The 114,053-nt window shown below is 43.3% G+C and overlaps 3 protein-coding genes across 3 annotated transcripts; 1 reads left to right on the forward strand and 2 right to left on the reverse strand.

Annotated features, from left to right (window-relative positions):
* The first annotated feature begins 5,903 nt into the window (after window positions 1-5,903).
* LOC135511563 (fibulin-7-like) lies at window positions 5,904-39,718 on the forward strand. Its single transcript, XM_064933049.1, is given in 9 exon segments — window positions 5,904-6,357; window positions 12,360-12,522; window positions 18,075-18,251; window positions 26,910-27,035; window positions 33,551-33,688; window positions 35,607-35,629; window positions 35,632-35,743; window positions 37,565-37,703; window positions 38,996-39,718. Coding segments are annotated over 9 exon segments (1,329 nt in total). The 5' UTR covers window positions 5,904-6,279; the 3' UTR covers window positions 39,369-39,718.
* An 11,696-nt stretch (window positions 39,719-51,414) lies between these two features.
* On the reverse strand, window positions 51,415-73,657 carry LOC135511875 (transmembrane protein 87A-like). Its single transcript, XM_064933378.1, has 19 exons — window positions 73,499-73,657; window positions 72,340-72,400; window positions 72,096-72,187; window positions 71,591-71,725; window positions 71,295-71,348; window positions 70,863-71,040; window positions 68,260-68,321; window positions 67,534-67,717; window positions 67,095-67,194; window positions 66,876-66,969; window positions 66,038-66,109; window positions 65,347-65,455; window positions 65,086-65,144; window positions 62,921-63,024; window positions 61,955-62,028; window positions 61,780-61,856; window positions 60,631-60,683; window positions 60,279-60,309; window positions 51,415-59,361 (listed from the first exon to the last, which is right to left on the reverse strand). The coding sequence occupies exons 1-19, from the start codon at window positions 73,652-73,654 to the stop codon at window positions 59,320-59,322; spliced, it is 1,737 nt and encodes a 578-aa protein (XP_064789450.1). The 5' UTR covers window positions 73,655-73,657; the 3' UTR covers window positions 51,415-59,319.
* Window positions 73,658-73,952: 295 nt separating this feature from the next.
* Window positions 73,953-93,974, reverse strand: LOC135511346 (tyrosine-protein kinase Mer-like). Its single transcript, XM_064932890.1, has 9 exons — window positions 93,757-93,974; window positions 93,417-93,620; window positions 93,006-93,106; window positions 92,591-92,761; window positions 91,567-91,741; window positions 82,667-82,826; window positions 80,373-80,509; window positions 76,675-76,735; window positions 73,953-75,831 (listed from the first exon to the last, which is right to left on the reverse strand). The coding sequence occupies exons 1-9, from the start codon at window positions 93,972-93,974 to the stop codon at window positions 75,313-75,315; spliced, it is 1,746 nt and encodes a 581-aa protein (XP_064788962.1). The 3' UTR covers window positions 73,953-75,312.
* Window positions 93,975-114,053: the final 20,079 nt, after the last annotated feature.

Consider the following 114,053-nt stretch of genomic DNA (forward strand, 5'->3'; position numbering starts at 1 on the left):
GGTCCTTTCCCGTCAAGGATCTCCTCCCAAGTCCATTCCTCCAAATAGTGCAGCCTCTCCCACTGCTGCTGTTGCTCCTGCTGCTGCTTCTCCTGCTGCTGCTTCTGCTGCTGCCTTTGTTGCTTCTCCTGCTGCTGCTTCTGCTGCTGCTGCTGTTGCTCCTGCTGCACCTGTCGCTTCTCCTGCTGCCTCTGTTTACCACGCCGCTTGGTCCTTGGTTGGTGGGTGATTCTGTAATGGTTTTCTTGTGGGGAAAGAGAGGCGGACCAAAATGTAGCATGGTTAGTTTTGTGCATCTTTAATAAAGATGAAAGTATGACAATCTACAAAACAAGGAACATGCAACAACCAAAACAGTCCTATCTGATGCCACAAACACAAAGACAGGAACAATCACCCACAAAACCCAACACAAAACAGGCTACCTAAATATGGTTCCCAATCAGAGACAATGACTAACACCTGCCTCTGATTGAGAACCATATCAGGCCTAACATAGAAACGGACAAACCAGACACACAACATAGAATGCCCACCCAGCTCACGTCCTGACCAACACTAAAACAAGGAAAACACACGAACGATGGTCAGAACGTGACAGAGGGATGGGGCAAAAGGTAGGCAATTAAGTCCAACTGATTGGCAAACGTACTGCAAATTAAGAAATCATGTGAATAAACTTAATAAAAATAAACTACACTATGAAACAAAGTTAAATGACATAAAGAATGATAGTAAAAAGCTTTGGGGCACCTTAAATTAAATTTTTGGGAAAAAAGCCAACTCGGCTTCATTCATTGAATCAGATGGCCCATTCATCACAAAGCCCACTCATATTGCAAACTACTTTAATGACTTTTCATTGGTAAGATAAGCAAACTTAGGGATGACATGCCAGCAACAAACGCTGACACTACACATCCAAGTTTATCGGACCAAATTATGAAAGACATTTAGTGTACTTTTGAATTCTGTAAAGTCAGTGTGGAAAAGGTAAAAAAATTATTGTTGTCTATCAGCAATGACAAGCCACCAGGGTCTGACAATCTAGATGGAAAATTACTGAGGATAATAGCAGACAATACTACCACTCCTATTTGCCACATATTCAATTTAAGCCTACTAGAGAGTGTGTGCCCTCAGGCCTGGAGGGAAGCTGGTCATTCCGCTACCGAAGAATAGTAAAGCCCCCTTTACTGGTGTAACAGTTTAGCTTCTGTCCCTCTCCTCGCCCCTACTTGGGCTTGAATCAAGGACTCTCTGCACACATTGACATCAAGCACGATCGAAGCATTGTTACCCCTTGCTCCACAAAAGCCCTTGCAGAGCAAGGGGAACAACTACTTCAAGTTCTCAGAGTGAGTGAAGTCACCGATTGAAACGCTATTAGCGCGCACCACCGCTAACTAGCTAGCCATTTCACTTCGGTTACACTGGCTCAAATAGCCGACCAATCAGCCTGTTACCAACCTATAGTAAACTTCTGGAAAAAATTGTATTTGACCAGATGCTATTTCACAGTAACCAAATTGACAACATAATTTCAGCATGCTTATAGGGAAGGACACCCAACAAGCACAGCACTTACACAAATAACTGATGATTGGCTGAGAGAAATTTATGATAAAATGATTGTGGGGGCTATCTTGTTAGACTTCAGTGCAGCTTTAACATTATCAATCAAAGTCTGCTGCTGGAAAAACTTGTGTTATGGCTTTACACCCCTTGCTATAATGTGGATAAAGAGTTACTTGTCTAACAGAACACATAGGGTGTTCTTTAATGGAAGCCTCTCAAACATAATCCAGTTAGAATCATGAATTCCCCAGGGTAGCTGTTTAGGCCCTGTAACGGCTCTCGTCAAAAAGAGTGGACCAAAGCACAGCGTGGAAAGTGTTCATGATTTTATTTAATTTTTTAACTCTCAAGCAAAATAACAAAAGTGAAAACAAAAGCGCACAGTTCTGTCAGATACAGACACTAAACAGAAAACAAGATCCCACAAAACCCAAAAGGAAAAGGACAACTTATATGTGATCCCCAATCAGAGACAACGATAGACAGCTGCCTCTGATTGGGAACCACGCACACGGCCAAAAACAAAGAAATAGAAAACAGACTTTCCCACCCGAGTCACACCCTGACCTAACCAACAAAAAGAAGGATCTCTAAGGTCAGGGAGTGACAGGCCCCTTGCTTTTGAACATTTTGAGTAAAGCCAGAGTTTCTATGTATGTGGACGACTCAACACTAAACATGTCAGGTACTATAGCAACTGAAATGACTGCAACACTCAACAAAGAGCGGCAAAAATCAACACTCAACAAAGAGCGGCAAAAATCAACACTCAACAAAGAGCGGCACAATCAACACTCAACAAAGAGCGGCAAAATCAACACTCAAAAAAGAGCGGCAAAATCAACACTCAACAAAGAGTGGCAAAATCAACACTCAACAAAGAGCGGCAAAAATCAACACTCAACAAAGAGCGGCAAAAATCAACACTCAACAAAGAGCGAAAAAAATCAACACTCAACAAAGAGCGGCAAAATCAACACTCAACAAAGAGCGGCAAAATCAACACTCAACAAAGAGCGGCAAAAATCTTGTAATAAATCATGTGGAAATTGAGAACATTGAGATGACTAAACTGCTTGGAGTAACACTAGATTGTAAACTGTCATGGTCAAAACATATTGATGCAGGAGTAACTAAGATTGGGAGTCTGTCTATAATAAAGCGATGTTTTGCCTTTTTAACAACACTATCAACAAGGCAGGTCCTACAGGACCTAGTCTTGTCGCACCTTGACTACTTTTCTGTCTTGTGGTTAGGTGTAAGAAAAAGGAAAATTGCAATTGGCTCAGAACAGGGCAGCATGGCTGTCCCTTGGATATACACAGAGAGCTAATATTAATTTTAGCATGTCAATCTCTCTTGGCTGAACGTGGAGGAGGGATTGACTTCATCACTAATTTTATTTACGAGAGGTACATGTTGAGGGACTGTGAAGAGACCTCTTTGTGGCATGTCTTGTGGGGTATGCATGGGTGTCCGGGCTGTGTGACAGTAGTTTAAAAACACAGCTCGGACACCCATGCATACCCCACAAGACATGACACAAAGAGGTCTCTTCACAGTCCCCAAGTCCAGAACAGACTATGGGAGCCACAGAGTACTACATAGAGCCATGACTACATGGAACTCTATTCCACATCAAGTAACACATGCAAGCAGTAAAATTAGATAAAAAAAAAAAAAACACCTTATGGAACAGCGGGGACTGTGAAGCAGCACAAACATTGGCACAGACACACACACACACACACACACATAACATACGCACTCTACATACACATAGATTTAGTACTGTAGATATGTGGTAGTGGTGGAGTAGGGGCCTGAGGGCACACAGCGTGTTGTGAAATCTGTCAATGTATTGTTATGTTTTAAAAATTGTATAAACTGCATTCATTTTGATGGACCCCAGGAAGAGTAACTGCTGCTTTTGAATTTATGTTCAATTAAGTCTGTAACACCAAAAAATGTGGAATACGTCAAGGGGTATGAATACTTTCTGAAGGTACTGCACATGCCTATAAATACTTGTAATATAATAGAGGTAAATGATTTTGAACTTTTAGTCTCTGCCTGGCCGGTCTCTGCCTGGCCAGTTCCCCTCTCTCCACTGGGATTCTCTGCTTCTAACCCTATTACAGGGTCTGAGTCACTGGCTTACTGGTGCTCTTTCATGCCGTCCCTAGGAGGGGTGCGTCACTTGAGTGGGTTGAGTCACTGATGTGATCTTCCTGTCTGGGTTGGCGCCCCCGCATGGGGTTGTGCCGTGGCGGAGATCTTTGTGGGCTGTACTCGGCCTTCTCTCAGGATGGTAAGTTGGTGGTTGAAGATATCCCTCTAGTGGTGTGGGGGCTGTGCTTTGGCAAAGTGGATGGGGTTATATCCTTCCTGTTTGGCCCTGTCCGGGGGTATCATCGGATGGGGCCACAGTGTTCCCTAACCCCTCCTGTCTCAGCCTCCAGTATTTATGCTGCAGTAGTTTATGTGTCGGGGTTAGTTTGTTATATCTGGAGTACTTCTCCTGTCTTATCTGGTGTCCTGTGTGAATTTAAGTATACTCTCTCTAATTCTCTCTTTCTCTCTTTCTTTCTCTCTCTCGGAGGACCTGAGCCCAAGGACCATGCCTCAGGACTACCTGGCATGATGACCCCTTGCTGTCCCCAGTCCACCTGGCCGTGCTGCTGCACCAGTTTCAACTGTTCTGCCTGCGGCTGTGGAACCCTGACATGTTCACCGGACATGCTACCTGTCCCAGACCTGCTGTTTTCAACTCTCTAGAGACAGCAGAAGTGGTAGAGATACTCTTAATGATCGGCTATGAAAAGCCAACTGACATTTACTCCTGAGGTGCTGACTTGCTGCACCCTCGACAACTACTGTGATTATTATTATTTGACCATGCTGGACATTTATGAACATTTGAACATCTTGGCCATGTCCTGTTATAATCTCCACCCGGCACAGCCAGAAGAGGACTGGCCACCCCACATAGCCTGGTTCCTCTCTAGGCTTCTTCCTAGGTTTTGGCCTTTCTAGGGAGTTTTTCCTAGCCACAGTGCTTCTACACCTGCATTGCTTGCTGTTTGGGGTTTTAGGCTGGGTTTCTGTACAGCACTTTGAGATATCAGCTGATGTATGAAGGGCTATATAAATACATTTGATTTGATTTTGATTTGATTTGAATGCTCATACATTTTTTTTGTATTATAAATGTTCTAAATGCTTATGAATTGTAATGTGTATAAATGTTAGAAAATAATATTTACCTGAGAAATATTTACCTGAGCTGACTGGCCATTGTAGTCACCACGGTCTGGCCTATTTTGGTTCTTCTTGTTCTTGGGCCTGTCTCTCTCTGGTCTCTTCGGTCTCTCCAGGGAGAAGTCATAGCTGTCAGAACTGGAGCTACTGGAAGGGGAGTGGTGCTGGGAAAGAGAGAGGATATTTAATATGGTATTCTGCCTTGGGACTGCACGATTCACGCACATTTTGAGTCCCCCATTAGTAAACAACAATTGGAATTGTAAATGCATAATCTCAACTGAAACAGGTGCATATCTCAACTGAAACAGGTGCATATCTCAACTGAAACAGGTCTGTAGAGAATAACCAAGGAAGAAGAAATTATAACGTCTAAGATAAATCGATATGTAGACTTAAAGGTCAATGACGTCAAATTGAATTGAATTGAGAGGTGAGAGGGGCTGGTGGGAGAAGGCGTTGCGTCAATGTAGGTATATTCGCGCACTAGAATGGTTGTTCTAGGTACCACCAGCGGGTGTCGCTTCAACCAAACTCAAAAGTGAACAAGACCATAAACAGATTCGAGCAGTTTCATGCTGCTTCTAGACTAAATATTATGCTGTTCAACCAAACCAGTATGCTAGGTTTCTGGGGTATAACAAAACAATAATTTAGCTGAATGCATTATTAGGCTATGAATGCGTTATTGCGCAGTAACATGTTTGTTTGGCGTATACCTGCTCCACTCCCTTGATGTTTTCCTATTAATTAATGTAACGGGACAAAGGCATTACAGCATATATTAATAATGGGGAGTTGATTTGGCCTAATGAAAATAATTCCATCCTAAGGCTAAATGGCAAAGCACCCCCTTTACCCGCAAATAAAGTTTACAAACTCACTAATCAACTTCTGCAATGACTTGCTGTAAATTGATCGCTGTCACTGTATAATAATAGCTCCCCCGACATAAGAACTCCCATAGCAATAGTTTTGTTCCACCCCATGAACTCAAAGATAGTTGCCTGCTCTATTCTGCCGTCTGAGTCTGGGGATCGCGTCACAGCCTATGAGAAGGACAGAACATTGGAGAGAGTGACGCAAATGTGTTGTCGAGCGGTGGGAGGGATTATTCTCACATGATCCATTTAATCGCTTTTCAAAGTCTAGGAGTCGTCAATTAGGGTTAGGTAGTAGATTTAGGTTCACTATCATCATAGCCCATCTAAAAGCGCACGGCACCGCATCCCAACGGTCGCTCTGCACCACAACGCGCTTCTGACGAGCAGGGTCTTCCATCCCATCCTGAGTCCACCAACTGCCAGTTCAGTTGAGCAAACTGCAGAGGAGCGTCGGAAATCGGAGTGGATTTCGTTGGTTTTCTATTATTTAAACACCTGACTAAATTCCACTAAAACTCGGACATCATCCAACATCAATTCAGTTGGATTTAAAGTTATGGCACTATCAGTGCTGCGCAGCAGTTTGCTTTTGCTATGCGTGACAGCTATCCATACTTGCCATGGTGGCGGACAGGTTAGTAGCCTACACATTACCATATGTGGACAAGTGCATGGTAACATTAGGCTACATGCTTACAACATGTTTAGAGATTAATGATGTTGAAGAATATGTCGGTGGAAAAGTGTTGCACAAATTATACTGAACAAAATGAAAACGCAAAATGCAACAAGTTCAAAGAGTTTACTGAGTTACAGTTCATAGAAGGAAATCAGTCAATTAAAATAAATACATTAAACCCTAATCTATGAATTTCAAATGACTGGGGAGGGGTGCAGCCATGGGTGTGCTTGGGGGGGGGGGGGGGGGGGGCACAGGCCCACCCCTTGGGAGCCAGGTTCAGACAATCAGAATACATTTTTCCCCACAAAAAAACCCACATTTTATTTGTCACATGCTCCGAATACAACAAGTGTAGACCTTACATTGAAATGCTTACGTACAAGCCCTTAACCAACGATGCAGTTCAATAAATAGAGTTGAGGAACTATTTACTTAATAAACTAAAGTAAAACAAATCTAATACAAAGTAACATAATACAATAACAATAACGAGGCTATATACAAGGGGTACTGGTGCCGAGTCAATGTGCGGGGGTACAGTGACCATGCATAGATAAAAAAGGCTTTATTACCGACAAATACTGCTCAGCACTGAACGATGCCTGACAGGCAGTCCCGTCTCCCAGGCGGTGCAACTCCCAAGACCACAGCCAATCACATGCAAGCCACAACGCAGCTTGGTTAGTCTTGTGAGCGAACTAGCTAGCTAGTGAATTAGGCTCCCTGCAATAAGCCTTACCTATGAAACAGCCTACAAGGCAGCATCCTGACATTATCTCGAAAACACAACTTTTGATTATGTCGTGATCAAGAGAGAAAAATAATTTGTGGTTCTTAACACAAGGGTCTTTTTTATTTGTATTCATATGCGCTCTCTGGACTTCCATACTCATCACAACTCTTTATGTTAGGGTCAGAAAAGTAGGCTACATTAACATACCTAGACCTGTATAAATATGTGTTGCAAGTGTTTTGTTAACTGTAAACTTAGTTCTTCATGTTCTGCCTCAGACAAAACAACCCATAACTTGGGATTGCTATCCATGTGTAACCGATGTGAAATGGCTAGCTAGTTAGCGGTGGTGCGCACTTACAGTGTTTCAATCGGTGACTTCACTCACTCTGAGACCTTGAAGAAGTTGTTCCCCTTGCTCTGCGGCTTTTGTGACGTGATGGGTAACGATGCTTCGAGGGTGACTGTTGTCGATGGTTTGAGCCAAGGTAGGGGCGAGGAGAGGGACGGAAGCTAAACTGTTACACATGTTCTGTTTCCAGGTTCAGCCATGATTTGAGCTTGTCGCCTACTATTATTATCAATGTCCTCATCAGAAATGAGGAAGGACTGTGCTTACAGGATGACACAAATGTCCCATTGAGTGTGGTAAATTACCCATTGAAAGTTTATAAGAGGGAAGCCATGATCACTGACTCTTGGATTCATTTTGGCGTCTTTGGCCAGGAGTCTAAAACAATCCATTTGGATATGAGTCTACTGTTCATATTGTTGTGTGTGTGTGTGTTGTGTATGTGTGTTGTGTGGGGATGTGTGATGTGTGGGTATGTGTGTGTTGTATGGTTATGTGTGTGTACGTGTGTGTGTGTGTGTCTGTGTGGGGGTTGTGTGTGTGTGTGTGTGTTGCTAGGATGAATATGAGTCCACTACTGTGTCAGCTGTTGGCATTCCCCTTTAGCCAATGGGGGAAGAGATGTCAAAGAAAATAGGAGGGGATTGAAGTATAGGACTCTTGGGCAGTCCACCTCTGAGAACCCTTAGAAATTGGATGCAGATTGGAGTTTTCTTTATTCCATCTTGTTCTAAGGGCAGCTCTGCCTCAAGGGCAGAAACACATGTGACCAGTTAAGGTTAGGTAAGTGTCATTTCAAGTATGTAAGGTATGGCTTCACCTGACATTATGCTTTTCTACAGACTTGTTATTATTATTGAAAAGGATTAGCAAACTGCCATTTCACTGTTCTCTGAGCCTTTGGAATGGGCTTATCTGTCAGTAAGTAGCCTGCTCTCAAATAGCTCACTGTTCATAGGCTCATTGCATCCAGGCTATGTGCTGAAACGGAATACAAAGCTGGTCCATTCAGTCATTGTTATCCAAGGAGTCTGTGGTTGTGTCCCAAATGGCACCCAATTACCTATATAGTGCATAACTTTGTATGGATTCTGATCAAAAGTAACTCACTATATAGGGAATAGGGTGTAATTTGGGAAGCAACCTGTGTCTCTCTTGCCATACAAAATATACAGAGGGCCAAGGTTCTGGACAGATGTCTGACTGATAGACATCTGCCAAACAGCTTTGGTCCAGCTGCTGTATGGTCTGCCACTGGAGAAGAAGAAAAAAGTGGAGAAGTGAGAAGGGATGAGAGAGGAGAGAGAGAGAGGCATGGCATCTTCTAACATGTTCCTTCAGGTGAGTACCAAGGCTGGAGGGCTAGCGGAGACAGCAGAGGCCAGAAGGGTTAACATGGGTTACTGACTGTATGGGATGAATCCAGGGTGTGACTTCTGAATCTTAATAAAACATATGACTTCTGAATCTTAATAAACAATATCATGACTTCTGAATCTTAATAAACAATATCATGACTTCTGAATCTTAATAAACAATATCATGACTTCTCTTAATAAACAATCATGACTTAATAAACAATATCATGACTTCTGAATCTTAATAAAAATATCATGACTTCTGAATCTTAATAAACAATATCATGACTTCTGAATCTTAATAAACAATATCATGACTTCTGAATCGTAATAAACAATATCATGACTTCTGAATCTTAATAAACAATATCATGACTTCTGAATCTTAATAAACAATATCATGACTTCTGAATCTTAATAAACAATACCATGACTTCTGAATTGTAATAAACAATATCATGACTTCTGAATCTTAATAAAACATATGACTTCTGAATCTTAATAAACAATATCATGACTTCTGAATCTTAATAAACAATATCATGACTTCTGAATCTTAATAAACAATATCATGACTTCTGAATCTTAATAAACAATATCATGACTTCTGAATCTTAATAAACAATATCATGACTTCTGAATCTTAATAAACAATATCATGACTTCTGAATCGTAATAAACAATATCATGACTTCTGAATCGTAATAAACAATATCATGACTTCTGAATCTTAATAAACAATATCATGACTTCTGAATCGTACTAAACAATATCATGACTCTTCTTAATAAACAATATCATGACTTCTGAATCTTAATAAACAATATCATGACTTCTGAATCGTAATAAACAATATCATGACTTCTGAATCTTAATAAACAATATCATGACTTCTGAATCTTAATAAACAATATCATGACTTCTGAATCTTAATAAACAATATCATGACTTCTGAATCTTAATAAACAATATCATGACTTCTGAATCTTAATAAACAATATCATGACTTCTGAATCTTAATAAACAATATCACTGACTTCTGACTTCTGAATCGTAATAAACAATATCATGACTTCTGAATCTTAATAAACGACATTCTGAATCTTAATAAACAATATCATGACTTCTGAATCGTAATAAACAATATCATGACTTCTATCATGATCTTAATCGTAAAAACAATATCATGACTTCTGAATCTTAATAAACAATATCATGACTTCTGAATCTTAATAAACAATATCATGACTTCTGAATCTTAATAAACAATATCATGACTTCTGAATCTTAATAAACAATATCATGACTTCTGCATCTTCCATAACCTGATGGCATGCCACAGTATAACAATAAAACAGTAATTATTACATTCCTGATTTTACATTGGTCTTGTTGGGAGTTAAGAACCTTGCAGCTGTGGATTTGTTTTTAAGTCTGAATTCATAACCACGTGGCCACATTATATAATAATAACAATACAAAGATATTCAGAACATGTTACTGGTCTTGTTGGAAACCCAGATACCTGTGCAGCTGTGGAATTGGATTGTGATTTGTTTTGGTAACGGTTGATGAAAATGCTAGGGAACACTGGCGGAATGTCAGCTTTTGTAACTACAGCCACCACAGAACCCACCCACCACCAGACATTCTAAAGTTCAATTTGGTTTGTGTCCCAAATGGCAACCTATTCCCTATATAGTGCACTACTTTAGACCAAGACCCATAGTGCTCTGGTCAAAATCCATTACATAGGGAATAGGGTGCCACTTGGGATGGAGACTTGGCGTTGATCGGGTGATGTCATTAAGTACCACAGCTGTCCTTTGCTTGTTAAATCATACCTGCCTCTACTCACATTTTATGATGATTACATGTACTGTGGATTTTATTGGAAGTTGTTATTTATTGTCGTTTTCTCTTTTTAATTATGTAGTAATACTGTCATATTGCAAATCATGGTTTATTTATATGCTTCCCATTAAATGGATATTAAACATGGCTGACTGTTATTTGACCAGTTATGTGTGACTTAGAAATAAGTTGTGGCTTGGTAAACTGAAAGCCAACATTCCAGAGTTTCTCATTTCCTGGTTACCGGTATGTACTACTGGTAAGTGCTTCTTGATTTACATATACACTTGAAGTCGGAAGTTTACATACACTTAGGTTGGAGTCATTGAAACTCATTTTTCAACCACTCCACAAATTTCTTGTTAACAAACTATAGTTTTTGCATGTCGTTTAGGACATCTACTTTGTATATGACACAAGTCATTTTTCCAACAATTGTTTACAGACAGATTATTTCAGTTATAATTCACTGTATCACAATTCCAGTGGGTCAGACATTTACATACACTAAGATGACTGTGCCTTTAAACAGCTTGGAAAGTTCCAGAAAATGACATGGCTTTAGAAGCTTCTGATTGGCTAATTTACATAATTTGAGTCAATTGGAGGTTTACCTGTGGATGTATTTCAAGGCCTACCTTCAAACTCAGAGACTCTTTGCTTGACATCATGGGAAAATCAAAAGAAATCAGCCAAGACCAAAAAAATTGTACTTTTTGGAGAAATGTCCTCTGGCCTGATGAAACAAAAATATAACTGTTTTGCCATAATGACCATCGTTATGCTTGGAGGAAAAGGGGGAGGCTTGCAAGCCGAAGAACACCATCCCAACCTTGAAGCACGGGGGTGGCAGCATCATGTTGCGGGGGTGCTTTGCTGCAGGAGGGACTGGTGCACTTCACAAAATAGATTGCATCATGAGGAGGAAAATTATGTGGATATATTGAAGCAACATCTCAAGACATCAGTCAGGAAGTTAAAGCTTTGTGACAAATGTGTCTTCCAAATGGACAATGACCCCAAGCATACTTCCAAAGTTGTGGCAAAACAGCTTAAGGACAACAAAGTCAAGGTATTGAAGTGGCCATCACAAAGCCCTGACCTGAAATCTTATGTAAAAAATTGTGGGCAGAACTGAAAGGTGTGTGCGGGCAAGGAGGCCTACAAACCTGACTCAGTTACACCAGCTCTGTCAGGAGGAATGGGCCAAAATTCACCCAACTTATTGTGGGAAGCTTGTGGAAGGCTACCCGAAACGTTTGACCCAAGTAAAACCATTTAAAGGCAATGCTACCAAATACTAATTAAGTGTATGTAAACTGCTGACCCACTGGGAATGTGATGAAAGAAATAAAAGCTGAAATAAATCATTCTCTCTACCATTATTCTGACATTTCACATTCTTTAAATAAAGTGGTGATCCTAACTGACTTAAGACACAGAATTTTTACTAGGATTAAATTTCAGGAATTGTGAAAAACTGAGGTTAAATGTATTTGGCTAAGGTGTATGGAAACTTCTGACTTCAACTGTAATTGGTATGTTGTTTTCATGTTTGACCAGTAATATATTTCTTTATTTTACAGAACTGCATGGACAGTTGTAAACTTTTCTGTTCTGCTATATTAACATATGTACTGTATGTCTCTGTCTCCAGAACTGCATGGACAAACACCAGTTGGTTGGTGTTCTCCGTCAGATGGAGAAGTTTCTGAAGGGACAGGAGATGAGATTCACAGAGGGACTACGCATCATGAAGTCCAAACTGGCAACCCTACAGAACTCTGTGTCCAAGCTACCGCAGGCCGATCAGTCGGCTGGTGAGTAGACAGAGAGAATGACCATTCTCCACCACTCTGCCGCACCTGACATGAAGGTCTTCTATAGCTATGTAGAGATCTGGGACCAGTCTAGGTGTTCTTGTCGCTGTCTTGCTCTCTCTAAACAAGATTAATCAATAGAGGAGAAAACTGGAGCTAATTGAAGGAGATTTTGGAAATGCTTCTTTAATATTGAAAACAGAAATCTACTTCGATTGACCTTCAATTTTCTTCACTTTTCGTCTCTTTTGAAGCACCTTGGTTAGAGAGAAAGGCCACCTAGTCTGCTCCTGGCCTGTTCCACTTCCATTGTCTTCAAGAGTGTCTGAATGTTCTCCTCTCTACTGTGGAGACATAACATTCTAACCAGAGGGGAAGGGGAGGAGTGTTAGAGAAAGACAGTAGTGTATGGTCTACCATCATTGGGTTTTGGGGAAATTATGGTATTGTTTACTACATGGTAATGTGCCTTTATACAATCCAAATCTCCCCCTTCCTGGTGTTGTGATAAATACATCAACAAGACTCTTTTCTCTGTATATATCAATGATGTTGCTCTTGCTGCGGGCAATTCCCTGATCCACCTCTACGCAGACGACACCATTCTGTATACTTCCGGCCCGTCCTTGGACACTGTGCTATCTAACCTCCAAACGAGCTTCAATGCCATACAACACTCCTTCCGTGGCCTCCAACTGCTCTTAAACGCTAGTAAAACCAAATGCATGCTTTTCAACCGTTCGCTGCCTGCACCCGCACGCCCGACTAGCATCACCACCCTGGATGGTTCCGACCTAGAATATGTGGACATCTATAAGTACCTAGGTGTCTGGCTAGACTGTAAACTCTCCTTCCAGACTCATATCAAACATCTCCAATCTAAAATCAAATCTAGAGTAGGCTTTCTATTCCGCAACAAAGCCTCCTTCACTCACATGGCCAAACTCTTACCCTAGTTAAACTGACTATCCTACCGATCCTCGACTTCGGCGATGTCATCTACAAAATAGCTTCCAATACTCTACTCAGCAAACTGGATGCAGTTTATCACAGTGCCATCCGTTTTGTTACTAAAGCACCTTATACCACCCACCACTGAGACCTGTATGCTCTAGTCGGCTGGCCCTCGCTACATATTTGTCGCCAGACCCACTGGCTCCAGTTCATCCAGGTCAATCTAGGTAAAGCTCCGCCTTATCTCAGTTCACTGGTCACGATGGCAACACCCACCCGTAGCACGCGCTCCAGCAGGTGTATCTCACTGATCATCCCTCAAGCCAACACCACATTTGGCTGCCTTTCGTTCCAGTTCTCTGCTGCCTGTGACTGGAACGAATTGCAAAAATCGCTGAAGTTGGAGACTTTTATCTCCCTCACCAATTTCAAACATCTGCTATCTGAGCAGCTCACCGATCGCTGCAGCTGGTCATAGTCTATCGGTAAATAGCCCAACCAATTTTACCTACCTCATCCCCATACTGTTTCTATTTATTTACTTTTCTGCTTTTTTGCACACCAATATCTCTACCTGTACATGACCATTTTATCATTTATCACTCCAGTGTTAATCTGCAAAATTGTAATTAATCGCCTACCTCCTCATGCCTTTTGCACACAATGTATATAGACTCTCTTTTTTTCTACTGTGTTATTGACTTGTTAATTGTTTACTCCATGTGGAACTCTGTGTTGTCTGTTCACACTGCTATGCTTTATCTTGGCCAGGTCGCAGTTGCAAATGAGAACTTGTTCTCAACTCGCCTACCTGGTTAAATAAATGTGAAATAAAATAAAATAAATAAAAAAGGAGACACATTTTAAAGTTCAAGTTTACCACTGAAACCCAAGCTTCTACATACCACTCAAGGGCATCCGAACTCTCTTTGACCTGCTTTTGGCCCTTTAGCACATACACCTCAGGAAGTGCATTGGGTCAATGTGAGATGCGTTGATCTTATGGTGGTTGTGTGTTTGTCCAGTTTACCACCCCGTCCCTTTGGTTCAACTTTTTCTTCTCCAGACAACTAGTTAGGCTATCATCAGGTGCTTCTTTCAGAGCCAGTTCTATTCTGTTTCATTTAAGTATATACTATCCTGTTCTATTTAAGTATATACTATCTTGTTCTATTTAAGTATATACTATGGTATTCTATTTAAGTATATACTATGCTGTTCTATTTAAGTATATACTATGCTGTTCTATCCTGTTCTATTTTAGTATATACTATGCTGTTCTGTTCTGTTTTTTTTTAAAGTATATATATCCTGCTCTATTTAAGGGGCGGCAGGGTAGCCTAGTGGTTAGAGTGGTGGACTAGTAACCGGAAGGTTGCAAGCTCAAACCCCCGAGCTAACAAGGTACAAATCTGTCGTTCTGCCCCTGAACAGGCAGTTAACCCACTGTCATTGAAAATAAGAATTTGTACTTAACTGACTTGCCTGGTTAAATAAAGGTAAAATAAAAAAGTATATACTATGCTGTTCTATTCTGTTTTATTTAAGTATATACTATCCTGTTCTATTTAAGTATATACTATCCTGTTCTATTCTGTTATATTTATGTATATACTATGCTGTACTATTCTGTTCTATTGTGAAAACTGGTGAAATTAGTTATTCATCAGCGCTAGACTGAGGAGACTGTCTGTCTGTATGTTTCTCTCGCTCAATAAAATTTCTATTTTTATTGGCATGGGAACATATGTTTACATTGTCAAAGCAAGTGAAATAGATAATAAACAAAAGTGAAAAACTATTATCTTAACGTTTACTGTTAATTTTCTTTATTGTTTATTTCACTTTCTCTCACTCGTCCTCTCTTGAAATTACTTTACTTTAAGCTCATAGGCTGTACTGTACTAGTCAAACATCTTTATTTTAATAACTTATCAAATTGTATTTGTCACATGTGCCGATAACAACAGGTTTAGACCTTACAGTGAAATGCTTACTTACAAGCCCTTAACCAACAATGCTTTAAGAAGTTAAGAAAAACAAATAAAAATAACTATTTGGTAAAAAAATAAAAATGAAAATAATTAAACAGCAGCAGTAAAATAACAAGCGAGGCTGTATACAGGGGGTACCGGTACAGAGTCAGTGTGTGGGGGCACTGGTTAGTTGAGGTAATTGAGGTAATATGTACATGTACAGTGGCTTGCGAAAGTTTTCACCCCCTTTGGCATTTTTCCAATTTCATTGCCTTACAACCTGGAATTAAAATTGATTTTTGGGGCGAATGTATCATTTGATTTACACAACATGCCTACCACTTTGAAGATGCAAAATAGTTTTTCTTGTGAAACAAAACAAGGAACTACACAAAAAAACTGAAAACTATTCACCTCCCCAAAGTCAATACTTTGTAGAGACACATTTTGCAGCAAATACAGCTGCAAGTCTCTTGGGGAATGTCTCTATAAGCTTGGCACATCTAGCCACTGGGATTTTTTTCCCAATCTTCAAGGCAAAACTGCTCCAGCTCCTTCAAGTTGGATGGGTAACGCTGGTGTACAGCAATCTTTAAGTCATACCACAGATTCTCAATTGGATTGAGGTCTGGGATTTGACTAAGCCGTTCCAAGATGTTTAAATGTTTCCCCTTAAACCACTCCAGTGTTGCTTTAGCAGTATAATTAGGGTCATTGTCCTACTGGAAGGTGAATCTCCGTCCCCATCTCAAATCTCTGGAAGACTGAAACAGGTTTCCTTCGAGAATTTCTGTGTATTTAGCACCATTCATCATTCCTTGGATTCTGACCAGTTTCCCCAGTCCCTGCCGATGAAACACATCCCTACAGCATGATGCTGCCACCACCATGCTTCCCTGTAGGGATGTTGTTCTCGGGGTGATGAGAGGTGTTGTGTTTGCTCCAGACATAGTGTTTTCTTTGATGGCCAAAAAGCTCAATTTTAGTCTCATCTAGCCAGAGTACCTTCTTCCATATGTTTGGGGAGTCTCTCATATGCCTTTTGGCGAACACCAAACGTGTTTGCTTATTTTTTCCTTTAAGCAATGGCTTTTGTCTGGCCACTCTTCCGTAAAGCCCAGCTCTGCAGAGTATACGGTTTAAAGTGGTCCTATGAACAGATACTCCAATCTCCACTGTGGAGCTTTGCAGCTCCTTCAGGGTTATCTTTGGTCTCTTTGTTGCCTCTGATTAATGCCCTCCTTGCCTGGTCTGTGAGTTTTGGTGGGCGGCCCTCTCTTAGCAGGTTTGTTGTGGTGCCATATTCTTTCCATTTTTTAATAATGGATTTAATGGTACTCTGTGGGATGTTCAAAGTTTCAGTATCTTTTTATAACCCAACCCTTATATGTACTTCTCCACAACTTTGTCCCTGACCTGTTTGGAGAGCTCCTTGGTCTTCACGGTACCACTTGCTTGGTGGTGCCCCTTGCTTAGTGGTGTTGCAGACTCTGGGGCCTTTCAGAACAGGTGTATATATACTGAGATCATGTGACACTTAGATTGCACAAAGGTGGACTTTATTGAACTAATTATGTGACTCCTGAAGGTAATTGGTTGCACCAGATCTTAGCAGAGGGTGTGAATACATACTGTATGCACGCACCACTTTTCTGTTTTTATTTTTTACAATTTCTTGAAACAAGTTATTTTTTTTAATTTCACTTCACCAATTTGGACTATTTTGTGTATGTCCAATACAGGAAATCCAAATAAAAATGTATTTCAATTACAGGTGATAATGCAATGAAATGGCAGAAACGCCAAGGGGGATGAATACTGTTGCAAGGCACTGTAAGCAGAGTTAAAGTGACTATGCATACATTATAAACAGAGAGTAGCAGCAGCGTAAAAGAGGGATCTGGGTAGCCGGTTGATTAGCGGTTCAGGAGTCTTATGGCTTGGGGGTAGAATCTGTTAAGAAGCCTTTTGGACCTAGACTTGGCACTCCGGTACTGCTTGCCGTGCGGTAGCAGAGAAAACAGTCTATGACTAGGGTGGCTGGAGTCTTGGACCATTTTTAGGGCCTTGCTCTGACACCGCCTGATATAGAGGTCCTGGATGGCAGGAAGCTTAGCTGTACGCACTACCCTCTGTAGTGCCTTGAGGTTGGTGGCCGATTAGTTGCCATACCAGTGATGGCTGTACTGTACTAGAAGGCAAAGCTCTTTATTTTAATAACTCGTAAGCTATACTGTACTAGAAGTCAGACATCTTTATTTGAATAGATTTAGAAAAGCAGCACATACTGATGTAATTACATGAACACCTTGGCTGTTAATTCTGGACAATTGTGTGCTGCCTTTGTATTATTGATGCCATTATTTGTAGTAGCTTGTCTCAATAAAATTCTTTTTTTTTCATAACTATTTGAAGTTTTATTTGTTATAGAGCTGGTATTGTTGGATGAAACGAGGCATTTAGTGTCTGCGTATGTCCACAGACACTAAATACCACAGTATGCTGGGTGCACGACTCCGTATGCATACATGTGACAATCCTCTCTCTCCTTCTCTCTCTCTCCCTGCCCCTCCCTTCCTCTTCTTTCTTTCCCTCCCTCCGTCCCTCCCCTCTCTCTCTCAGCTCCGTCCGTTTGCCCCTCCCTGGAAGCCCCTGTCCACGGGAGGAAGTTTGGCTCCAAGTATTTCATCGGTCATGAGGTCCATTTTACCTGTGCCCATGGTTACCACCTGGTGGGCCCCGAGACACGTGTGTGTCAGGAGAACGGGAGTTGGAGCGGTGTCAACACCATCTGTAAAGGTAAAGGTACAGTACTGTTGGTCTGTTTGTCCAAACAGATAATATAGACAAACACACATCACTTTAGGTAATGCTGGGCTGAGGAAATCATGAAGAGATGGACTGGCACACACTGCTCCACCATACCTCTATTTGGCCAGTAACTTAATAAATGTTTCAATGTGTCTGTCCACCTGATACCAGAGCCCATCTCACTCTTTAGATTGCAGTTTCCACCAACACAACCTTTTGTCAGTGTGTTGTTTTGCTGTCTCCTACACACACGTTCCTCTTTAAAAGGACTTTAGTTTTACAGCAGCCAGTCACTGTAAAGGTCTCACACGGTTGTTATTTCAATACTGCTGCTGCCATGGCCTCTGTCCTCACAATGCACAGGAATTTACTGGTATTACAGGGAGACAGAGAGCAGAGAGGGGGACAGAGTGGGAGAGAGGGAGCTGGGGAGAGAGAGATGGTGAGGGAGAGATGGAGAAAGGGTGTTCGTAAAGTGTAAGGAGGGAAGGTAACAGGGAAAAATGTTAACTACATGCTGACGTTATATCAGAGTGCTTTTATGTATTGGGGCTGTGTTTTCACAGTATGTGTTTGCACAGTAGAGATCCATCCATTCACCTGTAAATTCTTAGCTTTTACTACAGACATCACTATGACTGTAAACACCCATCCTGTTCTTCACAATTTGGCCTGTGAAGATGTTAAAACTGTGGTCAGAGCGGCTGCAGCGGCTACACAAACACTCACTGTTGGGTAAATGCAATGTGACTATGCACACTTAACCTGGGTCGTGTTCATTTGGGCATGTTTAGTTTGTTACTCTGTAGAAAGAACTCTACTGGACAGAAAGCTGCCATCTGCAACACCAACCCATTGTTATTCTAGAATCTACAGTAGTCTCTTCAGATGGAGGGTCCTGTAGACATGTAAAGATCGATGACGCCGGAAGAGAGAGGGAAGGAGAGGAAGAATGAAGAAGAGGAGAGAGCGGGTGAGAGAAAGAGGGAGAGGCAGAGGGAGACAGAGGTTGAGAGAGAGGTCGAGGCAGAGGGGTAGAGAGAGAGGGGTAGCGAGTGGGTGAGAGAAAGAGAGAAAGGAAGGAGAGAGAGAGGAGGAGTGAAAGAGAGGGTGAGGGAGAGAGAAAGAAAGAGAGGGTGAGAGAGAAGTATAGGAGGGCAGAGTATCTGGGTCTTTAGCTCTGTGGACTAACTGTATTTTGGCCTAGAGGGAGAGAGGGAGGTCTTTAGCTCTGTGGACTAACTGTATTTTGGACTAGAGGGAGAAAGGGAGGTCTTTAGCTCTGTGGATTAACTGTATTTTGGACTAGGGAGGGAGAGTGGGAGGTCTTTCGCTCTGTGGACTAACTGTATTTTGGCCTAGAGGGAGAGAGGGAGGTCTTTAGCTCTGTGGACTAACTGTATTTTGGACTAGGGAGGGAGAGAGGGAGGTCTTTAGCTCTGTGGACTAACTGTATTTTGGACTAGGGAGGGAGAGTGGGAGGTCTTTCGCTCTGTGGACTAACTGTATTTTGGCCTAGAGGGAGAGAGGGAGGTCTTTAGCTCTGTGGACTAACTGTATTTTGGACTAGAGGGAGAGAGGGAGGTCTTTAGCTCTGTGGACTAACTGTATTTTGGACTAGGGAGGGAGAGTGGGAGGTCTTTCGCTCTGTGGACTAACTGTATTTTGGCCTAGAGGGAGAGAGGGAGGTCTTTAGCTCTGTGGACTAACTGTATTTTGGACTAGGGAGGGAGAGAGGGAGGTCTTTAGCTCTGTGGACTAACTGTATTTTGGACTAGGGAGGGAGAGTGGGAGGTCTTTCGGGAGGGAGGGAGGTCGCTCTGTGGACTAACTGTATTTTGGCCTAGAGGGAGAGAGGGAGGTCTTTAGCTCTGTGGTCTAACTGTATTTTGGACTCGGGAGGGAGGGAGGGAGGTCTTTAGCTCTGTGGACTAACTGTATTTTGGACTAGGGAGTGAGAGAGGGAGGTCTTTAGCTCTGTGGACTAACTGTGTTTTGGACTAGGGAGGGAGAGTGGGAGGTCTTTAGCTCTGTGGACTAACTGTATTTTGGACTAGGGAGTGAGAGAGGGAGGTCTTTAGCTCTGTGGTCTAACTGTATTTTGGACTAGGGAGGGAGAGAGGGAGGTCTTTAGCTTTGTGGACTAACTGTATTTTGGACTAGTGAGGGAGAGAGGGAGGTCTTTAGCTCTGTGGACTAACTGTATTTTGGACTAGGGAGGGAGGGAGGGAGGTATTTAGCTCTGTGGTCTAACTGTATTTTGGACTAGTGAGGGAGAGAGGGAGGTCTTTAGCTCTGTGGACTAACTGTATTGTGGACTAGGGAGGGAGAGTAGGGAGGTCTTTAGCTCTGTGGTCTAACTGTATTTTGGACTACGGAGGGAGAGAGGGAGGTCTTTAGCTCTGTGGATTAACTGTATTGTGGACTAGGGAGGGAGAGTGGGAGGTCTTTGCTTCTGAGAGCTTACTGTATTTTGGGCTCCTCCATGGTGCTAATTTGCCTTCCCCAGGGGCCACCAGACCACAGGACAGGTAGCGATGTATAGACCAACTACATAGAGACCTGAGAACACTCTGACTGAACCCCTTTACATAGAGACCTGAGAACGCTCTGACTGAACTGACTGAACCCCTTTACATAGAGACCTGAGAACGCTCTGACTGAACTGACTGAACCCCTTTACATAGAGACCTGAGAACACTCTGACTGAACTGACTGAACCACTTTACATAGAGACCTGAGAACACTCTGACTGAACTGACTGAACCCCTTTACATAGAGACCTGAGAACACTCTGACTGAACTGACTGAACCCCTTTACATAGAGACCTGAGAACACTAGAGACCTGAGAACACTCTGACTGAACTGACTGAACCCCTTTACATAGAGACCTGAGAACACTCTGACTGAACTGACTGAACCACTTTACATAGAGACCTGAGAACACTCTGACTGAACCCCTTTACATAGAGACCTGAGAACGCTCTGACTGAACTGACTGAACCCCTTTACATAGAGACCTGAGAACGCTCTGACTGAACTGACTGAACCCCTTTACATAGAGACCTGAGAACACTCTGACTGAACTGACTGAACCCCTTTACATAGAGACCTGAGAACACTCTGACTGAACTGACTGAACCACTTTACATAGAGACCTGAGAACACTCTGACTGAACTGACTGAACCCCTTTACATAGAGACCTGAGAACACTCTGACTGAACTGACTGAACCCCTTTACATAGAGACCTGAGAACACTCTGACTGAACCCCTTTACATAGAGACCTGAGAACACTCTGACTGAACTGACTGAACCCCTTTACATAGAGACCTGAGAACACTCTGACTGAACTGACTGAACCACTTTACATAGAGACCTGAGAACACTCTGACTGAACTGACTGAACCACTTTACATAGAGACCTGAGAACACTCTGACTGAACTGACTGAACCACTTTACATAGAGACCTGAGAACACTCTGACTGAACTGACTGAACCCCTTTACATAGAGACCTGAGAACACTCTGACTGAACTGACTGAACCCCTTTACATAGAGACCTGAGAACACTCTGACTGAACCCCTTTACATAGAGACCTGAGAACACTCTGACTGAACTGACTGAACCCCTTTACATAGAGACCTGAGAACACTCTGACTGAACTGACTGAACCCCTTTACATAGAGACCTGAGAACACTCTGACTGAACTGACTGAACCCCTTTACATAGAGACCTGAGAACACTCTGACTGAACTGACTGAATCACTTGGGATATGTTTCAAATGACACCCTATTTAGTGCACTACTTTTGACCAGAGTCCTATACCCTGGTCAAAAGCAGTGCACAGTGAAAAGGATGCCATTTGTTACACAGCCTTGGAATGTCTGGGCTTCTGCCTGTAGCGATGTCCGGACAGAGATGTGAGCCATCAATAGCATGCTTAACATAGCTGCATGCTATCAGACCATGGGCCGTGGTGCTGTAATGACGGCATGCATGGCCTGAGCCTCTGCTTCCTGGAACCCCAAAACAAAGAGACTGTAGGAAGAAACAGAAACACAAGAAGGTTTTTTTTTACAGTAGCCCTGCTGCCAGTCCTGGAGTGTGTCCCAAATTACATCATAGTCCCTATGTAGTGCACAAATTATGGGCCCAAGTCTAAAGTATTGCACAAGGGAAAATTGTTCTATTTAGGATGTAGTGGTTATTATGGTGGAATAGCAGCAGCATGTAGAGGGGAAGGAGAATGTGCCCTGTTCTGGAATGTGGTCTAGTACTGTACAGGTGTTTTCTGAGTCCACTGAGACATTTAATGGTTTCATTCAGGGAGGGATCTGAGCTCCAGACTGAATAATGGAACTTTTCTTCTGCTCCACTTGTCTGTTTGTGTGAGGACTAGGAACCCCTCTTAGCTGGCCAGCCGGCCGCCTTCTCCCTCTTAGCTGGCCAGCTGGCCACCTTCTCCCTCTTAGCTGGCCAGCCGGCCGCCTGCTCCCTCTTAACTGTCCGGCCGGCCGCCTTCTCCCTCTTAGCTGGCCAGTCGACCGCCTTCTCCCTCTTAGCTCGCCTGTCGGCCGCCTTCTCCCTTTTAGATGTCCGGTCGGCCGCCTTCTCCCTTTTAGATGTCCGGTCTGCTGCCTTCTCCCTTTTAGATGTCCGGTCGGCTGCCTTCTCCCTTTTAGATGTCCGGTCTGCTGCCTTCTCCCTTTTAGATGTCCGGTCGGCTGCCTTCTCCCTTTTAGATGTCCGGTCTGCTGCCTTCTCCCTTTTAGATGTCCGGTCGGCTGCCTTCTCCCTTTTAGATGTCCGGTCTGCTGCCTTCTCCCTTTTAGATGTCCGGTCGGCTGCCTTCTCACTTTTTGCTGTCCAGGTCGGCTGCCTTCTCCCTTTTAGCTGTCCGGTCGGCTGCCTTCTCCCTTTTAGATGTCCGGTCGGCTGCCTTCTCCCTTTTAGATGTCCGGTCGGCTGCCTTCTCGCTTTTAATGGTCCGGTCGGCTGCCTTCTCCCTTTTAATGGTCCGGTCGGCTGCCTTCTCCCTTTTAGCTGTCCGGTCGGCCGCCTTCTCCCTTTTAGCTGGCCGGTCGGCTGCCTTCTCCCTTTTAGCTGGCCGGTCGGCTGCCTTCTCCCTTTTAGCTGGCCGCTCCAGGTCAGAAAAGGTCACCCTCTGTGTTTGTGTTATTCTTCCTCCAGCAGTAGAATAATTTGGCAGACCTCAGTAGTCCTGCTCCAGGTATTCCACCAATCTAGAGAGAGGTGGCGCTGGATACAGGCTGGGGGGTAGAGTAGGGTGTGTGTGTGTTATTCTTAATCCCCTGATAGAGCCACTACTCTCAAGAGCAAGACAGCTTTCTTCTAACTTTGTCCACTTTGCACTTGAAGAGACATTCTTGTTGTAATGGATTACGTTTCCAAGCTAGAGGAGTAACCTTTTCTTCATGTTTATAAAACAGTACACATCTCTTCTAGATAGTTTTTCACTTGTTATAAGCAATGACATGAACCGAGTCAGTGGAAGGCACGTGTCTCTTAAAATGATAGAGTTAAAATCATTAAAACCATAATGCTAAAAAAGCCATTCCAACCGTCTCTGGGGAGCTTTATTCATCATGCTCACATAATCACCATCCATCCCTGCAAGTCCATTTTGCTCAAACTATACCACTTATTTATACAGTATGAATCAGGAGGGAAGCATTTCATCTCTTATTTAAAGCACTTTAAACCGAGACGCTGGAGACTTGAAGGGAAGTATTGACGGGGAAAGGAATGAATTGTCCTCCGTCCATAAATGATGGTGCCAGGTTAGTCTGGTCTGATTCTGCTGTATAACGTATCACCCCTCCCCTGGACAGAGAGCAGATATACCGTTGAAGTCGTACGTTTACATACACCTTAGCCAAATACATTTAAACTCAGTTTTTCACAATTCCTGAAATTTAGTCCTAGTCAAAATTCCCTGTTTCAGGTCAGTTAGGATCATTAAAGAATGTGAAATATCAGAATAATAGTAGAGAGAATGATTTATTTCAGCTTTTATTTCTTTCATCACATTCCCAGTGGGTCAGCAGTTTACATACACTCAATTAGTATTTGGTAGCATTGCCTTTAAATTGTTTAACTTGGGTCAAACATTTCAAGTAGCCTTCCACAAGCTTCCCACAATAAGTTGAGTGAATTTTGGCCCATTCCTCCTGATAGAGCTGGTGTAACTGAGTCAGGTTTGTAGGCCTCCTTGCTTGCAAGGTCAGGACTTTGTGATGGCCACTCCAATATCTTGACTTTGTTGTCCTTAAGCCATTTTGCCACAACTTTGGAAGTACGCTTGGGGTCATTGTCCATTTGGAAGACTTATTTGGGACCAAGCTTGAACTTCTTGAGTGAAGTCTTGAGATGTTCCTTCAATATATCCACATCATTTTTCTCCTCATCAAGCCATCTATTTTGTGAAGTGCACCAGTCCATCCAGCAGCAAAGCACCCCCACAACATGATGCTGCCACCCCCATGCTTAACGGTTGGGATGGTGTTCTTCGGCTTGCAAGCCTCCCCCTTTTTCCTCCAAACATAACTATGGTCATTATGGCCAAATAGCTCTATTTTTGTTTCATCAGACCAGAGGACATTTCTCCAAAAAGTATGATCTTTGTCCCCATGTGCAGTTGCAAACCGTAGTCTGTCTTTATTATCGCGGTTTTGGAGCAGTGGCTTCTTCCTTGCTGAGCGGCCTTTCAGGTTATGTTGATATAGAACTTGTTTTACTGTGGATATAGATACTTTTTTACCTGTTTTCTCCAGCATCTTCACAAGGTCCTCTGCTGTTGTTCTGGGATTGATTTGCACTTTTCCCACCAAAGTACGTTCATCTCTAGGAGACAGAATGCGTCTCCTTCCGGAGCTCTATGATAGCTGCGTGGTCCCATGGTGTTTATACTTGCGTACTATTGTTTCTACAGATGAATGTGGTACCTTCAGGCATTTGGAAATTGCTTCCGAGGATGAACCAGACTTGTGGATGTCTACAATTTTTCTTCTGATGTCTTGGCTGATTTCTTTTGATCTTTCCATGATTTCAAGCAAAGAGGCACTGAGTTTGAATGTAGGCCTTGAAGTACATCCACAGGTACAGCTCCAATTGATTCAAATGATGTCAATTAGCCTATAAGAAGCTTCTAAAGCCATGACATCATTTTATGGAATTTCCAAGCTGTTTAAAGGCACAGTCAAGTTAGTGTATGTAAACTTCTGACCCCCTGGAGTTATGATACAGTGAAATAATGTCTGTAAATAATAGTTGGAAAAATGACTTGTGTCATGCATAAAGTAGATGTCCTAACCGACTTGCCAAAACTATAGTTTGTTAAGTTACCCTCTTGAAACTCCCCATCCCGGATCCGGGATCGTGACTAAAGCCTCAGGCTCATTAGCATAACGCAACGTTAACGATTTCTGAAAATCGCAAATAAAATTAAAATAATGCGTTTGCTCTCAAGCTTAGCCTTTTCTTAACAACACTGTCATCTCAGATTTTCAAAATATGCTTTTGAACCATAGAAATGGACTAATTTGTGTAAGAGTATGCAAAGCTAGCATAGCATTTTGTGTAGCATGTAGCACGCAACATTTTCACAAAAGCCAGAAAACCAAATAAATAAAATCATTTACCTTTGAAGAGCTTCTGATGTTTTCAATGAGGAGGCTCTCAGTCACATACCAAATGCGCAGTGTTTCCTGAAAGCGTCTGTGTGTAGGAGAAATCGTTCCGTTTTCTACATTGCGCCTGGCTACTGAAACGAACCGAAAATGCAGTCACCTACAACGTAAAACTTTTTCCGGATTAACTACATAATATCGACCGAAACATGGCAAACGTTGTTTGTAATCAGTCCTCAAGGTGTTTTTTCACATATCTCTTCATTGACATGCAGTTCGTGGAAGCTTGCTTTCCTCTCTGTATTCCTTGGAAAAATACTGGCAGGTGACTTTTGCGCACCAATTTAGGACACCGGGCGGACACGTGGTAAATGTGGTCTCTTATGGTCAATCTTCCAATGATCTGCCTACAAATACGTCACAATGCTGCAGACACCTTGGGGAAACGACAGAGAGGGTTGATTCATTCCTCTTGCGTTCACAGCCATATAAGGAGATCATGACAAACAGAGCCTCAAAAATCCTTGTCATTTCCTGGATGCCATCTCATCTTGGTTTTGCCTGAAGCTCACGTTAAAGGGCACGCACAGAGAAGATATTTGTATTTCTGGACACGTCAGAGTGTTTTCTTTCGAACAGTAGCAATTATATGCATAGTCGAGCATCTTTTTGTGACAAAATATCTTGTTTAAAACGGGAACGTTTTTCATCCAAAAATGAAATTGCGCCCCTAGAGTTCCAAGAAGTTAACAAGAATTTTTAATGACTCCAACCTAAGTGTATGTACGCTTCCAACTTCAACTGTACAGCTCCTAGATGTGTCTAAGACAAGCAGAGAACTGACACTGGGACAAAGTATGTATTTTTCAACAGTTTCACAGAGTTAAATAGAACACTAGAATGGTTATTGGGATCCCACATGCCAGGAAATGCTACTGCATCTTGTTTAGGGACATCTTTCATTCTTTCAGCTCTCCCTTTTGTCCATAGATGTAAGTGAGTGCTCCAGTAACCCATGCCAGAACGGAGGGACCTGTGTAGAGGGAGTCAACCAGTACAGGTGCACCTGTTCACAGAGCTGGAATGGATCCAACTGTCAGCACCAGACACAGACGGGTCAGCAGTACCAGACATCATACACCTGATACCCTACCAGAACACATAGGAACTAGCGACAACTGCATGACATTTTTATTCGTTACTATCTCACTTATTATGTTTTGTATTAGTGGATATCTGTTGGTAGTCTGTGTTGTGTTGATAGTCTGTGTTGCGTCGATTGTCTGTGTTGCATTGTTAGTCTGTGTTGCGTTGTTAGTCTGTGTTGCGTTGTTAGTCTGTGTTGTGTTGGTAGTCTATGTTTACGCAAGATGGCACCAATAGACATGGCAGCTTCGCTTCTAGTCCTTAGAAAACTGCAGTATTTATTTTTTAATGTATTATTTCTTACATTGTTAGATCAGAAAACCTTAAGTGCTATTACATACCGCTGGGAAGAACTATTGGATATCAGAGAGATGTCAACTTACCAGCACAATGACCAGGAATACGACTTTCCCAAAGCAGATCCTTTGTCTGCACCTCCCAGGGCATTTTAATTGATTCCAGAGGCCAACCCAAAACAACGGAGTCGGAGGAGAGGTTGCCGGAACGGTCTTCTAGTGAGGCTTCGGATGCGCGCACACCACCTACCTCTTCCGAATATATTACTCGCTAATGTCCAGTCTCTAGTTAACAAAGTCGACAAAATCAGGGCTAGAGTTGCTTTCCAAAGAGGTATCCGGGATTGTAACATACTCTGTTTCACCGAGACATGGCTAGCTGGGGACATGCTGTCGGAGTCCGTACAGCCAACGGAATTTTCAGTGCATTGCGCCAACAGGAACAAACATCTCTCCAGTAAGAAAAGGGCAGGATTGTATGTTTCATGATTAACGACTCATGGTGTAATTGTAACAACATACAAGAACTCAAGTCCTTTTGTTCACCTTGACATAGAATTCCTCACAATCAAATGCCGACCGTATTATCTCCCAAGAGAACTCTCTGTTATCGTCACACCCGTGTATATCCCCCCCGCAAGCAGATACCTAGACGGCCATCAAGGAACTTCACTGGACTTTATCCAAACTGGAAACCATATATCCTGAGGCTGTATTTATTGTAGCTGGGGATTTTAACAATGCTAATTTGAGAATAAGGCTACCTAAATTCTGACAATTCTGTCAACATATCGGTTGCAGTACATGAGCGAGTAACACGCTCAACCATTGCTACTCTAACTTACGCGTTGCATACAATGCCCTCCCCCACCCTCCCTTTGGCAAATCTGACTATGACTCCATCTTGTGCAAAATTATTCAGCCCCTTTACTTTCAGTGCAGCAAACTCTCTCCAGAAGTTCAGTGAGGATCTCTGAATGATCCGATGTTGACCTAAATGACTAATGATGATAAATACAATCCACCTGTGTGTAATCAAGTCTCCGTATAAATGCACCTGCACTGTGATAGTCTCAGAGGTCCGTTAAAAGCGCAGAGAGCATCATGAAGAACAAGGAACACACCAGGCAGGTCCGAGATACTGTTGTGAAGAAGTTTAAAGCCGGATTTGGATACAAAAAATGATTTCCCAAGCTTTAAACATCCCAAGGAGCACTGTGCAAGCGATAATATTGAAATGGAAGGAGTATCAGACCACTGCAAATCTACCAAGACCTGGCCGTCCCTCTAAACTTTCAGCTCATACAAGGAGAAGACTGATCAGAGATGCAGCCAAGAGGCCCATGATCACTCTGGATGAATTGCAGAGATCTACAGCTGAGGTGGGAGACTCTGTCCATAGGACAACAATCAGTCATATATTGCACAAATCTGGCCTTTATGGAAGAGTGGCAAGAAGAAAGCCATTTCTTAAAGATATCCATAAAAAGTGTTGTTTAAAGTTTGCCACAAGCCACCTGGGGAGACACACCAAACATGTGGAAGAAGGTGCTCTGGTCAGATGAAACCAAAATTGAACTTTTTGGCAACAATGCAAAACGTTATGTTTGGCGTAAAAAGCAACACAGCTCATCACCCTGAACACACCATACCCACTGTCAAACATGGTGGAGGCAGCATCATGGTTTGGGCCTGCTTTTCTTCAGCAGGGACAGGGAAGATGGTTAAAATTGATGGGAAGATGGATGGAGCCAAATACAGGACCATTCTGGAAGAAAACCTGATGGAGTCTGCAAAAGACTTGAGACTGGGACGGAGATTTGTCTTCCAACAAGACAATGATCCAAAACATAAAGCGAAATCTACAATGGAATGGTTCAAAAATAAACATATCCAGGTGTTAGAATGGCCAAGTCAAAGTCCAGACCTAAATCCAATCGAGAATCTGTGGAAAGAACTGAAAACTGCTGTTCACAAATGCTCTCCATCCAACCTCACTGAGCTCGAGCTGTTTTGCAAGGAGGAATGGGAAAAAATTCAGTCTCTCAATGTGCAAAACTGATAGAGACATACCCCAAGCGACTTACAGCTGTAATCGCAGCAAAAGGTGGCGCTACAAAGTATTAACTTAAGGGGGCTGAATAATTTTGCACGCCCAATTTTTCAGTTTTTGATTTGTTAAAAAGTTTGAAATATCCAATAAATGTCGTTCCACTTCATGATCGTGTCCCACTTGTTGTTGATTCTTCACAAAAAACAGTTTTATATCTTTATGTTTGAAGCCTGAAATGTGGCAAAAGGTTGCAAAGTTCAAGGGGGCCGAATACTTTCGCAAGGCACTGTACGGCTGAATACAAAACAGTGTAGTTATTCCCTCCGTAAGCAATCAAACAAGCAAAGCGTCACTATAGAGACAAAGTGGAGTTGCAATGTAACAACTCAAACACAAGACGTCTGTGGCAGGGTCTACAGACTATCACGGATTACAAAAAGAAAACCAGCCTCGTCGCGGTCATCAACGTCTTGCTTCCAGACAAATTAAACAACTTCTTTGATGACAATACAGTGCCACCGATGTGGCCCGCTACCAAAGTCTGTGGGCTCGCCTTCTCCTTGGCCGACGTGAGTAAAGCATTTAAACGTGTTCACCCTCGTAAGGCTACCGGCCTCGACGGCATCCCTAGCTCCGTCCACAGAGCATATTCAATCAATTCCAATCCCAGTCTGCTCTCCCCACATGCTTCAAGATTGCCACCAGTGTTCCTGTTCCCAAGAAAGCTAAGGTCACTGAACTAAATGACTATCACCCTGAGCACTCACTTCTGTCATCATGAAGTGCTTTGAGAGACTAGTCAAGGAGCATATCACCTCCACCCTCGACCACTCCAATTTGCTTACCGCCCCAAAAGGTCCACAGACGATGCATCGCCATCACACTGCACACTGCCCTATCCCATCTGAACAAGAGGAATACCTATGTAAGAATGCTGTTCATTGACTAGAGCTCAGCATTCAACACCATAGTACCCTCCAAACTCATCATTAAGCTCGAGACCCTGGGTCTTGACCTCGCCCTGTGCAACTGGGTCCTGGACTTCCTGACGGGCCGCCCCCAGGGGTGAAGGTAGGAAACAACATCTCCATTCCGCTGACCCTCAACACTGGGGCCCCACAAGGGTGCGTTCTCAGCCCCCTCCTGTACTCCCAGTCTGGTTTAGCCACTTTAATAAATGGAACACTAGTCAATTTAATAACGTCACTTTAAGAATGTTTACATATCTCGCATTACTCATCTTATATGTATATAATGTATTCTGTATCCTTCACTATCTACTGCATCTTAGCCACTCTGCCACTGTCACTGTCATTTCCCTACACTCACAATAACATCTGCTAACCATGTGTATGTGACCAATATCATCTGCTAACCATGTGTATGTGCCAATAACATCTGCTAAACATGTGTATGTGACCAATAACATCTGCTAACCATGTGTATGTGACCAATAACATCTGCTAACCATGTGTATGGGACCAATATCATCTGCTAACCATGTGTATGTGCCAATAACATCTGCTAAACATGTGTATGTGACCAATAACATCTGCTAACCATGTGTATGTGACCAATAACATCTGCTAACCATGTGTATGGGACCAATATCATCTGCTAACCATGTGTATGTGCCAATAACATCTGCTAAACATGTGTATGTGACCAATAACATCTGCTAACCATGTGTATGTGACCAATAACATCTGCTAACCATGTGTATGTGACCAATAACATGTGCTAACCATGTGTATGTGACCAATAACATCTGCTAACCATGTGTATGTGACCAATAACATCTGCTAACCATGTGTATGTGACCAATAACATCTGCTAACCATGTGTATGTGACCAATAACATGTGCTAACCATGTGTATGTGACCAATAACATCTGCTAACCATGTGTAAGTGACCAATAACATGTGCTAACCATGTGTATGTGACCAATAACATCTGCTAACCATGTTTATGTGCCAATAACATCTGCTAACCATGTGTATGTGACCAATAACATCTGCTAACCATGTGTATGTGACCAATAACACCCGCTAACCAGGTGTATGTGACCAATAACACCCGCTAACCATGTGTATGTGATCAATAACATCTGCTAACCATGTGTATGTGCCAATAACATCTGCTAAGCATGTATATGTGACCAATAACATCTGCTAACCATGTGTATGTGACCAATAACATCTGCTAACCATGTGTATGTTACCAATAACATGTGCTAACCATGTGTATGTGACCAATAACATGTGCTAACCATGTGTATGTGACCAATAACATCTGCTAACCATGTGTATGTGACCAATAACATCTGCTAACCATGTGTATGTGCCAATAACATCTGCTAAACATGTGTATGTGACCAATAACATCTGCTAACCATGTGTATGTGATCAATAACATGTGCTAACCATGTGTATGTGACCAATAACATCTGCTAAGCATGTGTATGTGACCAATAACATCTGCTAACCATGTGTATGTGACCAATAACATCTGCTAACCATGTGTATGGGACCAATAACATCTGCTAACCATGTGTATGTGACCAATAACATCTGCTAAATATGTGTATGTGACCAATAACATCTGCTAACCATGTGTATGTGACCAATAACATCTGCTAACCATGTGTATGTGACCAATAACATCTGCTAACCATGTGTATGTGACCAATAACATCTGCTAACCATGTGTATGTGACCAATAACATTTGATGTTATGTTGATAGTCTGTTGATAGTCTGTGTTGTGTTGTTAGTCTGTGTTGTGTTAGTCTGTGTTGCGTTGTTAGTCTGTGTTACGTTGTATTGTCTGTGTTGTAAGTCTGTGGTGTGTTGTTAGTCTGTGTTGCGTTGTTGGTCTGTTTTGTTGTTGGTCTGTGTTGTGTTGTTGGTCTGTGTTGTGCTGTGCTGTTGGTCTGTGTTGTGCTGTTGGTCTGTGTTGTGCTGTTGGTCTGTGTTGTGCTGTTGGTCTGTGTTGTGCTGTTGGTCTGTGTTGTGCTGTTGGTCTGTGTTGTGCTGTTGGTCTGTGTTGTGTTGTTGGTCTGTGTTGTGTTGTTGGTCTGTGTTGTGCTGTTGGTCTGTGTTGTGCTGTTGGTCTGTGTTGTGCTGTTGGTCTGTGTTGTGCTGTTGGTCTGTGTTGTGTTGTTGGTCTGTGTTGTGCTGTTGGTCTGTGTTGTGCTGTTGGTCTGTGTTGTGCTGTTGGTCTGTGTTGTGTTGTTGGTCTGTATTGTCATTTTGGTCTGTGTTGTGTTGTTGGTCTGTGTTGTGTTGTTGGTCTGTGTTGTGCTGTTGGTCTGTGTTGTGTTGTTGGTCTGTGTTGTGCTGTTGGTCTGTGTTGTGTTGTTGGTCTGTGTTGTGCTGTTGGTCTGTGTTGTGTTGTTGGTCTGTGTTGTGCTGTTGGTCTGTGTTGTGTTGTTGGTCTGTGTTGTGCTGTTGGTCTGTGTTGTGTTGTTGGTCTGTGTTGTGCTGTTGGTCTGTGTTGTGCTGTTGGTCTGTGTTGGGTTGTTGGTCTGTGTTGTGCTGTTGGTCTGTGTTGTGTTGTTGGTCTGTGTTGTGTTGTTGGTCTGTGTTGTGCTGTTGGTCTGTGTTGTCATTTTGGTCTGTGTTGTGTTGTTGGTCTGTGTTGTGTTGTTGGTCTGTGTTGTGTTGTTGGTCTGTGTTGTGCTGTTGGTCTGTGTTGTGTTGTTGGTTTGTGTTGTGCTGTTGGTCTGTGTTGTGTTGGTGGTCTGTGTTGTGTTGTTGGTCTGTGTTGTGTTGTTGGTCTGTGTTGTCATTTTGGTCTGTGTTGTGTTGTTGGTCTGTGTTGTGTTGTTGGTCTGTGTTGTGCTGTTGGTCTGTGTTGTGTTGTTGGTCTGTGTTGTGTTGTTGGTCTGTGTTGTGTTGTTGGTCTGTGTTGTGTTGTTGGTCTGTGTTGTGTTGTTGGTCTGTGTTGTGTTTATATGTCTATGTCCTCGTCTGTGTTGTTTGTCCATGTATTGTCATGTACAGTACGTCTGCATGGTGGTGTTGTTTGTGCTTTATGTGCGTGTTTATGCTGTCCAGTGGTGCAAGGGCCCTCGAGGCCCTCTCCGGGCCACCGGGTGAGGTTTAAGCTCTTCCCTCTCCCTCTCTCGTGTTCAGCTCCGCCCGAGTGGAGCGTCATGAATGACCCGGCGTTCAGCAGACGTCCCCGCTGTGCCAAAGTGGACCGCGCCCAACACTGCAGCTGTGATGCTGGCTTTCACATGAGTGGGACATCTGACAACAGTATCTGCCAGGGTGAGATATGAGATGCTTTAGTGTTGGATGAAGTGAGTTCCCACCTTACCCAGGATACTTTGTGAGCCTGGTTGGTTATAGTGTGTGTAGCGTTCAGTCTGGTTTAGCCAAGCTAAGTGTTCAGTCTGGTTTAACTACGCTAAGCGTTCAATCTGGTTTAACCAAGCTAAGCGCTCAGTCTGGTTTAACTATGCTAAGCGTTCAGTCTGGTTTAGCCAAGCTAAGCGTTCAGTCTGGTTTAACCAAGCTAAGTGTTCAGTCTGGTTTAACCAAGCTAAGTGTTCAGTCTGGTTTAACCAAGCTAAGTGTTCAGTCTGGTTTAACCACGCTAAGCCAAGGTGGAAAGGGCCTGTGGTGCTCCGATAACAAAACTGACTGTATAAAATGGATAATTAAAATACTGATCTATATTGTATGCTCAAAAAAAATGGGAAATTATATTATTTTACACTTACACAATTGCTCAGAGAAATATATTTTATTTAACAAGTAATACTTTTTTCTCCTTAAAAAAGCAGGGGTCAAAATTATTTGACACCCCTCTTTTCAATACCTTTCAAAAAGCTGGAGATTTTTCAGCAAGACAATAACCCCAAGCACACATCAAAATCCACAAAGAAATTGTTAATTGGCCACGGAATCAACATTTTGCAGTGGCCATGTCAGTCTCCGGAATTGAGACCTATTGAAAACATGTGGTTTGAATTGAAGAGGGCAGTCCATAAACACAGGCAAAGGATATCAAGGATCTGGAAGGATTCTGTATGGAGGAATGGGCTCAGATCCCTCCCAATGTGTTCTCCAACTTACAAAATATAGTAGAAAAATGTCAGGTGTTTGAAAGGTAAAAAATAGATAAAAAGGGAAATAAATTGTCAGGATTTGGCCAGGGTTGTTCCGGGTTTTGGTCACTAGATGCCCCCATTGTGCTTTTTGACCTTATGTTTTTTCCCTTGTTCCCCATTATTATTTGCACCTGTGCCTCGTTTTCCCCTGATTGTATTTAAACCCTTAGTTTCCCTCAGTTCTGTGCTCTGTGTTTGTATGTTAGCACCCAGCCCTAGTGTTCTGTGTATTCTTGTCGATTCCGGTGGATGCTCTTGTGGAATTCTGTTTTTGTTTTCGAGTATCTCTTGAGGCTTTTTTGTGCTATTCCTACCACCTTTTGATTTTGCCATTTTTTGTATTGAAGGACTTCTCCTTTTTACTTTATTAAATACACCGTCTTAAGTACTGCTGTGTCTGCCTCATCTTCTGGGTTCTGCTGACTATTCGTGGCTCAGTTGGTTAAGTGACTGTTTCTCACTCCGGAGACCCAGGTTCGTAACCTGGTCCTGACATAAATGTGTACTTTTCTTCCCAGAACAATTGTATTAGTATAAAATAGAATTTTAAAAAATGATTTATTTTATAGTCATGTTTGCTCATCTTTATCAAAGGTGTCAATCATTTCGTGCTCCACTTTGGTGTCCACTTGCCAAAATGTGTCCATATCGATTAGCTGTGTATCTAGGGTCTTGGATAGAACTTGCCAAAATCTAACCGTCCTACATAATGATGCAAAGCGTCTGTTTCATATGAGTAGTACCTCAGAAAACTCTGCCAGGGTAAGACTGGCCTTATACAGAAACGACCCACTAAACACTAGTTGGGATTGGATAGATTAGATGACTCTCAATTAGGCATTCAACAACTCTTACCATCCCTCCTTACCCCCCTCCCGGACAGCCAGACAGAACAGATGCCCTTTACCCCAAATCCTTCTAGCTACTGTATCTCTCTATAGTGCTCTAACATTTTAATTATAAGACTCTCTTTTCTCTCTCTTTCTCCTCCTTTCCATCCTGTTGTTTGTACCCCCACATGTCTGATCATGTGACTGACGCACATGTCCCCCCCCCCCTCTCTCTCCTCCCAGATGTAAATGAGTGTGAGGTGTACCGGCTGGACCAGGGGGCAAGTTGTGTGTGTACGAGTGTGTCAACATACCAGGCTCCTACCACTGCTCCTGCCCCAGCCACTATAAGCTGCTGCCTGATGGTAGGAGCTGTGAGGGTGAGTGACAGGAGGGAAGGAAGAGATGGAGGGTAGGAGGGAGTGTAGGAGGAAGGGTAGGAGGGATTGGGGTAGGGTAGGAGGAAGGGTCGGAGGGATGGATGGAGGGTAGGTGAGAGGGAAGGAGGGTAGGAGAGATGGAGGATAAGAGTGATGTAGGGAGGGTAGGAGTGATGGAGGGAGGGCAGGAGGGATGGAGGGAGGGTAGGAGAGATGGAGGGGGGTAGGAGGGATGGAAGGAGGGATGGTAGGAGGGATGGAGGAAGGGAGAGATGGATGCTGGGAGGGTAGGAGAGATGGATGGAGGGTAGGAGGGATGAAGGGAGGGTAGGAGAGAGGGGTGGAGGGTTGATTGGAGAGATGGAGGGTAGAAGGGGATTGAGGGCGGTAGGGAGGGTAGGGGTGATGGAGGGTAGGAGGGATGAAGGGAGGGTAGGAAGGAGGGGTGGAGTGCGATTGGAGAGATGGAGGGTAGAAGGGGATAGAGGGCGGTAGGGAGGGTAGGGGTGATGGAGGGTAGGAGGGGATGGAGGGTAGAAGGGGATGGAGGGATAGAGGGCAATGGGGAGGGTAGGGGTGATGGAGGGTAGGAGGGCATGGAGGGGGGATGGAGGGATAGAGGGCAGTAGGGAGGGTAGGGGTGATGGAAGGAGGGTAGGAAGGGATAGAGGACAATGGCCCATTCATTTCCATGGTCTTGATCTTGGAGCTATGCAAGGGACTTTAGAGCTGGGCTTAGAACTACAACGCTACAGGCAGGGAGCGCCACACTGGGGTTGGCTGAAAACATTTCTCGCTGTCAAATCCGTGTGTCTGGAGGACGGAGGAAGCAAGGATTTGACAGCTAGTAATGCTTTCAGACACCGCCTGGGTCCTGGCTAAGGCTCTGTATAATGGGTCTGATAGGGTTGTGGGGCTTACCCTTCTGGAGCTACAGGGAAAGCAGTGATTTATGACTAAACCCATCAGAACACCAATGGAGCTTCCAGAACATAAATAAAGGTGTAATGAGAGAAGGGGGAATGGAGATGAGGGAATGGAGAATGGAGATGAGGGAATGGAGAATGGAGATGAGGGAATGGAGAATGGAGATGAGGGAATGGAGATGAGGGAATGGAGATGAGGGAATTGAGGGATGAAGGGATAAATAAACATCATGGTTGGTTTAGCTATGGAGTTCTTTGGAAAGGAAGGCCGATCATGGTAGAGGAAGATATTTCTGTAGAGGTGTCCGTCCTCCAGTCTCTGCCCTGACCGTAGTCCTCAATCCAGTTTCTTCTGCCTGCCCCCCCCCTCTGTCGTTTCTTACCCTGCTCTACTTCTGGCCAGTGGAACAAATTAGAGAAGGGTAGAGGAGGGAGGGAATGAAGGGTGGAGAGAATAGAGGGATAAACAAACATCATGGTTCAGCTTAGCTATGGGTGAAGGTGTTTGGAAAGAAGGGGAGAAAAAGATAGAGCAAGAGCGAAAGACGAGGCAGATGGCTGTATGTATTTATATGGAGGTGTCCCATGTCCCTCTCTCTGGCCTGGGCATAGGCTTTACTCCCCAGACCTGTTTCATCTGCCCTATAAGCTTAAGAAATGTTACTTTCTCTGCTGGCCAGTGGAACAGATGACCTCACCACTTCGCAGCAGAACAGAAGGAATGTCTTGGTCCAGGATGCGAGACAAGCCGTTTGAGAGACTAAACTGAACTACTAATGTTTCACTCTTTATTTTTCTGTTTCATTTATTCTCTCTCTCTCTCTCTTCTCTCCCCTACTTCCCATCCACCCTCTCTTTCCCTCTGTCTCTCCCTCCCCCTGATGTTGCCCTCCAGATGTGGATGAGTGTCTGACCCAGCAGCACAACTGCAGTAGAGGAACAACATGTATCAACACTGGAGGAGGGTTCCAGTGTGTGAGCCCGGAGTGTCCCAGGTCACAAGGCAACATCAGCTACGTTAAGACGTCTCCCTTGTAAGTAGTTCAGATAGACACCGCCTGGTGCGTGTGTGTGTGTGTGTGTGTGTGTGTGTGTGTGTGTATCTTCAGATATATAAAACGAAACAAGCCTCTCCTACAGAGTTATTGCTATACATCTTAGGAAAATTGACGGGCAAGTCCCTTAAAATGATACAAGAACTCATAGAAATACTCATAAAACCATACCAGCAGGACAAAGTATGCAAGTAAAAAACTCTCTCAAACAATATTGTTTCTTCATCAGGATGAATCATGACTGAAACATCTCATCTTTCATTTCAAACATTTTGACCAGGGACGCTGGAGACTTGACTCAGTACTAAGGGGGAAAGGAATGAATTGTCCTCTGTCTGGAAACGATGGTACCAGATTGTGTGTGTGTGTGTGTGTGTGTGTGTGTGTGTGTGTGTGTGTGTGTGTGTGTGTGTGTGTGTGTGTGTGTGTGTGTGTGATTGATCTGTCTGCTGTACGCATTTGTCTGTTCATGTCACTAGAGTCCAAAATAAGTGAAAATGACATCTTCATGTTTCCACCTTATTTGAAGCAGTCTCAAACTCTCCAGAATAAATGTAGAATCTCTAGCGTTGTCTTCTAGAATCCCACTAGCAGCTGTTCTAGTTCAGGGTTCTGTGTCCTGGCCTCCTAGCTATATGACCACAACCACCATCCTTTCCAAGATGCCTTGGCCTCAGTCTTAGATCGTGTTTGCCAACTCCTCACAAATTGCCTCATTTAAAGGCAATAAAGGTATGAAATGTAGCTCTGTCCACTCCTACTGAACCATCACTGTGCTGAAAGACTGCAGGACTGCCAGTAGAGGAGAGAGAAAGAGAGGGAGAGGCAGGGTGAATAAGTACACGGAGACAGAGAAATACTGTTGTGAGTGTTTCTCCATTTCACTCTAATTCACAAGCCTACAGTCTTCGAACAAAAGGTGCTATCTAGAACATAAAAGGGTTCTTTGGCTGTCCCCATATGATCATCCTTTGAAGAACACTTTTGGGTTCCATGTAGGGTTCTATATATATGGAACCCAAAAGTGTTCTACCTGGAACCAAAAGGGTTCTCCTATGGGGACAGCTGAAGAACCCTTTTGGAAGTCATTGATCGAAGAGTGTAGGGGGGGAGGGAAAGTTATGTACACTTTCCTCCTTGTTTATTTTCCCAAGAAGACTGACTTCTGTAACAATACTTTAATCACAATGTTATAATGTGTATGGATCTTTCCACAGTAAGAGTCAAGAGGTTAAACTTGGTCTCAACATCTCCTCTCTTCTCCCTCACAGTCAGTGTGAGAGGAACCCCTGCCCTATGGAGAGTCGTTCCTGTCACCTGGCTCCTAAGACGGTCTCCTTCCACTACCTCTCCCTCCCCTCCAACCTCCAGACCCCGGCAACCCTTTTCCGCATGGCAACCGCAGCCGCCCCCGGCCGCCCTGGCCCCGATAGCCTGAGATTCGGCATTGTCGGGGGCAACAGCCGTGGGATGTTCGTGATGCAAAGGTCGGACCGCCAGACGGGTGAATTGATCCTAGTTCAGAGGTTAAGAGGACCACAGGATATCAGTGTTGATGTGGACATGTCAGAGTATAGTGATCGCACCTTCCAGGCTAAGCATGTGGCGAAGGTGCATATTCTGGTATCAGCGTATAACTTCTGAGGAGGATGGACGGACAGAGGAACGAGTGAAAGGGACAGAGGGAGGAAGGGAGAAGAGGAACGAAGAAGGAGGAAAGAGGGAGAAGAATGGAGAAAAGGAGGAGGAGAGAGGGAGAAGGACGGAGAGAGGGAGGAGGGCAGAGAGGAAGGAGGGCGGAGAGAGAAGGAGAGAGGGAGAAGGACAGAGTGAAGGAGAGAGGGAGAAGGACAGAGAGAGGGAGGAGGACGGAGCGAGGGAGGAGGATGGAGAGAGAGAAGGGAGGAGAGAGGGAGGAGGACGGAGAGAGGAGAGAGGGATGAGGACAGAGAGATGGAGGAGGACGGAGCGAGGGAGGAGGGACGGAGAGAGGAGAGAGGGATGAGGACAGAGAGATGGAGGAGGGACGGAGCGAGGGAGGAGGGGACGGAGAGAGGGATGAGGACAGAGAGATGGAGGAGGACGGAGCGAGGGAGGAGGACGGAGAGAGGAGAGAGGGATGAGGACAGAGAGATGGAGGAGGACGGAGCGAGGGAGGAGGACGGAGAGAGGAGAGAGGGATGAGGACAGAGAGATGGAGGAGGACGGAGCGAGGAGAGAGGGATGAAGACAGAGAGATGGAGGAGGACGGAGCGAGGGAGGAGGATGGAGAGAGGAGAGAGGGATGAGGACAGAGAGATGGAGGAGGACGGAGAGAAAGAGGGAGAAGTTGGAAGGAAACGACAGAGTGGGAGGACAGAATGGTTTGGACTGACGTCGATTATGAAGTATATGAGTGAGGATGGAACTAAAATTAATGAATGGTGTATTGAGTGAGTTAATTACTGAATGAGTGAGTGGGTGAGTGAGTGAGTAAACATTTGTAAAGCAAACTAACAGAGTGGTAATGGAATGGTAATGAGGTCGCCATGGTGACCGAAGGCTTTGCTCGTATATATGCAATGACATTGTGTAGATCAGTTTAAAGGCCCACTCTGTTCCTTTAAAACTGTTTATCAAAACGGCTGAAAATATCACAGAATGGGCCTTTAAGAGTCATGAACCCCAGAATGCGTCCAAAGTGGCACCCTATTCACAATTAAATAAACTACTTTTTAGTGCACTATGTAGAGAATGGGGTGCCATTTGGGACATAGACCCTTTAAAACATGAAGCACTCACATGGCCCTGATTTATCAGAATATGTTGTTGTTGTTGTTTATTTTGACACAGTCAGTGATTCAATGCAGTGTGATGTTACCTTATATAAGTTACAGCTGTTTTTACTGGCTTGCTTTGTGATTATAGGACCAAAACTCTAAGAACAACTTAAGGCGGTTTGGATTTAGTTTTTAACAATAGCATTGTACTTGGACGTATTTCTAGTATCATATTGGGCTATTACAGGGTAACTACAGTGATTTGGCAGCCTTGCCAATGCAGTGTACAATATCATCTGATGTTTTAAGGAGTCTTTATTATCGCACATAACTATTTCTCCTGAAATAAAGACCGTCCTTCACTACTACTTTGACCGAATTTACATCCAACAAATCAGTTAGTTTGACCTGATTTACACCTTGTGTCCCTATCCAAAACACATCAGTTAGTTTGACCTGATTTACACCCTGTGTCCCTATCCAAAACACATCAGTTAGTTTGACCTGATTTACACCCATGTCCCTATCCAAAACACATCAGTTAGTTTGACCTGATTTACACCCTGTGTCCCTATCCAAAACACATCAGTTAGTTTGACCTGATTTACACCCATGTCCCTATCCAAAACACATCAGTTAGTTTGACCTGATTTACACCCATGACCCTATCCAAAACACATCAGTTAGTTTGACCTGATTTACACCCATGTCCCTATCCAAAACACATCAGTTAGTTTGACCTGATTTACACCCATGTCCCTATCCAAAACACATCAGTTAGTTTGACCTGATTTACACCCATGTCCCTATCCAAAACACATCAGTTAGTTTGACCTGATTTACATCCATGTCCCTATCCAAAACACATCAGTTAGTTTGACCTGATTTACATCCATGTCCCTATCCAAAACACATCAGTTAGTTTGACCTGATTTACACCCTGTGTCCCTATCCAAAACACATCAGTTAGTTTGACCTGATTTACACCCATGTCCCTATCCAAAACACATCAGTTAGTTTGACCTGATTTACACCCATGTCCCTATCCAAAACACATCAGTTAGTTTGACCTGATTTACACCTTGTGTCCCTATCCAAAACACATCAGTTAGTTTGACCTGATTTACACCCATGTCCCTATCCAAAACACATCAGTTAGTTTGACCTGATTTACACCTATGTCCCTATTCAAAACACATCAGTTAGTTTGACCTGATTCACACCCATGTCCCTATCCAAACACATCAGTTAGTTTGACCTGATTTACACCCATGTCCCTATCCAAAACACATCAGTTAGTTTGACCTGATTTACACCCATGTCCCTATCCAAAACACATCAGTTAGTTTGACCTGATTTACATCCATGTCCCTATCCAAAACACATCAGTTAGTTTGACCTGATTTACACCCATGTCCCTATCCAAAACACATCAGTTAGTTTGACCTGATTTACATCCATGTCCCTATCCAAAACACATCAGTTAGTTTGACCTGATTTACACCCATGTCCCTATCCAAAACACATTAGTTAGTTTGACCTGATTTACACCCATGTCCCAATCCAAAACACATTAGTTAGTTTGACCTGATTTACACCCATGTCCCTATCCAAAACACATCAGTTAGTTTGACCTGATTTACACCCATGTCCCTATCCCACAACAAATCAGTTCGGACGATCAAGTGATCAGCTATGTTCAGGTCTAAAGAAGAATTGATCAGAAAAAAAGCATGTTTCTCAGGAAAGTCCTTTGAAATCACAAACCAGAATGGAGGTCAAAGCCTGCACATACTGGACTGTTGGTCAATGTCAGAACCAAAAGAATGTCAGAGCGTTCACTTAGTTTTGACTGGAGTAATAGCCATATGGAAATTAAACATATACTTCAGTGTGTTTTTCAATGATTTATTTGTCCGAGAGAGACGAGAGAGAGAGAGAAAGGGCGTAATGTTCACCACATGTGCTTTCTCTCTTGTCTTCCTTACTCTCCGTCTGTCTCCGCTCCTCCACTCCTCCAGTGAAGGGGTGGAGGAGAGAGAGAGAGAAGAGAAAGACATGCCCCGATCGATCGTGTACTCACTACACCCCTGCCTCAAAATGACAATGCTCTTTAATGGCCGACTCAATACTTATCATTAGTAACATGCCTCCTGCACTCAGCTTACTGTCCTCGTTTGAAGCTGTATGCTTGGCCAATTTGATGATGCACACATGTTTTGTAGAAGTTCAGAGGAGGGTGATATTGCTGGAGACAGAGAGCAGAGTACTATCTAGTCTGGGTAACACCGAACTCCAATTCCTCCTGACTTCAGAGTCTGGAATTACTCTTTGATGTTGTCGGCACAATGCGTCAACAATGAAGGGGGCTTTGATTTTACTGGTTGGTTCTCCTCTGTGTCTTTCTCACTCAAATGCACAGCCACACACAGCCCCCAAGCGCCACCCCCTTCTATTACAACAGAAATGGGCAGTACTTTTACCTTGTTTAATACCATTTTCTCTCTACCACTAACTGCTAGTGGGAATTTGAATGCTACAGTTGAATTCAGAAGTTTACATACACCGTAGCCAAATACATTTAAATTCAGTTTTTCACAATTCCTGACATTTAATCCTAGTAAAAATTCCCTGTCTTAGGTCAGTTAGGATCACCACTTAAGATTGTGAAATGTCAGAATAATAGTAGAGAGAATGATTTATTTCAGCTTTTATTTCTTTCATCATATTCTCAGTGGGTCAGAAGTTTACATACACTAAATTAGTATTTGGTAGCATTGCCTTTAAATGGTTTAACTTGGGTGAAACGTTTTGGGTAGCCTTCCACAAGCTTCCCACAATAATTTGGGTTAATTTTGACCCATTCCTCCTGACAGAGCTGGTGTAACTGAGTCAGGTTTGTAGGCCTCCTTGCTCGCACACACCTTTTTTAATTCTGCCCACAATGGTATATAGGATTGAGGTCAGGGCTTTGTGATGGCCACTTCAATACCTTGACTTTGTTGTCCCTAAGCTGTTTTGCCACAACTTTGGAAGTATGCTTGGGGTCATTGTCCATTTGGAAGACACATTTGTCACAAAGCTTTAACTTCCTGACTGATGTCTTGAGATGTTGCTTCAATATATCCACATAATTGTCCACCCCATTATGCCATCTATTTTGTGAAGTGCACCAGTCCCTCCTGCAGCAAAGCACCCCCACAACATGATGCTGCCACCCTGTGCTTCACGGTTGGGATGGTGTTTTTCGGCTTGCAAGCCTCCCCCATTTCCTCCAAACGTAACAATGGTCATTATGGCCAAATAGTTCTATTTCATCAGACCAGGGGACATTTCTCCAAAAAGTACGATTTTTGTCCCCATGTGCAGTTGCAAACCGTAGTCTGTCTTTATTATGGTGGTTTTGGAGCAGTGGCTTCTTCCTTGCTGAGCGGCCTTTCAGGTTATGTCGATATAGGACTCGTTTTACTGTGGATAAAGATACTTTTATACCGGTTTCCTCTAACATCTTCACAAGGTCCTTTGCTGTTGTTCTGGGATTGATTCACACCAAAGTACGTTCCTCTCTAGAAGTATGGCGGCTGTGTGGTCCCATGGTGTTTATACTTGCATACTATTGTTTGTACAGATTAACGTGGTACCTTCAGGCTTTTGAAATTGCTCCCAAGGATGAACCAGACTTGTGGAGGTCTACAATTTTTTTCTGAGGTCTTGGCTGAATTCTTTTGATTTTCCCATGATGTCAAGCAAAGAGGCACTGAGTTTGAAGGTAGGCCTTGAAATACATCTACAGTTACACCTCCAATTGACTCAAATGATGTCAATTAGCCTAACAGAAGCTTCTAAAGCCATGACATTTTATGGAATTTTCCAAGCTGTTTAAAGGCACAGTCAAGTTAGTGTATGTAAACTTCTGACCCACTGGAATTGTGATACAGTGAATTATAAGTGAATTCATGTCTGTAAACAATTGTTGGAAAAATTACTTGTGTCATGCACAAAGTAGATGTCCTAACCGACTTGCCAAAACTATAGTTTGTTAACAAGAAATGTGTGGAGTGATTGAAAAACTAGTTTTAACGACTCCAACCTAAGTGTATTTAAACTTCTGTCTTCAACTGTATGTTTACATTTTGAAATGATGCCGCGCTCGTTTTGTTGGTTTGGAAAGTTTTGAAAGTGTCTGAAAAAATGTATTGGAGAAGTTTGGTTCGTATCTTTTGATATTGTATCCCACGTCCCAGTTAGCCCTTGTGGCTGGAACCGCGGATTGTCCCAGGCTTGTAGCTGTCTGGAATCCTACTGTTTGTTGCTGTTTCCATCTTCCCTGTGACCTGACCTGTCTGGAATTGTGGGGAGTAACAGCATAGCCTACATTGCCATGACAAAGACCAAAGCTGGTGGGAGTACTGTTTAGGACAGGGGTGTCTCTCTATCACAGGGAAGGTACTTTCAAATGAACAAAAAGAGTTATACAAGCAGTTGTTACAACATCAAGAAAATAGCGTCAAGTGTTTTGTCCAAATACTGGTGGATTCAACTAATAAAAGAATGGACCTGACCAGAGTGGTCCAGTACCTGAATAACAGTTTGATGTTCTCCCAGGATCAGCTCGATGAGTTTAAACAGGAAAACGGCAAGATACAACAATCTGGAAGTCACAGAGAGGACATTAGTTCTGTATGTGAATCCATGATAACAATTACAGAGAAATCAGATTGTCTCGAGGGACGATCAAGGCAAAAAACCTTATTGTAGACTGTATTGCAGAATCTCCACATGAGACCTGGACAGAGTCTGAGGAGAAAGTGAGGGAAATGATCTTGGAGAAACTGAAGATAGACCACAGGAAGATTGAGTTGGAGCGCGCCCACAGGACTTGAAAACCCACCACCGGCTCAGGTGACAGGCCCAGGACGATAGTCATCAAATTCCTGAGTTTCAAAGGACAAGGTAGTGGTTCTGGAAAGAGCCAAGAACTTGAGCGTACATCTTCCTCAACGAGGACTATCCTGAAGCTGTGCGTCAGAATAAAAATAACTTACCCCTGCTATGAAAACTGCAAGAGCATGTGGGGACATTGCTTACATCCGATAAGACAGGCTCATTGTCCAGCCTCCCTCCCAGAAGCCTGGAAGGGATGAGAGCCAAGCCTATGGGTTCGTAGCTTCAACCCCACAGCGGACTAACACACACCAACTGATTAATTGACATGCGAAATTGATGTTTTTTTTATCTTGCTTTGTTTGCTCTTTTCCATATTATATCTATCTCTGAGAATCTACCCAGGAAAGGGCTGAAAATAGCCCATATTAATATACACTAGATGACCAAAAGTATGTGGACACCTGCTCGTCGAACATCTCTTTCCAAAATCATGGGCATTAATATGGAGTTGGTCCCCCCTTTGCTGCTATATCAGCCTCCACTCTTCTGGGAAGGCTTTCCACTTGATGTTGGAACATTGCTGCAGGGACTTGCTTCCATTCAGCCACAAGAGCATTAGTGAGGTCGGACACTGATGTTGGGCGATTAGGCCTGGCTCGCTGTCAACGTTCCAATTCATCCCAAAGGTGTTGGATGGGTTTGAGGTCAGGGCTCTGTGCAGGCCAGTCAAATTCTTCCACACAAACCATTTCTGTATGGACCTCACTTTGTGCAGGGGGCATTGTCATACTGAAACAGGAATGGGCCATCCCCAAACTGTGGCCACAAAGTTGGAAGCACAGAATCATCTAAAGTTATTGTATGCTGTAGCGTTATGTTTCCCTTCACTGCAACTAAGTGGCCTAGCCCGAACCATGAAAAACAGCCCCAGACCATTATTCCTCCTCCGCCAAACCTTACAGTTAGCACTATGCATTGGGGCAGGTAGCGTTCTCCTGACTTCCTCCAAACCCAGATTCACAATAACAGGACTTACAGTTGACCAGGGCAGCTCTAGCAGGGCAGAAATTTGACGAAATGACTTGTTGGAAAGGTGGCATCCTATGACAGTGCCACTTTGAACTGAGCTCTTCAGTATGGCTATTCTACTGCCAGGTGATTCCTATGGAGATTGCATGGCTGCGTGCTCTATTTTACACAACTGTCAGCAACGGGTGTGGCTGAAATGACCAAATACTCTAATTCCAAGGGGTGTCCATATACTTTTGTATATATTGTGTATTTAGCCTTAGAAAGAAGGTTCATGAAATCAACAACTTGCTAACATCTGATGACATTCATACAGTACATTAGCCATTTCAGACACTCACTGAGATAATTAATTTGATACAGCAGTAGCAATGCAAGGATATAACATCTATAGAAGAGATGGAAATGCTTATGGGGGACGTGTTGCTACAGTGGGGCAAAAAAGTATTTAGTCAGCCACCAATTGTGCAAGTTCTCCCACTTAAAAAGATGAGAGAGGCCTGTAATTTTCATCATAGGTACACCTCAACTATGACAGACAAAATGAGAACAAAAAAATCCAGAAAATCACATTGTAGGATTTTTAATGAATGTATTATGGTTATGGTGGAAAATAAGTATTTGGTCAATAACAAAAGTTTATCTCAATACTTTGTTATATACCCTTTGTTGGCAATGACAGAGGTCAAACGTTTTCTGTAAGTCTTCACAAGGTTTTCACACACTGTTGCTGGTATTTTGGCCCATTCCTCCATGCAGATCTCCTCTAGAGCAGTGATGTTTTGGGGCTGTTGCTGGGCAACACGGTCTTTCAACTCCCTCCAAAGATTTTCTATGGGGTTGAGATCTGAAGACTGGCTAAGGCCACTCCAGGACCTTGAAATGCTTCTTACGAAGCCACTCCTTCGTTGCCCGGCCGGTGTGTTTGGGATCATTGTCATGCTGAAAGACCCAGCCACGTTTCATCTTCAATGCCCTTGCTGATGGAAGGAGGTTTTCACTCAAAATCTCACGATACATGGCCCCATTCATTCTTTCCTTTACACGGATCAGTCGTCCTGGTCCCTTTGGAGAAAAACAGCCCCAAAGCATGAAGTTTCCACCCCCATGCTTCACAGGAGGTATGGTGTTCTTTGGATGCAACAAGCATTCTTTGTCCTCCAAACACGACGAGTTGAGTTTTTACCAAAAAGTTCTATTTTGGTTTCATCTGACCATATGACATTCTCCCAATCTTCTTCTGGATCATCCAAATGCTCTCTAGCAAACTTCAGACGGGCCTGGACATGTACTGGCTTAAGCAGGGGGACACGTCTGGCACTGCAGGATTTGAGTCGCTGGCGGCGTAGTGTGTTACTGATGGTAGGCTTTGTTACTTTTGTCCCAGCTCTCTGCAGGTCATTCACTAGGTCCCCCGTGTGGTTCTGAGATTTTTGCTCACCGTTCTTGTGATCATTTTGAACCCACGGGGCGAGAACTTGCGTGGAGCCCCAGATCGAGGGAGATTATCAGTGGTCTTGTATGTCTTCCATTTCCTAATAATTGCTCCCATAGTTGATTTCTTCAAACAAAGCAACTTACCTATTGCAGATTCAGTCCTCCCAGCCTGGTGCAGGTCTACAATTTTGTTTCTGGTGTTCTTTGACAGCTCTTTGGTCTTGGCCATAGTGGAGTTTGGAGTGTGACTGTTTGAGGTTGTGGACAGGTGTCTTTTATACTGATAACAAGTTCAAACAGGTGCCATTAATACAGGTAACAAGTGGAGGACAGAGGAGCCTCTGAAAGAAGAAGTTACAGGTCTGTGAGAGCCAGAAATCTTGCTTGTTTGTGGGTGACCAAATACTTATTTTCCACCATAATTTGCATTAAAACTCCTACAATGTGATTTTCTGGATTTTTTCCCCTAATTTTGTCTGTCATAGTTGAAGTGTACCTATGATGAAAATTACAGGCCTCTCTCATCTTTTTAAGTGGGAGAACTTGGACAATTGGTGGCTGACTAAATACTTTTTTGCCCCACTGTATATACACTGCTCAAAAAAATAAAGGGAACACTTAAACAACACAATGTAACTCCAAGTCAATCACACTTCTGTGAAATCAAACTGTCCACTTAGGAAGCAACACTGATTGACAATAAATGTCACATGCTGTTGTGCCAATGGAACAGACAACAGGTGGAAATTATAGGCAATTAGCAAGACACCCCCAATAAAGGAGTGGTTCTGCAGGTGGTGACCACAGACCACTTCTCAGTTCCTATGCTTCCTGGCTGATGTTTTGGTCACTTTTGAATGCTGGCAGTGCTTTCACTCTAGTGGTAGCATGAGACGGAGTCTTCAACCCACACAAGTGGCTCAGGTAGTGCAGCTCAACCAGGATGGCACATCAATGCGAGCTGTGGCAAGAAGGTTTGCTGTGTCTGTCAGTGTAGTGTCCAGAGCATGGAGGCGCTACCAGGAGACAGGCTAGTACATCAGGAGATGTGGAGGAGGTCGTAGGAGGGCAACAACCCAGCAGCAGGACCGCTACCTCCGCCTTTGTGCAAGGAGGAGCAGGAGGAGCACTGCCAGAGCCCTGGAAAATGACCTCCTGCAGGCCACAAATGTGCATGTGTCTGATCAAACGGTCTGAAACAGACTCCATGAGGGTGGTATGAGGGCCCGACGTCCACAGGTGGGGGTTGTGCTTACAGCCCAACACAGTGCATGACGTTTGGCATTTGCCAGAGAACACCAAGATTGGCAAATTCGCCACTGGCGCCCTGTGCTCTTCACAGATGAAAGCAGGTTCACACTGAGCACATGACAGACATGACAGAGTCTGGAGACGCCATGGAGAACGTTCTGCTGCCCGCAACATCCTCCAGCATGACCGGTTTGGCGGTGGGTCAGTCATGGTGTGGGGTGGCATTTCTTTGGGGGGCCGCACAGCCCTCCATGTGTTCGCCAGAGGTAGTCTGACTGCCAGTAGGTACCGAGATGAGATCCTCAGACCCCTTGTGAGACCATATGCTGGTGTGGTTGGCCCTGGGTTCCTCCTAATGCAAGACACTGCTAGACCTCATGTGGCTGGAGTGTGTCAGCAGTTCCTGCAAGAGGAAGGCATTGATGCTATGGACTGGCCCGCCCATTCCCCAGACCTGAATCCAATTGAGCACATCTGGGACATCATGTCTTGCTCCATCCACCAACGCCACGTTGTACCACAGACTGTCCAGGAGTTGTAGGGAGGTCATACAGGTAGGTGGAGGCCACACACACTAATGACCCTCATTTTGACTTGTTTTAAGGACATTACATTCAAAGTTGGATCAGCCTGTAGTGTGGTTTTCCACTTTAATTTTGAGTGTGACTCCAAATCCAGACCTTGATAAATTTGATTTCCATTGATAATTTGTGTGATTTTGTTGTCAGCACATTCAACTATGTAAAGAAAAAAGTATTTCATACAGTGCCTTGCGAAAGTATTCGGCCCCCTTGAACTTTGCGACCTTTTGCCACATTTCAGGCTTCAAACATAAAGATATAAAACTGTATTTTTTTTGTGAAGAATCAACAACAAGTGGGACACAATCATGAAGTGGAACGACATTTATTGGATATTTCGAACTTTTTTAACAAATCAAAATCTGAAAAATTGGGCGTGCAAAATTATTCAGCCCCCTTAAGTTAATACTTTGTAGCGCCACCTTTTGCTGCGATTACAGCTGGAAGTCGCTTGGGGTATGTGTCTATCAGTTTTGCACATCGAGAGACTGAAATTTTTTCCCATTCCTCCTTGCAAAACAGCTCGAGCTCAGTGAGGTTGGATGGAGAGCATTTGTGAACAGCAGTTTTCAGTTCTTTCCACAGATTTCATAACCCTACATTCACCCTGGCCTGGAGCAGTCAGCTTTCTAACAAACGCTGTGTCATTTAACAAACGTTTCTTACTTGATCCTTTGAGGAAAGAAAGTTTTCTTGAAAAACATGTTAGTGAAAAACAAGCTTTCATTGTGACAGGACACACACTGCAGGTGCATGCGATTGTAGAGTTCACGAGGTGTTCCTACATAAGTGCCTTCACAACATTAACAGCCTATAGCCCTCGGTGGAGCGGATTGGGTTTATTCACACAAGTCAGGAACACGTTGATTCTGTATAGTCGTCCCTACACCCCATTACCTTACTGAACAGTCAAGAAAAAGACATATCACTTTTGAAAATATAAGATTCAAATACCATTAAAAAACGGCTTAGTCTGGTTATCAAAAGGATGTCCTAAAACCCCCTCATGGTAAATACAGTATATGTAAATGTCCTGAGCGGTTTCTCTGACTTCGGATGAAAAGGAGTTAGTCTTCGCTATCTGCGGCACACGAACAGCTGTGCAAATGGAACATCTCATTCCACTAGACTAAAACAGGGGTTCCCTTTCCAGCATTGGATAACATCCAGTGCCCCCCTGCGCGCACAAGCACTGTTCATGAAACAAATTGTTCACACCCCTCGTTGGTGAAGAGAATTTTGCAGGTTTAAAGCTAATTGTCTTGCAATTCTATACATTCTGCCGTGTATTCATGTGATATGTGACAAAAAAATTACAATATCAATGGGAAATGTTATTGTTTTACAGCTGACACGGGCTACTTGATCTGGACACTTCTGACAAGTTACAAATAGCTCTCTAAGGTATGCAATGACTGACATGACAAGAGGAACTGAATTCTACTATTACAACTTTCCAGAGTAAGTTTAAAGCTGGACTGAGTTCCTTTTATATAAAAAATAACAACTAGAGAACACCACCCAGTCAACACAGGAACACATTGGTTTGGTAAGAAATCTGACCGAGGGAACAGTCCTGCCAGATGGGACAGTATACCACCTCGTGAGAGCACCAATATGACGTCATATGATGATAGCACATCTGCCTGACAAGATCATGGCTGGGTTCAGGACGCTGAAATTACCAAGATCTTATAATGATCACTGGTTATAATATTTTCCTGTGACTGCAATAATACAAAAACATATTGGTCAAATAAACATGTTTTATTTACAATTAAATTAACCATTGTATTACAATAACAATCAGAAATACAGATTATCTTTCTCTCCAAGTCAACAGAAATAAATAGACATACAGGCAAATGAATATGTACTTCCCAAATGGCACCTATCTAGTGAGTTACTTTTGACCAGGGTGAATAGAACTCTGGCCAAAAGTAGTGCACTCTATAGGGAATAGGGCTCTGGTCAAAAGTAGTGCACTCTACAGGGAATAGGGTGCCATTTCAGAAGCAGCCCTGGAATTAAATGTTCAAGCATAGTTCTGAAGACAAACCTTCCAAAAATAGGTACAAGGCAATAAATATTCAGTCACCTGGTGACTTAGGAAACAACAGGACTAACAGTCAGCCAAAACCAGACTGTTCTGTGAAAATAACAGACAAGTGAATACAGTCGTAGGCTACATGACAAGGAAAGAATGAGCATGAAGGCAGCCAGGGTCTGAGTAAGAAGAAGCATCTAATTCTGATTTTCTACAAGTTAGGAAAAGCTCCAAATACACTAGGTCTGATTCCTAAACGCATACCTAGACCCTACTGCCTACACACGAGATCGGAGGGGAAAGATTGGAAAATCTAGGGGGTAGGGGTTGTTTCTGGACAGGTCCTAGGAAATAGTTGGAGTTGAGAATGAGTAAATGGACAACCCCCTATAACCTTGTGCCTAGGCTGCAGAGGACAACATTGACCAATCCAACATAAACCCCTAACCTTGTGCCTAGGCTGCAGAGGACAACATTGACCAATCCAACATAAACCCCCTAACCTTGTGCCTAGGCTGCAGAGGACAACATCATGATCCAATCCAACATAAACCCCCTAACCTTGTGCCTAGGCTGCAGAGGACAACATCATGAACCAATCCAACATAAACCCCCTAACCTTGTGCCTAGGCTGCAGAGGACAACATCATGAACCAATCCAACATAAACCCCCTAACCTTGTGCCTAGGCTGCAGAGGACAACATTGACCAATCCAACATAAACCCCCTAACCTTGTGCCTAGGCTGCAGAGGACAACATCATGAACCAATCCATCATAAACCCCCTAACCTTGTGCCTAGGCTGCAGAGTACAACATCATGATCCAATCCAACATAAACCCCTAACCTTGTGCCTAGGCTGCAGAGGACAACATCATGATCCAATCCAACATAAACCCCCTAACCTTGTGCCTAGGCTGCAGAGGACAACATTGACCAATCCAACATAAACCAGCTAACCTTGTGCCTAGGCTGCAGAGGACAACATCATGAACCAATCCAACATAAACCCCCTAACCTTGTGCCTAGGCTGCAGAGGACAACATCATGATCCAATCCAACATAAACCCCCTAACCTTGTGCCTAGGCTGCAGAGGACAACATCATGATCCAATCCAACATAAACCCCCTAACCTTGTGCCTAGGCTGCAGAGGACAACATTGACCAATCCAACATAAACCAGCTAACCTTGTGCCTAGGCTGCAGAGGACAACATTGACCAATCCAACATAAACCCCTTGTGCCTATCCAAGGTCCAAAACGATATAACCGCCATCGATAAAAGACAGCACTGTGCAGCCGTCTTCATCGACCCGGCCAAGGCTTTCGACTCTGTCAATCACCGCATTCTTATTGGCAGACTCAATAGCCTTGGTTTCTCAAATGACTGCCTCGCCTGGTTCACCAACTACTTTTCAGATAGAGTTCAGTGTGTCAAATCGGAGGGCCTGTTGTCCGGACCTCTGGCAGTCTCTATGGGGGTGCCCACAGGGTTCAATTCTTCTTTACCCCGGAGCGTGAGTCACTTCATGAAAACAGAAAAGCAGTGAGATTTTTGTCAGTGGGCTATTTCAGAAAACAGTTTGGAGGACGGTGAGGTCGGCTGTGGATCGATGTGGGATAAATGTCTGGAGGTAGTCCAACAGTAGAGAAGACAATGAGGATCTTTTTTTCAGGTAGAACTCTAGTCTCTTTCTCTATCACTCTCTCTACCTCAAAACCTCCAACATATCAGCAACAAAGCTAACACTCAACTCCAGCCAACATCAGAGAAACAACAACAAATGCCGCATTATGGGAACACGAAGAAACAGACCTCATGATCGTCACTTGTGAGGCCATCATTGACAAGCATCTCTTAGAGGTTTACATTAGCCACTAAAGGAGGTTCTAAAAAGTGCCTGATCACTAGAAAAGGGGTCACAGGGTGGAAGGTGATGGTACATAGGGGTACCCTGATGTAAAAATGTCAAACACAGGGGCCTCTGCAGGTTACTTACAGTCAGGGCCCAGTGCTGATTTAGGATCAGATCTCCCCTGTCCATGTAAGGGGGATACTTAGTCAGTTGTACAACTGAATGCATTCAACTGAAATGTGTCTTTTACATTTAACCCAACCCCTCAATCAGAGAGGTGTGGGGGGCTGCCATAGCTTTTTACCTTGTCAGCTTAGGGATTCGAGCCAGCAACCTTTCAGTTACGGGCCCAACACTAACCACTAGGCTACCTGCTGCCCCTCTAATCTTAAAATCTTATCTTATAATCTTAAAGGCAAAACTGATCCTAGATCAGCACTCATACTCTGAAACACTTTGTGAATATGGGCCCTGGGCTCCACAATGTCTGTTGATCCCAATTCATTCCCTGCCAAACTTTACATCCCTCTTGGCCCTGAGTAGGTCTTCACTAGTTAACACAGCCACAAAAAGTCATCATTTTTAAATGGTGCTGTGGCTGTGTTAACTAGTGACAAACCTCTGAGCAACCCTTCGATGTTGGCAGATCTGTAAGGTGTAAGCTCCTCCTCTACACAGCATACTTCCCCAATACCCTTTAGATTAGCAAACTACTGGGGCCAAGAGGGAGGGAATGAATTGGAACGGGCTGTGGCTGTCACTCACCACTTCTCATTTCCATAGGTGTCAACATAGGGATATGGTTCACTACCTACTTTTCAGATAGAGTTCAGTGTGTCAAATCGGAGGGCTTGTTGTCCGGACCTCTGGCAGTCTATATGGGTTGCCACAGTTCAATTCTCAGGCCGACTCTTTTCTCTGTATATATCAATGATGTCGCTCTTGCTGCTGGTGATTCCCTGATCCACCTCTACGCAGACGACACCATTCTGTATACCTCTGGCCCTTCTTTGGACACTGTTAACAAATTAACTTCAATGCCATACAACACTCCTTCCATGGCCTCCAACTGCTCTTAAATGCTAGTAAAACTAAATGCATGCTCTTCAACCGATCGCTGCCGCACCTGCCCACCCGTCCAGCATCACTACTCTGGACAGTTCTGACTTTAGAACATGTGGACATCTACAAATACCTAGGTGTCTGGTTAGACTGTAAACTCTCCTTCCAGACTCACATTAAGCATCTCCAATCCAAAATATAGAACCAGCTTCCTATTTCGCAACAAAGCCTCCTTCACTCGTGCTGCCAAACATACCCTCGTAAAACTGACTATCCTACCGATCCTTGCCTTCGGTGATGTCCTTTACAAGATTGCATCCAATTTGCTGAGTAGAGTGTTGGAGGCTGTCTATCACAGTGCCATCCATATACTACCCACCACTGCCACCTGTATGCTCTCGTTGGCTGGCCCTCACTACATATTCGTCGTCAAACGCACTGGCACCAGGTCATCTATAAGTCTTCGCTAGGTAAAGCCCCACCTTCTCAGCTCACTGGTAACCATATACTGGGGTGAAAACAGACTATATGCACATCTATCACTCCAGTGTTAATGCTAAATTGTAATTATTTCACCTCTATGGCCTATTTATTGCCTTAACTCCCTAATCTTACTACATTTGCATACACAGTGTTGTTTTTGTCGCACTGCTTTACTTTATCATCTTGGCCAGATCGCAGTTGTAAATGAGAACTTGTTCAACTGGCCTACCTGGATAAATAAAGATTGGGATTGTTGGTCCACATGAAACTAACACCCCTACATTTGTGCAGTCTCATACACCAGTACCAGAACCTTTTCATAAATGGCGGACAACAAATGTGTACTTTGAAAGTGTTCAACTATTACAAAACATAGGGATTGGGATAGCTATGTTGGAGTCATACCAACATCCCCTTTTCAATGGCAAAACAAATGCACGAATTAACCAGAGACTGTCATTTCTAATAGTTTCTCCTTTAAAATGAGTTTAGGAAAAGACAGCAAATCAGGGATCAAATTAAAACACACAATTACAATATCCCCATAAATTAACCAAGAGAGTAAACTAGAGGCTTTAGCACATATACCCCAAAAGAATATTTAACTAGGCAAGTCAGTTAAGAACAAATTCTTGTTTACAATGACAGCCTACCCCAGCCAAACCCTAACCCGGAGGACGCTGGGCCAATTGATTGGGAGTCCCATAGGGCGGCGCACAATCACAGACGGTTGGGATACAGCCTGGAATCGAACCAGGGTCTGTAGTGACACCTCTAGCACTGAGATGCAGTGCCTTAGACTGCTGTGCAACTCGGGAGCAAGGTGGAAGTACACTTAAACAAGAACTAACAAGGACCAATATTAGTCCCAAATGGCACCCTATCCTCTGTTTAGTGTACTACTTTATACCAGGGCCCATAGGGTTCCAGGAGAGAAAAAAATGTTTTGTCTCATACACCTGATAGGTGCAGTGAAATTATTTGTTTTACATGGTCAGCCATAGTAGTACGGAGCTCCTGGGTTCTATAATTGCCATGGTGCCTCGGCAGAGAACTCATGTACATATGTAATCATATTTAATCTTTTGTACCAAGTTTTCAATTTTTCAATAGCTAAATGAGTGCCGATCAAGTCTTGATATCATGAATTTGAGTCATGCCCATAAATTGTAGTGGTGTAAAGTACTTAAGTAAAAATACTTTAAAGTATTGCTTAAGTAGTTTTTTGGGGTATCTGTACTTTACTATTTATATTTCTGACAACTTTTACATTTACTCCACTACATTCTTAAGGAACCCTACTGCCTCTGATCTGGCAGACTCACTAAACGCACATGCTTCATTTGTAAATTAAGTGTTAAAATGTGCCCCTGGCTATCTGTATGTTAAAATAAAATGGTGCCATCTGATTTGCTTAATATAAGGAATTTGACATGATTTATACTTTTGATACTTAAGTATATGTTAGCAATTACATTTAATGTTGATACTTGAGGAAAAGTACTTAGTTCTAAATATACTTATGTAGTATTTTACTGGATCATTTTTACTTGAGTCATTTTCTATTAAGGTATCTTTACTTTTACACAAGTATGATAATTGGGTACTTTTTCTACCACTAGAAAATGTATGAAAATCAGCATTGTCAACAAGCTAGGTAATGCTAGCTAGCCGGTGTGTTTTCATGTGAATTACACCGGTGACTCAGGGCTTTTCACCAACGGTGATCCAAGAGGCTTTTCATTACTTTGGAGGATACTTCTGAAGTGATGACTGTACTCTGTGGGGATCTCAAAGCTCATCACAGTCCCAATACAGAGAATCTGCAGACGGCGGAGACGCCCTGATGACATGGAGCTGCCGGCCTACCTGCCTGCCCTTGGACATGCTGACCAGACCACCACCGCTGCTGACCATCTAGCTATGAGATTCCAGATCCTCATGAGAGCAGCTGTCCATCTGGAGGTTTCAGGAAACACTCAGACTTGACCCATCTACTGTTGTAGCCTATACCTCTAAATACATGCTTGTTGGTTATTTTGCTTAACAAGCACTTTGAGATTCTGTCTAATGAAAAGCACTATAGAAGCTGAATAAATTATTATTCATTATAACTTCTCAATGCCATGGGCCTCAACTAAAGTACTGCCTCTACTAACCAACCTCAGTGATGTGAAACTTTCTGAACATCAATAGCAGATAGAACGGAATTGTCGGCTCTAGCATTATTCTTCTGACAATCAAATAGAAATGTCTTGTGTAGAACCTATCTGAACAGACCCAAGACCTGTGATCCTACACTTACATCAACACTTTTGTTTAGTACTGCATAACTCACACTAAACAAATGAATCCTGTGTCTCAGCCTAGAAAACACAATGCAGACAACTCTCCCCCACACAACACATCACATTATACTTTGGTTAGGAAGCAATAAAGCTTCACTCAATGAGATATAATAAACACTATATATACACACACACCTCTGAATTATCATCCATCAAAATATCACATTGGTCCTATATTATGTAATGTATCCAATTGGTGTAGTACCAGCTTGTTCCCCTCTCCAAGATACAGTATAAAGTCAAGTTTTATCACAAAAACTGTCCCAAATGGCATCCTATTCCCTATACACATTATAGTCATTTAGCAGAAGCTCTTATCCAGAGCAACTTACAGAAGGGAGTGCATACATCTTCATACTTTATCGTACTGGACACTAAGTGGGAATCGAACCCACAACCCTGGCGTTGCAATCAGTACCAACTGAGCCACACGGGTCCATAGTTCCCTACTTTTGACCATTACCCCATAATGAAGAAGTGAAACGAGGATTTCAGAAATGTTTGAAATGTAACAAACAGAAATACCTCATTTACATAAGTATTCTGACCCTTTGCTATCAGACTTGAAATTGAACTCCGGTGCATCCTGTTTCCATTGATTATCCTTGAGATGTTTATACAACTTGATTGGAGTCCACCTGTGGTAGATTCAATTGATTGGACATGATTTGGAAAGGCACACCCTAGTCTAGATAAGGTCCCACAGTTGACAGTGCAAGTCAGAGCAAAAACCAAGCCATGTTGTCGAAGGAATTGTCCTTAGGGGTTGATACAGGATTGTGCCAAGGCACAGATCTGGGGAAAGGGTACCAAAAAATGTCTGCAGCATTGAAAGTCCCCAAATACACTGCCCTCCATCATTCTTAAAATGGAAGAACTTCCTAGAGCAATCAAGGGAGAAGGACCTTGGTCAGAGAGTTCCTCTGTGGCGATGGGAGAAACTTCCAGAAGAATAACCATTTCTGCAGCACTCCACCAATCAGGCCTTTAGGGTAGTGGCCAGACAGAAGCCACTCCTCAGTAAAAAGTACATAACAGCCCTCTTGGAGTTTCCCAAAAGGTACAAAAGGACTCTCACTGTGCAGCGACACTCCTCTTCCAACCTGACAGAGCTCGAGAGGATCTGCAGAGAAGAATGGGAGAAACTCCCTAAATACAGGAGTGGCAGGCTTATAGTGTCAAACCCAAGAAGACTAGAGGCTGTAATCTCTGCCAAAAATGCTTGAACAAAGTTCTGAGTAAAGGGTCTGAATTCTTATGGAAATGTGATATTTCAGTTCTTTTATTTTGCAAAACATTCTAAAAACCTATTTTCATTCAGTCATTATGGGTTATTGAGTGTAGTTTGATGAGGGAAAAAAACAACATTTAATAAATTTTAGAACATGGCTGTAACGTAACAAAATGTGAAAAAAAGTAAAGGAGTCTGAATACATTCCGGAGGCACTGAATAGGGAATAGGGTGCACTTTGGGACACACTCAATTGTTATGTCTTGGTTTGTGGATAGGGTGAGAGGGCTAAACATATTAGGGCACACCGCAGCAAAAATGTTTTGCAACGGAAAACTATAACCAGCATTTCTTATTGGACAAGTTCAGGTAGTACCTCCTGTTTCAATCAGTTTTCTTCCATTTGATACCCAATGAATAGGACCCTGCTGATCGCCAAGTCAGAGGTGTCAAGCCCCAGTAGTGTTGTAGACAGAGGTCTGACTCTCAGCCTAAACAGGCCTAGGACGGGAGAGGTGTCGCGCTCCTGGTGATCTGTCTCTTCCATGCCATGCAGGAGGAACCAATCTCAGAAGGAAGAGATGCTCTGCATCCATCGTGGGTAGTAGGAAGATTTCCCCACGTTACTCCATCTTGGACATTTCATATTTTGTAGTCATGATTTCCTAGGTAAGGAATACAGTGGAATATATATATATATATATCTCTCTCTCTCGAATACCATTAGTGGCTGTACATATAAAATTGCCTACTGGGAATTTAATAACATTATAGGAAATGCACAGTGAAATAAACCATATATACTGAGTTACAAAACATTAGGGGAAACCTAGTCAGTTGTACAACTGAATGCATTCAACTGAAATGTCTTCTGCATTTAACCCAACCCCTCAATCAGAGAGGTGCGGGAGGCTGTCATAATCAACATCCACGGCGCCCGGGAAACAGTGGGTTGACTGCCTTGCTCAGGGGGAAAACAACAGATTTTAACCATGTCAGCTAGGGGATTCAATCCAGCAACCTTTCAGTTACTGGCCCAACACTCTAACCACTAGGCTACCTGCCGCCCTTATTAGGAAAGTCTTCCTAATATTTAGTTGCCTCCTCCTTTTGCCCTCAGAAAAGCCTCTACAAGGTGTCTCAAGCATTCTACAGGGATGCTGGCCCATGCTGACTCCAATGCTTCCCACAGTTGGATATCCTTTGGGTGTTGGACCATTCTTGAAACACACAGGAAACTTGAGCGTGAAAACCCCAGCAGCATTGCAGTTCTTGACACACCGGTGAGCCAGACACCTACTGTTCAAAGGCACTTAAATCTGTCTGTCTTGCCCATTCACCCTCTGAATGGCACACATATACAATACATCTCAATTCTCTCAAGGCTTAAAAATCATTCTTTAACCCGTCTCCTCCCCTTCATCTACACAGACTGAAGTGGATTTAACAAGTGACATCAATAAGGGATCATATCTTTCACCTGATAGCACATGCCATGGAAAGAGCAGGTGTCCTTAATATTTTGTATCCTCAGTGTATTTTGCCATTGACAGAAATGACCCCGTGTTAAAAATATACACACCTCATCTGAATCAAGAAGGACGGGCAACGCTCTACAATGGAGGAAAATAAGGAGAAAACATTTGTTTTTATGAAACCACCACCTAATAATGGTGACCACATTAAACCAGGATTTCCCAAACTCGGTCCTGGGGACCCCAAGTGGTGCAGGTTTTGGTTTTTACCCTAACACTACACAGCTGATTCAAATGATCAAAGCCTGATGTTTAGTTGGTTATTTGAATCATCTATGTAGTACTAGGGTAAAAACGTGCACCCTTTGGGGTCCCGAGGACAGAGTTTGGAAAACGCTGCTATAAACACACCTGCTATTTTGGTGTTGATATCAATAAATATTTCTATGTGATGCTTACACGTCTGTTAGAGAGGTAGGAATGTTCTCTTCCACCCACTTCAAGTCTTCATCCTGGACAGGTGGGTAAGAGTGAAAATAAAAGAGAAAAGAGAACTACTCAACGCTGCCCTCTGTTGTTTGAACTCGGATGTCATTCACTAGACTAAAAATACTGAACAAAAATGCAAAAATGTTCCTGAGTTATAGGTCATATAAGGAAATCAGTCAATTTAAATAAATTCATTAGGCCCTAATCAATGGATTTTCACATGCCTGGGAGGGCATAAGCCCATCCAATTGGGAGCCAGGCCTACCCACTGGGGAGTATGGCACAGCCAATCAGAATGAGTTTTTCCCCCACAAAAGGGCTTTATTACAGACAGAAATACTCCTAAGTTTATCGGCCGTCCGGGTGGCTGGTCTCAGTCGATGCAGCAGGTGAAAAAGCCGGATGTGGAGGTCCTGGGCTGGTGTGGTTACACGTGGTCTGCGGTTGTGAGGCCGGATGGACATACTACCAAATTCTCTAAAATTACATTGGACGCAGTTTATGGTAGAGAAATAAACATGTAATTCTCTGCCAATAGCTCTGGTGGTCATTCCTGCAGTCAGCATACCAAGTGCACGCTTCCTCAAAACTTGAGACATCTGTGACATTAAGGTGTGACAAAACTGCACATTTTAGTGGCCATTTATTGTCCCCAGCACAGGGTGCACCTGTGTAATGATGCTGTTTAATCAGCTTCTTGATATGCCTAACCTGTCAGATGGATGTATTATCTTGGCAAAGGAGAAATGCTCACAAACAGGGATGTAAACAAATTTGTGCACAAAATTTGAGAGAAGCTTTTTGTGCTTTTATTTCATCTCATGAAACCAACACTTTACATGTTGTGTTTATATTTGTGTTCAGTATATACAGTAGATGGTCATTTGTTCTTGACGGTAATTTTTGTGCTTGAATTGCATCACAGGTCAGAGCAAACATTTGAGTGTCAGTTACCTGAAAGTGAAACTTTATTGACTGACAGAAAAGGTTGGCTTGTTTGTATGCTGTATTTATATGTGGAGATATTGTGTTCATATTGATTGGATAATTGGAAATGGACTTAATTCCCTGAGGGAACAAATCAAGTTGTATTAATTGAATTGAAGGTTTGATACTAACCGGGTTAGATCCTGAAGGCTTGGCTGAGCCGTTCGTCTCACTCTTAAAGTTGGAGGCTCTCAGCTTTATGCCATCAGCTGTGTGTGTTTAGAGAAACACGAAGAGAAAGATCACCAAGGTTCAAACACATGATCACTAAAGAAGTTAAACAAAAACAGAACTACATGTACAATACCTAAATGAGCTGACACCAGGAACTCCTCAATCTCCTCATCGTCAGAGTCATCCATCAGTGGAGTGAACGCATATCTGAGGAGAACAAAGGAAGAGTTCAATTATGAACAGTTATAAAGCTCCAGAACATTTAAAGGCTGTGTAAGTTTGTGTTTCCTCTGAAGCTTTGAAGAGTGCAAAGGTGAGGCACTTTCTCCCTGACTGACTGTTGGTAGTTTGATATGTCAACATATTGCCATTGATAAATCTACAGCACACTCAACAAGGTAGCTAAGGTGCAGGATGTAGACAATGGTCTCCACACACTTAGATCAAAGCACATTTCACTAATATAATAGGCAGGTCAATCAACAATGCTGGTTGTTAGCTGACCGCAAGGCACGAGAGGGTAGTGCGTACAGCCCAGTACATCACTAGGGCCAAGTTTCGTGCCATCCAGGACTGTCAACCAGGCGGTGTCAGAGGAAGGCCCTAAAAACGGTCAGACTCCAGCCACCCTAGTCAGACTGTTTTCTCTGCTACCGCAAGGCAAGCGGTACCGGAGTGCCAAGTCTAGGTCCAAAAGGCTTCTCAACAGCTTCTACTCCCAATCCATAAGACTCCTGAACAACTAATGAAATGGCTACAACCCCAATAAAATTTGATTTGGCTTTCTCCAATAAAACACTGTCCACATATAGGAGGACACACACACATTTGATATTACTATCCTAGTGGGGACCTCAAAAGTACTTCCATTCAAAATCCTATTTTCCCTGACCCTGAAAATAGACTTTGCCCTTTTTTTACTATCCTTGTGGGGAATTCTGCCCCAGAACAGGCAGTTAACCCACTGTTCCTTAGCCATCATTGAAAATAAGATTTTGTTCTTAACTGACTTGCCTATTTAAATAAAGGTTTAAAAAAATAAAAAAATAAAAAATCCAGTACCCACGAGGATAGCCACACACACCATGTATAACCTCACCTTTGGTTGTTAGCAGAGGGTCTCCATAAGAACATGATAACCAGCAGTATGATGGAGAACAGGAACCTCCAGAAGGCATCATCAACCCACAGCTCCACCCAGTCCTGTTATATGGAATAATACAAACAATGTCATCTATGATACTGTTCAATACATGACCCAATACGGCAGTCTTGAGCTGGCATTTTTTACAATACGTGGATTCAATGCTGTTGATTCAATGTCTTAAGTCCTGAACAGTGAAAATTATGTTTTGATCAAATGTAATGATATTTGGATGAAACCAGTATCAGTTCAAAGAAAGGTGACTCACGTATGAAAAATGACTGTAGCTGGTACACTGATAAAGTTGATCCTAAAGTTACTGGTCCCTTCTAGCTGTGTCAATCCCTGGATTCAGGAGGCAGGCAATACCAAGGATTTACTTGTGGCTTTATGCAACGTCATATAAAACCGCCATCACATGCATCTACACCTTGCTTTGTTTATAAACCACTGGGTTGTGGGTTCGATTCCCACGGGGGAGCAGTATGGGGAAAAGGTATGAAAATGTATGCACTCACTACTGTAAGTGGCTCTGGATAAGAGAGTCTGCTAAATGACAAATGTCAATGTAAATCTCAAGCAGAATACTTGTAACCTTTCATCTGTGGTGCGACTGATAGTTACAGCTGGTCAAGCTACAGCTCGCATCGAGGCAAATAACACTGAAACATGCATATGAGAGCACCAGCTGTTCCGGGTGACTGTGTGATCACGCTCTACGCAGCAAGACCTTTATACAGGTCAACATTCACAAGGTCGCAGGGCCAGAAGGATTACCAGGACGTGTACTGCGAGCATGCGCTGACAAGTGTCTTCACTGACATTTTAAACATCTCTGAGTCTGTAATACCAACATGTTTCAAGCAGACCACCATAGTTCCTGTGCCAAAGAACACTAAGGTAACCCAACCTGCCTTAATGACTACCGACCCATAGCACTCACATCTGTAGCCATGAAGTGCTTCGAAAGGCCGGTCATGGCTCACAACACCACTATCCCAGAAACCCTAGACCCACTCTAATTTGCATACCGCCCCAACGGATTCACAGATGATGCAATCTCTACTGCACTCTAAACTGCCCTTTCCCACCTGGACAAAAGTAACACCTATGTGAGAATGATATTTATTGACAACAGCTCAGCATTGAACACCATAGTGCCCTCAAAGCTCATCACTAAGCTAAGGACCCTGGGACTAAACACCTCCCTCTGCAACTGGATCCCGAACTTCCTGACGGGCCGCCCCCAGGTGGTAAAGGTAGTAACAACACATCTGTCATGCTGATCCTCAACACAGGGGCCCCTCAGGGGTGCGTGCTCAGTCCCCTCCTGTACTCCCTGTTCACTCATGACTGCACGACTAGGCGCGAGTCCAACACCATCATTCATTTTGCAGATGACAACAGTGGTAGGCCTGATCACAGACAACGACAACACAGCCTTTAAGGAGGTGGTCAAAGACCTGGCAATGGGGTGCCAGGAGAACAACCTCTCCCTCAACGTAATCAAAACAAAGGAGATGATTGTGGACTACAGGAAAGAGGACCGAGCTTGAGCGCTTCAAGTTCCTTGATGTCCATATCATCAAAGATGGTCCAAGCACACCAAGACAGTCAAAGACGGCACAACAAAACCTATTCCCCCTCAGGAGACTGAAAAGATTTGGCATGGTTCATCAGAGCCACCATTGAGAGCATCCTGACTGGTTGCATAACTGTCTGGTACAGCAACTGCTCAGCAGTTGAATGCTGAGCTGCAAGGCACCAAGAGGGTAGTGCGAATGGCCCAGTACATCACTGGGGCCAAGCTTCCTACCATCCAGGACCTCTATACCAGGTGGTGTCAGAGGAAGGCCCTAAATATTGTCAAAAACTCCGGCTACCCTAGTCATAGACTGTGCTCTCTGCTACCGCATGGCAAGCGGTACCGGAGCACCAAGTCTAGGTCCAAGAAGCTTCTAAACAGCTTCTACTCCCAAGCCATAAGACTCCTGAACATCTAATCAAATGGCTACCCGGACTATTTGCATTGCCTGGAACCTTTAAGAAATGTACAGAGCAGTCAAACTTGATATCACACAACTGGACCATTTGCTGCCATTACAGGAAGACATACTCACAGATTGACAGTCGGCTAGTCTGAATTTTTTCGTCGTCCACACCATGAAAATGATTGAAGCTGAAGGTGGGGAAAAAAATACAACCAAAACTGCATCAGACCATTTCCATTCAATTGTGAGACTAATTCTGAATGAAGTATGAAGTAGGCTACATACATATACTGCTTTATAACGTTGTTCATAATGCCTTATACAGTAGTAATGTGTTTTGATACTCATGAACTATAAAAACATGAAAATTGTCTTCCTGGCTGTACTCACCTATAATGGCGAAGATGAGTGTGTTTGTGAAATGTCTGTAGAGAGACAGCTTCACTGGGTTTCTCCTCAGCTTCAGTGTCTTTATAGTGTGAGCCAGGCTCACAAATATGTTAGGGGGCAGTCAAGGAAACAGCAGCTGGGCTTCACAGTATGTAACTAAAATACCTTTTTATTTTATCTTTATTTAACTAGGCAAGTCAGTTAAGAACAAATTCTTATTTTCAATGACGGGATAGGAACAGTGGGTTAACTGCCTGTTCAGGAGCAGAACGACAGATTTGTACCTTGTCAGCTCGGGGGTTTGAATCATGGAAGAACCTAGCAAAAATCAGCAGGGATGATAACATGCAAGGTGTACAGATGATGCCCCGGGCAGGGATAGGGGCCAAGGGCTCGGCCCAGACTACTAGATCTCTACTATCAGACCTCCAGGTTAGCTAGCTGAGCGTGAGCTAGCTGTGCTATAGCGTGCAAGAATAGATTATTTGCCCTCATGCAGAGACCCTTTGGATTGGCACAGGGAGGGACGGTGTAGCCCTGGGTAGGGACCATGGATTGGGGGGGGGGGGGGTTCCAGTGGACAGAGTAACCCAAGGCTCATGCTGATGACCAGAGAAGCCCCGGTAGGGATAAGGAGGCCCCCAGGGGACAGAGTAGCCTCAAACAGGGCTATCAGCACACCAAAGGATATCCACCAGCAGAGAGAAGAGTCAAGCAGAGCCAGAGGAATGTTGGCCAACAGAGCCAGGTCAGAGTCTTTCACCTGAGAGGAAGAAAGAAGAAAGGAGAAAGGGATTGAGAGAGACAGGATGGACAGACAGGTGGGAATAATGGGGGGAAGAAAGAGAGAAGACAGAAGGTGAAAGTGATGGAGAGTGAGTGAGTGGGGGAGAGAAAAATAACAGCAGTAACCAAAGAAAATTACCTAGTGAAACATGATTTAATATACAATATAAGTTTCAGTGAGAATCATTAGTATGCAACACAATAAGGTGTCATTCTGTAACACTGATAGACAAGTGATTTTTAATTTTAATTTTTTTATTTTACCTTTATTTAACCAGGCAAGTCAGTTAAGAACACATTCTTATTTTCAATGATGGCCTGGGAACAGTGGGTTAACTGCCTGTTCAGGGGCAGAACGACAGATTTGTACCTTGTCAGCTCGGGGTTTGAACTTGCAACCTTCCGGTTACTAGTCCAACGCTCTAACCACTAAGCTACCCTGCCGCCCCGATACAGCCAAGTAGGCCATTAAGTTACGATAGACCACTAGAGGTGCATTATGGGGAAAATATTCTAAATAAGGAAGGATATGAACCAGATGATACAGAAGTCCATCAATGCTAGAACAATGGATGTGATGAGGGCGGGGCCATTGTCACGAACCTTTAGTGAATGCATACACACGTATTGAACATAATTCCCATAACCCACACATTAGAAAAACAGCACGCCATCGAGATATGAAGGTTCACATTCAAAATGCAAGCTCACTGGAGGTAAGCAAGCTCAGGAATACGCCTTACCCCAGTGATCCTAAGCACACCTTCGATGGCAGCAAAGGCAAAGTACATCACACCTAGTCCCACCACTCTGTGCATCACTGTACCCAGTCGAGGTCTGATGGGAAACGCACACAACGCAGGAAAAATGACTAAATACATACAGCACGATAACGTCACTGGGGTCACCTATCAAAGGACAGGGAGTAAGAGTGTGTGACGACCTTTATTTTCTCAACTTACTTGACTATACCATATCCCAGACTGACGATAATGACCAGCAGCCGTGCCAGGGTTCTCTTCAGGGCAGAGATGAGCTCAGCAAAGATCAACAGGCCTGGAGCTAAAAACAACATCCACATTGGAATTAATTCTCTCTCACGAGACAGAAAAACTCTTGCTCAGAATAATAACACTCCCCAAACCACCCCCTTGGCCCCAAGCCTGCGATGTTTGAACATCTGTAAGGTAGAATTAATATGGTGAACTCTCCACCACTATACTGCTGATACCTATCCAGACCCTTCAGATCTGCCAAAATTGAAAGGTTAGGGCCAAGGGGCAGGGAGGGAATTGGGACCAGATCAATGTGATCCATTCCACCATGCTACTATACAGAGGATCTTAGTACTTTCTTTAAACCAGTCAGACAGAGTTAGGTGTAACTGTAGTGTAGACTTACAAGCTGCCCCGACACCGTTGGTGTTCTCGTACTCAGCGCAGAACACAGCCTTCTCCACCATGCCCAGAAAGATGACTCCAGCTATCCAGAACTGGATCCTCAGTAAGTCCTTCCAGTAGCAGGCAGCCCATAGGAACCAGAGTAACGCATACAGGATGTACACTGTACACATCACCATGTAGAACTGAGACAGAGACAAAGGGTGAGAGAAAAATATTGGTTCTTCCAGTAGCAGGCTGAATACATAAACCAGAGTAACACGCACACCGTACAGGATGTACACATCACCATGTAGAACTGAGACAGAGACAAAGGGTGAGAGAAAAATATTGGTTCTTCCAGTAGCAGGCTGAATACATAAACCAGAGTAACACGCACACCGTACAGGATGTACACATCACCATGTAGAACTGAGATGTTAAAACAAAACAACAGACAAGGTATTTTTCTGAACAAACCACAAGGTCCTGTACGGTTCAGTTAGTAGAGAGCAACGGCAGAATTGTGTGCTAGAAAAGCTTTGGATGAAAGTCAGCTAATATATTATTACATGAAGACAACACAAAACAGGCGTCAGATATCTATGACAATGGTTAACCCTACAATGTATATGTGGCTAGGGACAAGCACTGGAAATTAGCGTGAGCTAAAATGTCATGGTGCAATGCATCCCACTGTTGTTTATTCAATGTGTCACTGACTATGTTTAATTGTATGTATACTCACGATCATGAGAGGCCATTCCGTGATGGAGATGTAGCCGTGAGTTCCTTTCATTACGACGTTGACTGTAAATATAAAGACTCAATCAGCTATCCATAACACAATAATTAGGGCTACAATAAACTTCCTGTGGTGTTCTGCACTAGAATCGAATAGTCCCAGCGATTTGCAACTTTTCAGGGAAGTCAGAAACCAATACACGTAGTCAGTTAGGAACACAAAGGCTAACTTTTTCAAACAGAAATTTGCATCCTGTAGCTCTAACTCCAAAAAGTTTTGGGACACCAAAGTCAATGGAGAATAACAGCACCTCCTCCCAGCTACCCACTGCACTGAGGCTAGGAAACACTCACCACCGATAAATCCACAATAATTTCAATAAGCATTTCTCTACGGCTGGCCAAGCCTTCCTCCTGGCTACCCCAACCCTGGCCAACAGCTCCGCACCCCCCACAGCTACTTTCCCAAGCCTCGCCAGCTTCTCCTTCACCCAAATAGCAGATGTTCTGAAAGAGCTGCAAAACCTGGACCCGTACAAATCAGCTGGGCTAGACAATCTAGACCCTCTCTTTCTAAAATTATCCGCCGCCAATGTTGCAACCCCTATTACCAGTCTGTTCCACCTCTCGTATCGTCCGAGATCCCTAAAGGTTGGAAAGCTGCCGCGGTCATCCCCTTCTTTAAAGGGCTGACACTCTAGAACCAAACTGTTATAGACCTATACCCATCCTGCCCTGCCTTTCTAAAGTCTTCGAAAGCCAAGTTAATAAACAGATCACTGACCATTTCAAATCCCACCGTACCTTCTCCGCTGTGCAATACGGTTTCCGAGCTGGTCACAGGTGCACCTCAGCCACGCTCAAGGTACTAAATGATATCATAACCGCCATCGATAAAAGACAGCACTGTGCAGCCGTCTTCATCGACCTGGCCAAGGCATTCAACTCTGTCAATCACCGCATTATTATTGGCAGACTCAATAGCCTTGGTTTCTCAAATGACTGCCTCACCAACTACTTCTCAGAGTTCACTGTGTCAAATCGGAGGACCTGCTGTCCAGACCTCTGGCCGTCTATGGGGGTACCCCAGGATTCAATTCAAAACTCTTTTCTCTGTACATATCAACGATGTCGCTCTTGCTGCGGGTGATTCCCTGATCCACCTCTACGCAGACGACACCATTCTGTATACATCTGGCCCTTCTTTGGACACTTTTGGACACTCCAAAACAAGCTTTAAATGCATTATTTTCAACCGATCGCTGCCCGTGCCCGCCCCCCCGACATCACTACTCTGGACGGTTCTGACTTAGAATATGTGGACAACTACAAATACCTAGGTGTCTGGCTAGACTGTAAACTCTCCTTACAGCCTCATATTAAACATCTCCAATCCAAAATTAAATCTGGAATGGGCTTCCTATTTCACAACAAAGCCTCCTTCACTCACACCGCCATACATACCCTCGTAAAACTGACTATTCTACCGATCCTTGACTTCGGCGATGTCATTTACAAATAAGCCTCCAACACTCTACTCAGCAAACTGGATGCAGTCAATCACAGTGCCATATACCACCCACCACTGCGGCCTGTATGCTCTCGTCGGCTGGCCCTCGCTACATATTCGTCGCCAGACCCACTGGCTCCAGGTCATCTGTAAGTCTTTGCTAGGTAAAGCTCCGCCTTATCTCAGCTCACTGGTCACGATAACACCCGCACGCGCTCCAGCAGGTATATCTCACTGGTCATCCCCAAAGCCAACACCTCCTTTGGCCCCCTTTTCTTCCATTTCTTTTCTGCCAATGACTGGAACGAATTGCAAAAAAAGTACAAATTTAATATAAAAATGTAAAATCGCTGAAGTTGGAGACTTATATCCCTCACTAACTTAAACATCAGCTATCTGGGCAGCTAACCGATCACTGCAGCTGTACACAGCCCATCTAATCTACCTACCTCATCTCCATATTGTTTTAATTTACTTTTTTTGCACACCAGTATTTCTACTTGTACATCATCTGCCACTCCTGTGTTAATTTGCTAAATTGTAATTACTTTGCTACTATGACCTATTTATTACCTTACCTCCTCACGCCATTTGCACACACTGTATATATACTTTTTTTTCTATTGTGTTATTGACTTTGTTTGTTCATTCCATGTGTAACTCTGTGCTGTTGTTTGTGTCACACTGCTTTGCTTTATCTTGGCCAGGTCGCAGTTGTAAATGAGAACTTGTTCTCAACTGGCCTACCTGGTCAAATAAAGGTGAAATAATATTTTAAAAATATAACAATGTGATCAAAATGGCCAATGTCCATTATATCATTTTAATTAGTATTTAGGCTGCCTAAAGAAACTTAATTTTCTTCTTGATAAGCCTCACAAGCAAGTTTAACATTCCAAGTATTCAATAACTGGGTCATGTTCATTAGGGTAGATCACCGTAAAAATGTTGCAGAGTCCAGCTAGTACCTTCCCGTTACAGTCAATTATCTTGTTAGTTCTGGTGGTCCCTCCCTGTTTCAGTCTGCATTCTTCCGTCTAGTGCCTGGTGAACACAACCCAGTTGAAGTGAAATTGGGGTTAATGCAGTGAACCCACCTGTTAGATTCCAGTTGGCTTCCTGTTTGTTAGACTTAATCACCACCACCAGCAGATAGGGGCCGTCCTTCCACGTGGTGGCGATGACGTCATGTTTAAGTGACACACTGCCGTTCTTCAGACCGCCGACTTTGTCGTACTCCTCCATCGTCCACTTCGTGTAGTTTTCATCTGAGCCCTGGGTAGGATTGAACCAACATTTGTTTTGAAAGGGAGTTATATGCATTATGCAATGAAGAACGCAGGAAGTAATGAGAATGTGAGAAGTGATAGTCTGGTTCCAGATCTCTTTGTGCATGCTGTATATGGCCAACTCCAACGGTCATTGACAACAACCTTAGCAATTTGCAATGTAGCCGAAAGTAAGTGTGTGTGTAAAACTTTTTTATATGCATCATAGTGAAACATCATGACCTCATCGTAGCATCTCACCGGTGCTGCTCTTTCCATGGGAGGGACAACTGGCCGTGGTTCTGCCTTGGCTTTCTGAAACAAACAAAGTTGTCATACAGTAAGTTGTCAGTAAGTCAAACGCAAAGTTCCAAAACAAATTATTCTTCCCAATATATCCTTTTCAAACTATTGAGGCGACCCGAATATTTCGTTTTCACACTTTCCCTTTCAGCACAGTTTCAGCTATTATGGAAAATGAGTAACCAGGCCAGCTCAGGAGTGTGAAAAGCACTGTAATGTAATGGAACTCATGTATGTAACCTATAAGCCCTTACATTTAGCATTGGGAAGTATCGCAGGTCATTGTTGCAGCTCAAGGGCTTGTGCTTGTGCTCAATGCATTCCCCTTGTCCTAGAGGGTTAGGATCCATACTCTGTCCTCGACTCAGTGGCGTCCTCTCATACATTTCCTTTAAAGTAATGATTTATATTCATATTCAATGTTTCACATCTATTTAATACATAAAATATTCAACCATATTTATTAGTAGTTGAATGTAGGGAGACATACATTTCCTATGAGGAATGACGGGATTTAAAAATAACTCTTACAGTTAGTATAGTCAACTGGTAATTCACACCAACTGTCAAAATGTGGCACTACCATAGGAATTCTAAACAAATTAGTCATTACGAAAATGTTCACGGTATTGATAATGAAAGATGACTACGGCAAACTCACTTTCTGCTCCACACCCATATATGTCAGTCTATAGACATTAAATAGCCTATAACTTAGTACTCGTCACTTACTGTAATTACTACCTGTACTTTACTTACCTCAATATTATTGAACTCATTGTGGCAGGGATAGTATTTCAAGTACCATTGAATGGTAAAAGTCATCTCCTCTGGACAACCAAAGGACACAACTAAAAGAGAAACAATAAATTGGTGTAAAGAGAAACAATAAATTGGTGTTACAGAGGTAGTTCTTTGGGCGCTTTCATATCCCTTCTGTGATCCAGATCCTGGGAGTGCTTGGTAGTCTGTCTGAAACAAATCCTGGACCTGCTAATCTTACCTTTCAATTTGATATCAGTGTCTTTATACATGGATTTCCTCAAAAGTAATGGTCTTGAGGTCTGAGAAGAAGAGGAAACAGCATTTACATTAGTTAGATAAACTGAGTGATAGGCCTACACTAGAGTCAGGTCTGGTTAATGCCAGCACTGGAACAAAACACAGGCACTGGTCTGGTGACCTATGTCTCCATCCTCTCAGAGTAACAGTGATGATTTAAGATCAGATCACAACGAATGAGATTAAAAGGACGGGGGACCTGATCCTAGATCAGCACTGATTCCTACTCAGACACTTTATATGGGCCCTGGTGACCATTATTGGGAGTCCCGAGGCAGGCAATGGCAGCTCTCACATTACTCTGCAACAGGATATGGTGGTGGACAGACATCTGACCAGCTCCATGGAAAATTGGGGCAACGTCCCAATTAGCCTACCTAACCTTCCTCCTAAAGTGTGCACTTGTTCACTTAACTGACTTGAAAGCAAATGACTGGTAGACACGATGTTTGTCTTACCCCTTCAATTCATTGGACATTGTAACGTTAGCTATATAGTTACTATAGCAATAGACTTCTGGCATAGCCTAGTTAGCTACATGTTCTAATCTGGACTTTAGCTAGCTAAATGGTTGTTAGACTTCTTATATTGGGGCTAAATTGCAGGCAATGATCTAGCCCAATACAGGACAGTGGTATCTCTGATATTTGTTTACATAATGCCTACATTGTATGTTACGTTAGGTAGCTGCCTAACCAAGCTCGGCTATGTTTGGGTAATAAATTAAGAAAACATTTGGGGTAACGTTATAACTATGGTCTAAACTAAAACAGCTTGCCTAATTGTCCGAGGTAGCATGGTATATCATTCAAAGAATATTCCCAAACCAACTAATGTTAGCTTACTAGTTAGCTAACGTTAGCTATCTGGTGAGTGAGCTAACGGTGCATAGACAGTGCAATGGCTTGTGCAAATCGATAGCCTGAATATGTTCAGGAAAATGCATTATCAATTAATACTGTTAATGTTCAATTTTAATGAACAGAAAATCTTGTTCGCTAAATTGCTAAGACGGATGAATCGCACTGCTGTTCTTGCTAGTTAACTCGAAACCTAACTTTAGCTTGACAACTAGATAAATTGAATATTTTAATACTCACATTGACAACTGTAATACTCCATTGTCCCGGTTCTGGTGCTGCCATGACCCCGCTATTTACATCGCCCAATAAAATGATCCCTGTCAAAAGAAGGAGCCAGGGTTTGACTGAGCTAGTCTTGCTGTTCCACGTCCTCACCCGTACAGAAGCAGCCATGTTTTCAGTAGCTCTAGTGTTGCGTGGCTGGCTGGCCAACTCACCTGAGTGGAAAATGTCACACACCTGGGTATCTTTGAGTTTTGGCATGAGATGCATTACACCATACACCATGTAAAGCAGTGCCACTTACCATATACTTTATAAAAACGATGGCAAATTGAAATCTGTTATTCATTTACCTTTCAATGATCATCATCATATTGTGTGTGTATTTCATTCATTTCAGGATGGATTTATTTTCAGAAGGATAAACAAAATAGCACCATTTTGTATTTGCAATCGTTTATTACGTCAAAATAATGCAAATCACTAACAAGTCAATATCAACATTGACTATATTTGACAAAAGTTGTACTTGTTTTAAAATCTTTAATTGAAACTATTAGATATTGTGCCCATTCCAAGGTCTACAGCCTGAACTTGGTGGAGTACCTCAAGGCTGCATAGGGTCTTCACAGATCCAAAACAGATTTTTTTTTTCAGACTATAAAACATATGTATACAATATTCTCCATACACTTAGTAGGTAAAGTTCATATACACAATGCCACTTTAAAAATACTTCAATATATAAAAAGGCAATTTACATACAGTTTGAATGTAAGCATTTAGTTGGGAGTATAGTACACTGATTTAGAACAGTGGTTGGCCGTATTTATGTCTTGTTCACAGCTTTCAATATCAAGGGATGAACGTACTTTGTGTCGAAAAGTGCAAATGAATCCCAGAACAACAGCAAAAGACCTTGTGAAGATGCTGGAGGAAACAGGTACAAAAGTATCTATATCCACAGTAAAACAAGTCCTATATCAACTTAACCTCAAAGGCCGCTCAGCAAGGAAGAAGCCACTGCTCCAAAACCAAAATAAAAAAAGCAAGACTACGGTTTGCAACTGCACATGGGGACAAAGATCGTACTTTTTGGGGATGCTTGCAAGCCGAAGAACACCATCCCAACCGTGAAGCACAGGGGTGGCAGCATCATGTTGTGGGGGTGCTTTGCTGCAGGAGGGGAAATATTTGCTAGGGATACACTGATTTAATTTGTGAGCAAAGCTTATCTCATTGGAAATGTTGTATACTATAAGAGAGATGTACATAAGATATTCTACATTTGCACATCTCTTGCACACTGATAGCTAGTGGTAACTATTTGAGGTATAAATATCCACTGGAAAACTGGTCAGAATAACTTCAATGCAAAGCATTAGGGAATAGACAAGCCTGTAATACTGTTTTAATAATGCCAGAAGACAGAATCATAGATAGGTATTCAATTTCTATGTGAACTGGGCAGATCCTTGTTGAAACAGAACTTGGAAGGGTGGCAACTCAAGACTGCACATGCTGCACCAAGCAAGAAGCCTATGTGCTCATGATCCAGTAACATCTCTTCATACTGTAATAAAATGAAGGAGTAGCATGATATTCCGAGGCATGATTCGAACCCAGTAGCATAGAGTCCAGAGCCGGACACGTTACCAGCGGTAATCGTGCTTATCACCGGCCAGGTCATTACCATACCTATAATGTCCTCAACAGATCAGAGTGCAGACAAGAAGGATGTGTATTATCATCAGATATGACACCTGAGAGAGAGCTTTTCTTTTCTGCTTTCAAATCCCTGGATTTCTAGTCCCAATGTTCCATGCCCTTCAGAGTAACAGCATGGTGTCACTCGCGTGCTGCTCCATTCCAGTGACATCACCCACTGAGTCACAGGTAGCTCCACGCACAGCCCCACCCAAGCCCTCCCTCGAGAACGGGGGAGTGTCACTGTCCACAGCTACTGCTGTTGCTGCGGTCTTGGCGACAGCGGGGTCTCCACTCCGATTGACATTAGAGATGACAACAACGTAACAATCTTCTTCCTTACTCTCTTGGATGTCTGCTGTCACCAAATCTCTGTTATTTGGTCTCTGACTTTGACTGCAGGAAGAGAAGGAACTGAAAAGGGGGAGGTCCGGTCTCGCCTGGCTGCAGGAAGGGGAGGAGCTAAATTGGTTGCTATGACTGCAGGAAGGGGAGGTGCTAAAAAGTGGCAAATCTAGGTGCGGGTCTGCACAAACCCCATGCTCCTCCTCGGCGAAACTGGTGTTGATGTAGATGATGTTCTCTTTGCTGGTAGAAACCTCTGGAAGTTTCTCTGTCAGCTTCTCCAACAGTTCTCTTACCTAAGGGAAGATGGGAAGATTCATGTTTACGCAGTCTTTGTTTATGTCTGCGTACCAAATGACACCCTATTCGTTATATACACACTCAGATAAAGAAAATGGTTCTTCGGCTGTCCCAGCAGGAGAAACCTTTTTGGTTCCAGTTAGAACCCTTTTGGGTTCCCAGTACAACCTTCTGTGGAAAGGGTTCTACCTGGAACCAAAAAGGGTTATTCTATAAGGACAGCCAAAGAACCCTTATAGGTTCTAGATAGGGGTGGCAGGGAGCCTAGCGGTTGGAGCTGTTGGACCAGTAACCGAAAGATCGCTGGTTCTAATACTCGAGCTGACATGGTGAAAAATCTGTTGATGTGCCCTTAAGCAAGGCCCTTAACACTAATTTGTTCCAGGGGTGCCATACTACCATGGCTGACCCTGTAAGACATGCCTCAAACTCATTCCACCAAGGACAAAGTGTCTGTGGGTTTTCACTCCACCGTTGTACTTGATTGATGAATTAAGGTCACTAATTAGTATGACACTCCCCTCATCTGTTGTCAAGGTCTTAATAGAAAGGAAAAAACAAAAACCTGCAGACACTTGGTGGAATGAGTTTGACACCCCTGCTGTAAAAGAAACATTTTATCAAACCTTTCTGGTGTATGTGACAATAAAACATATTCCCCCCCCCCCCCCTAAAGAGTGTAGTGCACTACTTTTGACCAAGGTGTCTATGTCTATGGCTGCATCACAATGGCACCCCATCCCTATATAGTGCACTAATTTTGACCAGAGCCCCTTGGGTAATAGGGTGCCATTTGGGACACACCTTTGTCTAGCGCACTGCCTCAACAGTTCTCTCACCTGAGTGAAGATGGGGCGGTCCAGGGGGTCAGTACGCCAACAGCTGTACATGATCTCATACCTGGTGGACAGACAGTGGGACAGGAGAAGGATTAAGGCCATTTCTATGTAAAAGGTTACATGAGCACCAACATGTGAAGTTCATAGGAGCATGTTAAATTGGGTGTCAAAGGAAAGCTAAGAGTCTATATTTTTGTTGTTGAAATTAAGGCATAAGTGAGTTTATGCCAAATCTTGTCGTGCCTTCTTCACATCTCTGTTGGTGTGTGTGGAACACGTTAATTCCTTAGTGATTTGGACACCGAGGAATGTAAAGCTCTCAACCCATTACACTAGAATCCCGTCAATGTAGATGAGGGTGTGCTCAGCCCTACATTTCCTGTAGTCCACGATCAGCTCCTTAGTCTTGCTGACGTTGAGGGAGAGGTTGTTGTCCTGAAACCACACTACCAGGTCTCTGACCTCCTCCCTATAGGCCATCTCATCGTTGTCGGTGATGAGTCCTACCACCGCTGAGTCATCAGCTAACTTCATGATGGTGTTGAAGTTGTGTGTGGCCATGCAGTCGTGGGTGAACAGGGAGGGCAGGAGGGACTAAGCACACACTCCTGAGGGACTCCTGTGTTGAGGGTCAGCGTGGCAGACGTGTTGTTGCCTACCCTCACCATCTGGGGTGGGAAGTCCAGGATCCAGTTGCAGAGAAAGGTGTTCAGTCCCAGTGTCCTGAGCTTAGTGATGAACTTGGAGGGCACTATGGTGTTGAACGCGGACCTCAAACCACAGTTGGATTCACAAGTTGGGACAGTAGAGTACAGTTGTGGCCAAAAGTTGAGAATGACACAAATATTAATTTCCACAAAGTTTGCTGCTTCATTGTCTTTAGATTTTTTTGTCAGATGTTACTATGGAATACTGAAGTATAATTACAAGCATTTCATAAGTGTCAAAGGCTTTTATTGACAATTAAATGAAGTTGATGCAGAGTCAATATTTGCAGTGTTGACCCTTCTTTTTCAAGACTTCTGCAATCCACCTTGGCATGCTGGTAATTAACTTCTGGGCCACATTTGTGACTGATGGCAGCCCTTTTTTTACATAATCAAAGCTTGGAGTTTGTCAGAATTTGTTGGTTTTTGTTTTTCCACCCGCCTCGTGAGGATTGACCACAAGTTCTCAATAGGATTAAGGTCTGGGGAGTTTCCTGGCCATGGACCCAAAATATCGATGTTTTCTTCCCTGAGTCACTTAGTTATCACTTTTGCCTTATGGCAAGGTGCTCCATCATGCTGAAAAAGGCATTGTTCGTCACCAAACTGTTCCTGGATGGTTGGGAGAAGTTGCTCTCGGAGGATGTGTTGGTACCATTCTTTATTCATGGCTGTGTCCTTAGGCAAAATTGTGAGTGAGCCCACTCCCTTGGCTGAGAAGCAACCCCACACATGAATGGTCTCAGGATGCTTTACTGTTGGCACGACACAGGACTGATGGTAGCGCTCACCTTCTCTTATCCGGACAAGCTATTTTCCGGATGCCCCAAACAATCGGAAAGGGGATTCATCAGAGAAAACTTTACTCCAGTTCTCAGCCCTCCAATCCCTGTATCTTTTGCAGAATATCAGTCTGTCCCTGATGTTTTTCCTGGAGAGAAGTGGCTTCTTTGCTGCCCTTCTTGACACCAGGTCATCCTCGAAAAGTCTTCGCCTCACAGTGCATGCAGATGCAATCACACCTGCCTGCTGCCATTCCTGAGCAAGCTCTGTACTGGTGGTGCCCCGATCCCGCAGCTGAGTCAACTTTAGGAGACGGTCCTGGAGCTTGCTGGACTTTCTTGGGCGCCCTGAAGCCTTCTTCACAACAATTGAACAGCTCTCCTTGAACTTCTTGATGATCCAATAAATGGTTGATATAGGTGCAATCTTACTGGCAGCAATATCCTTGCCTGTGAAGCCCTTTTTGTGCAAAGCAATGATGACGGCATGTGTTTCCTTGCAGGTAACCATGGTTTACAGAGGAAGAACAATGATTCCAAGCACCACCCTCCTTATGAAGCTTTCCGTCTGTTATTCAAACTCAATCAGCATGACAGAGTGATCTCCAGACTTGTCCTCATCAACACACACCTGTGTTAACAAGAGAATCACTGACATGTCAGCTGGGCTGAAATGCAGTGCATTTGCACGGAAAAGAGGGACTTTGCAATTAATTGCAATTCATATGATCACTCTTCATAACATTCTGGAGTATATGCAAATTGCCATCATACAAACTGAGGCAGCAGACTTTGTGAAAATTAATATTTGTGTCATTCTCAAAACTTTTGAACACGACTATACAGTAAAGGAAAGTAGAGTGTAGCTCAGTACAGTAATAATACAAATTGATTGGATTTATATTGCGCTTTTCTACCAACTGCGGTTCTCGCTTTACAGAGTAGGGGGAAACTCACCTCATCCCCCACCAATGTGCCCCTTCTTCACACCTCCCCCGCAAAAAAAGCCTTTCGTGAACACTCCTACTAAGCTATATGGAATTGTTTTAAGAAGGTCATACCAATGACCATTTTGCTATTTGATTTAGAATTTGAATACCCTTTAAAAAACAATAATAATAATAATAATAATAATAATGTTTGGGCTTACAGCTATTAGCCCATACATGCGCATTGAATAACAGATTCACTACACAGTCAGTCCCTCGAAAAGTATAAAGGAAGTCCCCCCAAAATTGTACAGGAAGTTTGTTCTTAAGTGTCTATCCTATATTTGAGATATAAGAAAGATCAGGAGAAAAAAAATTGTATATTTTGGAATTATTATTATTATTTATTTTTTTACATGCATTTAACCCCTTACTTTTGGCACTAAACAGTCTCCATACTTCCATACTTCTATTAATTGGACCTTCAGATGAGTCTTGTGAGGCCTGTGGACATCCTAGAGCAAAACATGTACGTGTTCATATAACATGTTTCACCTTTACACAGAGGGTTCATATTAGTGTGTAGCCCAAACTGTTTGGATGCTACAGACAGAAGTTGGCAGATCGGCTGTACCGACTTCAGACGAGTCCAAAGACACGTGTGTGGGGTCGTAGAGCAAAACAGCCAAACCTTTCCAACGCTACAGTTGATTTTGTTAGAAAACAGATTTTCGGGATGTGTCATGGTCTGACAAACACCGCTGTAGCTCCGTCACCTTTCACCGCAGATGTAAAAATGCTACAAAGGCGGAGGCGGTAGATTGAGACGCATGCAATGCAAAAGAAAACAGAAATCTGTAGTATAAACGGACAGATTTTTATGGGGATTTTTGTATTATGCTATTAGATTTCCACCTGCGCATGGACATCACATCCTTAGGGGGTCTTAAGATGAATGCACAAACTGTCAGTCACTTGGGATAAGAGCACCTGCTGAATGACTCAAATGTAAATATGTAAATCATTCAAACGTTGTCTGTTTTGTGTCTTAATAAACCACTGGGGAGAGTTGCAGACAAGACTTCTTCAGTTGGTCTATATTGTTCTGGCTGTATCATAGTGTTCCTTAGCCTGGTCCTAGATCTGTTTGTGCTGTATGGTCAATATTAATTGACAATGACCTTATATGTTGACAACACAGCACAAACAGCTCTGGGACCATGCTACATGTTCCTATCCACGAAAGCCCAAACCATGTAGACAGAAGAATAAACACTCACAGTTCATCTAAGCAGTCAGTTGGCTGCTTCAGCCTGTGGCCCTCCTGTAGGTAGTCATATATCTCATGGTTCTGGATGCCAGGGTACGGCGTCATGCCCCGCGTCGATATCTCCCACATGGTCACACCAAACGCCCACTGCCAGAAGACACACAATTATATTCTCACACACACCACACGTATATGTACAATGAGGGAAAAAAGTATTTGATTCCCTGCTGATTTTGTACGTTTGCCCGCTGACAAAGAAATTATCAGTCTATAATTTTAATGGTAGGTTGATTTGAACAATGAGAGACAGAATAACAACAAAAAAATCCAGAAAACACATGTCAAAAATGTTTTAAATTGATTTGCATTTTAATGAGGGAAATAAATATTTGACCCCTCTGCAAAACATGATTTAGTACTTTGTGGCAAAACCCTTGTTGGCAATCACAGAGGTCAGAAGTTTCTTGTAGTTGGCCACCAGGTTTGCACACATCCCAGGAGGGATTTTGTCCCACTCCTCTTTGCAGATCTTCTCCAAGTCATTAAGGTTTCGAGGCTGACGTTTGGCAACTCGAACCTTCAGCTCCCTCTAAGGATTTTCAATGGGATTATGTTCTGGAGACTGGCTAGGCCACTCCAGGACTTTAATGTGCTTCTTTTTGAGCCACTCTTTTGTTGCCTTGGCCATGTGTTTTGAGTTATTTTCATGCTGGAATACCCATCCACAACCCATTTTCAATGCCCTGGCTGAGGGAAGGAGGTTCAGACCCAAGATTTGACAGAACGTGGCCCCGTCCATCGTCCCTTTGATGCGGCGAAGTTGTCCTGTCCCCTTAGCAGAAAAACACCCCCAAAGCATAATGTTTCTACCTCCATGTTTTTACGGTGGGGATGGTGTTCTTGGGGTCATAGGCAGCATTCCTCCTCCTCCAAACATGGCGAGTTGAGTTGATGCCAAAGAGCTCCATTTTGGTCTCATCTGACCACAACACTTTCACACAGTTGTCCACTGAATCATTCAGATGTTCATTGGAAAACTTCAGACGGGCATGTATATGTGCTTTCTTGAGCAGGGGGACCTCGCGGGCGCTGCAGGATTTCAGTCCTTCACGGCGTAGTGTGTTACCAATTGTTTTCTTGGGGACTATGGTCCCACCTGCCTTGAGACCATTGACAAGATCATTCTGTGTAGTTCTGGGCAGATTCCTCACCGTTCTCATGTTCATTGCAACTCCACGAGGTGAGATCTTGCATGGAGTCCCAGGCCGAGGGAGATTGACAGTTCTTTTGTGTTTCTTTCATTTGCGAATAATCACATCAACTGTTGTCACCTTCTCACCGAGCTGCTTGGCGATGGTCTTGTAGCCCATTCCAGCCTTGTGTAGGTTTACAATCTTGTCCCTGACATCCTTGGAGAGCTCTTTGGTCTTTGCCATGGTGGAGAGTTTGGAATCTGATTGATTTCTGTGGATAGGTATCTTTTACACAGGTAACAAACTGAGATTAAGAGCACTCCCTTGAAGAGTGTGCTCCTAATCTCAGTTTGTTACCTGTAAGAAAGACACCTGGGAGCCAGAAATCTTTCTGATTAAGAGGGGGTCAAATACTTATTTCCCTCATTAAAATGCAAATCAATTTATAACATTTTTGACATGCGTTTTTCTGGATTTTGTTGTTGTTATTCTGTCTCTCACTGTTCAAATAAACCTACCTTTAAAATTTTAGACTGATCATTTTTTTTGTCAGTGGGCAAACGCACAAAATCAGCAGGGGATCAAATACTTTTTTCCCCTCACTGTATAAAAGTAAAAATCGAGTGGCTGACAATTTCACATGCAATATTTGGTTTTGGGTTACAAGGTTATGCTAGCTACCACTAAAATACCATGTTACATACCATGTTACATGCTGTTTATTCTGGTGAGAACTCTGTTAAGCTACCCAAGGACTTTCCAATGACCAGAGCTGTGGCTGTGGGCTGAACTTCACGGGTTGGCTGAATCATATTTTCAGAAAGGGAACTGGTCAGAAAGGGTACTGGTCAGAATGGGAACAGGTCAGAATGGGAACTGGTCAAAATGGGAACTGGTCACAAAGGGTACTGGTCACAAAGGGTACTGGTCAGAAAGGGAACTGGTCAGAATGGGAACTGGTTAGTGGAATAACAGTACATGTTTACACAATTACATGTATTCCCACCATCAGTAAAGGATTGAAAGATGTGAAACGAACAGATGGGAGCTCTCTCAGTCCTTCCTTATCACATCACTGTGTGTGTGTGTGTGGGGGGGGGGGGCTCCTTACCACATCACTCTTTACAGTGAAGACTCTGTCGGCCAGGCTCTCCACTGTAATCCATTTCACAGGCATCTTCGCTATCCTGCCCTGTCTGTAGTAATCACCACTGTAGATCTTCTTAGACAAGCCGAAGTCTGCCACGCACACCGTCATGTCATCATGCAGCCTGTAGGACCAGATCAACCAGCCAATCAATACAACTTACTTATAAAAAAAAGTCAGGAGCAATGTGTTTACATAACAATGAAACATTGGTAATATGGTGAACAGTAACAGTGAGTTTGGTAATATCGTGGACAGGAACAGTGAGTTTCTACTTGAATAAGTTGCCAGATAAGACCACAGCCATACCAAGGAGGTCATCATGGTGAGATGCGATGACATCTACATCTACATTACATCTACATTTACATTGTGACAAAATATTTACAAAAGTGTTAACAGTGATTACATCTTTACATTGTGACAAAGTGTTTACATCTTTACACTGTGATAGTGTTTACATGAATAATTAACATAGTGATTACATCTTTACATTGTGACAAGGTTCAGGTCAGAGCTGTACTGTATATACAGTATGTACATGTAACTGCCAAAATAAAGGAAACACTTGAGTAAATTAGGGATACAAAGTATATTGAAAGCAGGTGTTTCTACACAGGTGTGGTTCCTGAGTTAATTATGCAATTAACCTCCTATCATGCTTAGGGTCTCAATACAGTGGCTATTTTAGCATGTTAATCTTGGTGGGACAAACTCCCAAAAGGTTTGGAGATGCATGCCAGCAAAGCCACTACAAAACACAACGATACATTAATTGAACTATAACGGTGACAAACAGTGCCCACAAACTGTTAGGGCCTACATAGAGCTGTCCCAACAGCAGAGTCCAAACACCTTAGTACTTACCACTGCTAAGTCAGCGGAGCCTTGTCAGGCAGTGAAACAGTTCATTCAGTCTCATTTACTGCCTTTAAAAAAAACATAGATGATATGGTTGACTTGCTTTAACAAATCTGGTTTCTACTGACATATGAGATGTACAAACTATGGTATAAGGGGACGATGAGCGGTTAAGAGACAGTCAGTCATTTCAATTAAGACATTCATGAGAGAGCTAGGATGGACGTGGTCAATATAACTATTTGTTCAGTGGCATAATTCAGAACATGGGCCGAACATGGGCCGTTCTTACAATATTCTCCCTGTATGCCAAGTCAGAACCATAGAAAGGATAAAGGGAGCATGTAAGCAGACAATGAAAGCTCTTACAATATTCAATGATGACATTTCTTTAAAACAGGCTATAGGCCTGTACATGTACACCACCAAGTCAGAACAGTAGACTAAATAATTTTTTTATTTTACCTGGCAAGTCAGTTAAGAACAAATTCTTATTTTCAATGACGGCCTAGGAACAGTGGGTTTACTGCCTGTTCAGGGGCAGAACGACAGATTTTGTACCTTGTCAGCTCGGAGATTTGAACTTGCAACCTTACTAGTCCAATGCTCTAACCACTAGGCTACACTGCCGCCCCAGGGTGGCAGGGTGATGCACAGCTTGCTACACAACATACACTCAGTATTACTTTCTTAGCTACTGTATAAATATCTCCTTGGCATATTACATCATTTATGCAGCAGCATATAATACATTTTTGGACATTGTGCTGTTCTCACTTAAACAGGAAGGTGGCACGGCGGTCCTTTGTGTGCACATTTTGTCATCAAACTGCATCATCAAAGTCTGGCATTCTCTGGATTTATGGTGCTTTCAAGACAACTGGGAACTTGGTATAAAACAAGGTTGAATCATGACGTTAGCGATTTTCAGGTCAGAGCTCTAGAAAAAAGAGGCCAGAGTTCCAAGTTGGAATTCCAAATTGGATGACTATTCAAAACATATTTTCCCTGTTGGAGCTAGTTTTTGTCCAGAGTTCACATTTGTCTTGAACTCACTGAAGTCTGAGATTTCCCAGTTCCTAGTTTCCCGTTGTTTTGAACGTGGCAGAAGACATGCTGGTTTGACAGCATGGCCAATGTTGAATGTTTATCCTTTTAAGCTTGCAAAGGATACCCTTAAACCCAGACTTGGACCACACCTCCACTCCACTGAATAACAGACTAGTGATTGCTTTGCAATGCTAGCAGTTAGCCACTGATTCCTTCCAAACCACTGATCGTTGAATTTTCGATTTCCAACTTGTTGTGTAATTTGTATGAGCCCCAATACATTTTATCTATAATTTTGCTTCATATGACAAGGATTGAAAAGGATTTGCCAGTAGATTGTCGACTTGATTTATGATGATGACTGCTTGCTTGCTAGCTAGCTAAAACTTTGAAAGTATGATGTTGACATGTCTAATCAGAGATACTGTAGATATCACGTGATTTGACAACATTTTATCTGTGGCCAATGACCTTGAGCCTTCTTGGATGGGCACACAGTAGATGTCCGAACTGACTTGCCAAACGTATAATTTGTCAACAAGAAATTTTCAGAGTGGTTGAAAAACGAGTTTAATGACTCCGACCTAAGTGTATGTACAGTTGAAGTCAGAAATTTACATACACTTAAGTTGGAGTCATTAAAACTCAATATCTTGTTAACTATAGTTTGTTTTGGCAAGTCGGTTAGGACATGTACTGTGTGCTTGACATAAATAATTTTTCCAACAATTGTTTACAGACAGATTAATTCACTGTATCACAATTCCAGTGGGTCAGAAGTTTACATACACTAAGTTGACTGTGCCTTTAGCCTTTAAACAGCTTGGAAATATCCAGAAAATTGTCATAGCCTATCAGAAGCTTCTAAAGCTAACTGACATCATTTGAGTCAATTGTAGGTGTACCTGTGGATGTATTTCAAGGCCTACCTTCAAACTCAGTTTCTCTTTGCTTGACATCATTGGAAAATCAAAAGAAATCAGGCAAGACATAAGAAAAAACAATTGTAGACCTCCACAAGTCTGGTTCATCCTCGGGATCAATTTCAAAACGCTTGAAGGTACCACGTTCATCTGTACAAACAATAGTATGCAAGTATAAACACCATGGGACCATGCAGGAAGGAGACGTGTTCTGTCTCCTAGAGATGAACGTACTTTGGTGTGAAAAGTGCAAATCAATCCCAGAACAACAACAAAGGACCTTGTGAAGATGCTGGAGGAAACAGGTACAAAATTATCTATATCCACAGTAACACGGGGGTGGCAGCATCATGTTGTGGGGGTGATTTGCTGCACGGGGGGCTGGTGCACTTAAAAAAATAGATGGCATCATGAGGAGGAAAATTATGTGGATATATTGAGGCAACAACATCAGTCACGAAGTTAAAGCTTGGATGCAAATGGTCTTCCAAATGGACAATGACACCAAACATATTTCCAAAGTTGTGGCAAAATAGCTTGCGGACAACAACGTCAAGGTATTGGAGTGACCATCACAAAGCCCTGACCTCAATCCCATAGAAAATTTGTGGGCAGAACTGAAAAAAGTTTCTTCAAGTGCAGACGCAAAAACAATCAAGTGCTATGACGAAACTCTCTCACGAGGACTGCCACAGGAAAGGAAGACCAGAGTGACCTGGCCTCCACAATCACCCGACCTCAACCCAATTGAGATGGTTTGGGATGAGTTGGACCACAGAGTGAAGGAAAAGCAGCCAACAAGTGCTCAGCATATGTTGGAACTCCTTCAAGACTGTTGGAAAAGCATTCCAGGTGAAGCTGGTTGAGAGAATGCCAAGAGTGTGCAAAGCTGTCATCAAGGGAAAGGGTGGCTACTTTGAAGAATCTCAAATGTAAATATATTTTGATGTGTTTAACACTTTTTGGTTACTAAACTCAGCAAAAACAAGAAACGTCCCTTTTCAGGACCCTGTCTTTCAAAGATAATTCGTAAAAATCCAAATAACTTTACAGATCTTAATTGTAACGGGTTTAAATCAAATCAAATTTAATTTGTCACATACACATGGTTAGCAGATGTTAATGCGAGTGTAGCGAAATGCTTGTGCTTCTAGTTCCGATAATGCAGTAATAACCAACAAGTAATCTAACTAACAATTCCAAAACTACTGTCTTATACACAGTGTAAGGGGATAAAGAAAATGTACATAAAGATATATGAATGAGTGATGGTACAGAGCAGCATAGGCAAGATACAGTAGATGGTATCGAGTACAGTATATACATATGAGATGAGTATGTAAACAAAGTGGCATAGTTAAAGTGGCTAGTGATACATGTATTACATAAGGATGCAGTAGACAATATAGAGTACAGTAAGTTGCTGGAGTTGAGTCAGTGTGTTGGCAGCAGCCACTCAATGTTAGTGGTTGCTGTTTAACAGTCTGATGGCCTTGAGATAGAAGCTGTTTTTCGGTCTCTCGGTCCCAGCTTTGATGCACCTGTACTGACCTCGCCTTCTGGATGATAGCGGGGTGAACAGGCAGTGGCTCTATTCACAGCAGAGCAGGAACAACACATAGTGAATATGGTCATTTCAAACAACAGCATACGTTTACGACAACTGTAAAACCACATCATCACTGACAACACAACATTCAGTAACATAAATAGGGTGAATTTATCCGCACTTTGCCGTCTCCTGAAACGCCATCATATTTGTATGAAGCAGCAGTACAGAGTATCATTTGAGCCAAATTCTGACAGCGCTGTTGTTTCGCTCTATGAATACGTACAAGTAAGCTATACGATCCTGTCATTGGTACTGTATTCCAGTGTATTCTGCTACATATTGACTGCTCTATGTCTATTCCTACTGTCATACAATAATGTTTTGTCTCGTCTGTTTCAGAGAGTTAAGGAACTAGATGCTACTGCAGAGCATCATGATTTCGTCTATGTTGATGAGGTCGGCTTTATCCTAGCTAAAACAAGACACGGGAAGAAACCTCATAGGACACTGCACCATCGTCAATGTCCCTGGACAGCATGGTGGCAACATCACAATGTGTGCAGCCATTAGTCAGAACGGTGTCCTTCATTGTCATGGTACTCTTGGTCCTTACAATACTGCCCACATTATCACCTTCCTTGACACCCTGCCTAATATCCTCATTCCCAATGACCAGAGGAATGGGCCAGAGCAGTCAGGTTTGGTTCATTGACCATCTGCAAGCTTTGATGCTCAACCTGCCACCATGTTCTCCATTTCTAAACCCAATAGAAGAGTTCTTTTCGGAGTGGCGTTGTGGTGACATAGATGAGGGCATGCCAGGGCAGGATACGCCACTCCAGATGCTACTTCCCCCACTGTTAAGCCAGAGAGAACATCGCTTGTGATGTTGATGAGGTGCTGTGATCAGACCCCAATAGGAGACAGGATGCACCCTAATTGTTTTTTTTCGTCATAGTAACTAACCCATTTGTTTATCTTCTACTCTACTTGTTTTGTCTGTTACTGTTCATCACAAAATCTAGATAAATACAATGCTTTGAGAAAGAAATACATTACATTTTTTCCGCCTGTGCATTGTTTATAGTGTAAATATATACTGAATATGCATACATACTGTATATATTTGTGCACATAGATGTACGTATGAGTGCTATAAAAAGTGGACTTTAATGCACACTGAACATGCAAAAGACACAAAATAGTGTTTTACATTTGTCACATCCATGTGTAGTTGCCGTGTATAAGAGCTAATCATTTGTTGGTTTGTGTGTAGAATTGATGCAAAAACCCCATTTTGAGAAGAGTTAAAATAGCTTTGAATTAAGTGTTTGGTTTTGCAAGAGATGTGTAACGTTTGGGGGTTGTGTGTGTGTAGAGTCTAGAGAAAATTTCAGACATCATGTGTAAGCAACTGTCAAAAACTGTAACAGAATACAGGACTGCATGTACTGTAGTGAGTAAAGTGTTAGTCACCATGAAAAAGGCTGATGAGAGCTGTGTCAGCTGGATAGGGGAAAGAGCTTTAGTGCTGAGTAGGCCTAAAGAGAATTAGTGGTTTGACTGGTGTGTAGTAAGTGTCTTCACTGACATTTTCAACCTCTTCCTGACGCAGTCTAATACCTAAATAATAATTACCGCCCCGTAGCACTCACATCGGTAGCCATGAAGTGTTTTGAAAGGCTGGTCATAGCTATTTATGCATAGTCACTTTACAAATTACCTCGATTAACCTGTACCCCCGCACATCGACTTGGTACCACCACGGAAGGCCCCTTGGAATGTTAGTTGTATGTCCACTTTGAATTTTTCCAAAGCAAGGAGTTAGTAAATACATCCAGCAGGATTGAAGCTGTTCAACCAGACAAACAAACTAACCTCCCACTACAAACAGATACTGTAGACCAGCCATTGCACGGTCACACACACACACACACACACACACACACACACACACACACACACACACACACACACACACACACACACACACACACACACACACACACACACACACACACACACACACACACACACACTAAATCTATGATACTGGTTTCATAGAGCAGAAAATCAAGTCATCAATTTCCAGGCAAAGAGCCAAATCTAGACTTCATCAATGGTAATGTACAAGATCGACAAATTAGGGCATCACACTGTGGACTAGCCCGTGCAGGGCCTGGTGTGGACCAGCCCGTGCAGGGCCTGGTGTGGACTAGCCCGTGCACACCTTGCCCTCCGAATACCTACATGGGGCCAATAGTATCATGTTTGCTGGGTATTGTTCTGGGAGAGAACAGTGGCTTACTGGACGTCAATACACAGGAATGGAAACTGCTATTTGATTTTCTCTCTCTGCATTGTTGGGAAGGGCCCGTAAAGCATTTCACTGTTAGTCCACAGCTGTTGTTTACTCTCTCTCTGCATTGTCATTTACCAAGCATGTGACGAATAACATTTAATTTGATCAGTGTTTTGAGGGAGGAAAGGCTGCCCATAATAATAGTGGACTACCACCCTAGTAACAAAAGCTAAACAGGCCCCAACTTCAAATCAAAATCGAGTCAGGGAAAGAAACTGTTTTGAGGGAGGAAAGGCTACAGGTAACATCCAGAGATGTGGACAACCCTAGCCACAGCACATGCTAGGCAAAATAACCTCTCTGACCTTTAACCCTCCATCTCCCAGCAAGGGGATTTAACAAGAATGATTTGCTCCAGGGCACCAAGTAAATGAACTGCTGTAAATTGCATAGAACCAATATTATGTCATGTAACCTCAAGGTTTATGCTCACAACACTGCTCACCCTTAATCGTTAAGGCCCCTTTAGGGCCCCTTTAAGATTCAAACCAAAACTCATTTAGCAAATCAGCAACATGTTGTAGCCTTATTTAGTCTTGGCAGACAACACATCCCCATTCATTAAACCACCCAGGGGGTTACAGTGCTGAACACTGACCGTGACAGTGAACATGGTGATACATCTATCGGTAGTAGCAGGAGAGAGACAGCACAAGAGAGGAAAATAGAGAGGAGAGACGGGAAAGAGAGAGGGAGAGAGTTAGTGATAGGGGAAGGGAGAACGAAACAGACACTGAGAATGCAGATAGACAGACGGACACCACAGTATTCAGACCTCCAACACAACTCTGTTACAGCTGGACACAGCTCTGCACATTTGACACTGATCACACACAGACATCTTTTCTGAATAACACAACGAGCCGGACTGCCAGGACCCTCCCCTCCCGCCATGTTTTAGTCATTTAGCAGATGCTGTAATCCAGAGCGACTTACAGTAGTGACTGAATACATTGTTTTGTACACCTAAATTAATTTATTTTACTAGGCAAGTCAGTTAAGAACAAATTCTTATTTTCAATGACGGCCTAGGAACAGTGGGTTAACTGCCTGTTCAGGGGCAGAACGACAGATTTGTACCTTGTCACCTCAGGGATTCGAACTTGAACCTTTCGGTTACTAGTCCAACGCTCTAACCACTAGGCTACCCTGCTGCCCCAATTAACAATTAACTTTAATAAAATAACAAAGTAATTTAATTCAGATAAGGGAAACAATGTGTATACCTGAATAATATGCACACAGGACAAAACATTTCCCTTAATAGACCTATGCACAGATTTCCTTAAGGACCTGGGGGATTTTGTATATCCCACTAATGCCAGAAACCCCCACTCAACACAACTTACAGTACATTCGTGGTGTTATAAAGGAATTATTCATGTGATCAAAGTTTAGAAATGGGTATTTTTCTATTAAGAGTTTTTCTAGGCCTTAGGAGAGAGGTTAAGTCTGTGTTCCAAATGGCACCATATTCCCTATGCAGTTCACCACTTTACATCATGTGCCCTATGTAGTGCACTACCTTAAATAAAAAAAATGTTAAAATTGGTTAACAGATGTTATTGCAAGTGTAGTGAAATGCGTATGCTTCTAGATCCGAAAGTGCAGCAGGATATAATAGGTAATATCTAACAATTTCACAACAAAACCTGATACACACAATCTAGTAAAGGAATGGGAAAAGAATATATAAGTATACAATATATGGATGAGCAGTGACAGAGTGGCTAAGATGTAGTAGATAGTGGAGAATAGATAGTGTTGTATACAGAATACATTATATACATGAGATGAGTAATGCGAGATGTAAACATTCTTAAAGTGGCGTTATTAAAATGACTAGTGTTCCATTCATTAAAGTGGCCAAGGATTTCAAGTCTGTATGTAGGCAGCCACCTCTCTGTGCTAGTGATCACTGTTTAACAGTCTAATGGCCTTGAGATAGAAGCTGTTTTTCAATCTCTCTGTCCCAGCTTTGATGCACCTGTACTGACTTTGCCTTCTGGATGGAAGCAGGGTGAACAGGAAGCGGCTCGGGTGGTTGTTGTCCTTGATGATCTTTTTTGCCTTCCTGTGACATCGGGTGATGCGTTGTGCAGACCGCACCCCCCACTGGAGAGCTCTGCAGTTGTGGGCGGTCCAGATGCCATACCAGGCGGTGATACAGCCTGACAGGATTCTCTCAATTGTGCACCTGTAACAGTTAGCGAGGGTTTCCAGTGACAAGCCAAATTTGTTCAGCCTCCTGAGGTTGAAGAAGCGCTGTTGCGCTCTCTTCACCACACTGTCTGTGTGCGAGGACCATTTCAGTTTCTCGGTGATATGTACACCGAGGAACTTAAACGTTCCACCTTCTCCACTGCTGTCCCATTGATGTGAATAGGGGGGTGTTCTCTTTGCTGTTTCCTGAAGTCCACGATCATCTCTTTTGTTTTACTGACCTTGAGTGAGAGGTTATTTTCCTGGCACCACACTCCGAGGGCCCTCATCTCCTCCCTGTAGGCTGTCTCATCGTTGTTGGTAATCAAGCCTACCACTGTAGTGTCATCTGCAAACTTGATTATTGAGTTGGATGCGTGCATGGCCACACAGTCGTGGGTGAACAGGGAGTACAGACCATATTCCCTATGTAGTGCACTAATTTAGACCATATTCCCTATGTAGTGCACTACTTTAGACCATATTCCCTATGTAGTGCACCACTTTAGACCATATTCCCTATGTAGTGCACCACTTTAGACCATATTCCCTATGTAGTGCACTACTTTAGACCATATTCCCTATGTAGTGCACTACTTTAGACCATTACCCTATGTAGTGCACTACTTTAGATCATATTCCCTATGTAGTGCACCACTTTAGACCACATGCTGACTAGGATAACAAATCAGTCCACCTTCAGACTATCTGAAACCCAGAAAGAGGAGGTACTGGGATAATATTGGTGGCCACAGCTCAATACCTCACGAGAGCAAGAGATTGTATGTACATATATGTGTATTTTTGTGCATGTGCATTCTGTGCATGTATGTATACGTGCGTGCATGTGCTCGTCTGTACATGCGCCCATGTGTGTGTGCCCATGTGTGTGTGCGCGTGTGTGTGCGTGCGTGCATGTCTCCCTCTCTCTCCCTGACCTGGTACAGTGTAGTTGCTGCGGGAGGTAAGGGACCCCATCTCAGGAACTCCGTTGCGTAGCCAACGGATCCTGATAGGATTCGGGGGACCCACCGCTTCACATGACAGGTTAAAGGGGCTGTTACAAGTTACGTTCATGTCATCTGGGTGTCTAGTGAACGTTGGTAGACCTAAACACACACACACACACACACACACACACGTACATATTTGAGATGGACTACATTGCAGTAAGACTTGGCAGAATCACTGCTCTACAAGTCACCTTACATCCCAAATAACTACTCATTATGATCAAGATCGGCAATTCTGCGCCAAACTGATCCCCTCAAACACATTCAATAATTTATGTTAAGAACCACTGATGGAACCTCCAGTCATAATTTAATGTCCTGGTATGATGTGGGGACTCACCTTCGACCTGAATGCTGATAGGCTCGGACTCTATCTCTATGCCACGGACTCTCAGTCTACAGCGGTAATCCCCAGCGTCAGCTCTTTGCACACGAGTTATGCTGAAACACACAAGTAGAGGTGAAATGTAGCAATCCTGACATTTCAGAACTTTTACATCTGATTTATAATACTGACTGCACTCGCTTTTTGTGTTTGTCTATCAATGCTCTGATGAAGATTGACTGTAGCTGAAAACTTGTCAGTTAGATCATTACACATTTTTATAATTTGAGTATCCAACCGAAATGGTCTAAGTATCCAACCGACCCAAATGACCTAAGTATCCAACTGACCCAAATGAGCCGAGTATTAACGCTTTTTTCTTCACATGCTGTGTCGGTCATGGTCCCCTGCTCCCGCCACAGTTACCTGACAGTGGACAGCAGGGTCATGACCCCGTGTGTGACGGTCTGTAATTCGTTGATCACCACCTGCAGGTTTTCAGCCAGCTCCATGGTGTTCTTCCACCACAGCACGGTGAGGTCCAGGTGGTTGTCAGGGACCTCGATGGAACAGTTGAGCTTGGCATCGTGCCCCTCTGATAGATGCACCGATCCCACCGTGGGCTTGAACCTGGATGGGAAAGAATAGAAGTTGAGTCTAAATATTAGGGTTGCACATGAAACACACCTCAACAAGATGTGCATATGGACCTCAGAGTTAGCACACAGATTGATGAATAAAAAACCCATGGATATCTAATATCTACCTCAGCTTCTTGATGTCGTCCTGGCTGAGGTGGATCTTCGTGCTGCGGGCTGGTATGATGAGGGTCTCGGGAGGTACGGTGGGCTGGGTGGAGCAAACCTGACGTCCTGGCATGCTGGGGGAGACAGTGCCTCGGCCACGACCAGCTCCTCCAGAGACACGGTAGACATAGGGACTCCCATGATGCTCAGCTGTATGTGAGCAGGAAGAGATGGTCATTTCCAATGCCTGTTACAATATTATAGACCATCTCTGTCATTTCTCCTACTTTAGATCAATAGTCAATACCTGGATTTATTTCTCATAAAAACACCAAATAACATCACAGGGGGATTGGGGAATAATCTGCAGTTGAAACTAAAATTTCAGTTCCCTACATTTAGATGGTCTTTCCCTCAGAGTTGGATCTACTCAAATGATTCAAGCCAGCCTAACTCAAATGGTACGGAAACTATACAGGATGAGGTGGAACAGAGTTCATTTTATATTCAATACATGTCCCTGTACTAAGGGAAGAACATTCACTAAACAGAGGAATCTCCCCAATATCTGGAGTATTTTAGTCATTTTCTAGGTCTCAGCCAAGTTACCTTTTTTGTATAGCCTTGTTCCATCTGTATGTGCAATCTTGCTATCTGCTATGGTTGTTGTTGGCAAGACGGCACAAACAGACATGACCGTAGGAGTTCTGAAGACGGCACAAACAGACATGACCGTAGGAGTTCTGAAGACGGCACAAACAGACATGACCGTAGGAGTTAGCAAGACGGCACAAACAGACATGACCGTAGGAGTTATGAAGACGGCACAAACAAACATGACCGTAGGAGTTATGAAGACGGCACAAACAGACATGACCGTAGGAGTTCTGAAGACGGCACAAACAGACATGACCGTAGGAGTTCTGAAGACGGCACAAACAGACATGACCGTAGGAGTTCTGAAGACGGCACAAACAGACATGACCGTAGGAGTTCTGAAGACGGCACAAACAGACATGACCGTTAGGAGTTCTGAAGACGGCACAAACAGACATGACCGTAGGAGTTCTGAAGTCGGCACAAACAGACATGACCGTAGGAGTTCTGAAGACGGCACAAACAGACATGACCGTAGGAGTTCTGAAGACGGCACAAACAGACATGACCGTAGGAGTTCTGAAGACGGCACAAACAGACATGACCGTAGGAGTTCTGAAGACGGCACAAACAGACATGACCGTAGGAGTTCTGAAGACGGCACAAACAGACATGACCGTAGGAGTTCTGAAGACGGCACAAACAGACATGACCGTAGGAGTTCTGAAGAGCGGCACAAACAGACATGACCGTAGGAGTTCTGAAGACGGCACAAACAGACATGACCGTAGGAGTTCTGAAGACGGCACAAACAGACATGACCGTAGGAGTTCTGAAGACGGCACAAACAGACATGACCGTAGGAGTTCTGAAGGCGGCACAAACAGACATGACCGTAGGAGTTCTGAAGGCGGCACAAACAGACATGACCGTGGGAGTTCTGAAGACGGCACAAACAGACATGACCGTGGGAGTTCTGAAGACGGCACAAACAGACATGACCGTGGGAGTTCTGAAGGCGGCACAAACAGACATGACCGTGGGAGTTCTGAAGACGGCACAAACAGACATGACCGTGGGAGTTCTGAAGACGGCACAAACAGACATGACCGTAGGAGTTCTGAAGACGGCACAAACAGACATGACCGTAGGAGTTATGAAGACGGCACAAACAGACATGACCGTAGGAGTTATGAAGACGGCACAAACAGACATGACCGTAGGAGTTCTGAAGGCGGCACAAACAGACATGACCGTGGGAGTTCTGAAGACGGCACAAACAGACATGACCGTAGGAGTTCTGAAGACGGCACAAACAGACATGACCGTGAGGAGTTCTGAAGACGGCACAAACAGACATGACCGTAGGAGCAAGACGGCACAAACGGACATGACCGTAGGAGTTAGCAAGACGGCACAAACGGACATGACCGTAGGAGTTAGCAAGACGGCACAAACAGACATGACCGTAGGAGTTAGCAAGACGGCACAAACAGATCTGGAACCAGACTAACTGCCACCAGCTTTCCCTGGGACAGAGAGGAGGGAGGAAGTTCCACCAGCTTTCCCTGGGACAGAGAGGAAGGAGGAAGTTCCACCAGCTTTCCCTGGGACAGAGAGGAAGGAGGAAGTTCCACCAGCTTTCCCTGGGACAGAGAGGAAGGAGGAAGTTCCACCAGCTTTCCCTGGGACAGAGAGGAAGAAGGAAGTTCCACCAGCTTTCCCTGGGACAGAGAGGAAGGAGGAAGTTCCACCAGCTTTCCCTGGGACAGAGAGGAAGGAGGAAGTTCCACCAGCTTTCCCTGGGACAGAGAGGAAGGAGGAAGTTCCACCAGCTTTCCCTGGGACAGAGAGGAAGGAGGAAGTTCCACCAGTTTTACGAGTTAAAGTAATTCACTGTGTAAAAAAAATTATAATAATGATTTCACCTTTATTTAACCAGGTAGGCTAGTTGAGAACAAGTTCTCATTTACAACTGCAACCTGGCCAAGATAAAGCAAAGCAGTTCAACACATACAACAACACAGAGTTACACATGGAATAAACAAACATACAGTCAATAATTCAGCAAAGAAAGTATATACACTGCCTTGCGAAAGTATTCGGCCCCCTTGAACTTTGCGACCTTTTGCCACATTTCAGGCTTCAAACATAAAGATATAAAACTGTATTTTTTGTGAAGAATCAACAACAAGTGGGACACAATCATGAAGTGGAACGACATTTATTGGATATTTCAAACCTTTTTAACAAATCAAAAACTGAAAAATTGGGCGTGCAAAATTATTCAGCCCCCTTAAGTTAATACTTTGTAGCGCCACCTTTTGCTGCGATACCCCAAGCGACTTACAGCTGTTATGTCTCTATCAGTTTTGCACATCGAGAGACTGACATTTTTTCCCATTCCACCTTGCAAAACAGCTCGAGCTCAGTGAGGTTGGATGGAGAGCATTTGTGAACAGCAGTTTTCAGTTCTTTCCACAGATTCTCGATTGGATTCAGGTCTGGACTTTGACTTGGCCATTCTAACACCTGGATGTTTATTTTTGAACCATTCCATTGTAGATTTTGCTTTATGTTTTGGATCATTGTCTTGTTGGAAGACAAATCTCCGTCCCAGTCTCAGGTCTTTTGCAGACTCCATCAGGTTTTCTTCCAGAATGGTCCTGTATTTGGCTCCATCCATCTTCCCATCAATTTTAACCATCTTCCCTGTCCCTGCTGAAGAAAAGCAGGCCCAAACCATGATGCTGCCACCACCATGTTTGACAGTGGGGATGGTGTGTTCAGGGTGATGAGCTGTGTTGCTTTTACGCCAAACATAACGTTTTGCATTGTTGCCAAAAAGTTCAATTTTGGTTTCATCTGACCAGAGCACCTTCTTCCACATGTTTGGTGTGTCTCCCAGGTGGCTTGTGGCAAACTTTAAACGACACTTTTTATGGATATCTTTAAGAAATGGCATTCTTCTTGCCACTCTTCCATAAAGGCCAGATTTGTGTAATATACGACTGATTGTTGTCCTATGGACAGAGTCTCCCACCTCAGCTGTAGATCTCTGCAGTTCATCCAGAGTGATCATGGGCCTCTTGACTGCATCTCTGATCAGTCTTCTCCTTGTATGAGCTGAAAGTTTAGAGGGACGGCCAGGTCTTGGTAGATTTGCAGTGGTCTGATACTCCTTCCATTTCAATATTATCGCTTGCACAGTGCTCCTTGGAATGTTTAAAGCTTGGGAAATCTTTTTGTATCCAAATCCGGCTTTAAACTTCTTCACAGCAGTATCTCGGACCTGCCTGGTGTGTTCCTTGTTCTTCATGATGCTCTCTGCGCTTTTAACGGACCTCTGAGACTATCACAATGCAGGTGCATTTATACGGAGACTTGATTACACACAGGTGGATTGTATTTATCATCATTAGTCATTTAGGTCAACATTGGATCATTCAGAGATCCTCACTGAACTTCTGGAGAGAGTTTGCTGCACTGAGTAAAGGGGCTGAATAATTTTGCACGCCCAATTTTCAGTTTTCATTTGTTAAAAAGTTTGAAATATCCAATAAATGTCGTTCCACTTCATGATTGTGTCCCACTTGTTGTTGATTCTTCACAAAAAATACAGTTTTATATCTTTATGTTTGAAGCCTGAAATGTGGCAAAAGGTCACAAAGTTCAAGGGGGCCGAATACTTTCGCAAGGCACTGTATACAGTGTGTGCAAATGAGGGCAAGAAATAGGCCATGGTGGCGAGGTAATTACAATATAGCAATTAAACACTGGAATGGTAGATGTGCAAAAGATGCATTTTGAAGTAGAGATACTGGGGTGCAAAGGAGCAAGATAAATAAATAAATACAGTATGGGGATGAGGTTGTTGGATGGGCTATGTACAGGTGGAGTGATCTGTGAGTGGTACTAGAGGGCAAAGGTCAAGCCCGTTCCCCCACTTCTCTTATACATTAGGCCAGTAAACAAAAGGTTGCTGGGTTGAATAGCGGAGCCATCAAGGTGGTACATCTATTGATGTGCCCTTCCTGGATCCTTTCACAGCATTATAAGGCTGCGTTGAGACAATGACTTATTCATGACCCAAGCCCAGCTCAATTAATCCCTACCATTGTGTCGCTGAGTCATCGTAATGCTTTAGCAAATTTACATTATACCAGGGGCATTTGTATACCAGGGGCATTTGTAGACAGTCCCTCTAACTACCCTGAATGGCTCTATTGATCCTACAGCTATTGAATGCAGGAATCATGTGCCTATGAACCAGAATTATGCTGTTAGCACTGAGGCGGTGTGCCGTAGTACGAAGTCCACCGTGTGCAGCTCACCCTGCACTAACATAAATAACATGAGAATATCTACTTCTGCTAAGCTTCCCAGTAAAGCAATGAAAACCAGCAAGCATCCCAGAAAAGTGTTCAAAATAGCCCATGTTAACATATGTAGCTCTTGAAACTCCCCATCCCGGATCCGGGATTGTGACTAAGCCTCAGGCTCATTAGCATAACGCAACGTTAACGATTTCTGAAAATCGCAAATAAAATTAAAATAATGCGTTTGCTCTCAAGCTTAGCCTTTTCTTAACAACACTGTCATCTCAGATTTTCAAAATATGATTTGAACCATAGAAATTGACTAATTTGTGTAAGAGTATGCAAAGCTAGCATAGCATTTTGTGTAGCATGTAGCACGCAACATTTTCACAAAAGCCAGATAACCAAATAAATAAAATCATTTACCTTTGAAGAGCTTCTGATGTTTTCAATGAGGAGACTCCCAGCCACATACCAAATGCGCAGTGTTTCCTGAAAGCGTCTGTGTGTAGGAGAAATCGTTCCGTTTTCTACATTGCGCCTGGCTACCGAAACGAACTGAAAATGCAGTCACCTACAAGGTGAAACTTTTTCCGGATTAACTACATAATATCGACCGAAACATGGCAAACGTTGTTTGGAATCAATCCTCAAGGTGTTTTTTCACATATCTCTTCATTGACATGCAGTTCGTGGAAGCTTGCTTCTCTCTCTGTGCCCCATGGAAAAATACTGGCAGGTGACTTTGCGCACCAATTTCGGCGCAGGACACCGGGCGGACACGTGGTAAATGTGGTCTCTTATGGTCAATCTTCCAACGATCTGCCTACAAATACGTCACAATGCTGCAGACACCTTGGGGAAACGACAGAAAGGGCAGACTCATTCCTCTTGCGTTCACAGCCATATAAGGAGATCATGAAAGACAGAGCCTCAAAAATCCTTGTCATTTCCTGGATGCCAAGTCATCTTGGTTTTGCCTGAAGCTCACGTTAAAGGGCACGCACAGAGAAGATATTTGTATTTCTGGACACGTCAGAGTGTTTTCTTTCGAACAGTAGCAATTATATGCATAGTCGAGCATCTTTTGTGACAAAATATCTTGTTTAAAACGGGAACGTTTTTCTTCCAAAAATGAAATAAGCCACCATAAGTGTAAGAGGTTAAGAAACAAGGTTCATGAAATTAATAACTTGCTAGTAACAGATGACATTCATATTCTGACTAACTCTGAACCTCACTTAGACAATACATTTGATGATACAGTGGTGGCAATACATGGTTATAACATCTACAGAAAAGACAGAAATGCCAGTGGTGGAGGTGTTGCTGTTTATATTCAGATCCACATTCCTGTAAAGCTTAGAGAGGATATCATGTTAAATACTGTTGAAGTAATATGGCTACAGGGTTATCTGCCTCACCTAAAGCCCATTCTTGTGGGAAGTTGCTATAGACTACGAAGTGCTAACAGTCAGTATCTGGATAACATGTGTGAAATGCTTGATAATGTATGTGATATCAACAGAGAGGTATATTTTATGGGTGATATAAATATTTGAGATAATAAAATAGATGGAATTTATTCAGCACTGTACACGGTAGCCCTATATGTACTCTATACCATCTCTATACCATATTTTTTATGTACATATTTATGTACATATTCTTCATCCCTTTACACTTGTGTGTATAAGGTAGTTGTTGTGGAATTGGTAGATTAGATTACTCATTGGTTATTACTGCATTGGTCGGAACTAGAAGCACAAGCAATTCGCTACACTCACATTAACATCTGCTAACCATGTGTATGTAACAAATAAAATTTGATTAGCAGGGGTGTCAAACCCATTCAATGGAGGGCCTAGTGTCTCCTGGTTTAAATATTGACCGGCTTTCATCAAGCTGCCCACTCAAGAAAAAGCTTCAAACAGTAAACAGTAAACCTACTGAAATCATCAACATGTATTGATCAAATCTTTACTTATGCTTCAGAAATATACTTGAAAGCAGTATCCAGATCCATCAGATGTAGTGATCACAATATAGCAGCCATATCTAGGAAAACCAAAGTTCCAAAGCTGAGCCTGATTCCTATGTTGGAATCAGGCCCAGCTTTGATTCCTATCTTGTTGATGTAAAGAATATTTGTTGGTCTATGGTTTGCAGAGAGGAGCAAACGGACGTTGCACTTGTCACATTTATGAAATTGTTTATCCCAGTTACTAATAAACATGCACCAATTAAGAAAATGACTGTAAAAACTGTTAAATCCATGTGGATTGTTTAGGAATTGAAAAATTGTATGGCTGAGAAGGATGAGGCAAAATGAATGACAAATAGGTATGGCTGCACAACCAGTTGGCAAATGTACTGTAAATTGAGAAATCATGTGACTAAACTGAATAAAAAGATGAAGAGCACCTTTGGAGCACATTTTGGGGAAAAAAGGCAAACTCGGCTCCATCATTTATTGAATCAGATGGCTTCACAAAACCAACTGATATTGCCAACTACTTTAATTATTTTTTTCATTGGCAAGATTTAGGCATGACATGCCAGCTACATGACATGCCAGCAACAAACACTGACACTACACATCCAAATATATCTGACCAAATTGTGAAAGACAAGGATTGTAATTTTGAATTCCGTAAAGTGAGTGTGGAAGAGGTGAAAATATTATTGTTGTCTATCAACAATGACAAGTCACCTGGGTCTGACAACTTGGATGGAAATTTACTGAGGATAATAGTGGATGATATTGCCACTCGAATTTGCCATACCATCAATTTAAGCCTACTAGAAAGGGTGTGCCCTCAGGCCTGGAGGGAAGCAAAAGTCATTCCAATACCTAATAGTAAAGCCCCCTTTACTGGCTCAAATAGCCGACCAATCAGCCTGTTACCAACCCTTAGTAAACTTCTGGAAAAAAATGGTGTCTGACCAGATACAATGCTATTTCACAGAAAACAAATTGATAACAGACTTTCAGCACGCTTATAGGGAAGGACATTCAACAAGCACAGCACTTACAAAAGAGAAATTGATGATAAAAAGATTGTGCGGTCTGTTTTGTTAGACTTGTTATAAAAGCCGCACTGGCTTTTGTCTTTATCGATCATAGTCTGATGCTGGAAAAATGTTTGTGTTATGGCTTTACACCCCCTGCTATATTGTGGATAAAGAGTTACCAGTCTAACTGAACACAGAGGGTGTTATTTAATGGAAGGCTCTCCAACATAATCCAGGTAGAATCAGGAATTCAGGTGCCACAAAAAGAGACTTAGGAAAATTGCAATTGACTCAGAACATGGTAGTATGGCTGGCACTTGGATGTACACAGAGAGCAAACATTAATAACATGCATGTCAATCTTTCACGACTCAAAGTGGAGGAGACATTGACTTCATCAATACTTGTATTTGTGAGAGGTATTGGCATGTTAAATCAAATCAAATTTTTATTTGTCACATACACATGGTTAGCAGATGTTAATGCGAGTGTAGCGAAATGCTTGTGCTTCTAGTTCCGACAATGCAGTAATAACCAACAAGTAATCTAACTAACAATTCCTAAACTACTGTCTTATACACAGTGTAAGGGGATAAAGAATATGTACATAAGGATATATGAATGAGTGATGGTACAGAGCAGCATAGGCAAGATACAGTAGATGGTATCGAGTACAGTATATACATATGAGATGAGTATGTAAACAAAGTGGCATAGTTAAAGTGGCTAGTGATACATGTATTACATAAGGATGCAGTCGATGATATAGAGTACAGTATATACGTATGCATATGAGATTAATAATGTAGGGTAAGTAACATTATATAAAGGTAGCATTGTTTAAAGTGGCTAGTGATATATTTACATCATTTCCCATCAATTCCCATTATTAAAGTGGCTGGAGTTGAGTCAGTGTCAGTGTGTTGGCAGCAGCCACTCAATGTTAGTGGTGGATGTTTAACAGTCTGATGGCCTTGAGATAGAAGCTGTTTTTCAGTCTCTCGGTCCCAGCTTTGATGCACCTGTACTGAACTCGCCTTCTGGATGATAGCGGGGTGAACAGGCAGTGGCTCGGGTGGTTGATGTCCTTGATGATCTTTATGGCCTTCCTGTAACATCGGGTGGTGTAGGTGTCCTGGAGGGCAGGTAGTTTGCCCCCGGTGATGCGTTGTGCAGACCTCACTACCCTCTGGAGAGCCTTACGGTTGAGGGCGGAGCAGTTGCCGTACCAGGCGGTGATACAGCCCGCCAGGGTGCTCTCGATTGTGCATCTGTAGAAGTTTGTGAGTGCTTTTGGTGACAAGACAAATTTCTTCAGCCTCCTGAGGTTGAAGAGGCGCTGCTGCGCCTTCTTCACGATGCTGTCTGCGTGAGTGGACCAATTCAGTTTGTCTGTGATGTGTATGCCGAGGAACTTAAAACTTGCTACTCTCTCCACTACTGTTCCATCGATGTGGATAGGGGGATGTTCCCTCTGCTGTTTCCTGAAGTCCACAATTATCTCATTAGTTTTGTTGACGTTGAGTGTGAGGTTATTTTCCTGACACCACACTCCGAGGCCCTCACCTCCTCCCTGTAGGCCGTCTCGTCGTTGTTGGTAATCAAGCCTACCACTGTTGTGTCGTCCGCAAACTTGATGATTGAGTTGGAGGCGTGCGTGGCCACGCAGTCGTGGGTGAACAGGGAGTACAGGAGAGGGCTCAGAACGCACCCTTGTGGGGCCCCAGTGTTGAGGATCAGCGGGGAGGAGATGTTGTTACCTACCCTCACCACCTGGGGGGGCGACCCGTCAGGAAGTCCAGTACCCAGTTGCACAGGGCGGGGTCGAGACCCAGGGTCTCGAGCTTGATGACGAGCTTGGAGGGTACTATGGTGTTGAATGCCGAGCTGTAGTCGATGAACAGCATTCTCACATAGGTGTTCCTCTTGTCCAGATGGGTTAGGGCAGTGTGCAGTGTGGTTGAGATTGCATCGTCTGTGGACCTATTTGAGCGGTAAGCAAATTGGAGTGGGTCTAGGGTGTCAGGTAGGGTGGAGGTGATATGGTCCTTGACTAGTCTCTCAAAGCACTTCATGATGTCGGAAGTAGGTGCTACGGGGCAGGGGGAACCTGGCAATCTGGCTGAGGCAGGGGAGCCTGGCGAGCCGGCGGAGGCAGGGGGAACCTGGCGATCTGGCTGAGGCAGGGGAGCCTGGCGAGCCGGCGGAGGCAGGGGGAACCTGGCAATCTGGCTGAGGCAGGGGGAACCTGGTGATCTGGCTGAGGCATGAGAGCCCGAAAAGCCAGCTGAGGCAGGGGAGCCTGGCGAGCCGGCGGAGGCAGGGGAACCTGGCGATCTGGCTGAGGCAGGGCCTGGCGGGCCGGCGGAGGCAGGGGAACCTGGCGATCTGGCTGAGGCAGGAGCCTGGCGGGCCGGCGGAGGCAGTGGAGCCTGGCGAGCCGGCGGAGGTAGGGGGAACCTGGTGATCTGGCTGAGGCATGAGAGCCCGAAAAGCCAGCTGAGGCAGGGGAGCCTGGCGAGCCGGCGGAGGCAGGGGAACCTGGCGATCTGGCTGAGGCAGGGAGCCTGGCGAGCCGGCAGAGGCAGGGGAACCTGGCGATCTGGCTGAGGCAGGGCCTGGCGAGCCGGCGGAGGCAGGGGGAGCCTGGCGAGCCCGGCGGAGGCAGGGGGAACCTGGCGATCTGGCTGAGGCAGTGGAGCCTGGCGAGCCGGCGGAGGCAGGGGAACCTGGCGATCTGGCTGAGGCAGGGGAGCCTGGCGAGCCGGCGGAGGCAGGGGAACCTGGCGATCTGGCTGAGGCAGGGAGCCTGGCAAGCCGGGCGGAGGCAGGGGAACCTGGCGATCTGGCTGAGGCATGAGAGCCCGACAAGCCAGCTGAGGCAGGGGAGCCTGGCGAGCCGGAGGAGGCAGGGGGAACCTGGCGATCTGGCTGAGGCAGGGGAGCCTGAGCCGGCGGAGGCAGGGGGAACCTGGCGATCTGGCTGAGGCATGAGAGCATGCAGCATCTCCCGGATCCGACGTCATTTACAATGTCACAGAAAAACACTGATGCTTCCCTTATGTGAGGTGGTTCTGTAACGAGTGCCCTGACAGTCGGGTAGCAAGTACAGGGAGTGTTTTAATAAATAAACACAAACAACGCATCGACATAGAAAAGAGTCAATAACACCTGAGGAAAGAACCAAGGCGAGTGACAGATATAGGGCAGATAATCAAGTAGGTGATAGAGTCCAGGTGAGTGTCATGAGGCGCTGGTGTGCTTGACGATGGTGATAGGTGTGCGGGATAATCAGCATTCAGATGACCTAGAGGCCGGAGAGGGAGTATACGTGACAGGCTCCAAGCAGATGGGGCTCTGCCCAACATGCCCTGATTGACGGGTCGCCACTGAGAGCGCTATGAATGCTATGAAACTCGTTTGAATGTTCAAACTAAATATACTGTAGCACTGTAAACAAAATCAAAATGGATGGAAGCTACAGCCCTAATACTGGCCAGCAATATCAGCATTCAACAAATCAATCAGTATCACATATTAATGATCATCTGAATGAATGGGTGGATTTTCCCAAAACCTCAGTCTTTGGGTGGATTATCCCAAAACCTCAGTCTTTGGGTGGATTTCCCAAGACCTCAGTCATTGGGTGGATTTCCCCAAGACCTCAGTCATTAGGTGGATTTCCCCAAGACCTCAGTCATTGGGTGGATTTCCCCAAGACCTCAGTCATTGGGTGGATTTCCCCAAGACCTCAGTCATTGGGTGGATTTCCCCAAGACCTCAGTCATTGGGTGGATTTCCCCAAGACCTCAGTCATTGGATGGATTTCCCCAAGACCTCAGTCATTGGGTGGATTTCCCCAAGACCTCAGTCATTGGGTGGATTTCCCCAAGACCTCAGTGATTGGGTGGATTTCCCCAAGACCTGTCATTGGGTGGATTTCCCCAAGACCTCAGTCATTGGGTGGATTTCCCCAAGACCTCAGTCATTGTTCTACTTGACAGATTTGTCATTGTTGATGTTACACAGGATATTTTTAGCACCACTCTGCCAAGCCAGAAGATTCTCACTAGGGGACTTGCTTTCCTGCATGGGAAAAAACACAAACATTCAAATTAACTAAGCATTTGTAAAATAGATGACCTTACCGTATCAAACATCAATATTCAAATGCACTGTAGGGGGTGCTATGCTCATACAATAGCCACTAATAATCATACCGGATGTGTACCAAACTCACTAAAAGTGGCAGTAATAAAGCCTCTCTTGAAAAAGCCAAATCTTGACCCAGAAAATATAAAAAACTATCGGCCTATATCGAATCTTCCATTCCTCTCAAAAATCTTAGAAAAGGCTGTTGCACAGCAACTCACTGCCTTCCTGAAGACAAACAATGTATTCGAAATGCTTCAGTCTGGTTTTAGACCCCATCATAACACTGAGACGGCACTTGTGAAGGTGGTAAATGACATTTTAATGGCATCGGACCGAGGATCTGCATCTGTCCTGCATCTGTCCTCTGCTCCTAGACCTTAGTGCTGCTTTTGATACCATCGATCACCACATTCTTTTGGAGAGATTGGAAACCCAAATTGGTCTACACGGACAAGTTCTGGCCTGATTTAGATCTTATCTGTCGGAAAGATATCAGTTTGTCTCTGTGAATGGTTTGTCCTCTGACAAATCAACTGTAAATTTTGGTGTTCCTCAAGGTTCCGTTTTAGGACCACTATTGTTTTCACTATATATTTTACCTCTTGGGGATGTTATTCGAAAACATAATGTTAACTTTCACTGCTATGCAGATGACACACAGCTGTACATTTCAATGAAACATGGTGAAGCCCCAAAATTGCCCTTGCTAGAAGCATGTGTTTCAGACATAAGGAAGTGGATGGCTGCAAACTTTCTACTTTTAAATTCGGGACAAAACAGAGATGCTTGTTCTAGGTCCCAAGAAACAAAGAGATCTTCAGTTGAATCTGACAATTAATCTTAATGGTTGCACAGTTGTCTCAAATAAAACTCACATAGGTATTCCTCTTGTCCAGATGGGTTAGGGCAGTGTGCAGTGTGGTTGAGATTGCATCGTCTGTGGACCTATTTGAGCGGTAAGCAAATTGGAGTGGGTCTAGGGTGTCAGGTAGGGTGGAGGTGATATGGTCCTTGACTAGTCTCTCAAAGCACTTCATGATGACGGAAGTGAGTGCTACGGGGCGGTAGTCATTTAGCTCAGTTACCTTAGCTTTCTTGGGAACAGGAACGATGGTGGCCCTCTTGAAGCATGTGCGAACAGCAGACTGGTATAGGGATTGATTGAATATGTCCGTAAACACACCAGCCAGCTGGTCTGCGCATGCTCTGAGGCGCGGCTGGGGATGCCGTCTGGGCCTGCAGCCTTGCGAGGGTTAACACGTTTTTAAATGTTTTACTCATCTCGGCTGCAGTGAAGGAGAGACCGCATTTTTCCGTTGCAGGCAGTGTCAGTGGCACTGTATTGTCCTCAAAGCGGGCAAAAAAGTTATTTAGTCTGCCTGGGAGCAAGACATCCTGGTCCGTGACTGGGCTGGATTTCTTCCTGTAGTCCGTGATTGACTGTAGACCCTGCCACATGCCTCTTGTGTCTGAGCCGTTGAATTGGGATTCTACTTTGTCTCTGTACTGACGCTTAGCTTGTTTGATAGCCTTACGGAGGGAATAGCTGCATTGTTTGTATTCAGTCATGTTACCAGACACCTTGCCCTGATTGAAAGCAGTGGTTCGCACTTTCAGTTTCACGCGAATGCTGCCATCAATCCAAGGTTTCTGGTTAGGGAATGTTTTAATCGTTGCTATGGGAACGACATCTTCAACGCACGTTCTAATGAACTCGCACACCGAATCAGCGTATTCGTCAATGTTGCTATTTGACGCAATACGAAACATGTCTCAGTCCACGTGATGGAAGCAGTCTTGGAGTGTGGAGTCAGCTTGGTCGGACCAGCGTCGGACAGACCTCAGCGTGGGAGCTTCTTTTTTTAGCTTTTGTCTGTAGGCAGGTATCAGCAAAATGGAGTCGTGGTCAGCTTTTCCGAAAGGGGGGCGGGGCAGGGCCTTATATGCGTCGCAGAAGTTAGAGTAACAGTGATCCAAGGTTTTTCCGCCCCTGGTAGCGCAATCGATATGCTGATAAAATTTAGGGAGTCTTGTTTTCAGATTAGCCTTGTTAAAATCCCCAACAACGATGAATGCAGCTTCCGGATAAATGGTTTCCAGTTTGCAAAGAGTTAAATAAAGTTCGTTCAGAGCCATCGATGTGTCTGCTTGGGGGGGATATATACGGCTGTGATTATAATCGAAGAGAATTCTCTTGGTAGATAATGCGGTCTACATTTGATTGTGAGGAATTCTAAATCAGGTGAACAGAAGGATTTGAGTTCCTGTATGTTTCTTTCATCGCACCATGCCTTGTTAGCCATAAGGCATACCCCCCCACCCCTCTTCTTACCAGAAAGGTGTTTGTTTCTGTCGGCGCGATGCGTGGAGAAAGCACCCAGCTGTCTGTTTAAGCGACTAGCACACAGCTCAGACACCCATACATACCCCACAAGACATGACACCAAAGGTCTCTTCACAGTCCCCAAGTGCAGAACAGACTATGGGAGGCGCACAGTATTACATAGAGCCATGACTACATGGAACTCTATTCCACATCAGGCAACTGATACAATAGCTAAAAATACACCTTATGGAACAGCAGGGACTGTGAAGCAACACAAGCAAAGGCACAGACCCCTTTATACACACGATACACACACGTACATATGGATTTTGTGTTGTAGATATGTGATGTGGAGTACGGGCCTGAGGGCATACAGTATGTTGTGAAATCTGTTATGAATGTATTATGTCAAAAAAAAAAAGAATTAGCACTGCCTTTAATTTTGCTGGACCCCAGGAAGAGTAGCTGGTAGCAGCTAATGGGGATCCATAATAAATACAAATACTTAAACCCTAATTTGCTCCAGGAGCACCTTACTACTATGGCTGACCCTGTAAAACACATGTCACTGCACCTATCCGCTGTATGTGACAATAACTTCCATTTATACATTTTACAACACAGACTGCATTTAAACAGGCAATTATAATAGTTTGCCCAATTATTGGCAAAATATCTCATCTGATTATTCAAAAGACCAATTAGTTGCAAAAGGACAAGGAGACTTTTATCATTATATTCACTGCATTTACCTCCCAAAAATGAAGCGCTAATTAGCTGCTAATTTGGCCATTATAAAGAACTACAAATGCCATAATGATCTGAATGAGACTGATAAATTGAGGCAAAAGTAAGAATCTCTGGATTAACTATCTAATGTTAGCAATTAATAAATTGCCAAAATATCTTTAAAATGGACAATTCTTTGAAATGTCTTGTGCAAGTTTTAAATTGACACAATACCTGTTAGCAAAGGAGCCAGTGAGAGATGGCGTGCAGGAGCTTGCAGGGATGTGTAGTCTTGCATGATGTCTACTTTAATACTAATTAGCATGTTTTAATTAGAGTAAATAGAGACTAATATATTGATAAAAGTCACCTTGTCCGAGACATATTTACATGATCAAAACATTACGCCAGTGTAAGCCTACACAAAACCCAGCCCATATTTTAAGTGTTTCTAAAGTTAATTAATTAATGGTGGAAAAACAACTGGAACCATTTCCCTGTTTGACCGCTGGGTATTATGACACCTCCATTGTGGGGCTCTATTGGGCTGCCTGTTTAAGTGCAGCCACAGTGGCATAGACTATGTACCCTTCACATACCCACTATTGTGTGTACGTCAAACATAACAGGAGGAGAATAAAAGATGGATGAATCTATTCAGCACTGGACAAAATCCTTACCATAGAGTCAAGCACACTTCACTGATCAGCAAAACCCTTCACAATACATCCAGCCACTATGCTGCAGTGAAACAGATTGGAGTGTAGTCCTAACTTATAGGGCTGTGCATTCCAAGTAACTGCTCAGGCTTAGAATACTTAAGAAGTTGAACTGACGAAGTGTAACTAATAAGACTAGATGTTTTTTATGTACAATCTGGGAAATCCTGACAAGCCTATACTGTAGGCTGGGATTAAACACACACTGCAGGATAACATGAACACCAAAGCGTGGGCTGGTGTGCCAACACAAAGACAAATGCATTCCATGATATTTCCATATGCAAATAGCATTGTCAAAGTCCTTTTACAAGCAATATAAATTGGGCCAGTCTGCACATCTCAAAATTGAGTTGGAGATGATTTATGGTGAAAGAGGAGATGGGTATAAGAAAAGTCTATGGACCTTTTTTTCTATTGAAATATTGTTGCAGTACAAACAGAATAAATGCTATTTTCTCAAGCAATCTATGTTGGGGCAGTCTGCACGTTGTGAAGTTGGTTTCGCATTAATAGCTTAAAGCCAGGATACATTTAATGTAAATATTGAAAATGTTTACACATAAATACATGATCACAAGAAATCAACATATGGAATTCATTTAGAATCTAATAAATCTAAACTCAAGTTTCAAAATGAACAAATATGAAACATTGAAAATTAACTGATTGAAAAACAGCAGTTGATTTATCAAATACATAATTATCTTTCGACAGAAAGAGTTGTGGTCAAAGTCCTCCAAAAAACCCAAATGGTTAAATTGCATTTAAAAGATGACTACAATACTTCTGTGGACTATTTTACTTTATATTAGTGTTAGCACAATCATGGAAAATCAGGCCAGTGGTCAGTTTTACCACTGTTCAGATTCCCACAAATTATGAAAAAGTAAAATAGTCCATAGAAGTATTGTAGTCCACGTTTTTGGCATTGTAAATAGTGTGGTAGTGCCTGGTTATAGTTTTTTTTAAATCACTTTTGACAGAAAGAGTTGTGTTCAAAGTCCTTCAAAACCCCAAAATGGTTCAATTGTAACTTACCATTGGCCAGATTCCCCAAAACGATGCAAAAACTTGTAGAACGTAAAACAGTCAATAGAGATAACTTATTCAACGTTTTTGCCATAGTAAATAGTGTGCAGTGCGCACACACGGGGAATTGATCCGCTACCGGCTCCTCTCCAATAAAAAAAACTATTATCAATAAGTAATTTTGGAGCGCTCTGACACGTTACCACAAATAGTTATAATTCTCAACATCATTAACACAAACTAATTTGACCCCAGTCTACAATACAGCTGTTTTCGTTCGGAGAAGATCCAGGATTGGAGATCTGGAAATCACGTTTCTCTGGACGCGAATCTGGAAATAACGTTTCTCTGGACGGCGAAGATAAACTTTCTTTGGTGACGTAACGTCACTAGAGGTTTTTGAAGGATCACATTTTAGGGCGGGGACTCTTCTTTCCCTTCAATGCTTACCCATATTGATTGATCTCATTATCTACGCTAAGCACAGTAAAACATTTTTTTAAATGTAACCTTTATTTAACTAGGCAAGTCAGTTAAGAACAAATTCTTAATTACCACGACAGCCTACACCGGCCAAACCCGGACTAAGCTGGGCCAATTGTGCGCCGCCCTATGGGACTCCCAATAACGACCGGTTGTGATACAGCCTGGACAATAGATGCTGCAAATAATAATTCAATGACAAAACAATTCAAATGTAGTCGGGTGATCTAACCACTAACATTGTTGATGAATTTTACAAAAATCAAGCAATAAAAATCGTTGTCTTCTGTCTAAGGACAATAGTAGCATGGCTGACTGGTGTTAGCAAGACTGGGATAATAGAGGATTTGACTAAGATGAGAACAATAAAGAAAATATTGGCTTGCATTAACAGCACATTTTATAACACAACATTATCTGCTATTGATGCCGTTTCATTTCCATACGTGCAACACGTCCACAGTGCGGCGCCCTTTGACTATGTGAAATTCAAGCCTGGTTTACATTTGGTCTAACGACTGTTCGTGGACAGTTTGTCACATTCTAATGGTCCACAGACAGCCTTTACAACAGCCTCTGCTTGACGATATCCAATAGGACTCCCACCCACTGGGGAGCCAGACCCTGTCAATCAAAATACATTTTTTCCTGACAAAAGGGATTTATTACAGACAGATATTACTCTACAAGACAAATACTCACAAGACATTACTTTTTTTTGGGGGGGCTAACATATAATGGGGGTCCCTGGGTCGCCGGCAATTAAAGTTTGAAAACCCCTGCCATAGTATATAGACAAACAAAATAAGCATTGCAATTCAAACTATACAGGTGCTTCTCATCTAAACCATGTTGCACATAGGCTGTGTTTAGACAGTCCAATTCTGATCTTTTTCAACTAATTGGTCTTTTGAACAATCACATCAGATCTTTTCACATTAGATCTTTTTCAGAGCTGATCTGATTGGTCAAAAGAACAATTAATGAAAAAAAAGACCAGAATTGGGCTGCCTGTCTAAACGCATCTAGTGTTGCACACTCGATTAATGCAATGATCCACAAATGTGTGGATATTCTGAAAAGCCTTTAATTTTCAATTTGGCTAATTGAGCAAACATGCTGTCTACTGGTGTTAAGGTCATTCTCGCAGGGACATGTGGTGTGGGAGAACCGTTGTCTTTACACTCTACCACTTAGAGGGGGGTATGTGGTGTAGATATCTCACACACTACCTCTGGAGGAAGTGTGGGAGACATCTTTAAAAAGAGATTTGAATCTATCTGTCTCTTTATACTTCACAAGAATCTCTCCTGGACCTCGTTTGTGTGGTCAAAGTAGTGTAGTGTAAAAAGGCCCTAAACAGTAGACTGTGATGGCAGAGGGTCAGTCCTTAGTGTTGGACAAAGCAGAGTGCCCTTGTTCCCAGAAGACCCAGAACTACTCTTCACCTGCCCGAAGAAAGTCCACAATGACACTGCCCATGATGGCACCGATAAACTGAACAAAAATAAATGCAACCTGTAACAATTTCAAAGATTTAACTGAGTTATAGTTCATATAAGGAAATCAGTCAATTGAAATAAATGGATTTCACATGCCTGGGAATACAGATATGCATCGGTTGGTCACATCGGTTGGTCACAACAAAAAAAATAGGGGCGTGAATCAGAAAACCAGTAATTATCTGGTGTGACCACAATTTGCCTCATGCAGCGTGACACATCTTCTTTGTGTAGAGTTGATCCGGCTGTGATTTTAGCCTGTGGAATTTTATCCAAAACCTCTTTAATGGCTGTGCGAAGTTGATGGATATTGGTGGGAACTGGAACACGCTGTCGTACACATCAATCCAGAGCATCCCAAACATGCTCAATAGGTGACATGTCTGGTGAGTATGCAGGCCATGGAAGAACTGGGACATTTTCATCTTCCAGGAATTGTGTACAGATCCTTGTGAAATGGGGCTGTGCATTATCATGCTGAAGCATGAGGTAATGGCGGCGGATGAATGAAGCGGCAGATGAATGAAACAACAATGGGCCTCAGGATCTCATCATGGTATCTCTCTGCATTCCATCAATAAAATGCAATTGGGATCGTTGTCCGATGCTTATGCCTGCCCATACCATAACCTCACTGCCACCATGGGGCACTCTGTTCACAACGTTGACATCAGCAAACCACTTGCCCACACAACGCCACTTGACCGGTACAGTTGAAACTGGGATTCATCTGTGAAGAGCACACTTCTCCAGCATGCCAGTGGCCATCAAAGTTGAGCATTTGCCCACTGAAGTCTGTCAAGACCCCGGTGAGGACAAAAAGCACGCATATGAGCTTCCCTGAGACAGTAGAGGGTGATGAGCTGGTAATAGCCACCTACGACCAAACAATATTACCCCGGGACAGTAGAGGCTGATGAGCTGGTAATAGCCATCTACAGCCAAACAATATTACCCTGAGACAGTAGAGGCTGATGAGCTGGTAATAGCCATCTACAGCCAAACAATATTACACCGGGACAGTAGAGGCTGATGAGCTGGTAATAGCCATCTACAGCCAAAAAATATTACCCTGAGGCAGTAGAGGCTGATGAGCTGGTAATAGCCATCTACAGCCAAACAATATTACCCCGGGACAGTAGAGGCTGATGAGCTGGTAATAGCCATCTACAGCCAAACAATATTACCCCGGGACAGTAGAGGCTGATGAGCTGGTAATAGCCATCTACAGCCAAACAATATTACCCCGGGACAGTAGAGGCTGATGAGCTGGTAATAGCCATCTACACCAAACAATATTACCCATCAACAGGGACAGTAGAGGCTGATGAGCTGGTAATAGCCATCTACAGCCAAACAATATTACCCTGAGACAGTAGAGGGTGATGAGCTGGTAATAGCCATCTATGAGCAAACAATATTACCCTGGGACAGTAGAGG

Source organism: Oncorhynchus masou, chromosome 24 (assembly GCF_036934945.1).
Source record: "Oncorhynchus masou masou isolate Uvic2021 chromosome 24, UVic_Omas_1.1, whole genome shotgun sequence".
Classification (NCBI taxonomy): Eukaryota; Metazoa; Chordata; class Actinopteri; order Salmoniformes; family Salmonidae; genus Oncorhynchus; species Oncorhynchus masou.

Bases quoted from the DNA above. Each gene is read 5' to 3' on its own strand.
- LOC135511875 (XM_064933378.1), bottom strand. From the start codon at position 73,654: ATGGCTGCTTCTGTACGGGTGAGGACGTGGAACAGCAAGACTAGCTCA. The intron at 71,349-71,590 runs GTAAGGGCTTAT...TGTTTGTTTCAG, and splicing joins GATACTTCCCAATGCTAAAT to AAAGCCAAGGCAGAACCACG. The intron at 66,970-67,094 runs GTAAGTTGAGAA...GTTTCCCATCAG, and splicing joins CTGGGATATGGTATAGTCAA to ACCTCGACTGGGTACAGTGA.
- LOC135511346 (XM_064932890.1), bottom strand. From the start codon at position 93,974: ATGACCATCTCTTCCTGCTCACATACAGCTGAGCATCATGGGAGTCCC. The intron at 92,762-93,005 runs GTGAGTCCCCAC...GTGTGTGTTTAG, and splicing joins TATCAGCATTCAGGTCGAAG to GTCTACCAACGTTCACTAGA. The intron at 75,832-76,674 runs GTGAGAGAACTG...ATCTTCCCTTAG, and splicing joins ACCGCCCCATCTTCACTCAG to GTAAGAGAACTGTTGGAGAA.